The sequence below is a fragment of the Bos indicus genome, chromosome 17 (assembly GCF_029378745.1).
Source record: "Bos indicus isolate NIAB-ARS_2022 breed Sahiwal x Tharparkar chromosome 17, NIAB-ARS_B.indTharparkar_mat_pri_1.0, whole genome shotgun sequence".
NCBI lineage: Eukaryota > Metazoa > Chordata > Mammalia > Artiodactyla > Bovidae > Bos > Bos indicus.
In genome coordinates, this window is record NC_091776.1 from 50,973,939 (window position 1) to 51,095,834 (window position 121,896).

Sequence of the window (121,896 nt, forward strand, 5' to 3'; positions counted from 1 at the left end):
CTTGGAGTCTCCTACTTCCCACTGGCCAGAACCAGCTAAAAAACAGAGGACAAGGGAGCTTGCTGACCTGGTTCCTGTGGGTCCTCTTCTTAAGGAAGACATTAGGGGGGAGAAGCAGAAGGTGGTTTTGAGGGAGAGGATAATATCCTGGTATAGGACCTCCCACTCTCAATTCTGCGAGAACTCTTTTTCCTTTGTTGCGCGATTTCTAATTCTAGACCTCTGTGATTATGTATCTGTCATCAGTCTTCAGGACCGAGAGCTCCAAGAAGACTGGGACCATGGCTGCTTTGCCCACCATTGGATTCCCCCAGTCCAGTACTGTGCCTGCCTTTACTCTTGACTTTCAAGTAGCAATCAGGGAGATGTATTTCTATTATTACTATTTTTAAAAAGGAAATTGTCTTAGTCTGTTCAGTCTGCTGTAGCAGAATACTACAGACTGGGTGACTTCTAAACAGCAGACATTTATTTCTCACAGTTCAGGAGGCTGGAGGTGCAAGACCAAGGGGCTGGCAGATTCCGTGGCTGGTGAGAACCCACTTCTTGGTGGTTCATAGATGGTTACAGGTTTCCTGGTTCTCACATGGCTGAAAGGGTGAGGGAACTTTCTGGGGTTTCCTTAATAAGAGTATGAATTTCATTCAAAAGAGCTCCAACTTCATGACTTCATCACCTCCCAGAGGCCCCATCTCCAAATACCATCACGCTGGATGTTAGGATTTAATATTTGAACTTTCGGATGGGGAGAGGGAGATGGGATGCAAACATTCTGTCTATGGTAGGAACATACACAAAAGTAGAGAAAATCATACCATGAACTCACATGTACCTGTTTCTCAGATTCAATTATTATCAAGTTTTTTTTGTTAAAGTTGCTTCATCCATTCTTTTAGTGAATTATTTTGAAGCTAGGCTTAATCATGATGGCCTTTTCCCCCTACCTCCTGTAGTATGTACCTCTAAGAAGTATGAACAGGGACTTCCCTGGAAATCCAGAGATTAAGACTCCACCCTTTCACAAAGCAGGAGACATGGGTTTGATCCTTGGTCGGGGAACTAATCTTCCACATGCTGTGTGATGTGGCCCGCCCCCCCCCCAAAAAAAAAAACCCAAAAAACCATAATGCTGTTATCACCTCTTCAAAATTAGCAGTCATTGAAATATATATATCTATATATTATAGGCTGCGTTGTGTGGCTTGCAGGCTCTTAGTTACCTGACCAGGGATCAAATCCACACCCTCAGCAGTGAAAGTGCCAAGTCCTAACCACTGGACCACCAAGGAATTCCTGAAAGATGTTTTAAAACCTAAATCAGGTCAGTTACTCTCCTGCTACGAGACCTACGTGGCTAATTGCCTAAGAAAAACATGACAACTAAATTTATTGCACAGACTTTGAGAGTAAGAGGGGGCTGCTATCAGTAATGATCCTGGGACAAGAGATATAAACTGGGTGGCTGTGCTGAGGGGCCAGCCCTCCATGGCGCCATCTCTGCTTATCTGATCCTTGCATAGATGGGACATCTCCTTGCCACAGGGCCTTTGCATTTGCTGGCTATTTCGCCAGAATATCCTCCCTGATCTGTCTCATCCTTTTGGTATCACCCCTCCACCCCCTCATTTCTCTGTGGTATTATTACCTTATTTGTTTGTCCCATTGGCACTTTAGCATCATCAACATCCTTATTTACTTGCTTAGGCATGTTTTGTTTTGTTTTAAAATCTCTCCCCACTACTAAAACGCAAGGCCAGGCCAGAGGGAAGACTGTCTTGTTTATTGTTCTGTTCCAGCCCTTTGTACACAGTAGGCCTGGCACAGAGTGGGTGCTGGCTGAATATTTGCTATGTAAATGAATGGATGGATGTAGATCCCTTCTCTGGGCCAGTCCGGCAGGGCCAGGTGACCTCAGAGGAACCTTCTGGGTCCTAGGACTGGAACCATTCTCACATCTCCAACTGTTGTGGGCTGTGGGAGCAGACAAAGGCTCTTCTCTTGAAATCTGGCAGAAACAGAGCAGAGTTATTAGCCCCTGGTATCTGGCTGAGCCCTCCCACACACTTATACCTTTGATCTGGAAGATGGTTTTGTGTTGGAGGCTTAGCTCTTGCCAGGGAGGCATGCCTCAAGTGCTGAGAGGCGGGGGCAAAGGTCAAGTTCAACTGCCAGCTCTTTGAGAAGGAAGGTGTCTGGAGATGCCCAAGGTAGGGGATGATTCTGCAGGAAGCGGGGCTTGACTGAGTCTCCTAGGGGATGTGGGGGGCAGTGGTTTGGAGACCTCCACTAATATTAATATTCATACAATTGCAAGAGTCTTTGTGTTTCCAAAATGGCATCAGTGAAGGATGTGAATACCCAGGGTGACACCAGCATCAGCTTGGGCAAGAAACACTTTGAAGTGCAAAAGGGGAAGATGGGAGTGCTCTGAGCCTGGGTTATTGTGGTTGGTAACCACGCCACCTGCAGGAACCACGTTGTGGATCCTCGAATAGAATGTCAAGCCAACCAGGCATCTACTACTTCTGAAGAGTGCACTGTGGCATGGGGAGTCTGTAAACACTACCACTGTATCTCCTGCTGCTTTAAACACAGCAGGTGTGGGACTTCCCTAGCAGTCCAGTGGTTAAGGATCTGAGCTTCCACGGCAGGGGGCATGGGTTTGATCCCTGGTGGGGGTAGTGCAGCCGCAAAAATCAAAACAAAACACAGCAGATGTGTTCATTAGACAACAGAGAGCAGGAATCACAGGAGTGTGGGCCCTAGAAAAAGGGAATTCTTCCATGAGGTTCAACTGTTTTGTTATTCGTTTAATGACTTGTCCCATACCACCCCCCGCCATTACTTAATTATTCCATAGAATTGTGTCTCTCCTCCTTTGTTTTTTCAGTTTGCTATTCCTGCAGCCCTATTGTATTGATAAATACAATAATAGTCTACTTTCCTAAATTCTAAATAAGTGTTTTCAGATTGTGGAAAAAAAAATGCAGGGGTCATTTTCACCTACTGAAGAGAAACAGCTCCTAAGAAGTCATTTGCAACAATATGAGAAATCAGCATCTTAAGGAAAATCTATCCAGACACACTTCTTCCTCAGGACCTTTGCACTGACTGTTGCCAGGGTCTGAAAAAACATTTCCCCAGGTATCTACATGGCTCGTTTCGGCACTTCTTTAGGTCTTTGCTCAAATGTCATCTCACAGAGGTCCTCCCCCAACCACTTCCCTTTAAATTGCAACCCTTCCCACTGGGAGCACTTATCTTGTATTTTTCCTTCTAAAGCCTGTATCATGCTCTAACACAGTTCAATACAACAGAAATGATATTAAGAAAAGTTTAGTAGCTGCATATATATGTGTGTGTGTGTGTGTGTGTATATATATATATATATATTTTTTTTTTTTTTTTGTCCATGCTGCGTAGCCTGAGGGATCTTAGTTCCTTGACCAAGGATCAAACCCGACCCTGAGCAGTGTGAGCTCAGAGTCCTGACTACTGGACTACTAGGGAATTCCAGTAGGTGCATTTTAAAAAGGAAAAAGAAACAGGCAAAATTCATTTTTATAGTATATTTTTATCTAGCCCAACATATCTCAATGTTGTCATTTCACTGTGTAATCACTATAAAGATATTGAGATATTTTGTGATCTTTCTTTCACAGTAAGTCTTTGAGACCTGGCGTGTATGAAGGACATAGCAGCTCTCACTTGGGGCAAACATGATTTTGAGTGCCCTGTCACCATGCATGGTCAATGGCTATCATATTGAATAGTGCAGCCCTGGCATGTTATATAATTGACCAGTGATTACGTTTACCATTTACTGATCTTGCTTGTCTCCTGGAACAGAAGATCCACAAGGCCAGGGAGCTTTGTCATGTTCACTGCTGGGTCCCTAGTCACTAACAGAGTGACTGACACATAATAGGTGTTCACAGTAGGTGTTCATCAACTGAGTGATAGACTTCCCTGATGGTCCAGTGGCTAAGACTCCCCACTCCCAGTGAAGGATGCCCCCGGGGGCTCGACCTCTGGTCAGGGAGCTAGATCCCATGTGCCGCCACTGAGAGTTCCCATCCTGCAAAGAAGATCCCACGTGCTGCAGTGACATAGGCTCAGGATGTGGCCCAAAGTGATAGTTTTTGTTTCCTGGTTGGCTTTTTCTTTCTTCTCTGTGCTTTCTCTCACTCTTCCCACCATCTACCCAGCTACTTCCTCTTTTCCCTCTCTCCACTCTTTCTTCAGCAAAGAGAGTAGTAATTCACATCTGGGCTCTGGAGCCAAGCAACTTTGTTCCATCCCAGTTCTGCCACTCACTGGCTATGATTCTCTGAATCAAGTCATTCAGCTTCCCAGCAACACTTCTCATGCTTTGCTCTGGGGACTAATGATTCTACCTGGGCTGGGGTGGAGCAGACAACATGTGACAGCCTGCACGGAGTGTTAATCCCCTGTATTGCTGGCACCATGTTAAGCATGTAACCAGGATTAACTCACAGCAGGCAGTGGGCACTGTTGAGAGGATCTGTACTGCCTAAATAAGGAAGAAGCCAGGGCACAGAGAGATTAAGTGACTTGCCCAAAGCCAGCCAGCTATGCAACCTGGCTGCAGAGGTGTGTGCGTGTGTGCTAAGTTGCTTCAGTCCTGTCAGACTCTTTGCGACGCCATGGACTGTAGCTGGCTAGATTCCTCTGTCCATGGGATTCTCCAGGCAAGAATACTGGAGTGGGTCGCCATGCCCTTCTCTAGGGGATCTTCCCCACCCAAGGATCGAACATGAGTCTCTTAGTCTCCCGCATTGGGAAGCAGCTTCTTTACCCTTAGCGCTGCCTGGGAAGCCCAGGTGCAGAGGTAGGTTTATTTATTTATTTATTTGTCTGTGCTGAGGGAGAGGGGAAAGCGAGGTCAGGGAGATGAGGGTAAGCTTGTGGGCTGTGATAAGGACTTTGACTTTTACTCTGAGTGAGGTGGGAAATATAGGACACTTCTGTTGTTGTTTGCTTTGTAACAGCTTTATTGACACATACTTCAATGATGCTATAGTTCATATCACATACAACTCACTCATTGAAAGTGTACACGTCAATGAATTTAGTATTCACACAGCTGTACACCAGCCCCACAATCAATTCTAGAATGTTCTAGTACCCCAAAAAGAATCCTTAGCAGTCACTCCTGGTTTTTTCTGCCCTGCCTCCCCTCCCCTGCAAGCGCAGGCAAACACCAATCTGCTTTCTGTCTCTATGGATTTGCCTACCCTGGACATTTCACAGAAATGGAATCACAAAGTACAGGTCTTTAGTAACTGCCACTTTCACTTGGGGTAATGTTTCCAAACTCATTCCTTGTTGCAGCCTGTGTCAGCACTTCATTATTTAATGCTAGTATTCCATTGTGGGATATTTCGTATTTTATTTATTTGTGCATCAGCTGGGGGATATTTGGGTTGTTTCCACTTTTTAGCTATTGTGAATAGTGCTGACGTATGCAAATTTTTGTGTGGACACAGTTTTCATTTCTCTTGTGTATCCCCAGCAGAGGAACAATGGGACTTATGGTAATTCTGTGTTTAGTCTTTTATTAGAAAACTAATTAATTTATGTTTGGCAGTGCTCGGTCTTCACTGCTGCACTCGAAGTTTCTCTAATTGCAGCGAATGGGGCTACTCTCTAGCTGTGGCGCACAGGCTTACTTGGTGGTTTCTCTTGTTGCGGAGCACGGGCTCCAGGGCACATGGGTTTCAGTAGTTGCAGTTCCTGGGCTCTAGGGCATAAGCTCAGTAGTTGTAGTCCAGGGGCTTAGTTGCCCTGAGGCATGTGGAATCCACCTGGACCAGGGATTAAACCCTGGTCCCCTGCATTGGCAGGCAGATTCTTAACCACTAGGGAAGTCCTTTACTTAGTCTTTTGAAGAGCTATTTCCAGACTCTTTTCCATAGTGGCTGGGTCATTGCACAATCCCACAAGCAGTGTATGAGAGTCTCAATTTCTCCATGTCTTTGTCGACACTCTCACCAACTGTCTTTTCTTCATGGGAGGATTTTGAGCTAAGGAGGAACATCGTCTGACTTGGTGTTTACAGGATGTCTCGGAAATCGATGTTGATTATATTTTGTTGCTGTTTTTCAGTTGCTGTCATGTCCAACTCTTTGCAACCCCATGGACTTCAGCATGCCAGGCTTCCCTGTCCTTCACCATCTCCCAGAACTCGCTCAAACTCGTGTCCATTGAGTTGATGTTGCCATCCAACCATCTCCTCCTCTGTCACCCCCTTCTCCTCCTGCCTTCAATCTTTCCCAGAATCAGGGTCTTTTCCAATGATTCAGCTCTTCATATCAGGTGGCCAAAGTATTGGAGCTTCAGCTTCAGCATCAGTCCTTCCTGTGAATATTCAGGATTGATAATATTGTACTGTCTTTTATCTTTCTTTTTCTCCTGTATCTTTGTCTTGCCTTGTCCTGGCAAAGCCTTTCCCTGAAACATGATGGAACATCTTTTCTCCAACTTCTTAGGTCACTGCCCACCTCCCCCCATCGGATGTGACTACCCCCTAGCAAGGTCATGGCTGGTCACGTGTCTCAAATATCCTTTCATCTCTGTCTTTCTCTTGTCAAGTGACAGTGTGGCGTGACATGAAAACACTCTTGCTGCGGCCTTGGGGGCTCTCTTGGGTAAGCGTCACGTACATTTGGACCTTGAAGATTTGAAAGTTAGATTGGGTGAGATGGTCAAGGCGAGTCAGTCCTTGCTGAGGCAAGCTGGGTATCAAAGAAGAGGGTGGTGTCAAGATGAGGACAGACCCCAGATTGTAGTTAATTAATTTCCAAGAACTCCAAAAATCAGCAAACATAAGGCAATCCCCAGAGCTGATGGCCGCTGAAGGCCTTAAAGAATTCAAGGCAAGTATATTAACTAATTAATGAATTGGTCGATTAATTAAAGAAGTAATTATTTCAAGCCTTTAATGAATATGTACGAGATGTCAGGCATTGTTCCAGGTGCCGGGAATACATCCATGAGCAAAAACAGACCAGTTTGTCTCTCTTGGGAGCTGGAGAGAGAAAGAGGCAAACAAATAAATGAAGAAGACAATTTCAGATAAAATGGGGTGAGTTGATAGAGTGATGGTAAACCTACATGGGAAGGAAATCCAGAAGAGGGGATATACATATATGTACAGCTGATTGACTTTGCTGTTCAGTAGAAACCAGCACAACATTGTAAAGTAGTTATACTCCAATAAAAATTTAAAAAAAAGAGTGACTGGTGGGTTGGGAGTTTCATTTTGGACAGATTCAACAGTGAAGGTCTTTCTAAGGAGTGAGGTTTGAAGTGAAACCTGGAGGAGAAAGAGTCACACCTGGGCAAGGGCAGGCAGAGGGAATAGCTTATGCAAACGCCCTGTGGCTGGAATAAGCTGTTTAAGAAACAGAAAGAAGGGCTAGGAGCCTGAGGTACAGAGAACAAGCTGGTGAGGTTGGGAGATGCAGGCAAAAAGGTGGGCAGAAGCCAGCACAGTTAGGACCTCTGGGCAGCAGTAACAAGAACAGTTAGCTTTGTGGTGCTTTCATCTTGGGGCACTGTTCTATGTCCTGTTACATCTTCCCACTCATTTAATCCTCACAACAGCCCCTGAAGAGAGGCTTTTATTTTTATTTATGTATTTAGTATTCTTTTGATATGGACCATTTTTAAAGTCTTTATTGGATTTGTTACAATATTGTTTCTGTTTTATGTTTTGGTTGGGAGGCATATAAGATCTTAGTTCCCCCACCAGGGATCAAACTCACAGCCCCCAGCACTGGAAGGTGCAGTCTTAACCACTGGACTGCCAAGGAAATCCTGGAGAGAAGCTCTTCTTATCTCCATTTGATAGGTGAAGGAACTGAGGTGCAGAAAGGGCCAAGCCACTTTTCCCAGGACCCTATGGTAGGAAACCCCAGAGTAAGGACTTCTTGGAGCCTGTCTCCATATGACACCACAGCCACCTGATCCAGCCACCTCTGCCCCAGCTACCCTGATCTAGGTCGGGGGTTGGGTCTCTGCTTCTGGTAACCTGGACAATGTTGGGTCCCCCGAGGCGAAGACAGTGCTAGGCAAGGCAGTCACAGCAGCTGCTTGATACATACTGACTCAGGCCAGGCTGTTGCTTAAGGATGGGCCTGGGAGAAGGCTGCTTCCTGCCAGGGTTGAAGAAGAATTTCATTCTGAGCCCTCAGGGACTGGGCTGCCTTACCCAGGTGTTGGGGATCCCCGCGTGACCCTCAACTAGACAATGAGGGGACTGACCTACATCAGGGTTCCAGGATCAGTGCAGGGTGGGGGTGCTGCGGGCACTCTGAGCAGGTTGGTGGGGGGGCCTCATGGAGGACTGCAGGGGAGCACAGGCCCATGTTTTACTATTTTGGAGGGGGTGTCAGTAATCTATCCTTCATTTCCTCACTTGCCCATCCTCTGTCTTCCTGTTCATTAGAAAGCAGACACTTGGATTTGTTGACCTAACCTGCTGTGCCTGTTTGCTTATGTGCAAAATGGAGTCGGTGTGGGAAAGGCTTTTAGCACAGAACCTGGCTCCCAGAAGGCTCCTCACCGCTTCATTCTAAACTGTTCCTTGTGAGCAGACATTCCTAGCCAGGCAGCCGTCAAGCTACTGAGAGGGGAGGGTGGGGGCAGAGAGCTGCCCCGTAGCATTTTAGGGCCTGGCGATGGTCACAATGCAAGAACAAATGAATGTGGCACATGCCTGGTGGCGCCCCTTGATAAGGGTGAGGGGAGAGCTGACGCTATTCTATTTCACACAGGGTGGCTGGGAAGGCCTTTCCGATAAGATGGCCCCAGCAGTCGTGAAGGAAGAAGCGGGGCAGATATCTGGGTGCGGGTTGGGGGCGGACAGAATTCCAAGTTGTGGGGAGTATGAGGTCCTGAGGCAGGAGTCTGCTAGGCTTGTTCCAGGGAGAAAGAGGCTGGAATAGAATGTGTGTGCACGTGTGTGTGTGTGTGGGGGGGGGGGCTGGGATGGGGTGGGGCCAGCTGAGGACGCAGAGGTGGGTGCGGGGTTGGGGGGGGAAGCTCTGGAGTTCCTGCAAGAGTTGGGAAATTTCTACTAAATACCAAAAATGATGACGGTCAGGACAGAGGAAGTGGGAGGGGAGGAGGGGCGAAATGAGAGGAGGAGGAGGAGGGAGACAGCGGGAGGAGGGGGAGAGAGATGCGGGGGAGGGAGAAGATGGGGGTGCTCATGGAAAGGGATAAGCAGGGAGCAGGTGGGAGTGAGGAAGCGGGGAAGGGTTAGGAGGTGGAGGGGAGCCAGGTCCAACTTTGCACGCGGGCCACGAGGGCCCCAGGGCTCCCTCAGCCAGAAACGGAAGCTCGGGGGCCGGATTCCCGGCGGTGGCCCCGCCCCAGTCGGACCGTCTGATCCGCGCCCCGCCTCGGGCACGCCCCTTGCTAACTTAGGCCCCGCCCCTTCGCCCATGCTCGCCCGCGCCGGCCCGAATCCCGGTGCCCAGGGCGTCCCGGGGGGCGGTCCGCCCCGGTGATGGCGCATAAAACCGCTGGCCACCTGCCGGGCCGCTCCTCCGTGCTCTGCGGGCCTCGTCCTCGGAGTCGCTGCCTCTATCACCTCCGTCCCCGTCTCGGTCCCTCCACAGGCGCGGAACCCCGCGAGCACCGCGCGGGCGCCGGGGCGCGCAGACATGGGCAACCTCTCTAGAGCGCGCCGGGTGACCGCGGCGCTGGGTTTCATCGGGCTCCTCTTCGCCGTGCTGGGCATTATCATGATCGTGATGGTGCCCTCAATCATCAAGCAGCAGGTCCTCAAGGTGGGTGAGGGGCTTGGCCTGGGACCCATGCGCGGGATACCGTCCGAGGCTGGAGGGCGTTGGGCGCCCGGGAAGGCCAGGCGCGCAGCCGGCGGGCTGGCGACCCGGTGCCGGGATCCGCGTGCCCTGGGCCCGGGCCCCTGAGCACCGGAGAGACCAGAGGGCATGAGGCAAGCCAGTTGGCCATCTTTCCCAGGAACCTCCCCGACTCAGGACGCAGGCTGAGTTTGGGGGCCAAGGAGGCCCCCCAGGGCCTTCTGCTGGAGGCACTTGACTGGGGTTGGGAAAGCCTGAAGGAGAGACCACCTGGGAGCCTGACCTCACCTGAAGGGTTCGGGGTCCAAGGCGGGCGTGGAGTGTGGCCGTGTTTCTGATGCCGCCAGGAGAAGCCCTGGGGCAGACTCCATGCTTCTTGCCTACTGTACAGCAGCCTCTGACGGTGTCTGGTAGAACTGGCACTGCACTTTGCTTGCTTCCTGTGAGCGCAGGTGGACAGGAACCCTCCAAGCATGTGCATGTGAGGCTCACATGGGTGCCCAGGCTGCCACTTGTCCCTGCTTCCAAAACCTCCCCTTGCAGACCTCTTCTTTAAAGGCAGAATGGGTTGCCCTCTCCTCCCCTGCTGCTGCCTTCCTGATGCAGATTGGCAGTGATAAGCTGCTTTACTCCCCAGATCCACGCACGGGCAGGAATAAGCCCAAGGCTGCATAAACAGGGTCCTTCAGGAGCCCACAGCCTGAGGGTTTTCCTCTGATCCTAACCTTATACACCACTGCCCTTTCAACCAGGGAGACAAATTAAGGCTGTCGGCTGGCCTTCAGACCGGCAGACTCTGCCCTGGGTGTCTGGGCAGCCTGTTTGAATGAGCCTGGAGTTACTGAAGGACAGGCAGATTCCAGAGTATCACATTCAAGCTAAAACCATTCAGGGCTTTGAGGCCAAGGCCACAGCACCTGCAGGGCTCAGAGGGGAAACTGAGGCTCACCTTGGCGCCTCCCAGATACAGCCAAGATGCAGAGCTGGGATAAAGATGTGGCTCTTGTCACTTGCTAATTGATTGCTCTTTCCCCCTGCTTTAGGCGAGTTTCTTGAGAATGAGGACTGGGTCACATTTCATGTCCATGCCCCATGCCCAATGCAAGATGCTTGAGAGACGAATGAATGAATGAATGAATGAAGGCTGTATCTGCTTAGACCCGGCTGCCATTTTTTTGGCTTTAAAGATGGAGCAACACCCTTCTGGTTTTTCTCGAGGTCTCTGGGCCAGTGGTTGTCTGGGTCATATTGGCCACAGCATGTCCTTTGTTTTGTTCTCAAATCTTGTCCCATTAAGTCCTGTAATCTGATTGCAGGGAGGTCCTGGCCAATGGTGACATTGAGTTCTGAGTTCCTCTTAGTGGTTTTTTAATTTTGCCTGTGAAGTGGCGGGAAAAAGTTTTGTGGGGAGACCTCAGAGCAACAGAACTGCTTCTTTTTATCCCATGGCGGCCAATGGGTGTTTTTGCTTTGCTTTTCAAAGTAGCTGTAAGGAAAAAAAAAAAAAAAGGTAGCTGTGAGAGCTTTATCTCAGTGAAAGCCGGCTGTAAACGCCTGCCAATTTTGTAGTTTCTGTGCTGTGTGTACCCTGGAGGGATGGTCACTCGTGTCTGTATGCATGGTGAACCCTGTCGTGATCCTGTGCAAGAGCCTCTTACTTTGGGGGTGGGGGGATGGGGAATGAGTGGAATTTATAGTTGATGAAGAATCTTGTCAACCCAGCCCTTCTTGGACTTAATGCAGGTGTTTTCTTTTTATGGCAGTCAGAAGGATGTGTATGTGTTTGTGTGAATGTACATGCGCACATGCATGCCCTACCTAATTTCTCATTCCTCCTCTGGGCTTCCAGAGAAGAAAGCACCACTGTCCTCAGTTGTCCCGGAGCTAAGATTTCCAGGCTTAAACTTGAGGGAGAGTCACCCAGCATCTACCATAAATATCCCAAAGGTGATTGGTCTGTGGCTGAGTGGTGTGAAGACATGGAGGCGAGCCCAGCCCGTGCCAGCTTCTTGGACAGCTCAGGCGAAGCTCCGGCCAAGAGCCTTCCGTCAGAAGAAGAGTGTGTGTTCAGGAGACTGAGTGAATAGTACATTAGGAGAGGAAGGGATGGCCTGTTGGTGTTTGCTTTGGCTGCACGTGTCCATGTACAACTTGAATGGGAGGACTTGTGCTTTGATTTCTACTGTTTTATGCTTTGGGGTTAATGAAAGAAGTCCATGTATATAAAAGACATGCATTCTTTTTTAACCGAGAAACTATTTCTCTTCTTTTTTAAAATATAATTTTATTTATTTGTTTTGTGGCTGTGCTGGCTCTTCACTGCTGTGAGGGCTTCTTTCTAGTTGCGGCGAGCAGGGGCCCCTCTTTTCGGTGCACGGGCTTCTCATTGTGGTGACTTCTCTTGTTGTGGAGCAGGGGCTCCAGGGCACTCGGGCTTCAGTAGTTGTGGCATGTGGGCTCACTAGTTGCGATTCCTGGACCCTAGAGCACAGGCTCAGTAGTTGTGGTGCACGGGCTTAGTGGCTCTGCAGCATGTGGGATCTTCCTGGAACAGGGGTCGAAACTGTGTGTCTCTGCCATTGGCAGGTGGATTCTTCATCACTGAGCCACCAGGGAAGCCCCAGAACATGCATTCTTGTTTGTAAAAAAAAATTCAAGTTGAGGGAAAACAGGGTCTCTCCCCTCGCTCATTTTATTCCCCTTCTCGATAGTACCACTATCATCAGATTATCTTCGTAAGAAGACTTTTATAGAGATACACATCATGGATGTGTATTTAGACATAGTAATATATACTTACACGTATTGAACTATACTATGTCTAAACAGCCTGCAGTTTGCTTTTCAATTCACAGATACCATTTGAAAATGTTTCCATATCTGTCACATTTTCACTGCTGCATAGTATTTCTTTGAATACTGTACACTTACCTGTTTCTCCACTGACTGATAATTTTCTCATACATACATTTCTGTGTATGTGGATCACCACTTCCACTGGGTGCATTTCTAGAAGAGAAACCTCTAGACCAGAAGGTCTGTCCGTTTTGAATTTGGTCACAGCCTAATGACCTTTCTGAAGATCAAGAGCATTTATAATTCCATCCAGAGTATGAAACTACTCACTCCCCCACATCTCTGCCATTATTGGTGATGACCAGTGTATTAGCATCTTGAATAATTTTGGCGGGTTAATCTGATGCGTGTAATTTACATTTCTCAGGTTGCTGATGGGGTTGCACCCGTTTTGAAACTGGTGTCAGTTTCCAGAGCTCAGGGTTTGCAGACCTGGGCGTGCCCTTTGCTTGCTGGGGACCTCAGGCCAGGTACTTCACCTCTGAGCCAGGGGTTGTGTCTTCAGCTCTGAGGCAGGAATCAGATCTAGTTTGCCTCCTGTCAAGATGATGAAGTGCAAAGGCGATGACATGTATGTAACCCTGGATGTACCCGTTTTCCCATTTGAAGGTTATCACACTCATGTAAGCTGTTGTGGTGTTTTTCCTTCCTACAGATAAGGAAACTGAGGCATACAAAGCCCAGAGACATGTCAGGGTTCACACAGCTCATGGCAGTTATGGTCAGGAATCCTGACCACAAATCTGGGTCTACACTTCAATAGGGGAATAGGAAGGAATGCAGAAGTCTTTTATCCAGTGGATTTCTGGGCAGAGATTATAGAGAAAGATCTTTATATATTTGGGCACAGAAAAGCAAAGCGGACGAACATGTGACTAATTGAAAAAAGCCATAAGGTTCTTTGTGTTAAAAAAAAAAACACTCCATGAAATTCTGTATTTTTACTAGATTTCTATCAGTGCTTGTAAAAGCACCGAAAAAGGTGTGGAAGGGTGCACCAGACTGAGAAAAGTGGTTACTCAGGGAACTGGGGGTGTGGTGGGGGGAAACATGCTTTATCTGTGAAGTTCATACTTTTTTTTTTTAATAATTAATTAATTATTAATTTGTCTGCTCCAGGTCTTAATTTTGGCCCATGGGATCTTTTTTTTTTTCAGTTGCAGCGTGCAGAGCTTTTTTAGTTTCGGCATGCAAACTCTTAGTTGTGGCTTGTGGGATCTAGTTCTCTGACCAGGGATTGAATCTGGGTTTTCTGCACTGGGAGTGTGGAGTCTTAGCCACAAACCCCCAGACTTTTTCTTTTTAAACAAGGAGAATATATTCATGTATTATGTGTTTAGTTAAAGGTTAGTTATGAATCCATAGCTTTCCCCCAAAGAATGGCCAGATGAGTTCAATACAGAGTGTGGGAGGCTCACAGCTGAGGGGACCTGTGGATGGAGCTCCCTGGGAGAGGCCTTGAGGGAGAAGAAGACTCATTTCTTCTCCTTTCTCCCCGCCAGTGGGGAGGGTTGGATGAGAGGTATTCAGACTGAACACATTTAGGAGTGTAATCAAGGATGACTACGTGCCAGGCATCTTGGTAAATGTCAATCATCTCAATTAGTCCTGGGAGAATTCTGGGACACACCTCTCATTGTCATCGTCTACAGTTAGGGAAACAAAAGCTTAAGAGAGTAATTTGCTGGTGTGTGTGTGTGTGTGTGTGTGTAAATAGTCTGAGGCAAATCCCAGGAGGACGGGCATGCTTGTATCCATAGCCTCGAATGGAGCCTGGCATGCGTGGCCCTCTCTGTATGGACCAGGAACCCTGGGCTAGGTCTCTGGGCATGTATTCCCAAATTACTGGCTGTCTCTGGTCCACCAGGGGAGGTCCTGCTGGGCCAAGGGGAAGGGGCTTATCTGCTGGGCCACTGCGTGTAGTGATGGACCTGGTAGCCTTCTCCACGGCCGGGGGTGGGGGAAGTGGGAAACCGAATCTCTCTTTTGTAAAAAAAGATTTTATTTGTTTTGGCTGTGCCGGGTCTTAGTTGAAGCATGTGAAATCTTTAGTTGTGGCATGTGGGATCTAGTTCTCTGACCAGGGATCGAACCTGGGCCCCCTGCATTGGGAACTCAGACTGTAAGCCACTGGACTACCAGGGAAGCTCCTTCTCTGCCATCTTTAAAGTTTTATAGTTGGAATCAGCCTTGGGTGCTTTATCCACTCATTTGTCCAGCTGCCAAATTCTTCCCTCACCTGTGTCCCCAGCTCAATAAATGACACCTCCATTTGTTCCCTCAAGCACAAACCTTGGGTTATCCTGGATGCCTTTTGTGGTATCCTTGTATCTGCTCCATCAGCAAAATCTATTAGGATTACCTTCAAAACATATTTGCATTCTGACACCTTGTCAATATCTTTGCCACTCTGGCCTTCTCCATTCACCACTTGGACTGATGCTGTAGTCTCATCTCTGGTCTCCATAGACAACCTGATCACGTGTCCTCTCTGCTCACAGCCCTTTAAGGTATCCCCATTTCACTCTGAGTGAATACCAAGGTCAGTGTGGTGACCTCCCTGCCATGATCCAGCTCCTGTTGCCTCTTTCACTGCACCCCCTGCCTTGGCCCCTCTGCTCACCTGCCACAGTGTCCAGTCTTCAGTGTCCTTGAGCCCACTGAGCCTGGTTCCACCAAACTCTCTGGCTTCCTTTCCCCACCGCTCTGAAGGCTCGCCCCCCAGATATCTGCATAGCTCACCTCTCACATCCCTAAAAGCCACCCCCCACTTATGTTACATGTTGATTTGTGCATTTTCTTTCTCCCTCGTGGGCAGGAGTGGGGGCTCTCCTGTCACTCTCTCTGTAGTGACCCCAGGACCAGATCAGCGCTTGGGTTCACAATGGGATGGTGGGATGAACAGACCCTGAGCGCTTTGAGGTTGGGCTCTTCCTTGGCCTTTTCCCACCCCCACTCTCAGCCTCCCTATTTTTACCCCCTCTCCCTCTGCAAGGGCCACCCAAGGAACCTTTAGGACACCATGCTGTGTCCCAGTTGCTTCTCACCAAGGCGTAAGTGCTCAGTCGTGTGTGACTCTTGGTGGCCCCATGGACTGTAGCCCACCAGGCTCCTCTGTCCATAGGAATTTTCCAGCAAGAATGCTGGAGCCAGTTGCTGTTTCGTCCTTCAGGGGATCTTCTTGACCCAGGGATTAAACCCACATCTCCTGTGTCACCTGCACTGACAGGTGATTTCTTTACCACGGAACCACCTGGAAGCCATCAGTTGCTTTTCGCCCTCTGGCAGATTTCTTTCTTGTGTCAGTTCAGAGGTGGGGGTTGGGGAGAGATAACGATCGTAGACACTGATTAAGCACCAGATACCCTTCTAGGTGTTTAACTTGCAGTCATTCGCTTCATTTAGTATCTAAATAGCTTCCTCATTTTTTATTGAGGGCAATGGAAGCACAGAGCCGAAAAGACACTTGCCGCAGGCCGCACCGCAGCAGCGGCAGCCCCAGATTCTAGCTGGGTGGGCTGCTGCCTGTGGCCCCTCTTCCCCACTCTCCGTATCCCTCAGAGCTCAACTTGGTGTTTGGAGGCAGGGCAAACCCTTCCCCTGCTCTGCTTGGGTCTCTGCTTGGGTCCACCGTCCCTTGTCCTTTTCCTGCACAGTGGGGCGGTGGGGTCCTTCCCAGGCTTTTTTCCTGATCATCACCTCCCTCAAACTGTGAGTGCAGGGTGCCTCCCGACGCCTTCCCTCCATGGCTGTCCGATAGGCCTGGGTGGGCTCTAGAATCACCAATGCCAAGGGAAGCTGCCTGTGGTCCCAGCGATTCTCAGGGTGGCCCTGCTGTCCTGCAGGGTCTGCTTGGCCAGCTCTGTTCCCTGTCCCCTGTCTGGGGCTCCAGAAAGCCCCAGGGGTCGTGTCTCAGAGGGTGTCAAAGTGTTGAGGGCTGACTGCATCTGGCTGCCTCTGGCCATGGAGGATAAGGCTGTAGACTTGACCTGTGGCCGCAGATCGCAGGGGATGCACTCCCTTCTCAGGGGGCAGTGGGGTCGCAGGTGTGTTCCAATTTTGTTGTGTTTTTCTTCCTCTTTCCTGCCTGGGGCTTCCTACCCCTCTGGTGTGTGAGAGGGCGGCTTCCACTACTCCAGAGCCAGGGCTGAAAAACATGGGCTATTTTTAGTTTCCCTGAGTGTCAGTTATTTTTGTTTCCCTCTTTGCTTCTCATGGATTTGCTTCACCAGTGTGTGTGTTTGAGAGTGTGCTGCATATACATGTTGATGTATGTATACGCGTGCTGGTAGTACACGTATGACACATGAACATGTGTTGGCACGCACCCACGCACACTTGTGTGTGACCGTATGCTGAAGCATGCACACATTCATGTTGTGTGTTGGCATGGGGGCACAGTGTCTTTGTGATAGCATATGTATGTATGCTCATGAACACATGTGTACACACACATTGACATGTGCCCACACTTGGTTCTTGGCACACGTGGGTTCACACGTATTATTGTTATCCATGTGTATATGCGTGGGTTCACATGTGTGTCGGCACATGCTGGGCGTATAGTTACACATGTGGACACCTATGGTAACACGTGTTCCAAGCGTGTTGGGGTGTGTATACACACACGTGGCCATGTGTCGTATTGCAGTCTGGCTTTCTGGAGGCCTGGCCCGGGGCTGTGTTCAGTGCACCTAAAGAAAGAAATAAAGAAAGAAAAAGTGAAGTCGCTTAGTCGTGACTGACTCTTGTGACCCCGTGGACTGTAGCCTGCCAGGCTCCTCGTCTTTGGAATTTTCCAGGGAAGGGTACTGGAGTGGATTGCCATTTCCTTCTCCAGGGGATCTCAGGAGGGCTTCCCTGGAGGCTCAGATGGTAAAGAGTCTGCCTGCAGTGTGGGAGACCTGGGTTCAGTGTGCCTGGCTTTTCCCATTTCATGACATGTTCCCCAAGCCTTCCTAGGATGACTCATACTTGCCAGGCCTTCTCTCTGTGACCCATGTGGTTAGCTAGAATTTAGAGAAGCTTGGCTATCTGGAATCATCCTGTTATGACTTCAACATGTAGCAAACGGGATGGAAGTGCGTGGATGTCAAGGACTTCCTTGTTGAAGATTTTCATTTTCCCTTGGGCAGTTTTATTCTGCTGGAACCTGGGCCCAGGCACGTCTGCTTCATCAGTGACTGTGGATCTTGGTGCCTGGAAGCATGATCCTATGTGCTTGGTCAGCAGCAGAGAGGCCCCTGGGCAGAGAGGCCCCCCCAAGGCAGGTTTCAGCCACAAGGCTGACTTCTCTGGCTCATCATCTTAGAATTAGAGAATTTGGTTACGAGAGCATCTACTCCCCTTCCCCCCACCCCTCTTCTGTGCCATAGAGATCCAGCAGCTTTGTCCCCATAAACACATTTAAAGTGCAAAGAATTCAACTCTAGGTAGGACTCAGCCAAAAAAAAAAAAAAGGAGAAGTTCTTTTATGTACCTCATCTCCTACCCGCTGGTTCAGATGTGACCTTGGCCTCCACTGGCCCTTGGAGGGGCCATGGGAGCTGAAATGCAAAGAGAAACAAAAACCAACACCAAAAAGCTCATTCTTGGCTTTGGGGCTCTCTGGGGCCCTGGAGCTGGCGAATTACAGCCTGTCCAGGGGTGCCTGGGACCCACATTTGAAGCTCAGAGTCATTCTGCTCAGAACCTCCCTGAATCCAGAGGTCCGGGCCCCTGGTGACCCTGGGCACAGCTGGCTTCATTGTCTGGCTTCCTTCCCCCACCTCCACCCCATCGTTTCCTCCTGTGCCCCGATTTATTGCTTCGTGCTGGGTAGGAGGAAGGAATAGGAGTGGCCCAACCTGTGCTTGCTTCCTGGCATTTGGGGTGAAGTTCCTTCCACCTTTTCTGGAAGCTGCTAGAAGGACTCTCCAGACGCTTTGATGTGTGGTCTCTTGGGCTGCTCTTGAACTCAGATGATGGTGTCTCCTTATCTCCCTGACCGCTGGCCATTGGCACGTCCCTGCACTAAAGCCTTTCCTGGCTGAGGTCACACGATCTCACACGTCTAATGCCATCTTTGTCTGGGCCCCTCCCAAATTTATATCCTAGGCCCAGGCCTTTCCCCTTGAACTCCAGCCTTGAGCATCCAGTGGCCAGCTCTGTATCTCAGCCCGGGTGTTCAAAGGCAAGTCATGCTTACTCTAGCCAGTGCTTGACTTCGCATCACTGCCCCTGCCCCAGAACTTCATTCCTCCCACCACGTTCCCATCTCAGGCCATCGCTTCTCCATCTGCCAGCTCCCCCGGCCGAAAGCCTTGGAGTCAGCCTTGATTCTCTCACTTCCCACGTGGGACCTTTTGTTTTTGGCCTCATCTTCAAAATATATGCAGAGAGACCTCCCTGGTGGTCTAGTGGCTAAGACTCCACGCTGTCACTGCAGGGGGCCCGGGTTTGATCCCTGGTCAGAGAGCTAGATCCCACAGGGCGCAACTTTTAAAGTTCACATTCCAGGACAAAAGATCCCTCATGCTGCAATTAAGAGATTTCGCATGCTACAACTTAGAAAAAAAAAAGGTCCCTCATGCCGCAATGAAGATCAAAGATCCCCTGTGCCCTAGTTAAGATGTGGAACAGCTAAATAAATAAACAGATAAACGTAAGATACTAAATAACCCGAAAAACACAAAAGTAAAAATGTACCCAGAATCCAGCTTCTCTCCACACCCAGGGCCACCACCCTGGTCCAAGGCACCATCAAGTTTCACCTGGATTCCTGCACATCTCCGTGTCCACCTTTGCTCCCTGGCTAGGTTTTTCAGCACAGCAGCCAAAGGGATCCCATGAAATCTGCAATCAGAGCATCAGCCTCTTCTGCTTAAATAAAGCCCGGCAGTGGGCCCACACCATCCCCTCCGAGTCAAGGTGAGGCCTTATGTTGGCCCTTGAGGCCCTTACCATCCGAACCTCACCCCTTTCTGTCCTCCCCTTCAGCTTGACCTTGCACCCGGCCCTGCTGGCTGTTCCTCAGACTAACTGGCACATCAGCCTTATTGAGTTCTTCCCTTTGCCCACAGCTCTTTCCCTGATGTGACGTGTGCGTGATTCTCTCTCCTGCCTCCTTTAGGCCTTTGTTCGGATCTCACTTTCTCATGAATGTCTTTCTTTTTTTTTTTTTTTGGTCTCACTGTGCAGCATGCGGGACCTTACTTCCCCTACCAGGGATCGAACCTGTGCCCCTTGTAGTGCAAGTGTGGATTCTTAACCATGGGGCCACCAGGGAAGTCCTTCTCTTTTTGAATATTGCAAGTTTTCTTCCCTTTCCCCGGTGCTACGAACTTTCCTTACCCTGCTGTTTTTCTTCTGTTGCCCCATCATCCGCTGAGATACTGCAGAATTCACCTTTGTATCCTGTTTATTGCTTATTGTCTGTTTCTCTCCATGAGAGTGTCAGGCCCATGAGGGCAGGGACCTTGGGTTTTGTTCATTGCTGTGTCCCAAGCACTTGGAACGATGCCTAGCACATAGTGGTAGGTTCTCGAATAGTTACTGAATGGATGTTTAGAAAACGAGAGTGGTTTCACAGGGAGGTACGTGACCAGTGGCAAGTTGTCACCCTCTATGGTGACGTGGGGGGCTCCCCTCCCCCTGTGTGGCTCCACTCCACATGAAGCTGTCCTATCTCTCACCTACTACAGGAGCTCCCTCTCCGGGCCGTCTGCTCCTACTCACGCCACTCTTGTCCATTTTCCCTGCCACAGTAGAATGTTCTTTATTGTTTGTCTTCTTCTTTGGGATTATTTTTGATATTTCTTTCTTTCTTTGGCTGTACCTCACAGCCTGCGGAACTTCCTTGACTAGGGATTGAACCTACACTCCTGGAAGTGGAAGCATGTTGTCTTAACCACTAGACCACCAGGGAAGCCCAGCTGCACTTATGTATGTACGTACTTTATCTGTTTCTGGCTGTACTGGGTCCTCATTGCGAGGGTTGTCTCTAGTTGCAGGGAGCGGGGGCTGCTCTCTAGCTGCGGTGTTGCAGCGTACCGGCTTCTCATTGAGGTGGCTTCTCTTGTTGTGGGGCTTGGGCTCTAGGGCTCATGGGCTTCAGTAGTTGTGGCCCACAGGCTTAGTTGCCATGTGGCATGTGGAATCTTCCCAGACCAGGGATCGAACCCACGATCCCTGCATTGGCAGGTGGATTCTTATTCATTGGACCACCAGGGAAGTCCCCCTATGCTCTTAAAAATAATGTAAATTGCATCATTTCACAATACTGATTAAAACCTTCTTGGGTGTGGTATGAAACCCATTTGCTCCTCATGGCCTGTGAGCCCCTTTCCTGCATCCACTCCCTGCACTTCTGTCTGTTGTAGCCTCACAGACTTTTCTTCTTGTTGTTTTTTGTTTTTGGTTACGCCACGCAGCTTGCAGGATCTTAGTTCCCCGACCAGGGATCGAACCTGGGTCCTAGGCAGTGAAAGCATGGAGTCCTAACCACTGGACAACCAAAGAATTCGCCTCATGAGCTTTTCTTTTCCTCCCATGCACAGATGTTCTTTCCTGCCTCAGAGCCTTTGCACAGACTGTTCCTTCTCCCCAGAAGCCTTTTTCCTCCTGACTTTTATGCTGGATTCTTTTCATTTTTAAGCTCAAATGGTACTCTTGATGATTACCCCTCTCCTCCCCCACTCCCCACCCTATGAACCTACCCTATCTGTGTTATAAGCATTCCATGTTATTATCTTCTAACCTGTCACCATTCTGGAATGATACTGTTCACTTGGTTGAGGTTCCCCGGGACAGGGGCCTCGTCTGTCTTGTTCATGACTGTATCCCATGGTTGGGAACCCTGGTCTAGGGCAGAGACCTGGCTGGGAAGGGACCTTAGGCCGAGCCAGTGAGAGGAGTCCAATCGGGATCTTCAAATTCATGGATTTGGAAGGCAGACTCCTTGGCTTCAATGCTGGCTCTTCCCCTCCTTCCCGTCCTATCTCCCGCACCAGAGAGGACCTGGGAGCCTGGTCTTTGTGGTGTGTTCATGGATTCAGGACCTGAATCTCAACAAGTCCTGCTTGTATTCCAGAGATATCTCTCTGACTCCAGTGACTGGGTGTTTTTCCTGGCTGAGCATTGGTGTCTTCTGATTGATCCCTCCTCTGCCCCAATTCGAAGGGACATCGGTTTATGAAAGTTGTCACTGGGGCCATCTGGGGGTGGTAGGTTAAAAAACAGCACCTGTCTTGGCCCAGGGGCCCAGGGAGGTGTGGAGGCTGGCCTGGAGCCACCTCACTCTGCCTCCCAGAGGGAGAAGGGATCCTCCTGCTGGCATCTTGGCTTCAGCTGGGTGGCTTGGATTGGGGGAGGGGTGGTATTTCCCTCCCACTGCATTGAGGCCCTGGGTCATCATTAAAGTGGAATTGTTTATGTTTCTTGTCCTCGTGGGCAGAAATGGCCCACGTGAGGCTGGAGTTGGGAGACCCAGGTCCAGTTTGCTGGTGATATGTACTTCCTCTGTACGTATAGGATCTCATGTCGTCTCAACCATGCAAAATCATTTACCTGCACTCAATAAACCACAAGTCAACTGGGTCAGTATTGGCCTGGAGGGTGCAGAGAGGCGGTGGGGAGGGAGCTTCCTGTGGCCCTGTTGTTTCTCCTGTGGGTCCTGTAAGGGATCCAGCCTGAATGCAATCCAAGAGTTAAACATTCATTTTTAAACCTAGGGCTCAGATGGCCACCTGCGCCACATGGGGGAGAAACTGGTTGCTTTTAATTTCCCCATGAGTCTCCAAAGGGAACTTTATGGAGGGACCTTCAGAGGTAATTAGAGAATTTTCCCAGTGGCCGGGTAAAGTTGTAGTATGAAGGCTCATGGGCTCTGATTGGCAGGGCTTGTCTCATATGCTTATCCCTGAGCCAATCACTGTAGCTTGAGAAATGGACTGCTCTGATTGGTCAACCTTGGATTAGATGCCCGTCCTTGGAGTTGGAGAAGGAGGCCTTTTTCCCCCCTAAAGCAGGGAGACTGAGGTGGGGTGGGTGGTGCCCTAAAGGAAAAGGGTGGGAAGGACTGTTAGGAGAAGGAGGAAAGGGTGACAGGCAGCAGAAATGGTTGATGGATGCTTTTCTCCAGAATAGCTTTCTCACTTCATCTCATTGCCTCCCACTGCCTCTGCCTATTGTAGTGTTAGAGATTATTTTCTTTGTCTCTACCTTGGACTGCTTGAGAGGGTGGTAACTAACTGATCAGCTAATTGTTTCTGTCAGGGAATGTTTCATAAACTCAGATTGTTAGATCTGGCACTCAGTTCCATCTTTTATTCTTTGAGGAAACAAAAACCCAGAGGGAGCAAGGATTTAAGTCAGGCCAGAGAGCAAATTAGGAGTGAGCACTGTCAGGGAAGACTGTTGTCAAGTGGGGAGGGAAAGTGGGTGATCAGATGGGCTGGGGGAGCAGGGCTTGGGAGAAGCCCAGTGGTTGTGAAACCAAGTCATGAGCTAATGTTTTTCAGGTAGAAAGTTCCCAGGGTCCTGGTCTGTATGCCTGCCCACCCACCTCCTGGAAGCAGGATTGGGAGGAGGTGTTTGTTGTAAACTGGGAGAAGTGTCAGGGCTGGGGTGTGCCAAAGTGCAGGCTTTGTCTTTCCCGGGTGGGAGCCAACCTTGGTGTGCACTGGAGGGGGTGGCGTGGAAGAGAGATAAGCGAAGTTTCTCACCTTCATCAGAACTTGCCCAGGTACAGATGCAGAGGAGTTGACCGGGAATCATTGTAGCTAGCAGGTATATTCTGTGAACCAGCACACCTGTCATCAACAGTCCCCCGGATGAACTCCTGACAACCTTGTTGATCCTTGTCCCACACCCTAGGACATACCCTTCTTCACCTAGGACAGTGAGGAGGTCGGTGTGGGAGTGACCCACCTGGACAGCCAGGGTCTCTGGGAGCATCCCCTTGCACACAGAGAGTGCCCTGTGTGCCCGAGTGAGAACCTTCCACCTGAATGAGAAGCATGGGACAGACTGGAACAGGGGGAGCTGGCAGGCAGTGTTGACATGTCATCATCAAGGTCAGGCATGGCTTCTCAAACCCCCAGGATTCTCTCTAGGGTCTGGCCAGAGTTTTGGCATCCAGGAGCTAGGTGGACCCAAGAGCGTAGACTTCGGAGCCAGGCAGCCTGGGTTCAAATCCTGGTTCTGCCCTTTCTTAGCTGTATGTCTTTGGACAAGTGACTTAACCTCTCTGTGCCTTATTTCCTCCTCTGTAAAATGGAATTAATGAAAGTATCTCCTATACAGGGCTCTTATGAAGATGGGGTGTGGGCACGTGTGACGTGCTTAGAACGTGGGCCCAGCCTTTTTGGCACCAGGGACTGGTTTTGTGGAAGACATTTTTTCCAGGGACCCAGGTGTAAGGGGGATAGTTTTGAGATGATTCAATGCATCACGTTTATTGTGCACTTTATTTCTGTTTTTCTTACATCAGCTCCACCTCAGATCATCTGGCATTAGATCTTGAAGGTTGGGGACCCCTGACTTAGAATAACAGCTTGGCAAGTGTCACCTGAGTTTTTTCTCTTGTCATCATATTAACCTTATACACACATCCATTGTAGGATTAGTTAGTTGGTCACTTTACCGAAATGGGACTGCACTATGCCCACTTTCCAGCATCTTGCTTTTCTGACGCCATCTCTTCTCTGAATTTTCCCCAGGCACCTGGGTAGCTCTCAGTGGGTATCTAGATGACTGAACATCCCACGGTTGTACCAGCCATTCCCATGAGCAGTAGTGTTCTTTTCCCACCCTGATGTTTCAGTTTGAAAACTTTTGTTTTGGGAAAGTTGTGAACACAGTGCAGTGAATTTCTGTAAGCCTTCTCTCGAGCTCCACTGATGCTGACAATTTGTAGCATTTGCACTCTCTGTCTCTCGTGGCCAAACCATCTGGGAGTTGCTTGTGAACGTGATGACATCTCACTCTGGAGCACTGCAGCGTGCGTGTCTTAGGACAGAAATATTTTTTTTTGTAACTGCCAGTCACCGTCACACTCAGGAAAGCTTGTGTTGGTTTGCTTCTTTGATCTCATGCTCAGATGACATTCAGAGTCTCTTACTGTGCCAAGAGCACTATTACAACAATTTTTTGTCTTTATTGTTTGAATCATGTCCTGTGTCTGGTTGCCTTGTTTCTTTCTCCTCCTCTAATCCAGACTAGTCCTCCAGCCCTGTTCTTTTTACTGAACCCTTCACAACACTAGTGTTTATAAAGGGATAGGCCAGTGTTTTGGCAGGATGCCCTTCAATTTGGATTTGTCTCTTTCTGCATGAACGCACGTTTTCTTCTGACAGATTCCTACACAAAAGTCTCCTTGTTTGAGTCAGATGGGAGTAGAGCCCTCCTGGCTGAGTTGGGATGGATATCGGGACTTTCCTCTCTCACCCCCAGCTTGGCAGCCAGCCCCCTCCTGCAGCCAGCCTGGGCCCCCCCGGGTGAGTTTGAATCGCCCCACGGACTGGAAGCGGAGAAGGCAATGGCACCCCTCTCCAGCACTCTTGCCTGGAAAATCCCATGGACGGAGGAGCCTGGTGGGCCACAGTCCATGGGGTCGCGAAGAGTCAGACACGACTGAGCGACTTCACTTTCACTTTTCACTTTCATGCACTGGAGAAGGAAATGGCAACCCAATCCAGTGTTCTTGCCTGGAGAATCCCAGGGACGGGGGAGCCTCATGGGCTGCTGTCTATGGGGTCGCACAGAGTCGGACACGACTGAAGCGACTTAACGGCTTAGCAGTTGGACTGGAAGAAGCCCCTGATTCCATCTGGCCTTGGCTCTTTCAGCTGTTCCTCCATCTGCTTCCTAATTTCCTTAGCTCTGATTCCTTGCCCTCACGCCCAGGTGTGTGGATCCTTCCAGCCGCCCTCAGCCAGCCTGCCCGCTCCCCTCCAGCCCTCATCGTCTCCCAGGACCATGGAAACATGATGCCTTGTGGGCTGGGTTGCCGCCTCATCCTCTGGCCTGGGAAGGCATTGCAACTCTGGGGTGCCAGAGCCTGCCTGGTGGAGATGGGATGGCAGGTGAGGGCCTTCTTGTCTTCCCAGCCTGTCCCTCTGAGCCTTACAGAAGTTCTTGTGCCAGGTCCCCCTGACCCCATCTGGCCTCTTGGCTGGCAGATGCAGGTCACTCTGGATTTACTCGGCTGAGAGCCCACTGCCGCTGGAATCCCTTGGCAGCTTTGAAAGACCAACTAGGCCTCGGGACTTCCTTCGACTGCCTGTTCCCAGGGTCCGCGGATTCCATCTGCTGCAGTCTCCTGCTTTGGATTTTCAACTTTGAATTTTGTTTTTTCTGTGTTTCTCTTGTTGTGGCACACAGACTCTAGAGCACAGGCTCAGTAGTTGCAGTGCATGGGCTTAGTTGCCCGAAAGCGTGTGGGATCTTAGTTCCCCGACCTGGGATCGAACCCGAGTCCCCTGCATTGGAAGGCGGATTCTTAACCACTGGGCCACCAGGGAAGTCCCCTTTCTTTTTATTGTGAAATATTACTGGGAGAATGGCATTGAAATATGTATAATATCATTTATGAAACGAGTCGCCAGTCCAGGTTCGATGCACGATACTGGATGCTTGGGGCTGGTGCACTGGGACGACCCAAAGGGATGGTATGGGGAGGGAGGAGGGAGGAGGGTTCAGAATGGGGAATACATGTATACCTGTGGCAGATTCATTTTGATATATGGCAAAACCAATACAATATTGTAAAGTTAAATTAAATAAAATTAAAAATAAGGCTGATAAAAAAAAGAAATATTACATACTTGAAAGTAAGTGTCTAAGACACACATGTTAAATAAATATCTAAGATAAGCATTAGTGTGATCATCTCCAGATAAAAAAGCAGAACCTCATCTGCCCTCCAGAAGCCCCTGCAGAAGCTTGCTTGGCTTCTTATCATGTTATGATGTCTACATCCCTAAACACTGGGATTAGCTTTATCTGATTGTGAACTTTAAATGAGTGGAATCTTACTGCTATGATCTGACTTCCTGTATTCTCTCAAAATTCATACTTTGAAATCCTAATGTCCAAAGTGATGAAGTTAGGAGGTGAGGCCTTTGGGAGGTGATTAGCTTATGAGGGTGGAACCCTCATGAATAGGATTAGTGCCCTTTAGAGAACCCCCCTGCCCGCCCCCCGCCGCCACCGCCGCACAGAGAACTCCCTTGCCTCTTCCATAATGTGAGGACGCAGTAAAAGTCTCTAGCCCAGAAGAGGGTCCTTACCGAACCAAGATCTCAGACTTCCAGCCTCCTGTTTTTTTAAGCCATCTGGTCTATGGCATTTTGTGAGAACCACCCAAACGGACTAAGACAGAAATTGGTTCCACGAGGGGCTCTGCAGTAATACACTTAAAAACGCAGAAGTGGCTTTGGATCTGGGCAATGAATAGAGGCTGGAAGAGTCTTCAGGTGCTTACTGGAAAAGCCTATTACTGCCACGAAGAGATCATTAAAAGCAATTCTAAGAACTTCCCTGGTGGTCCAGTGGTTATGACCTCATGCTTTCAATGCAGGGGGCATGGGTTCAATCCCTGGTTGGGGAACTAAGCTCCCACATGTCACCCTCATGCTGTGTGGTGTGGCCAAGAAAATATATATTTTTTAAAAAAAGAATAAAGTGATTCTCGTGGGGGTTCAGATAGAGAGGAGAGTTGTTGAGAAAGCCTCTGGTTTGTTAGAGAAACCTAAGAGGCTGTGAGCAAAATGTTGGTGAGGCCACTTTGATGATATCTCAAGTGAAAAAGAGGAACTTGCAAATTGGGGGAAAGGCCATGTTTGTTGTGAAATGGCAGAGGACCTGGCTGAGTTATGATTGTGTTGCAACGTTTTTGGTAGAATTGGTGGGTGATGAAAGTGGCTACCTGCCTGCAGCTGGTTCTAAGCACAGTAGCTCTGGAATGCTTATGATCAAATGCCAGCAGAAGGACAGGACTTAAAGATAGAATTGATACTCAAAGGGGAATCTGATCTTTAAAAATTTGGAAAAGTCTCAACCTATCTGTATTGGAAAACAAAAACCAAGAAAAGGAGACTGCCTGTTGGGAAGAGAAGACCAAGGGTGTGGCTAATGACAATTTGATAAGATTAGTGTGTGTGTCAACAAGACATCTGCCACCTGAGCAGGAAAATAGCCAGATTGGACTGAAGGGGAAGACTGGAAGGCATGAGGTGGGAGGTCGGGATTCTTAGATTTTTCAGGACAGGACTAGGGAGCTATTTGACTGGGAAAATGCTGTTTAAAACGAGGGAGGAAGGACCAGAAGGCCATTCAGAGATCACCAGGGCTTCCTCCTCAAAAGTGGGGTCATTGCCCACGTTTCAGATGACTTCTGCTCAGTGGAGCCATGGGGCCCGGGCTGCCCCCCCCAACAAACCCAGGTAGGTGGAGCCACCAGGGTGCGAGTATCACCTGGAGAGCCTTAGGCCTGTGGCTACCCCCGCAGAGCTGTGGGGGCCCAGCCACAGCCACAGTGGGTCTGGAAGACAGAACATCAGCCCAAGGATGGGTTTTTCTTGAACCTTGGAGTATATGTTGATCGCCCCATTAGGTTTGGGGGTCACCTTGCACCTGTTCCCTTTTTTTTTTTTTCCTATTTCTCCCTTTGGAATGGGAGTGCCTGTCCTATGCCTATCTCACCACTGCATTTTGGAAGCACATAACATATGTGATTTCACAGGTTCACAGCTGGAGTCTCACCTGTTTTATTTTATTTTATTTTTTTAAAAATTTTTTTTTATTGGAGTATAATTCCTTTACAATATGTGTTAGTTTCTGCTGTACAATAAAGTGAATCAGCTATATGTATACATATATCCCCTCCCTCTTCAACCTCCCTCCCACACCCCCCTCACTCATTTTTGATTTATATAGTTAGATGAGACTTTGGACTTCAACTTTTGGGTTGATGACTTGTGAGAGAGACATGGATATGGGGCAGCATTCATTATGGCCTGAATGTTTGTGTTTCCTGGCCCCCCCAAATGCATATGTTGGAAACCTAATACCCTCGGTGATAGCATTGGGAGGTCAGGCTTTTGGGAGGTGATTTGGTTATGACAGTGGATGGAGCCTTCCTGAATAGGATTAGTGCCCTCATAAAAGAGACCTTAGAGAGCTCCCTCACCCCTTCCACCATGTGAGGACACAGTGAGAAGTCTGCACGCCAGAAGAGCACCCTCATCGGACCACGCTAGCACCCTGATCCCAGACTTCCAGCCTGCCGCCTTATGAAATAAATGTTGTTTATAAGCCACCCATTCGGTGATGTTTTGTTACAGCAGCCCAGCCCTGATGGAATAAGACACATACTCTGTATTTTTTTTTTTAATTTTGTCTTGTTCTTGCTTCCCATTATGTTTGTGAGACCCATCCATGTTGTTACAATAAACCACGCCCCATCTTCATATCTGTAAAATATTCCATGAGGCTGTCCTGGTTTCTCCATCGTGCGAGCGTCTCCAGCTCCAGGTTATGAACACTCTTGGCCCTTGCCCTCGGAGTGCACGAGCCTGATTTCCTCTAGGGTCCACAAAAAGAGGCAAACCTGCGGGTTCCCGGAAGTGCCAGACTTCCGAAGTGATCGAATCAGTGTTCCGTTTCATTACAGGCTTTTTATTTAATAACGTATAGAGGTGAAATTCACATAACGTAAAATGAATCATTTAAAGTGATCCATTCAGTGGCAGTTAGCACATTCACGGTGTTGTATAACCACCACCTCTGTCTGCTTCTAGAATGTTTCTATCACCATCCTTTCTTCCTTCCAACTCCCCTGTTCGCTGGCAGTCACTAGTCTGCTTTCTGTCTCTAAGGATGTATCCGTTCTGGACATTCCCTTTAAATGAAAACCTACACTGCATGGCCCTTTGTGCCAGGCTTCTTCCCCTCAGCATCATGTTTCCAAGGTTCTTCAGGTTGTAGCCTGTGTCAGCGCTTTACTCCTTTTTATGGCTGAATCATATTTCACTGTGTGTGGATGAAACACATTCTGTTTATCCATCTATCGGTGAGGGACACTTTGGTTATTTCCACCTTTTGATCACTGTGAATGGTGCTGCTGGGGATTTGTGTGTACACATGTTTATTTTCCCTTTGAAAATATTGTCTCCTTTAAAAAAAAAATATTTTATTTTTGGCTGTGTTGGGTCTTCGTTGCTGCACGTGGGCTTTCTTTAGTGCTTGGCCTTCTCCTTGTGGTGGCTTCTCTCGTGAAGCACAGGCTCTAGGCTCTCGGGCTTCATTAGTTGCAGCTCCCGGGTTCTAGCGCTCGGGCTCAGTACTTGTGGTGCATAGGCTTAGTTGCCCCAAGTCATGTGGAGTCTCCCCAGATCAGGGGTGAACCCATGTTCCCTGCATTGCAGGGCAGATTCTTAAACCACTGGACCACCAGGGAAGTCCATTTGTCTCCTTATATTTCTTCTTCTCCTCCTCCTTCTCATGTCTCACCCCTCACTGCCCCTGCACCCATCCCCTGGGGGGTATGTCTTTAAATAGGACATGTATGTCCTTGTGCCACAGGTGGTGCTGGGGGTCTGCTTGGAACAGTGGTCCGGAGCTCGGTTTTGAGCAAGGTAGGTGTGGAAGCCCGTCCTGGCTCTGCCTTTTGCCTGTGCGTGACCTGGGGCAGGTTTCCCAAGTCTCTGGGTTTGGTTAGACTCCCATAAAATAGTACAAACCACGCCTTCCCAAAGGGTTGAAATGAAGATCGAATGGGCTAATAGGTGGCAAGTGCTTTGAGCTGGGCATGGCCAGGCAGGTCCTACGCCTAGCACATGGGCTGCCAGAGCCTGGGAAGAGAGCAGACCTCTTTCTTGGTCCCCGACTCCTGCTCTTAGCCCTGCTCTTGTCCCTTCATCATCTGGAAATCTATCCACGTATTCTTGTCTGGCCCATGGCTTCTTCTAATGCCTGGATTTCCGAGTTTATATTCCTCTCATTTTATTTATTCCTTTTATGACGGGTGTCTGGTTCCTTCCACTCCTACCTCCCCAAGCAGCAAACGTCCTGGAACTTCCCATCGTAAAGTTCTCACGTATTTCCTTGGGATGTGCAGGGCCTGGGACAGCCAGGTTGTAGGGCACGCATGGGAAGGGGGAGGCAGGGGGGCCAGAGTAATCAGACGTGCCTTCCAGAAGGGTTCTTGCCATGCCCTCCCACATCTCCTCCAGCACCTGATACCATCTGGCCTTCTAGAATGCCAGCGGTTGCCATGGGTGTTGTTTTCTTTTGCATTTCTAAGTTGTGTTCAATCCTTCTTCCATTTGTAAGCCAATGGGAGTACAGGGTCGAGGCTCAGAGTTTGGGGGGACCCGTGGGGGGTACACACAGTAAACTGGAGATAGACCCCAGAATTTGGACTTGGTTTAATTAGAAATCTTTTGTCCCCAGTGACCAAGGTCAGCTGCAGGGAGAGGACAGAGGATACTAGGGGCATCTGTTCAGCTGTAGAGGCTCAGTGGGAGAGTTCAGCCTTATTCAGGATGGGGAGGGATTGTAGCTGACCCCACGTACCCTGGGCTATTGTCTGCGGTCAGCATAGGGGTCCCCTCCCGCTAAGGGTGTCCTGTGGTCACCTTGCTGTGTAATTGTCATGTGTGTCTTTATTTCCGAGGGCTTTGTCTTCACGTGGCCATCCCCTCTGTATGCCTCTGTGTCCTTGTCTCTAATTTTATTTGACTTTTGGCCACACTTTTTTTATTGGGCTACACTGCGTACATGCAGGATCTTAGTTCCCCTACCAGGAATCACAGCCAGGCCCCCTGCAGTGGAAGTCTTAACCACTGGACTGCCAGGGAAGTCCCCTCCCTGCCTTTTCTTATCTGTCACTGAATTTAGGACCCACCCTCAGTCCAGGAGGACCTCATCTGGAGATCAGTAACTTGTTCACATCTCCAGAGACACTTTTCCAGTGTTGCCTTCTGAGGTTCCAGCTAGGCATGACTTCTTGGGGATACTGTTCGACCCAGAACCAAGTGTTTGTCCGACCTTCGGACCAGCAGAACTCCAGGTTCAAATCCAGGCCCTGGCTCTTGGATTCTCTAGGAACTTGATTTTCTTCTGAAAGTCAATGTCCTCTCTGCAATTGGCAGCTGGTTTTCTCAGCTCCCACAAACTAAAATACAGGTAGAGCGGCCTCGGATGTGGCATGACAGCTTAAGACATGCCACTTAAGACAGCTGGACGGGACGTGCTTGGTAGGACGGCTCTTGCCAAGACAGCCCCCACTGGCACCAGAAATAAGGAAAATAAAATAGGGGCACAGTGAAAAAAATTGAAAGTGGGGACTTCCCTGGTGGCCCACTGGTTATGACCCTGAGCTCCCAATTGCAGGGGTCACAGGTTCCATCCCTCATTGGGGAACTAGGATCCCACATGCCATGCATAGCCTGGCCTAAGACAGGATAAATAAAGATTAAAGTTTCTTAAAAAAAAAAAAATTGAAAGCATACAGAAAAAGAGTCACAACTGCAATAAAAAAAAAAAAAGAAAGAAAAGGCAGTACATAAAAAGTTATAGCTCCCTTGCCCCACAGCGGTCCTGGCTGCAAAGGCAACTTGGGTTAATAGTTCCTTCCTGACAAATAGTGTTTGTGTTCACTGGGAGCAGGATATCTTCCCGTCAGGTCCACCCACCAGGACCCCGCTTGCCTTTCTCCACCTTGGTTTGGCACCAAGGGGGTATCTTGGAGACCTTTGTTCTAGCCCGGAACTCACCCTCCTGTTCCTGGGCTGAGGGCCTGTTTCTGTGTGTACAAAGCTGTGGGCTTTGTATACGGAGCGCTGTAAAGGCTGGGGCTGTTTCTCTATTTACTGCTGAAACTGTGACCAAAGAACTCGTTCCTTGGGACCTGACAAAGGAAGACACAGGTCCGGATCCATTGTGAAGAAACCTTCCTGCTGGTGACGGCCATGTTGTCTTCTGGAACTTTCTCAGGGCAAGTGTGTTTCCTGGGACTTCTGTAACACATGATCACAGATGTCTTTTATTTTACTTTTTTGGCCACACCTCAAGGCATGTGGGATCTTAGTTCCCTGACCAGGGATTGAACCCATACCCCCTGCATTGGAAGGTGGAGTCTTAACCACTGGACCAACAGAGAGACCCATACAGATGGGTGGTTTAGAATAGAGATGTCTTCTCTCTCAGTTCTGGAGACCAGAAGTCTGCAGTGGAGGTGTTGGCCATACTCTCACTAAGGAGCCTTGTGTCTTTTGGTGACTCCAGGCACTCCTTGGCTTGTGTCCCCATCCCTCTGGTCTCTGCCTTTATCTCCCATGGCGTCTGCCTCTGTGTCTTTGCTACTGTGGACACTCATCATTGGATTTAAGGTCCACCCATGTAATCCAGAATGATCTTATTTTGAGATCCTTAATTACATCTGCAAAGACATCTTTTTCTGGGATTTCCCTAGTGGCCCAGTGGTTAAGACTGTGTGTTCCAATGCAGAGGGCACAGGTTAGGGAACTAGATCCCACATACAGCATGGCGCATGCAGCCAAAAAAAAAGACCTTGTCTCCAAATAAAGTCATGTTCACAATTAAAAAAAAATTAATTTGGCTGTGCCAGGTCTTTGTTGTGGAACGCAGAATCTCTTAGTTGCAGCATGCAGGATCTTTGGTTGTGGCATGTGGGTCTAGTTCACTAACCAGAGACTGAACCTGGGCCCCCTGCATTGGGAGTTTGGGAGTCTTAACCACTGGACCTCCAGGGAAGTCTCCATATTCACAGGTTTTGGGGCAGAACTTCCTGTGCGCTAGGCACCAGGCTGCCTATTGTATAGGTTCATTGGATCCTCATAACCTCTTCTGAGAAGGCAATGGCACCCCACTCCAGTACTCTTGCCTGGAAAATCCCATGGACAGAGGAGCCTGGTAGGCTGCAGTCCATGGGGTCGCTAAGAATCGGACATGACTGAGCGATTTCACTTTCACTTTTCACCTTCATGCATTGGAGAAGGAAATGGCAACCCACTCCAGTGTTCTTGCCTGGAGAATCCCAGGGACGGGGGAGCCTGGTAGGCTGCAGTCCATGGGGTCACTAAAAGTCGGACACGACTAAGCGACTTCACTTTCACTCTTCACTTTCATGCATTGGAGAAGGAAATGGCAACCCACTCCAGTGTTCTTGCCTGGAGAATCCCAGGGACGGGGGAGCCTGGTGGGCTGCTGTCTATGGGGTCTCACAGAGTCGGACACGACTGAATCGACTTAGCAGCAGCAGCAGCAGCAGCAAACTCTTCTGAGTTGTAGTAATGTTTATTTTCCCGCTGGAGTCATGGAGGCTCAGAGAGGCTGAGGCACCTGCCTGAAGTTACACAGCTGGTGTAGACAGAACTTGGACCAGTGCCTGAGCTCCTCACTTTTGTCCCAAGGTTGCAGCCCAGCCTCTCCCAGAATTCAGACCAGGTTGGAGAGATGTTTTGTGTGGTCCATGCTGCTATTAAAAAAAATGAAACTGGTCACTAAAGTTTAAAGATGGGCCGATGATAGATACAAATCTAGATTTCTAGGCAATGGTGACAGTTTGGAAATTCTACGCGGCAGCCATTGGCCAGGGTCTGTCCCTGTTGGATGAGGTCTGTTCCTTGGTAGGCCTCATTCTTGCCAGGTTGATGTATCCTAGTTACATGGCCGTGGGGAAGTGACTTGGCCCTTCCAGGCCTCAATTTCCTCCTCTGTAAAATGGGGATAATCATAGCCTTGGCCTCATGGGTTATAGCTGTGAGGGATAAGTGGGTTGATAAATGGGAAGTGAGTAAGTGCTGTTGGCTGCAGTTGTGAGCCGTGAGGAGGCTGCATCAGGCTGGCCTTGTAGCTGTTAATTGTATGTGCATGCGTGCATGCTCAGTCATGTCTGACTCTTTGTGACCCCATGGACTGTAGCCCACCAGGCTCCTCTGTCCATGGGATTTTCCCAGGCAAGAATACAGGAGCAGGTTGCCATATACAGGGGATCTTCCCGACCCACAGATCAAACCCGTGTCTCCTGCACTGGCAGGTGAATTCTTCTACCACTGAGCCACCAGGGAAGCCCAGCTGTTAATCACCAGCCTCTTTTGGAATACATTCAGACTTAGTTCATGGAGGTCGTCCAGGGTCCTGGGTGATGGAAGCGTTGGTTGTAGCGGGAAGCTGGGCAGTTGAGAGCCCCTCAGGGTTCTGGCACTGCTTATGGCCTTAGGTGCATTGTAAATCTCGGTTTCCGTATCTCTGACAGTACTTGTGCTTTCTGCCTGCTTAAGTGAGGGAATAATGAAAATAATTTAAAAATATAATTTATGACTATAATTATCATTCTATTGATAGTATATGTGGCAGTATATATATAGGGAGGGTGAGGATTCAGAAAACTGGCCATACTTGGGCAGTGATCTCATCTTCCTGAGTCTCTGTTTCCTCAAATGTCAGATGAGATGATGCTAGTGTCCACGGCATGGAGCTCTCTGTGGGATTCAGGGAGCAAAGTGCTTTCGAGTGTTCCCCACCCTTACAGAGAGCCAAGGGGATGGTGGGGGTGGTGGAGTGGGTGGGAACATGGGAGTGGTGGGGATCGGGGGGTGGTGGTGGGGATGATGATGAGGGTGGTGGTGCTGGGGATGGGAAAGAAGGGTGTGTGGCAGGGCACATGGAATAGTGTGGCCTGGGGAAGTGGGAGCCGAGGTGGCTGCGGCCACAGGTCTGGGCTGGGGTTGGAGCTGGACCCTGTCCCTGGGAGCATCCTGGTCCTCCCTGTCCTGTCTTGCAAGAGGATGACATCACTGACCTCCAAGTTCCCTTGGGCTCTGGCAGCTGTGATGTGCGGCCTGGGAACCCAGATAAGTGGGGCAGAGCTGTCAGCAGTCCCGGCCACCTGTGTCCTTGGCGGGGGAGGGAGAAAGGCCGGAGGCTGGGGCAGAGTCCAGCTGAGGCTTTCGATGTCCTTTCAACCCGGGGGAAGTGGGGTGAGTGTGGGGAGGTGTTTTTTGAATCCTCTTTTGGTGGTTTTGGACTTTAGTGCGTGTTTTCTGAGCCGGTACTGTGAACCGGGCATTGTGCGGGGCAGGGGAGCTGCAGTCATGGACACCTCAGGCCAGGTCCTTCTCCTTTGGGTGGGTGGTTGGGAGGGCCTCCCTGAGGAGGGGCTGGTTGAGGTGATGAGGAGTTGGGCGTAGGAACAGCAGGGTGGACCGAGGGCACAGCAAGTACAAAGGGCTGGATGTGAGAGGTTGCTTACCACACTGGAGGAAGAGGAAGCCATGGGCTCGGGGAGCAGGGACAGGGAGAGGGTGGTGAGAGGGGAGAGGCGGGCTGAGGGCTTGTGGGACCTGGGGAGGAGTTTCGATATGGTTTTCAGTTCCTTGAGATGCCAGTGTTCCTGAGCAGGGGAGACCATGATCTGATGCGTGTTACAGAGCCCTCTGGTGCTGTGAATAGAAAGCGGGGGTTGGGTGGGGGGAAGGGCTGGGGAGTTTGGGAGGAGGCAGTGTAATTGGAAGGAGTGAACAGAGTCCAGATCCCTTTTGCAGGGAGAGTCAGCCACATGTGCTGACAGATGAGACTTGCGGTGTGGGGGCAGAAGAGAAGTCAAACTCTTTAGTTTCTATCTGAGGGACTCCGTGAATGGTGGAGCTGTTTTCCCAGATGGAAATATACAGGAGGGTGGTCAAAAGCAGGTGGAGGGACTTCCCTGGTGGTCCAGTGGCTCAGATTCCATGCCCCCCATGCAGTGGGCCTGGGTTTGATCCCTGGTTAGGGAACTAGATCCCACGTACTGCAACTAAGAGTCTTTGTGTGTGCGTGCACAGTCGCTCAGCCATGTCCGACTCTGCCACCCCATTGACTGCCACCCCACCGCCAGGCTCCTCTGTCCATCGGATTTTCCAGGCAGAATACTGGAGTGGGTTGCCATTTCCTGCTGCAGTATATCTTCCCGCCCCAGGGATTGAACCACGTCTCCTGCGTCTCCTGCATTGGCAGGCGGATTCTTTACCACTGAGCCACTTGGGAAGCCCCACCTAACAGTCTGTATGCCACATCTAAAAAAAAGATCCTGTGTGCCGCAGCTAAGATCTGGTATAGCCAAATAAATAAGTAAGTATATATATAAAAGGAGATGGAAAGTATGGGGCATAAATCTGGACTTACAGTCTTGGTAGGAGAACTCAATCACACCAAAAAAGAACCCAATTAGAAAATGGGCCAAGGACTTAGAGATTTCTCCAAGGAAGATATACAGATAACCAACAGGCATAGGAGGAAGCGCCCTGCATCACTCATCATTGGGGAAATGCAAATCCTAACCACAGTGAGTGATCACCTCATGCCTGATGGAAGGGCTGCTAGTAAAAAAAAAATGACAGTGATTGGCCAGGACGTGGAGAGATTGAAGCTCTTGTGCACTGTTGGAGGGATTGTAAAATGGTGTAGCTACTGTGGGGTAAGTCTGGCAGTCAGTGCCTCAAAAAATGAAAACATAGAATTGCCATCAGATGCAACAATTTTACCTCTGGGGTACATATTCAAAATAATTGAAAGCAGGGACTTGAAGAGCTAGGTACACACCCATGTTCATTGCAGTATTATTTGCAATAGCCAAAAGGTGAAAACAATCCACGTGTCCCTCCATAGATGGATGGATAAACAGAATGTGGTTCATCCATATTTTGGAATGGGATTCAGCCTCAGAAAGGAAGGAAATTCTGACGCAGTCTACAATATGGATGAACTTTGAGGATATTGTGCTGAGTGAAATAAGCCAGTCATGAAAAGACACATATTGTACGATTGATTCTACTTATGGGAGGTCCCCATGGGAGGCAGACTCATAGAGACAAAGGGTACCAGGCGCTGATGGGGATATAGTTTCAGTTGGGGAAGATGAGAAGTTGCACAATGATGTAAATGTACTTCATGCTGCTGAGCTGTAGACTTAAAAATGGTGAAGATGGTACATTCGATGTTAATGTGTACTGGAGCACAATTTTAAAAAGTCATGATAGAGTTTAACCTGAGAGAGGGTTGGTACCTGTCCCCTTCCTGCCCCCCAACCTCATCCCGGTGGCATGGATCGGGTTCAGTAGGTGGTAGACCGGGTTGCCCGGCCCCCAGGGTGATTACAGCATTCCCAGCTGCTTGCAAAAGATGAAGTCTTTGAAGGAGGCAACCCTGAGCCGCTGATTCTTCCAGGCTTACAGCACCATTGCGCCATCTTACAAGACCTTGGTGAGTTTCCCCATGCGTTCTTGAACCCGGGCCAGGGTGAGTGGAGGAAGCCTCATTTAGCAACCATCGTTGTGTGGCCTTTCTACACCCGGGTGCCTTCTTCAGAGCAGTGCATGTCCTTGGTCACTTGATTCTTGGCGCTGACACCGAGGAGGAAGGGGAGGTACTCACGTCTCCATGGCGACTGAGGGGGAGGGGACAGGGGTTACCACATTAGTGGTAGAGGACAAATAGTAAATATTTTTCAACTTTAGAGGCCAAACAGGTTCTGTCTCAGCCTCTCACCTCCACATGGTCCTCTATGTGGACATCCTTGAGACATCCCTGAGTGGGGGCTTGTCTAAGTGCCACAACAGCTTTGCTTGAGGACACCAACTCGTGAGTTTCATGTAAATTTCATGTGTTGCCAATAAGTATTCTTGTTTCTTTTTTTTCTTCAAACATTTAAGAATGTATGGTTGGGAGGAGAGTTTGGGGGAGAATGGATACATGTACATGTATGACTGAATCCTTTGGCTGTCCACCTGAAATTATCACAACATTGTTAATCGGCTGTACTCCAATATAAAATAGAAAGTTAAAAAATAAAAATGTAAAACCATTGTTAGCTCCCAGGATGCCCAGAAACAGGCACCAGGCCAGATGTGGCCCACAGGCTGTAGTTTGCTGAATTGTTTCATGCTTGAGAAATTGCCCACTTTCTTATTGGGGTGAAATTGGAATGTTTGAAGGAAGGGCTATCCTCTGCCTGACTTATGTGGAGAAAGTGGGGCTGAAGTCAGTCCTGGGGGAAATTGTGCTTGTCTTAAAGAGCAGGGCCAGTTGCACTGCCTGGAGTTCCCATCATGGTGGTGTAGTCGGTGGAGGATGAGATTGTGCCTGATTCCCCTGGGGTCATAGAATCGGAACTGCGTGTGTGTTTCAGCAGTCTTCTCCCTCCCCTGTGATCCTTTCCCATCCACACCTACGATGAGCCTTTACCAAGGCAGTAGAATGTTAGGGCCCAGGCTCTGGGTGCAGACTAGAGTTGAGGACCCTCTGTCACTACTGGGTTTGTGCCCTTGGGGGCAAGTAAGTGGTTTAGTCTCTGGGTGCCTCAGTTTTCTCATCAACAAAACAGAGCAGATAATGGTACCTGCCTCATGGACTGTCAGATTTAAATGAAAGCATTGCTTCAGATGGAATCCTTTGGGCTGAAGCAACAGAAAACCTGCTTCCAAGTCGCTGGTATAATAGGGAGCTTTATTATTGTGCTTCGGGAGAGACTGGAGGTGGTGGATGTTTCCAGATTTATTCAGCAGTTCAGTTATTTCAGGGCACTGGGTCAGTGTCCATGTGACTTTCTGAGCCTTGCCCTCATAATCTCATGATGACTGCCATAGTGCCAGACATCACACTGTCACACACATCACTCAAAGCCAGAAAGAGGGATGGTACAACGGGAGAGCTCTGTTCAGTTCTTCCTCTTATTGCAAGAGGATTTTTTTTTTTTTTTTCTCAGAAGCTAGACAGGCTCATGGGCCTGTACTACAGTCGGGGGCCATCTTCTCTGAGATTTAAGGCTTTGTGCCCAATACTGGAAGCAAGTCAGGATTTGTTTTGTGGGAGAAGGGGATAAAGGTGACCTTTGAGCCTGGTACCCAGTAAATGCTGGCATCATCATATCAGACAGGCAGAACTTTCACAACTGAACATCCTCAAGTAACCAGCAGCATCTTAGAATCCCCTGGTGCTCCCCACTCCTTTGCCACCCAGCCCCAAGGGTGACTGCTACCCTGACTTCTTCCAGCATAGCTTAGTTTTACCTGGTTTTGTACTTTATCAAAATGGAATCACACAGTGGGTACTGATATTGTCTGGCTTCTTTGCTCAACATTAGGCTTGTGAGATAGACCCACATTGCATGTGGCTGTTCTTCCTCACTGCTGTGTAAATATACCATTGTGTGAATATACAGTGATGTCCTGGTTAATAATTGGGTTGTTTCTGGTTTGGAGGCTACCAGGAGTAGAACTGCTGGGAGCATTTGTGTGGACGTGGATTTTCATTTCTCTTAGCGAATACCCAGGAATGGGATTACTGGGGTGTTGGGCATGGACGTTTGCTTTAGTAGCTGATTCCCCAGTAGTATCCCAGAGTGTATACCAGAGTGTATCATCACTCATACCAGAGTTTGCTTTAGTAGCTGATTCCCCAACAGCATGCCAGCCTATTGACAGTCCTGCCAATGTTTTGTTTCTTTGGCCACATCACGTGGCATGCGGGTTCTTAGTTCCTCAACCAGTGATCGAAACTGTACTCCCTGTAGTGGAAGTGTGGAGTCCTAACCGCTGGGCCGCCAGGGAAGTCCCACTCCTGCCAGTGTTAAATGATGTTCCAGTGCCAGTAGATATGCTTAATGAGCTGAGCTCTTCCTATTGTGTGTCTGAATCATTTGTGAATAACCTGTCATTTTCCTAATCCCTGCTCAGCTCTGTCTGATGAACTTTGCTTCCCCATGACACTTGAGGACCAGTTGTGAGCATAGTAGATGCTTAGGCAGAGTTGGAATGAATGAATACCATATTCTCATCCTGTGTTATTGTAGGTCAGGGCTTACAAACTCAGATCCCTGGAAGGGCCATGCTGACAATGCCAGTGAGTAAAGCAGCCTGGTGTGAGGTCTTAGGGAGCCATGGAGCCTGTGGTGATTCGGATTGCAAGTCCTGTGCCAGGAGCAGCTGCTCCTTAGCTCAGCATGCTAGGCTACGTGGGGATGCAGACCCAGAGCCAGCACACCTCCCGGTTTTTTAGAAGAAGCTGGAAATCCAGAACGTACCTGCCATTTTTAAGATGTTATCAACAAATTCAAGTATTTTGAAGTACAGTGTGATCCCAAACTCATCCAGTGGCCAAATCTGACAGTTTGTGGAGTTGGCTTCAGGAAGACAGATCTGTTTCTCTGGGGGTGCGGTAGGGGTTGCAAATTTTAACTGGTTTAAAAGAATGTGTTATGAAAATTTCAAATGTGCATTTAAAAAAAGAGCACAGCAAGATTGCCACGTGCCCTTCGCCTGCTTTAATAGACATCGAGTCCCGCCTTCCTCTTTCATCTGTACCGCAAGTATTTTTATTCTGAAGCAAGTATCTGACATCAGTTCATCTTAGTCTCTGACACTGGTTCTCTAACTGTCTCATGTGGCAGGAGTCCCAGGAGGGCTTGTTAAAGCACAGATATCTGAGTCCCTTCCCCAGAGATGCTGAGTCGGCAGATTTGAGACGGACCTGAGAATCAGGATTTCTGTCAGGTTCCCAGGTGATGTTGCTGGTCCAGGGACCACACTTTGAGAACCACTGCTCAAACAGGCGCATGGTAAACAATGATGTAAAGCAAAGGACCCGTGCCTTTGAAGCTGCCACCAGGCTGTTATTCCGTCAAAAAGAATTCCAAGGTATAGTGAGGAATTTTCCAAATGATGAACTTTTTCAGCTGTTTAGAAATGTCCTGGGCCCCCACCTTTGGGTCCCTTTTGCAGGGCTGAGGGACTGTGGCTCAGTGGTCACTTGGGCCCTGCCCGGCCAGGAAGCTTCCTGAGACCCTTAGAACCCTGAGTCTGTCTGTCCTCTGACCTTTGCTCCCCAATCTGTCCTGTGGGAACCTGTTGGCTTTTGGAGGGTTGCTTTGGGAGATACCCCCCTCCCCAATTCTGATGCTGCCCTGGGGAGAGGGGAGGCTGGCTTTTAGGCCCTCAGCTTTCTGGCTGACAGTGCAGCTCGTGGAGTTCTTTGGGGTGTGTCTCAGTTCCTGTTCCAATGGACACCCTGTGTCATTGTCAGGCCAGGCTGTGTTTTGGTCTTAGAATTTGGGAGGAGGAAGGGGCCTGTCTGAGGCCCCAAAGGGGCTTCTCGCAGACCTGAGTTTTGAGAACAAAGGCACTCCCCACCCTGCCCCACTGCAGCACTTGCAAGAAAATCCACCCAGACTTTGTTCTGCCCTGTGTTTCTTTTTTTAATAATTTTATTTATCTATTTTTGGCTATGCTGGGTCTTCGTTGTTGCACGGGCTTTCCTCTACTTGTGGTGAGTGGGGATCACTCTTTCCCTGCGGTGACTTCTCCTGTTGTGGAGTTCAGGTTCTAGGGCACCTGGGCTTCAGTAGTTGGGGCATGTGGGTTCAGTGGTTTCGGCTCACGGGCTCCGGAGCGCAGGCTCAGTAGTTGTGGTGCACGGGCTTACATGCTCTGCGGCACGTGGGAATCTCCCAGATCAGGGGTTGAATCTGTGTCTCCTGCATTGGCAGGCAGATTCTTTACCACTGAGCCACCAGGGAACCCTCCCCCAGTCTGTTTCTTTTAAGGAAGTTCACACAAGGAGGGGCACTTTAGGAGGACAGTGGGCCTCCCGCAGTGGGAGCTGGTCCACCTTGTCCTGGCGGGGTCCCTGCTTGGTGGCTGCGGGCAAGGATGCCCTGGAAAGGAAGGGGCGCATGGGGAACAAAGGTCGCCCCGCCCCGGCAGTGGGGTGCTCCTGGGTGTGGACGGGGCTGTGTGGGAGGAAGCCTCACATGTCTGAGTGGGTATGGGAAGCAGGATGATGGCCCCTCAAAGAAGTTCTAATCCCAGGACCTGTGGATGCGTTACCCCCATGTGACAAAAGGGGCTTTGTAGATGTGATTACATTAAGGAGTTCAGGGTGGGAAGATTGTCCGGAATTATCTAGATGGGACTAACGTCATCATAAGGGTCCTTGTAAGAGGGAGGCAGGGGAGTCAGAAAGGATGTGATGATGAAAGCTGAGGTCGGAGTGATAAGGGGGCCAAGGAATGCAGGCGGATTCTAGGAACTGGAAAAGCTAGGTGACTGGATTCTCCTAGAAAGCCTCCAGGAGGAACCAGCCCTGCAGACACCTTGATTTTAGCTCTGTTATGGTGTGTGCGTTGTTAAGTCACTTCAGTTATGTTCGACTGTGCGACCCCATAGACTATAGCCCTCTAGGCTCCTCTGTCCATGGGAATTCTCCAGGCAAGAATACTGAAGTGGGTTGCCATTTCCTTCTCCAGGGGATCTTCCCAACCCAGGCATCGAACCCATGTCTCTTAGGTCTCCCACACTGGCAGATGGGCTCTTTACCACGAGTGCCACCTGGGACCTATTTTTGATTTCTGACCTCCAAAGCCGTTAGATAGTAAATGTGTGACATTTTAAGCCAGTACATGTTTGATAATTTGTTACATGGCAATAGAAATTGAATGCAATGAATTTGCTTCCATTAAAGCTAGGGAAGTAAAAAAAAAAAGAAAAGCCAGGGGTAAATTTATAATAAATTCTGGTTTGGGTTTAAATAAAATATTTAAACTTAATGTTTTATTTATTTATTATTATTATTATTATTTTTATGCTGCGTCTTCGTTGTGGTGTGTGGGCTTTCTCTAGTTGCCGTGCACACAGGCTTAGTTTCTCCATGGCATGTAAGATCTTCGCTCCCTGATCAGGGCTCCCTTGCATTGCAAGGTGGTTTCTTAACCGGTGGACCACCAGGGAAGTCCCAATATTGTTTTAATATATCTACTTTTAAACATTTCACTATTTTCTCAATGAATTTACTGTTCTGGAGCATTACTGGGGCTCGCGTTTTTCCTTTGCTTCTCAGCTCTGATATAACTCAGCCAGGCACTGGTGTGACCCTCATGGAGCCCTGTGTGTCTTGATAGCTTCCTATTTTTAAAACAGTTTTAGATTTACAGAAAAATGGAAGAGACAATACGGAGGGCGCCCTCGTTTCCCACACTTGGCTTCCCCTATTGTTAACATCTTTAATTAGTGTAGTCCATTAGTGGTGATCCATTAGTATAAACTGTTGTCAGCACTTTGTTGGGGTTTCCTTAGTTCCTATCTCATCTCCTTTATCTTTTCCCTTTAAAACAATTGTTTTTGGCTGCACCTCGAGGCATGTGGGATCTTAGTTTCCTGGCCAAGGATCGAAACTGCGCCCCCTGCAGTGGAAGCATAGGGTCTTAACCGCTGGACCTCCAGAGAAGTCCTTCATCTCCTTTTTTCCCTCCTAGGATCCCGTCCAGACACCATGCCACACTTAGTCGTTGTGTTTCCTTAGGCTCTCTTGGCTGTGCCTGTTTCTCAGGTGTTGTTGGTTTTGGTGACCTGGATGATTTTGAAGAGCACTAGTTAGGGGTTTGGTCGGATGCCTTTCCATGGGGATTTGTCTGATGTTCCTCTTGTGATTAGATTGTGGTTCTGGGTTTGGGCAGGAAGAGCACAGAGGCTCAGTGCTGTGCTCATCTCATTATGTCAATATGACTCCCCAGTTGAGCTTGGTCCTCCCTGTTTCCAAACCCTGTTTACAGGTGAGGAAACCAGGGCACAGAAAGTTCTGGTAGATGGAGAAGGGCAGGAAGTTAGGAGATGGGGAGTGGCTGACTGTAGACATAGAGCTGGGTCCCCTTGCTTGTAGGGAGGGCCTCCAGACCCCCCTTCCTTCTGGGTCTCCAGTGGTCTCCTTGCTGGTCTCCCAGAGGCAGCCTGAGAGCTTCAGAGGTCAGATTTGACAGGATACAGTCTCCCTGTTGAGCTTTTGTGGGCTGAGGTGCCTCTTGAGGGAGTGCTAAACAGCTCAAAAGCCCTCACCCTTTATATTAAAATTTCTTTTGCTTTAATTTTTTTTCATTAAAAAAATCTAAATTCCCTGGCAGTCCAGTGGTTAGGGCTCTATACTTCCACTGCAGGGCACATGAGTTTGATCCCTGGTCCTGAAACTAAGATCCTGCAAGCTGAGTGGCGAGGCTGAAAAAAAAAAAAAAATTCTAGATTTAGCATCAGTGCAGGAAAGTGTACAACCTTAGGTGTAGAGGTCGAGGAATTACGTGGATGTGTGTTTGGCACGCTCACCTGTGGAAGGCTGTCCTGAATCCCTCCATGTCAGCTGTCATCCCAAGGTGCTGCAACCCCCGCCTCTAGCACCAGAGACTACCGTTGCCCATTCCCTGGAATATCACATCAGTGGGCGTCGAGTTTCTGTTGGTCATCGATGTGCTCGTTTAGGTCATCTGTGTCCATTCCTTTTCTTTGCTTGGGTGATGTCCCACTGTATGAACATGCCATTTGTCACTCATTTGTGGACATGTGTGTTATTTAGCTTCAGGAGACACTGCCACATCATTTTCTGTACTGACTGTACCAAACTGCACTTTCACCAGTGTGCATTCTGGTGGCTCCACATCCTTGCTGACATCTGTCGGTCTTTTTCTCGTTAGCCCTTTTGGTATATGGTATAGGATCTCTTTGTGAGTCGAATGGACCTTTCTCTGAGGACTCACTGCCTAGGGATGTTGGGGTGACTCCATGAAGTCATGGGATTGTGTTTCCTATCTTTCTTCTTTACCATCCTTTGTGTGTGGCTTCCATTCTCAAGGCTGCCTCATGACCCAGGGTGGCTGCTGTAGCTCAATCTATCATGACTGCATTCTAGGCAGTAGGAAGGGGGACTTGTCAACAAATACATAGGAATTGCTGATGTTGATAATGCTGGGCAGACAAAACAGGTGATGGATGGGATGTGATGGGGGAAGGACTGCTTTAGAAAGGATAGTCTCTTTGTCCATTTCATTCACTACTATAGTCCCCAGGACCTAGAAAAGAGCCTGACATGCAGTGAGAAACCAGCAAATATTGTTGATGGAAGGCCTCATTGAGAAGGTGACTTTAGACTTGAGAAATGAAGGGATCACCTATGTGGACCTTGGAGAGAAGATTGCCCTTGGAGGAGCAAACGGTCAATGCATAAGCCCTATGCCTACCAGGCCCAGAATCTTGGCTGGTGGGCTCAGGAACAGTGAGGCCAATGTGGCTGGATCAGAGTGAGCAAGGTGGACTGTAAAGGGAGCTGCGATTAGTGTAGCTGCAGGGAGCCAGAGGGTGTGAGACTTTGTAGGTCACTGTTAGAGGTTGGGATTTAATCCCTAGATAAGTAGGGAGCTGTGGGAGGTGTTTGAGCAGGAAGATGCCATGATCAGATATACCTTTTAAACCAGTAGCTCTGATCTGTGTGGGGAACAGCCTAGGGACAAAGGCAAACATGAGAGAACCAGTGAAGAGATGACTGCATTGGTCTAAGCAAATGATGCTAGGGGCCAGGGGTGGTGTTGGAAAAAAGTGGATGGATTTTGGGTGTGTCTTAGAGCAAGAGCAGCCAAGACTTCCTGATGGATGGTTTTTGGGTGGGAGAGAAGTGGAGGAGTCAAGCATGACTCAACTTCTTAGCTTAAGCAACTCATTCTGCTGTTTTAGCAACGTGCTTGGGTTTCCTGTTTTTTTTTTTTTTTTCTTTAATTCTTCTTGCCTTTAAAATCAAAGGAAGTCAGAACTTTAGTCAAGGGTATGGCATTCCCAAATCCAGACTGAATCAGCCCACACTACAGTCTTCCCTGAGTTGAGCCAACTCATTGGAAAAGACCCTGATGCTGGGAGAGATTGAGGGCAGGAGGAGAAGGAGGCGACAGAGGACGAGATGGTTAGATGGCATCACTGACTCAATGGACATGAGTTTGAGCAAACTCTGGGAGATTGGAGTGCCGCAGTCCATGGGGTCGCAAAGAGTAGGATACGACCCTACAACTGAACAATGACAACAAAATGAGCCCTATGGGGCTGGGGGTGTCTCTGGATCCTGGGATCCAGGAGGTAGAGAGTGACTGGCTGGAGCGGGAAGAGTCTGGTCTCGTCCCAGAACCCGGCCTTGTACAGGTGAATCAGAGTCTTGGCTCATCTGGTTATTAGAGGTGTGTTTCCTGTTACCGGTGGGGGCAGGATTGCGTTTTGCAATTCATTGGGCAGATCAGATTAATGATTAATTTGTGAAACTCCTGTCCTGTGTGCTCCGAGCCCAGTGGGAGAGAAACATGAGGATACAGGCCTGCATGTTGATGCAAAACCAGGGGCTCAGTCTCTTCCTGCACCTGTGACCTCAGGTGATATTTGGCCCTCAGGCCTCAGTGTCTGTGTCTGTTCAATGGGTCTTTGAGAATACAATGAGGCAAGGTAGACGGAAGAGTTTTGTTACGACCAGTGCTGTACAGATGGTGGATAGGATTCTCTGGCTTCCCTGCCCTTCCCCAGCTTCTCAGGGACCCCATCTTATTCATTTATCTTTATTTTTTAAAAACATTTACTTATTTATGGCTGTTTTGGGTCTTAGTTGCGGCATGCAAGATCTTCCTTGCGTCATGTGGGATCTTTTGTTGCAATGCACAGACTCTAGTTGTGGTACACAGACTTCAGTAGTTGCAGCACGAAGGGCTTAACTGCCGCTCGGCATGTGGGATCTTAGTTCCCTGACCAGGGATCGAAACGGCATCCTCTGTCTTGCGAGCAAGAATTCTTAGCCATTGGTCCACCAAGGAAGTCCCTTGTTCATCTATCTGTAAATTCAGAATATAGCATCTAGCATGGAATGGGGTGACTGTCCATGGAATGACCCAGGTCTTAATTAGATCAGAGCAGGCTCATCTTAGGTAGTTCCCTGAAGGCTTCCTGGAGGAGGTGGCACCTGGAGAGTGGGGTTTTGGAATTGGCAGTCAGAGTCATCCTGGGAGCATAGAAGAGTGCAACGGGAGGCAGTAGGCACTTGTGGTTCAATCAACACCCTGATCACTCAGCTTTGCCCTGGCTTTTTCTCCCTGGATTGGGCTGAGCAGGGTCTCCCCCTGCCCCACCCCCCCAAAAAAAAGTATGTCCAAGTCCTAACTCCCATTACTGGCGAATGTGATCTTATTTGGAAATAGGGTCTTTGCAGATGTGATGAAAGTATGGATCAGATGGACCCTAAGTCCACCAGGAATGTCTTTATAGGAAGAGGACACACAGAGAGGAGGGGGATGCGATGATGGAGGCAGAGATTGGAGGGAGGTGGCTACAAGCCAAGGAATGCCTGAGACCACCAGGGGCTGGAGGAGCAAGTTAGGCTCATCCCCTGGAACCTTCAGAAGGAGCCCACACCTCAATTCCGGACTTCTAGCCTCTAGAGGTGAGAGAAGATAGATGTTTTAAGTCATCCAGAGTGTGGCTTTGTTACAGCAGCCCAAGGAGCCTTACCGCTCTGGAGATGGGCAAGGGGAGGTTTCCTGGTGGCTGGTTTAACCGGGCTCGCAGACTTCCTGGCCCCAGTGACCCCTTGAGAGATGCTTTCCTGGCGTCTGTGAGCAGAGATCCTGTGATCTGGCTGCTGACTCCCAGGGGTGAGGACAGAGGCCCCTGGAGTTGTGGGGCCCCTCTCAGCCTCTGCTTGCTTCTCTACTCCAAGCTCATCCCAGGCTTGTGCTGGAGGCCTGCCTGGCTGGCCTGAGTTCCTTGGAGGGACAGTTACGTGAAGCCTGGGCCTTTCCCCTGCCTTCTGTGGGCCTCTCTGTGAAGCAGAAGACTGGTCTGGGGTCCCACTTCTCTGCCCCTGGGCCTCAGGACATCTGCTCCGCACCCCCTCTAGGCAGGGTCTTTACTGCCCCACCCAGAAAGGAAATGGGAGCTGTTGGAGGTGGACCACTGCTGATCTGAGTCTCAGCATCCATTCACCCCAGTCTCAAGGCTGCGGCCTGGCCAGTGAAGTTGCAGATCACATTTTAATTAAAATTATAATGTTTGCTGTTGGTCAGTCATTCAGTTGTGTCTGACTCTTTGCAACCCCATGGACTGCAGCACAGTGGGCTTTCCTGTCTTTCACCATCTCCCAGAGTTTGCTCAAACTCATGTCCATTGAGTCGGTGATGCCATCCAACCATCTCGTCCTCTGTCATACCATTCTCCTCCTGCCCTCAATCTTTCCCAGCATCAGGGTCTTTTCCAATGAGTCTGTTCTTCGTATCAGGTGCCAAAGTATTGGAGCTTTAGCTTCAGCATAAGTCCTTCCAGTGAATATTCAGGGTTGATTTCCTTTAGCATTGTAATATTTAAGATTTACTTAATTGAGAGATTTCTCTAGTGGTCCAGTGGTTGAGACTGCACTTCCACTGCTGAGGGCCTGGGTTCAATCCCTGATCAGGGAACTAAGATACTGCAAACCTCGTAGTGTGCCACCCCTGCCCCCAACCCCTACTTTGTAGTACCTTAAGTACAAGCTTTTTAAAACATACACAAAGGAGAAGGCAGATAGCTGCTCCCTAGACATTTCTACTCTGATTCTGTTTGTTCCTGAGCTCATATTGCTGAGTGCCTGCTGGGTGCCAACCTCTGTTCCAGGCCTGGGAGATCCATCAGTGAATAAAGCAACTGAGGATCTGGTCCTGGTGGCTTTATGATCTAACAGGAGAGACAGATGAAGAACAGTAGACATAATTAATTATAAGTATGCCAGAAGGTAACAATGACTCTGGAAAACATAGAGCAGGTTAGGGGGTTCAGGGATTTGAGGGTAGATAGGGTGTGTCTTCCTGAGAGGAGGCATGTGAGGAAAGATTAAGAAGGATGAGAGATTTGGCTATGCTGCTACCTCATGAGAAACATTGAGGGCAGAGAGAACAGCCTATGCAGAGGTCCTGGGGCAGGGCTGTGCCTACTTGTACAAGGGATGGCAAGGAGGCCAGCATGGCTGGCTGAGTAACAGGGACACGGCAGGATGTCGGATCTGGAGAGGCCACAGGGACCAGGCCGGTTGGCTTCTAGGCCAACACTGTGCTGGCAACTTAAATAAAATGTTTCATGGTATTTTGCGTGTTTGAAAAATTCATGTGAATAGGCAGTTGTTGTTCAGTCACTCAGTCGTGTCCGACTCTGCGACCCCATGGACTGCAGGCTTCCCTGTCCTTCACCATCTCCCAGAGTTTGCTCAGACTCATATCCATTGAGTCGGTGATTCCATGAACAGGCCATAGTGACTGTTATCTTTCTGCAGCTTGTCTTTTTTTCACTCAGGTTTCTGTCTGCCACAAAGCATGTGGGATCTTAGTTCCCCAACCAGGAATTGAACCCATACATTAGAAGCATGGAATTTTAACCACTAGACCACCAGGCAAGTCCTTCAGTGATTGTTTTTCAGCCATCTTGTACGCATGTGGGAATCTGTAGGGCACAGTTGTCCAGCTCTGGGCTGCATGCGATCCTATCTTGGGATGCGAGATGACTGGCGTGAGTGTCGACCAGCACTGTAAGAACAAAACAGACGAGGAGAGAATATCTGAGTAGCGGATAATCCTTTGGGAGTGTAAGTAGCATTGTGCTGGAAAGGCGGGAGTTCGTTCCTGAAGCTTGTTTCCGTCACCCAATGTGTGCAGGCAGTGATCCTGGGCGGGGTCAGCAGTGTCTGAAAGCCAGTGTGCCAAGCAGGGCACCGTAGAGTCACGAAGGCGGGGGCGGTGTGCTCACATTCTTGGGCATCTCTGTCTCCCCACACCTTTTCCTGGGCTTGTTTTTCTCAGGTGACTTAATTTGTGTCCATCTTTTGGGAAGTGATCTTGTTTTAATTTGCAGTTAGTCTTTTTTTTTTCTTTTTTTAAAGTTGTGTCAAGGCTTCCCTGATTTTGCAGTTGGTAAAGAATCTGCCTGCAATGCAGGAGACCCTGGTTCTATTCCTGGGTTGGGAAGATCCCTTGGAGAAGGGCTAAGGTACCCACCCAGTATTCTTGGACTTCCCTTGTGGCTCAGCTGGTAAAGAATCCTCCTGCAGTGTGGGAGACCTGGGTTTGATCCCAGAGTTGGGAAGATACCCTGGAGAAGGGAAAGGCTACTCACTCCAGCATTCTGGCCTGGAGTAGTCCATGGGATCCCAAAGAGTTGGACACAACTGAGCAATTTTCACTTTCACTTTCTTTTTTCAAGTTTCAGTTAATAAAAAACTCACCATTTAAACCATTAAAAACCATACGATTGAGTGACATTTAGGACATTCACAATGTTGTATAACCATTACCCACATGTCTAGTTCCAGAATATTTTCATCACCCCAAAAGGAAACCCTGTAGCTATTAAGGAGTCACTCCCCATGCTCCCCTGGCAACTCCCAGACTGTTTTCTGTGCCTATCAGTTCAGTTCAGTTCAGTTTTCTGCGCCTATCAGTTCAGTTCAGTTCAGTTCGACTCTTTTCGACCCCATGGACCGCAGCATGCCAGGCTCCCCTGTTCTTCACCAACTCCCGGAACTTGCTCAAACTCATGTCCATGGAGTCGGTAATGGCATCCAACCACCTCATCCTCTGTTGTCCCCTTCTCCTCCTGCCTTCAATCTTTCCCAACATCAGGGTCTTTTCCAATGAGTCAGTTCTTCACATCAGGTGGCCCAAGTATTGGAGTTTCAGCTTCAGCATTAGTCCTTCCAATGAATATTCAGGCTTGATTTCCTTTAGGATGGACTGGTTTGATCTCCTTGCATTCCAAGGGACTCTCCAGAATCTTCTTCTATAGATCTGTCCCTATAGATTTGCCTATTTTTTTTTTTTTTTAACCATCTTGCACAGCTTATGGGATCTCAGTTTCCTGACTTGGAATTGAACCCAGGCCACAGCCCTGAAAGCCTGGAATCCTAACCACTAGCCTGCCAGGGAACTCCCTTGCCTGTTCTAGACACTTCACACAAATGGAATCGTATAATACGTGTTTTTTTCTACTGTCTTATTGCCTCTAGTAATGTTTTAAAAGTTCCCTTATGATGTAGCACAGATGAGAATTCCCTTTTCTTCCTAAGGCTGAATAACCTTGGCTACAGCACATTACATTCATCCATTCATCTGTCAGTGGACACTTGGGTCACATCCACCTTTTGGCTCTTATAGATAATGCTGCCAGGAGCACAGAAAGGCTCATACGCATCCTTTTAAGCAAGGCGTGATGAAAATGTCCCATTTCTTGTTGCCAGACAGGTGAGGTATGTGTATTTGATAAAAGTCAACAAACTGGGACTTCCTCGTTGGCCAAGATACCTTGCTCTCATTGCAGGGGGCCTGGGTTTGATCCCTGGTCAGGGCACTAGGTCCTACGTGCCACACCTAAGAGTTCGCGTGCCGCACCTAAAAGATCACCCATGCTGCAACTGAGACTGGAGCAAACACATTAAGACAACAACAACAGAGTCAGCAAACTACGCTTTAAAAAGATTAATGATCAGGACCTCAAAAATATTTTGCTAAGTAAAAGGAGACGTTTATGGTCTTTTGTATCTCTGCTTGTTTTCAAGAAATAGAGAATTATGGGTACATTTGAAGACTTGTATGATTCTCTTTACAGGGCTTCGCAGGTCACTCTAGTGGTAAAGAACCTGCCTGCCAAGCAGGAGACGTAAAAGATGCAGGTTCAGTCCCTGCATGGCAACCCACTCCAGTGTTCTTGCCTGCAGAATCCCATGGACAGAGGTGCCTGGAGGGCTACAGTCCATAGGGTTGCAAAGAGTCTCTCAAGAGTCTCCTCTAGCACCATAATTTGAAAGCATCGGTTCTCCTTTTTATCTATCTATTCCGTTGTATAGATACACAGAGTTGGTTTATCCATCGTGAACATTTGAGTTGTTTTAAAAGCATATTTGGGATTGGTGGACTTTAAGGTAGATCACGTTCTTAGAAGCCACCTAGCTTTTGCACAGGCTGTGTCCCCTGCCAGTAACACCCTCCTCGTCTTTTTTTCATGACAAAGCCCAACTCTTTCTTTCACATGCCCTCTCTTCCAGGCAGCCCTCTTGCCTGTCCAGAATGAGCTCAGAGAATCTGGTTGGATAAGAGGGAGCTGCGTCCAGGAAGGGATCACCTTGGCTTTTTCTCTTGGTCTTTGTGTGTGGGCTGTGATCTTTGACCTTGGGGGGTGGGGGCAGGGATAGAATCAGCTATGTTGGGCAAAAGGCCGTGAGCTTGGCCTGCGCACTGTTATCTAATCAGCTGCCTGGTCCTAATGCTTCTGGTCCAGTGTGACGGAAAGAAAGTTATCCCTCTGACTGTAAGCGGTGCAAAGTCCAACCCCCACCAGAGGTGGGGCAGCAATGGGGGAGGGGGAAGGGCTGGTCACTTTGTGCCAGGTGACTGCTTGGCTGACCTGCTGGGTCCCTAGGCTCTACTTGCCCCTGTTCTAAGCATTTTACAAAGGCATTTAAACCTCACACCAGACCTATGAGATGGATGCTATCATTGCACCCATTTTATGGATGAGGAAACTGAGGCACAGAAAGGATTAAAAACGTATCCATAAGGCAAAGCTGGCTCATGGGAGATTCCCTGTGAGTGAGTACCCACGAACGGAGTGGAGCCCCAGAACCCCACAGCCCCTTCTGTTGAAGAGAGAAACGTAAGCCTTCATCTGGTGATTCATTGATTCGACCTTGATTTATCCCTGAATTAGGTGGGAAGACCAGGAGATTAGGAAAGCACAGCAGAATTCCGGAATTTCAAAGGCTTCTCCAGGCTTCTCTGGGTCACTGTACCTTTGCTTAAAAACAGGGCTGGGGGAGGGAGGCAGGAACTGGAAACTGTTTTTTGTTTTAATTTTAAGCCACTTTACTGCTGTATGATTAACATAATAAATTAGTTGTATGTATATAATTATACAACTTCCCTAATGGCTCAGCGGGTAAGGAATCCGCCTGCAATGCAGGAGACACAAGACGTGGGGTTCAATCCCTGGGTCAGGAAGAGGCCCTGGAGAAAGAAATGGCAACCCACTCCAGTATTCTTGCCTGGGAAATCCCATGGACAGAAGAGCCTGGCGGGCTGTAGTGCATGGGGTTGCAAAGAATCGTACACGACTGAGTGACTAAGCATGTATACAACCGGATGAGTTTACAGAGAAGTGAAGCCATCACCACAATCTACGTTTAAACATGTCCATCACCTCTGAAAGTTTCCTTCCTTCCTTTTTATTTATGGTTGTTGTTCAGTCGCTAAATTGTGTCTGTCTCTTTGCAACACCGTGGACTGCAGCACGCCAGGCTTCCCTGTCCTTCACTATCTCCCGCAATTTGCTCAAACTCCTGTCCATTGAGTCGATGATGCCATCCAACCATCTCATCCTCTGTCGTCCCCTTCTGCTCCTGCCTTCAATCTTTCGCAGCATCAGGGTCTTTTACAATTATATTTCCAACATTATATAATATTATTATTAGTCATGATGAATAAAAGATCTGTATAGTGCCCAGAGTTAGCAGTGCCACATGGTAGGGAGCTCCCTGGCGGTCCAGTGGTTAGGATTCTGTGCTCTCACTGCCCAGGGCCCAGGTTTGGTCCCTGGTTGGGGAACTATGGTCTGACAAGCACAGCAAAAAATAGAAAACCCACTGCATTGTATATTTAAATATTTGCTAAGAGGTTAGAGCTTATGTGTTTTATTACAAACATGTAAAAAGAAGGAAACTGGGTTGATGTGTTTTCTTCTGACCGCTGTTCTGTGGATGAGGGGATGGAGAGAGGGCACGACAGACTGCCTCCGCCTGTGGGCCTGTCTTTGTTCCTTCGTATTAAAATTTGAAGGTTTCCATCCGACCCCCAAACCCACCAACAACTTCCAGGCTGAGGTCGGAATTCCACTTTCTTGGCTTCCTCAGTGGCTCAAGTGGTAGAGAAACTGCCTGCAATGCAGGAGACACAGAAGATGCAGGCTCGATCTCTGGGTCAGGAAGATCCCCTAGAGGAGGAAATGGCAACCCACTCCAGTACTCTTGCCTGGGAAATCGCACGGACAGAGGAGCCTGGCGGGCCCCAGTCCATGGGGTTGCAAAGAGTCGGACATGACGGGGCAAGCATTCACCTCATTCACCAAGCCCGTGCTGAGGGGGCGGGTGGCGGGGCTGGAGAGGAGCCACACAGCCTCGCCGGGCCCCAGCGTCCCTGCCTGTGACACGGAGAGGTCCTCCGCTCTGGGAGATGGTCTGGGTGAGGTGCTCTGGCAAGTGTGACAAAGGGGTCTCCTGGGGTCCAGCCGTGGCCTGAGGATGCGCCATCTGCCTCCCGGGTGTGTTGATTTTGAATAATACCGTGTTGCTCTTGAAACAATCGGGAGATGCCATAGAAACATCTGGATTTCTGGCAGCTCACATAATTTGGGAGGAGCTGGAAAAACCTGAGCCCCAGGGACCTCGGGGCCCAGAAGGGAGTTGCAGCTGCTGCCTTTGTTGAAGGTGAGGGCCATGACCCTCTTGGTTCGAGGGGTCATGGTGTTGGTTGGGGAGGTGACAATGATGTGACGAGCCTAGAACAGCACCTGACACACAGGCAATCCCTGGGAAATGCTTGTGTTTTTTTTTTTTTAATTTTGTATTGGTATAAAGTTGATTTACAGTGTTATGTGAGTTTCCAGTGTACAGCACAGCAATTTGTATGCAGTAGTGTCTGTGTGTTAATCCCAACCTCCTAATATATACCTGTCCCCACCCTTCCTCCCTGGCACCTATAAGCTTGTTTTCTGTGTCTATGAGTCTGTTTCTGTCTTACAAATAAGTTCATTTGTATCATATTTTAAGATTCCTCATGTGATATCATAGGATATTTGTCTTTCTTTGTCTGACTTACTTCACTTAGTGTGACAATCTCTAGTTTGATCCACATTGCCACAAATGGCATTATTTCATCTTTTCTATGGTGAGAATATTCCATTGTATATATGCCATAACTTCTTTATCCATTCATCTGTGAGTAGACACTTAGGTAATTTCCATGTCTTGGCTATTGTAAATAGTGCTGCAGTGAACATTGGGGTGCATGTATCTTTTCGAATGAGTTTTGTCCAGATGTATGCCCGGGAGTGGGATTGCAGGATCATATGGTAATTTTATTTTTAGTTTTTTGAGGAATTTCAATACTGTTCTCCATAGTGACTGCACCAGTTTACATCTCCACCAAGATTGTAGGAGGGTTCCTTTTTCTCCACACCCTCTTCAGCAAGGAAACGCTCATTTGTGTGTTGCTTTGTACAAACCACATTTTCTCGTCACCTTTATTTGCATGTACTCGATGCTCAGGTTATAAAAATGATCCTGGATTTCCCTGGTGGTTCAGCGGTTAAGAATATGCCTGCCAGTACAGGGGATGTGGGTTTGATCCCTGGTCTGGGAAGAGTCTACATGCTGTGGGGCAGCTGAGCCTGTGGACCACAAATACTGAGCCTGCGTGCTACAACTACTGAAATCTGACCGCTGCAACTAGAAAGTAGCCCCTGCTCCCTGCAACTAGAGAAAGTCTGCATGCAACAGTGAAGACTCAACGCAGCCAAAGATAAATAAATAAATTTTAAAAACCTTAAAAAAAAATGATCCTTGTGACTCTTGTAGCTGGTAGGAAGATGTGTTCATCAATAAAGGATTGTTACACCCTAAGGCAAGTCTCTGATCTGATATTTTCAAGAGAACTTCGAAATCCAGGTTTTATGTTAAATCATTTTTTTTGTTGTTGTTCTTGACAATGAGTTCAACTTTTCTTCATTGAAGTGCCATGTAGATCAAATGAAGCACAGTTGAGGTTACAGAGTCACTGGCCCCATTGCACAGATGGGAAAACTGAGGTTCAGGGCTGGCCAACTTGCCCTCAGGTCTGACTCTCTCCAAATCCACTTCTTCCCAAAATCTACCAGTTAGGGACATGGGGCTGGGCCTGACTGGCCAGCTCCAGTCTTCTTCCTTCTCCAGAGCCCCTGCCCACCGGTTCTGGGACAGTCTGGGGACAGTGGGAGTGGCTGTCCTTGTCCTGGGAGGCCACATTCAAAGAAAAAGTGAAGGTGACGCAAGCTGTTCCAGACACTTGGCTTTGCAACATGGAGCAACTACCTGATGGGCTGGTCAGGTTGGGAGCGGGGTTAGGTGACAAGGGGTTTTTGCCAAGCTTTATAAACCTGGAGATTTATAGTTCATATGGCGCTAGTGATAAAGAACCTGCCTGCCAGTGCAGCAGACACAGAAGACACGGATTTGACTCCTGGGTCGGGGAAGATCCCCTGGAGGAGGAAATGACAACCCACTCCAGTATTCTTGCCTGGAGAATCCCATGGACAGAGGAGCCTGGCAGGCTACAGTTCATAGGGTCACAGAGTCAGACATGACCAAAGCAACTTAGCACAAGAGCACAGCACATAAATTTCTGTATTTCTGGCTTTTCATCGAAAATTGCTCTTGTTCTCATCTCCTGCCCTCCCACTCACAGGCTCTGCTCCCCACCACACTGGCCTCCTGGCTGTTCCCCATTGCTCTGTCTCAGTTCTCCCAGCCCCAGGGCCTTTGCACAGGCTGTATCTTATGCATGAAATTACCCACCACCACTAAATCCCTCCAGTGCCTTTAGTTTTTAATTTTGGTTTAGTTTTTTTTGCTTTGTTTTTCCTTACATTTTCACCTGCCTGGCTCCTCTGTTTAAAATTGCAGTCCTCCTCCCAGTCCCTGCTGTGTTTTCACTATGTCCTTTCATACACCACATGTTGTACCCTAATTGTTGATGACCTGTCTTTCCTCTACTGGAATAAAAGCCCCGTGAAGTTAGAGATCTGGGTTTGTCTTGTTCGCTTTTCTAACACCAGCTGTTAAAAGAGGGTCTGGCATGTCGTAGGTGTTCAGTAAATGTGTATTGACATGGAGAACAAACTTAGGGTTACCAAAGGGGAAGGGGGGAGGGATAAATTAGGAATTAACAGATACACACAACTATATATAAGTAGATAAACAACAAGGACTTACTATATAGCACAAGGAACTATATTCAATATCTTATAATAACCTATAGTGGAAAAGAATCTGAAAAAGAATATATATATATATATAAAATTGAATATTTTGCTGTACACCTGAAACATTGTAAATCAACTATACTTCAGTTTTTCAAAATGTGTGTTAAATGAATGAGTGAATGAATGAATGATGAATTTGACACACGGAGCTCAGTTCCCACCAGGTGTCATGAGCTGTGGTTGAGCAGTGGCCACCTCCCAGTCTCTTGATCAGGCTGTTGTTATTATAACACATTTAAAAATAATGCATACAAATAATATCAACTATTAACATTAATTATGTCATATGTCAACTCTGGAGCAGCATGTGTCAACAGCTTTCCCACCTCCTCCTGCTCCTAGAACATCTCCAGGGAGCCCCTTCCTCAATGACCCCGTGGAGTCTGTGATGCAGGCTGGCACCAAGCAGCCCTTTTGGAGCCTTGTGGTAGGGCAGGTGGGTGGGTGGGGGTCCTGGCCCTCTTCCTCATGAGCTTGTTTGTCTCGTCCCCCACAGAATGTGCGCATCGACCCCAACAGCCTGTCTTTCAACATGTGGAAGGAAATCCCTGTCCCCTTCTACCTCTCTGTCTACTTTTTCAACATCGTCAACCCTGAGGGGATCATCCAAGGCCAGAAGCCACAGGTGCAGGAGCACGGGCCTTATGTGTACAGGTGAGGATGGAGGGGGTTGGGCTGGGACTCAGGTCATCACCCCATTTTACAGATGAGGAAACTGAGGCCCCTTGCAGAAGGGCTCATTCAGGGCCAATCTGCTTGCTCCAATCCGGTGCTCCAGTGCTTGAGACTTGGGAATGGCTGCCTGGCTTTGCCACTCAGCAGGTCTCTGACTATGGGCAAGGGCCTTTGCTTTCCTGTCCTGCAATGTCCCCTTCTGTAAAATGGGGATGACCGTATCCATGGTGGAGTGGTTATGAGGATTGGATGAGCTTATGTGGAGCCCAGCACAGTGCCTGGCATGCAGTAAGTGATCAGTAAATGTTAGTTATTAACACATTATCATTACCTGAGTTTGGCTGCTTGCCACTCAAAAGGCAAGTGTTGGGATTTCCCTGGCAGTCCAACAGCTAAGAATGAGCACTTCCACTGTAGGGAACGCAGGTTTGATCCCTGGTCAAGGAACTAAGACAGGAACTTCGAGGTGTGGCCAAAAAGTTTAAAAAAAAAAAAAAAAAAAGGCAAGTGCTGGTTGGAAAGGAAAGATTGCTTTATTTAGGAGGCCAGCAATGTGGGGAGAAGGCGGATTCACGTCCAAAAACCAACTCTAAAGATTCTGCTCAACCATGAAAGTTTTTAAAGGGAGAATCTTTTGGAGAAAAGGTCAGGGCCTTTATCTTCTTCCACTGTGTGCAAAACTTTGTTCTGATTGGTTGGTGGTGCAGTTAACAGGGAGGTGTTCTGGGAGTCTTCTGCTTGGCAGAGGGTACCATCCTCCACCTTGGTGGGGGCCTTAGTTCCTGCAGAAGAACTCAGAGATACTGTTCTGTGTATCCCTTGAGGAGGAGCCAGGACCCTGCCCCAAGGCTGCACTATTTTTTCCTGACTGCCCCTCCTTTGCTTCTGCGTCCCCTCCCTCCCCTGATAAACAACTCTTTGAATCTGCCCCCTGGAACTCAGGGAAGGTCAAAGAGGCTGAATGAAGTGTATTCCCTACACAAAAACTGGGGACACGGAAAAGGATTTTTACCTGGGAGGGCCCCACAGGGTCCTGCTGTCTTTCTTTATGACCACAGCTGTCACAACTTTTTCATTTGATCATTTTCTTTGGGAGGGTGAAGCTCTCCAGTGGCTACTGGGCTGCCTGGCATTGGCTGGAGCAGTTTTCCAAGAGATGCTCTGCCACAAGGCTCCAGAAGAGCTGCCAGGTGCCAACCTGCATCACAGACTCCACAGGGACATTGGGGAAGGGGCTCCCTGGAATACAAGACCCAATTTCTGGTGCTGCCCATTCTGCCCTCAGGAAACTGCAATCCTGGCTTAGCTCATAAAGACTTCTGCATCGAAGCTGAGCCTGGTTTGCCAAAGTTCTTACTTATCTCTTCATTTCATAAGCCTTTATGAAGTACTGAACATCTCCTGTATGCCAGACACTGTGCCAGTTCACTGTTAAAGGCAGACAAGAGCCCCTGCCTTACAGAGCTGACATTCCCATCGGGAGAGAATGAACAAGTGAACAGATGAGGGGAAACCCAGCAGCATAAGCGTGGTGCCAACAAAGCAGGTCAAGCCGTGGAGAGTGCTGGAGGCAGGGCTTGGCGGGGGCTGGTCTAACTGCAGGGTCAGGGAGGACCTTGACAAAGGGGGACACTTCCCTAGACCCAGATGGTGAGAAGCGGGCACTGCAGTGTGAGGATCTGGGGGGAAGTGAGTCCTGGACAGAAAGCAGCGGGTGCGAAGGGCCTGAGGCGGGAAGGTAGTCTAGGAGGGGAGAAGGCGTGTGTGGCTGGTGTGTTAGGAGCGAGGGGAGAGTGAGTGGGAGAGAGGAGACCTGAGAGTTGGACGGGGCCGGATGGTGAGGACCCTGGAGCCCACAGAAGGAGCTCAGTTTTATCCTGTGTGCAAAGGAGGGTTTGGGGGAGAGGATGACGTGATCTGATTTCCCCTTTTCAAAGATTCTTCTGGATGCTCTGCAGAGAATGGATTGCAGAGCATGATGGAATAAAGAGAATAACAGCAATAAAAACTGCAGCTGATACATGCTTTTCTCTGTGCATTAGGCAATCGTTTTAGTTGCTTGACATGCATTAGCTCACTCAATTCTCACAAGTAGGGACCTAATGACATAAGTCTGCTTATTACTCCCATTTTATTTTTTTTCCTTGGCTGTACCTCGTGGTATGCAGGATCTTAGCTCCCCATCAAGGGATTGAACCCATGCTCCCTGCAGCGGAAGCATGCAGTCTTAACCACGGACTGCCAGGGAAATCCCATTACTCCCATTTTAAACATGGGAAAACAGGCTTGAGTAGTAAGTGATGGAGACAGGATTCGGGCCCCCTACCTTCTGTCTTCAGAGTGCATATTCCTACCCACCATCCTCGCCGCCTCCCTCAGAAAAGCTAGGATGCCCAGGGGGAGGGTGATGAGGGACGGAGGGATGGTGGCAGCTTGCCCAGGGGGAGGGAGCATATGGGATTTGGTGACAAGAGGCTTCTGTGCTTGTCCTGCAGTAGGTGGGCTTCCCAGGTGGCTCAGTGGTAAAGAATCCGCCTGCCGATGCAGGAGACCCAGGAGACCCGGCTTCGATCCCTGGCTCAGGAAGATCCCCTGGAGAAGGAAATGGCAACCTAATCCAGTATTTTTGCCTGGAAGATCCCATGGACAGAGAAGCCTGGCAGGCCCCAGTCCATGGGGTCCTGAAGAGTCGGACACAACTGAGTGACTAATACTTTCACTTTAAGAGGATCCTGGAGGGCTACATACAGTCCTTGGGGTCACAAAGAGGCGACTAAGCACATACCACAGTGGGTGGGTGGTGGAACAGACGTGTAGGAGGCAGTCAAGCTTGGCAGACAGACAGCCGAGGGGCCCCCGGGCTCCTGGCAGCTGACCCACCAGCTTCCTCCCCCACAGGGAGTTCAGGCACAAGAGCAACATCACCTTCAACAACAATGACACGGTGTCCTTCCTGGAGTACCGCAGCTACCAGTTCCAGCCGGATAAGTCCCGCGGCCAGGAGAGCGACTACATCGTCATGCCCAACATCCTGGTCTTGGTGAGATACCCCTGGTCGTCTCTCCGCCTGCCCCTTGCACTGGGCGGTCCCTTGAGGGCTCAATCGGTGGCTCCTGGGTTGACTCGGCGGGCTTCCTGGGTGCACCTTGGTCTCTGGTTGGGAGCATTGGTCAAAGTCATGGCTTTTCCCTTTTCAATCTGCAAATCTAGGGACTTCCCTGGTAGTCCAGTGGTTAAGACTTCCACTGCAGGGGTACGCGGGTTAAACCCCTAATCGTGTGCAACAACAACAAATACAAATCTAGACTCTCCAAAAGGGAGTACTTGTGGGAAGCTGAATGGGGGTGCTGTGTGCTTGTCTGTGGTGTTTGGAGGGAGATTGTGGACAGGATGTCCATTCTCTGCAGGTAAGAGTCACAGAAGTAGCTGGGCTTACTGCCTGCCTGCCATGTGTGCCGGGGCCCCCAAGACCACCCCCAGGTTCACTGACTCATTCGTAGCGCTCGCAGGACCCGGCGTATATGGTTGTGCTCTTGGCTGTAGTTTGGTAGAGTGGAAGGAGGCAGAAGAGAATCCACAGAGGGAAAGGGCACGTGGGATGGTGACCAGACGCAGGCTTCCAGAGCCACCTCCCAGGGGAGTCACGCTTCATTCCTTGAGCGGTGATTTATGACCACACACAGGTAGGTCTCCCCTACCAGGAATGCTCACTACAGAGACTCAGCGCCTAGTGGGTATTTATTGGGGGCTTGTCACGGAGACGCCCTCTGCCTGGCACGGATCTGCGTTCCAGGAAAGCAGGTGGTACAGTCCAGGCACAGTGAACCCCTCTTATCAGTTAGGAAGCGGTGGGAGCCCTCCTAACATCAGGATCTCAGACGCCAGCAAGGGCCAGGCCTTTCTAGAGAGAACTGTCTCAGGTCTGCTGTGTGAGCATCTTGCTGACACTACGTGTTAGAACTAGTGTGTCAGGCTTCACACATACTACCTGTTTACTTGTCAGCAATCCCACGATCATTAGGTACTATTATTTTCTGTTTGTAGAAGAGGAAAACTGAAGAACAGAGAGGTTAGGTGACTTATCTAAAGTCACTCAACTAGCAGGTAGCAGGTTAGGGTTTTGAAACTAGTTTGGTCTATGAGGCTGCCACTCTGTGGCACTCAGCCTCCCATTCAATCCTCTGTCCACCCAGTTGAGGGTCAGCAGCTGTGTGCCCCGGGGCTGGCCCCAGGCTGGGCTCAGGATCAGATGTGAATGCACCTGCGAAGTCTGTTGGGTGGACAGGATGAAAGCTCAGATAAATACAGCCTGAAGCCTTGCTGCTGCCTCCCTCAGAGTCAGATGTGCGTGTTTAGGCAGTGAAGTCACTTTCCCCCACCAATTAGGTTGGCAAAGACTGTGTGATAAATGCCCAGGGCGTAGGAGCGTTTGTGGGAACAGACACTGTCGTTAGGAACGGAACTGGTATGAGCTGTTGGAAGGTAATTTTCAACTTAAATTGAAGTGATTTTCGATGTAAATTGCATGTGCCCCTGACTTCAGAAGTTTCCATAGGTAGGAATGTGTCCTCTTGGTAGAATAACACATGTGGGCAAAGATGTTTGTTCTCAAGGATGTTTATTTCAGCAACGTTTTCAGAGCAAACATCTACTGATCATCATGGGGAGTTATGTTGTGATATCTACTGCAGACGAGCAGTGGATTAGTATACATCCAGCAAAAGGAGGCAGGGCTGCAGAGGGTGTCGTGAAGCAGTCTCTTAGTTATGTCTAACTAAGGAAAATCGAACACAAGCATAGTGCCCCTACTTACTGTTTCTGAAGGAGAAATACTTGCATGCATGCACACACTCACTTACACACGTGCTTGTACATGCCTTGACCAGCTGGGCTTTTTCTATAAAGGGCCAGATAACAGATGTTTTAGGCTTTGAGGGCTAGATGTTCTCTGTTGCAGCTGTTCAAATCTGCCATTATAATGCAAAAGCAGGGGCTTCCCTGGTGGTCCAGTGGCTAAGGCTCCGAGCTCCCAATATAGGCGGCCTGGGTTCGACCCCTGGTCAGGGATGGCGCCTGGTTATATGCTGTAATGAAGGATCCTGCATGCCTCAACTAAGACTTGAAGCAGCCAAATAAATAAATAAATATTTTTAAAATGCAAAAGAAGCCCAAGACAAAAACAAATGAGTGGGCGTGGCTATATGCCAAGAGACCTATTTCGTGGATATACTGAAATGTGAGTTTCATATAATTTTCATGTTTTTCATACGGTCTTCTTCTGTTTTTCTTTCAACCATTTGAAAACATACAGAACATCTTAGCTCCTGGACTGTAAAAAGCAGGCCATGGGTTGGCTTTGGCCCGTGGACCACGGCTTGCTGACTTCTGGCGTTGATGTTTCCTGCAGGAATACTCAAGAACCCAGAGCAGTGGGTTGTCTTGGGGGAGGAGATTAGGAAGAGGAGGGTCACAGGTTAGAGAGGGACTTTTACTGTATATCCTTTTACGATTTTTAAAAACCATCTAAGAGACTTCCCTGGTGGTCCAGTAGTTAAGAATCCACCTTGCAGTGTAGGGAATACAGGTTTGATCTCTGGCCGGGGAACCAAGATCCCACATGCCGTGGGGTAACTAAGCCCACACGCCACAACGAAAGATTCTGCATGCCGCAACTGAGACCTGACACAGCCAAAAAGGAAAGAAAAAGAAGAAATACTGACTTAGAGAAACACGATGCCAGTATTTATACAAAATAAATGAAACCCATCTATTTATTACCCTAAAAATTATAATGTTAAGAGACCCTTGTGAATTCTTATGGAATCAGACCTTTACGTTTAAGAAAATGCTGGTTCCCTTCCCCTTTCTACAGGTAGAGATTAGATACTGGATGTGTTTGTGCTTATTGTTCAGTCGTGTCTGACTATTTGTGACCGCATGGACTGTAGCCCACCAGGCTCCTCTGTCCTTGGGGATTCTCCCCGCAAGAATACTGGAGTGGGTTGCCATGCCCTCCTGCAAGGGATCTTCCCAACCCAGGGATTGAACCCAGGTATTCTGCATTGCAGGTGGATTCTTTACCATCTGAGCCACCAGGGAACCCAAGTATACTGGAGTGACTAGCATATTCCTTCTCCAGGGGAACTTACCAACCCAGGAATCGAACCAACGTCTCCTGCTTTGCAGGCAGTTTCTTTACCAGCTGAGCTACCAGGGAAGCTCAGATACTGGATGTTCAGTTCAGTTCAGTCGCTCAGTCGTGTCCGACTCTTCGCGACCCCGTGAATTGCAGCACGCCAGGCCTCCCTGTCCATCACCAACTCCCGGAGTTCACTCAGACTCACGTCCATCGAGTCAGTGATGCCATCCAGCCATCTCATCCTCTGTCGTCCTCTTCTCCTCCTGCCCCCAATCCCTCCCAGCATCAGAGTCTTTTCCAATGAGTCAATTCTTTGCATGAGGTGGCCAAAGTACTGGAGTTGCAGCTTCAGCATCATTCCTTCCAAAGAAATCTCAGGGCTGATCTCCTTCAGAATGGACTGGTTAGATCTCCTTGCAGTCCAAGGGACTTTCAAGAGTCTTCTTCAACACCACAGTTCAAAAGCATCAATTCTTCGGCGCTCAGCCTTCTTCACAGTCCAACTCTCACATCCATACATGACCACAGGAAAAACTATAGCCTTGAATAGATGGACCTTTGTTGGCAAAGTAATGTCTCTGCTTTTCAATATGCTATCTAGGTTGGTCATAACTTTCCTTCCAAGGAGTAAGCGTCTTTTAATTTCATGGCTGCAGTCACCATCTGCAGTGATTTTGGAGCCTAGAAAAATAAAGTCTGACACTGCTTCCACTCTTTCCCCATCTATTTCCCATGAAGTGATGGGACCGGATGCCATGATCTTCGTTTTCTGAACGTTGAGCTTTAAGCCAACTTTTTCGCTCTCCACTTTCACTTTCATCAAGAGGCTTTTGAGTTCCTCTTCACTTTCTGCCATAAGGGTGGTGTCATCTGCATATCTGAGGTTATTGATATTTCTCCCGACAATCTTGATTCCAGCTTGTGTTTCTTCCAGTCCAGCGTTTCTCATGATGTACTCTGCATATAAGTTAAATAAGCAGGATGATAATATACAGCCTTGACATACTTCTTTTCCTATTTGGAACAGTCTGTTGTTCCATGTCCAGTTCTAACTGTTGCTTCCTGACCTGCATACAGATTTCTCAAGAGGCAGGTCAGGTGGTCTGGTATTCCCATCTCTTTCAGAATTTTCCAGTTTATTGTGATCCACACAGTCATTGGATGAGGCACCTTTAAAAAGTAAACCAAGTGCCAAGATGGTATCTCCAGAGGAAAACAAAAATTCGAAAATAAATTCACCCATATTCTAAGCACCCAGATACTAGGTAGAACTGGTGCTTGGGGCTCTTGGAGTTTGGAAGGGAGATGCTAAGGAAGTAGAGTACAGTCTGCATTAAGATTCTTTGCCTATAAGGTGACAGTGAAAGGTACTCTAAATTGGCGTAAGTAAAAAGGGCATTTATGGGCTCATGTTACTGAAAGGGCAGGAGTTGGCCTGGTTTCAGGTGTGGCTTGATCCAGAGTGCAAATGAGGTTGCCCAGATTTGTGTCGGTTCCATGTTCTGGTAGATCCACTCCTCAGGGTGGCTGCAGTCTTACACACACCACGTTCAAAGGCAGCCAGAGCCACCTTCCCTCTCTACCCCATAACCCCAGCTGGTTTGCTCCTTGTGGCTTGTTGGTTCTGATGGGGCTGCATACATATTCCCAGACCAATCACTGAAGCCAGAGAGAGGAAGGTTTCTGATTAACCAGGGCTAAGGCACACGACTGCCTCTGGGGCTCGGGGTGGAGTTAAGTCGGCCTGAACCCGAGAGCACAGGTGGTCCTGTTACTGAAGGATCAGGGGATGGTTCCGGATGCCCCAGATGCCCACTGCAGGGATCCTTCTAGGCCTGACCACGTCCCGGGATGGCTGTGCCTTGAAGCTTGGCTTGAGGTCCAGGGAGGGCAGACAAGCTGTGTCTAGCCTCTAACCTGTGGTGTCCCCTGGCTCTGCAGAGTGCGTCAATGATGATGGAGAACAGGCCCGGGCTCTTGAAGCTGATGATGACCTTGGCGTTCAGCACGCTTGGCCAGCGTGCCTTCATGAACCGCACTGTTGGCGAGATCATGTGGGGCTATGATGACCCCTTAATCCACCTCATCAATCAGTACTTCCCAAACTCGCTCCCCTTCAAGGGCAAGTTCGGCTTATTTGCTGAGGTAAGTGTGGCCCAGTGAGAAGTTCAGGGCCGCTGTCTTGTCCCCCACTGACACAGCCTGGAAACCAGTTACCAGCTTGCTTTTGGAGCTGGCAGAGGCCCCAGGAGCTGTGGGTTGTCAGTGACAGAAAACCTAACTGAAACTGGCTTAAGCCAAAGCCAGTTTCAGTTAAATTCTATTTATTGATTTATTGGTTCATATAACTGAAAACTGTAGGGAGATTCAGGCACAGCTTGATCCAGGCTCAAATGATGTGACTGGGGCTGAGCTTAGATGGTTGGAGGTTGGTGCTGGAAGAAAGGGGAATGGCTGCTGGGGAGGCAGGTCAAAAATGCCAACTATTGCTTTGCTCTGAGTTGCCTGCTTTATCTTAATCGTGATCCCTCATAACCTAGTGGTGTCAGTGATTGGGATCCTGAGTCATGATCTGATGTAGAGTTGGATCCCTGACCTCTGATCCCTGACCTTGGCTCCCTCAATCACAGATTGTAAACAGCCCTCTGAGTTGCTCCAGCCTGAGTTTCCTTTTGGGGCTCTGCTGATCTGGTGTTGGGGGTAGTAGGAGGGAGAAATCATGATTCAGTTATAGGCATGTGATCGCTGCTCAGTACATTTTTGAGCAGGATGACAGGTTCTGGGTGTGTGGGTAAGTTGACAGGTTTAAGGTAAGTGACATGATTCTTGTCAAAGCAAACTGTAAACTGGTAAACAAATGAAAGTTATTAGAGATTGAGTCACATGCTTATAAACTATTTTTGACTAGGTATAGTGGAAATTCCAAAGCAATAGCCCAGCAGTGTTGGTGTGGTGGCTTCCCACTCTTCAGGGATCTAGAATTTTACTACTCTGCTCTCCCCACCTTAGAGTGTGGTTTCCATACTCAAGATTACTGCATGGTCCAAGAGGCTGCTGGGGCACCAGCTATCACACTCACTTTCCAGGTAGCAGCAGGAAGGAAGAAGTGGTAGGGGATTCAGGGGCAGTCGGGGGAGTTGAGGACAAAGCAACATGCCCTGGCTGTTTCCCTCTTTGGGACGGAGAAAACCAATTTCCACTTGTTTTCCGTTAGCCAGAACTAGACCTGTGGCTACACTTAGCTGCAAGGGAAGCTGGAAAATGTTAACTTACAGCTAGTGTGTTGATGCTCTGAGTAAGGTTTGGGTTTTGATATGAAGGAGAAAGGGGAGAATGGACTCTGGGGAGTAACTAGAAGTCTCTGATACACTTGGTTATAATTATTATGATAGTATTATTTTGGGTGAGCATTTATTAATAATAATAACAGCAATAATAAAAATAAAGGCTAGCATTTGGAGATGTTACTATTTCTTAGGCACTATCCTGAACAGTTTTTACACATTAGGTCTTTTAACACTCCCAGTGTCTCTTTGTAGTGGTGTCTGTTACTGTCTCTTTATACTGGCTGAAGTTTGGGCTCTTAAAGCTCTGAATGGACAAATGACAGGGCACACTGATATCAGGAAGCTAGAGTAGGCTTTGAACTTAGGCCCTGTTGGCTTACCCAGTCAGTAATCAATGTAGCTATTTGGCCGGTAAACAACCCCTACTGAGTTCCTCACGGGTGCTGTACCTTACATTATACGGCATCCTCAGAAGTAAAAGGGTGCTTTCTAAATTTTACCCAGCGGCCACTGATTTTTTTGTGTGTGCTTTGCACAGTTTTGCTTTGAATTAGAAATCTTTTTCTAAGAAATTCCCTCAGGGTGCCAAAGCCTGGACTTTCTGTCTGGAAAGAACTTGATAAACATCAAGTTCTCTTTGCCTGTATGTTTCAGGATAGGCCGGGTTAAGCAGCCCCCAGATCTCCATGGCTTAGAATAGCAAAGGTTAATTTCTTACTTGTATGCCAGGTCTAGTGTGGGTGACCAGGGCTCCTCTGCTCTTTGTGGTCACTCAGGGACCCAGGCTGAGGGAGGCTTCTGCTGGATACATGCTTCTCTGGTCTCGATAGCAGTGATAGAAAGCACAGTGACATGTGCATGATCAGCTCTTAAAGCTCCCACCCGGAAGTGACATTATCCTTTCTCTCCTTTTTCACTGATCGAAGAGGTCACGTGGCCATGCTTTCTTGTAATTTGGTGAATGGGATGGGGTGACCCTACCGTTCACCTGAGAGGAGAACCAGACTTTCCTGGAGTTAGGAAGGGAAAATGGGACGTTTTCTAGGACGGATGTGGTGTTCAGAGGAGTGTCCCTCCTAGAAAGCCCTCAAGTCCTCCTCCTCTCGACTCCCCCAGTGCTGGACTTGCAGCGGTGAACAAGACAATGAGGCCCCTGTTCTCTGGGTGAAGGGGGAGCAGCCTGTGGGGGGCCTGAGTATTGACTCCCCATGTCCTTTACCTCCATCCTGGGGCTTAAAGATGTCATTCTCTGCTGTTGTCTGCAGCTCAACAACTCCGATTCTGGCCTCTTCACCGTGTTCACAGGGGTCAAAAACTTCAGCAGGATCCATCTCGTGGACAAGTGGAATGGAGTCAGCAAGGTGAGGGCAAGAGGTGACAGCCATCCTGTGCAGGGACCAGATGGGGGTGGCAAGGGCTGGGATCCACCGCCCAGAGCACCTTCTTCCTCTTAAAACAGGAGTTTGGGATTGACGTGTACACACTGCTATATTTAAAACAGACAACCAACGAGGATCTCCTGTGTAGCACAGGGAGTGCTGCTCAATATTCCTTAATAACCTAAATGGGAAAAGAATCTGAAAAAGAATAGATACATGTGTATGTAAAGTGGAATCACTTTGCTGTACGCCTGAAACTAACACAACATTATAAATCAGCTATGCTTCAGTTAAAGAAACAAAACAGAGGAGGGGATTGCATCTGTAGGGGAGATGCTCTTGAGTCCCAGACCTTATCTGTGTTTAAGGCTCAACTAGAGAAGGCAATGGCACCCCACTCCAGTACTCTTGCCTGGAAAATCCCATGGATGGAGGAGCCTGGTAGGCTGCAGTCCATGGGGTCGCTAAGAGTTGGGTACAACTGAGCGACTTCACTTTCACTTTCATGCATTGGAGAAGGAAATGGCAACCCACTCCAGTGTTCTTGCCTGGAGAATCCCAGAGACGAGGGAGCCTGGTGGGCTGCCGACTATGGGGTCGCACAGAGTCGGACACGACTGAAGTGACTTAGCAGCAGCAGCAGGACTTTCTAGGTGGCTTAGTGGTAAACAACGCGCCTGCCAAGTAGGAGATCCCTGGAGGAGGAAATGCAATCCCACTCCAGTATTCTTTCTTGTTTGAAAAATCCCATGGACAAAGGAGCCTAGTGTGCTGCAGTCCATGAGGTTGCAAAGAGTCAGACAGGATTGAGCAAGCAAGCAAAGCCTCAGCTAGGACTTTCCTGGCGGCCCGGTGGTTAAGATTCTGCCCTTCCACTGCAGCAGAGGTGGGTTCGATCCCTCCTGGGGGAAGTTCTGTCCACTTGCAGCAAGGCGTGGCCAAAACGAAACAAAAGGAAAACTAGTTCTTGGTTCCCAGTGGGTGGGTGGGGCATATCATTTATTTAGCACCTACTGTATGCTAGGGACCCCATTGTTTCTTTCCTTTGGTGCTTCACTTACAAGAATGCTTCAAAAATATTACACTGAAGATACAGCCATCCTTTGTACTAAAAGATTGAGTAAAAAAAAAAAAATTGCACTAGAAACACAGGAAGACATTCACATTAAAAAATAAAATAATAGAGACAGATATAAAGTGCACTTTGTATGTCTTCACACGCCCAGCCCCATTCCCACCCGAACTACAGAGGAAACCCACAGTTATCAGTATTGGGTATATTCTTCCTGTGTATTTTTATCCATTTGAGGTGCGATTTTTTTTTTTTCTTCTAGGAGCAGAATGAAATCATACTGTGTGCATTGTTTTGCAACTTGCTTTTTTCACCTGAGTGGCCTTTCAGCATTTCTCATGAAAATGATTATGTGGTGGTGGTGCCCACACCTTCCAAACGCTCATCAGGGTGACGGTTGCAGAGAGGGCTGTAATAGATTATCCTCTGGGCTGAGGGCTGGGGACAGATTATCCCCCATCAGGGCCCGGACTGACAGGATTACCATCGCAACCAGTAATAACCATTCTGAATGGACACTGTGGGAATTCTCTTTGGCTTGCTTTCTCAAGATAAAAATGTACAGGGACTTCTCAGGTGGTCCAGTGGTTAGGACTCTGAGCTTCCACTACAGGGGGCCCGGGTTCAGTCTCTGGTCGGGGAATTAAGATCCCACATGCAGCATGGTGTGGCCAAAATATGTGTGTGTGTATATGTATGTGGTTGTTGTGTAGTCTCTAAGTCATGTCAATTCTTTTGCGACCCCATGGATTGTACCCACCAGGCTTCTCTGTCCATTGGATTTCCCAGGCAAGAATACCTGAGTGGGTTGTCAATTCCTTCTCCAGAGGATCTTCCCGACCCAGGGATCAAACCTGTGTCTCCTGCATTGGCAGGTGGATTCCTTGCCACTGAGCCACCAGGGAGGCCCAATATGATGTACATATATACACACACACACATACACACATACGCACATATGAACATATGCTTAAAAACCTTCTACTGGGACAGATGGGTAAAAAGTGAGAAGTTTTTTTTTTTTCTGTCCGAGTGTCACTCTCCAGAAGCAACTACGGTTTTTGTAATCTCCTGGTAGCGACCATTATGATTTTAAATATTTTACTTATGGAACTACCTTCTCACTTGACTGTTTTGATGACGTGTCTGCCCACTTCCTGTCTGAGAGGCGATGATGTCTGTCTCTCCCGCTCACTGTGCTCCTTGGAGGTGTGAGTGACAGGTCCGCTTTACAGATGAAGTTACTGAGTCCCCAGCAAAGTTGTACGTTCAGGGACGCACGGTCAGGGAATGGGGAGCTGCCATCGATAGTCTCTCTGGCTGTCTGTCTACACAGCCTGATCTCCTTGCACCAGGACGTCTATCCAGGAGGACTGGCTTCTCTCAATTGGGTGGTGACTTCACATGGTGTGTGAAGTTGGAGCTCCAAGTCACGTGGGCAGTGTCCAAGTCTTTATGAGTTCTTGCTTGACTAAGAGGCTGTGTTTAAATGCTTCCCCACAGGTCAACTATTGGCATTCCGATCAGTGCAACATGATTAACGGAACTTCCGGGCAGATGTGGGCACCATTTATGACCCCTGAATCCTCGCTGGAATTTTACAGCCCTGAGGCCTGCCGGTAATCGCCCTGATGTGTGACAGGGCCTCCTTCTGCTTTGTGGATGCTCAGAGCTGAACCAAGTGGCTTGTGGCGTGTGCTTGGAAAGCGCCTGGCTCTTCTGCATGTCCACTGGCCCCTGGCGCCCGCTTGAATTCTCTTTGGCTGCTCCATGAAGAGCCGAACTCCAACTGGTGGTGCTTTTGCAAGGCCCAGGGAGGCTGCTGGCGGTTGTTGGGGCTTGGTGGTGGTGATGGACAGAAAATGGGCAAGATGGCAAGGGGCCGTGGAATAAGGCAACGATGGGCTCCCTGGGCCAGCTGCCCTGTTTCCAGTTGGGTGCTGAGAGGCCCGGATGCCTCTCTTGCAGCCCCTCCACTTTCCAGAGTACAGCCTCGGAGGTCAGCTTGGGGCTAAACAATGGCCAGTGGCCCCGGCAGAGGGATGAGAAGAGACAGCGGCTCCTAGAGCCGTTCTCTGGGTGTTTCCCTGTCCTCGGCTCCTCTGTTGAGGCCACTCTGGAAAAATCCTTTGCTTGGGATTTCACTGATGTGAATTCAAGAGACTCACCTGCCACCCTAGCAGATCTTGACACAGCCCTGTCTGCGAGAGGCACTGGGGTCCCTGCAGAGACAGGATGGCCGGGTCCTTGGTCCCTGGGGGTTGTGTCCTGGCAGGGGACTCAGGCCCATGGACCTGCAGGGGAGGGTCAGAGAGTGGAGGTGTTTCTGTTCTGTGTGTGTTCACTTCCTGAAATTAGAAATTTCAACTTAGAGAAGTGTTCCCAGAAAGTGCAGTTTTCTCTGCATTTGCTGTTGTTTAAAATGTCGCTAAGTCGTGTTTGATTCTTTTGTCACCCCGTGGACTGTAGCCTGCCAGGCTCCTCTGTCCATGGGATTCTCCAGGCAACAGTACTGGAGTGGGTTGCCATTTCCTTCTCCAGGGGATCTTCCCGACCCAGAGACGGAACCCTCGTCTCCTGCATTTCCTGCTTGGCAGGCGGATTCTTTACCGCGGAGCCACGAGGGAAGCTGTTTCTCTGCATTCCCTTCTCCAGTTTTCCTGATTGTTTCTTTTGCCCCATCAGCTTTATCCTCCTGACTTCTCTCTCTCCCTCTCTCTCTCCTTCCCTCCCTCTGTTCTCTCTGTATATTTTTTCTGGACCCTTTGAGAGTATGTTGGACACCTAAATACTTCAGTGGGTGTTTTCTAAAAACAAGGGCATTTCCTTATGTAACTACCTCAAACCACCATAATGAGAAAATTTAGCATTGACCTGATACTATTGTCTAGGGTGACACTCTCCAATAAAAATATAATACAAGTCCCATCCACAATTTTAAATTTCCTAATGGCTGCATTAAGGAAAAATCAGGTAAAGTCATTTTAATGATGTTTTATTGGACCCAGGAGATCCAAAATGGTATCATGTCACAGTGGGTAAACAAATGTACAATACTAAAGACGGACTTGCCTGGGCGTCCAGTGGTTGAGACTCCACACTTCCACTGCAGGGGGCATGGGTTCTGTCCCTGGCCAGGGAAGTTCCACAAACTGTGCAGTGTGGCAAAAAAAAAAAAAAAAAGAGAGAGAGAAAAATATTGAAGAGCTGTTTTCAATTGTTTACCCAATTGTTTGGAGGTATCAAGCCATAGGAATCTGGAGTGTATTTGACATAGCCACATCCCAACTTGGACTGGCCCCATTTCAAGGGCTCCAAGGCCATGTATGCTGAGTGGACCCCGTGGATAGGACAGGTGGGCTGGTTCTCATCCACAGGCCATGTTCAAGTTTAGAAGTGCCTTTGAGCAATAAGGCCAGGTGAACGGAAAGAGGGTGAATGGGGGTGGGTGATGGTGCTGCTCCCTGCGGAGGTGACAGCAGAAACGGGACCTGAGTGAAGAACTGAAGTCTGATGTGGGAATAAGAGGGAGGAACATTCCAGGCACTGGGAGCAGCAGGTACAAAGGCCCTGGGGCAGGAGGGAGCATGTGGGAAGAATGGCCAGGAGGCCCCTGGGGTGCAGTACATGGTGTTGCCGGGTTATTGTTCAGTTGCTAAAGTTGTGTCCGACTCTTTGCGACCTCACGGACTGCGGCACGCTAGGTTCCTCTGTCCTCCACTATCTCCCAGAGTTTGTTCACATTCATGTCCATTGAATCAGTGATGCTGTGAAACCATCTCATCCTCTGCGGCCCCCTTCTCCTTTTGCTTTCAATCTTTCCCAGCATCAGGGTCTTTTCCAGTGAGTCAGCTGTTTGCATCAGGTGGCTGAAGTATTGGAGCTTCAGCTTCAGCATCAGTCCTTCCAGTGAATATTCAGGGTGGATTTCCTTTAGGATTGACTGATTTGATCTCCTTGCAGTCCAAAGGACTCTCAAGAGTCTTCTCCAGTTAGCAGGGGCTGAATCCTATAGAAGCCTGTGGCCATGGTGATGACGTTGGATTTTATTCTAGACTGGAAGTAGTTGCAGTCTTATGCGGGGTTGTTGTGATATATTTTGTCCTTGTTTTAAAGCTTGTGGAGAATGGATTGGTGTAGGTGGTGGAGGCAGGGAGACACATAAGGAGGTTGTTGTAATTTGCCAGGGAGAGACGGAGCAAACTGGGACGAGGCGGGGGAACGGGGGTGGCCATGCCTGTGGGGAGTGAGTTTACTCAGGCCACCCAGTTCCGGTCACCGCCTGCTGGGATGTCATCCTACATCATCTGTCCCTGCAGGTCCATGAAGCTCGTCTACAAGGAGCAGGGGGTGTTTGGAGGCATCCCCACCTTTCGCTTCGTGGCTCCCAGCACCTTATTTGCCAACGGGTCCGTCTACCCGCCCAACGAGGGCTTCTGCCCCTGCCGGGAGTCCGGAATCCAAAACGTCAGCACCTGCAGGTTCAGTACGTGTCGTCCCTGTGGGAGGGCGGGAGGTGGGGCCCGTGCCGGGGGGCTTGTCTGTCTCTTTAATGCCTGGCCTCTGTACCTTTGATAATTCCATTAGTCCAGAGATAGTGAGGGGCCAGGAAGATAACTCAAAAAAAAAAAATGTGCCGTGTGTATCTGTTGCTGTCGTAATAAATTCCCACAAACTTGGTGGCCTGGAATAGCACAGGTTTACGATCTTAAGGACTCCTGTGGTTTAGAAGTCCGACACAGGCCTCCCCATGCTAAGAGCCAGGTGTCAGCAGGCTGCATTCCTTTCTGGAGGTAGAAGGGGTGTCTCTGTTTCCTTGCCTTTTTCAGCTTCTAGTTTTTGTTGTTAAGTCACTCAGTTGTGTCGGACTCTTTGCAACCTCATGGACTGCAGCACTCCAGTCTCCTCTGTGCTTTGCTGTCTCCCGGAGTTTTCTCTAATTCATGTCCATTGAGTCGGTGATGGTATCTAACCATCTTATCCTCTGCCACCCACTTCTCCTCCTGCCCTCAATCTTTCCCAGCATCAGGGTATTTTCCAGTGAGTCAGCTCTTCACATCAGGTGGCCAAAGTATTGGAGCTTCAGCATCAGTCCTTCCAATGAATATTCAGGACTGATTTCCTTCATTATTGACTAATTTGATCTCCTTGCATTCGAAGGGACTCTCAAAAGTCTTCTCCAGCACCACACTTCCAAAGCATCAATTCTTCAGCACTCAGCCGCCTTTATGGTCCAACTCTCATGTGTGGATGGTCCATCCGTACATGACTACTGGAAAAACCATAGCTTTGACTAGATGGACCTTTGTTGGCAAAGTGATGTCTCTGCTTTTTAATACCTTGTCTAGGTTTGTCATAGCTTTGCTTCCAAGGGGCAAGCATCTCTTAATTGCAAGGCTGCAGTCACCATCCGCAGTGACTTGGAGCCCCAGAAAAGAAAATCTGTCACTGCTTCCAGCTTCCAGAGACCCCTAGAATTCCTCGCTCAGGGTTCCCTTCCTCCATCTTCAAAACCAGCAACATCAGAGCTCTCTGATCCCACTCCTGTGGTCACATTTCTTTTTCTGATACATTTGTGCTTCCTTTTTCCAGTTTTAAGGGCCCTGGAGACTCTATCTGGCCTACCTGGACAATCTAGGCCACACTCCTATTTTAGGCTGATTGGCAGCCCTCACCCCTCCTGTAGCCTAATTCCCTTTGTGACCCTTGTAATCCACAGGTCCTAGGGCTTAGGAAGCAGACATCTTTGGGAAGGGCATCATTCTGCCTCCCCGGCCATGATGGGTAGCTTAAAATGAGGCATCGTAGGGAGGACCTTTCCCCTCATCTGGGGAGGAAAGGAAGCTGGCAACGGCCTGAGTTCCGTGAAATCTTGTTCAGCGTCGGACTTCCCTGGCTGTCCAGTGGTTAAGGCTCCGCACTTCCGCTGCAGGGGGCTCAGGTTCGATCCTTGATCAGGAAACTAAGATCCAGCATGCCTGTCGCATGGCATGGCCAAAAAACCACAAAAGATAATTAATTAAAAAAAACTTGTTCAGTGGCGTGCAGTTACGGGCTTGGGTGTGGCCGCTGGCGCTGCCGCATTGTCCTCTAGCATCGTCAGTGTTTTCTGGTTGTGTGCCAGTCCTCGAGGCACCCCGCCTCATGTGCTTACTGTGGAGACTTGGATGTCAGCGCAATCTCCCTATCCTGACCCTCATCCAGGTCACTGGCAAGCCCGGCCTTCAAATTAATTCCTGAGTCCTTCCTGTCTTCCTGCTGCCTCATGGTCCAGGGCCCTTCAGTTGGCCTTCCTCTTGCATTGTGGCTACCCTCTGTGCCACCCATTTCTCAGAATTCGCAGTGTGTTCCCCTTATGTGGCTATTTAAATTGAAATCGGTGACTTCCCTGGTGGCCCGGTGGTTAAGGCTTCCACTCCAAGGGGTGTGGGTTCGATTCCTGGTCGGGGAACTAAGATCCTGCATATGACATGACATGGCCAGAAAAAAAAAAAAAAGAAATCAATAAATTGAAATTGGTTTGATTGAAATCAAATTAAAAAAGCAGTGCCTTATTGCATTGGCCATATTTCAGATGGTCCCCACCTTCATGTGCTGAGTCGAATGACTGTCCTATGGGATGAACAGTACAGAAAGAGAATATTTTCATTATCATAGGAAGTTCTATTGGACATGGTTCCAGCCAGCCGCCCAGGGGGCCTTTCCGAGACTCTGACTGGCAACCCAACCGTTTTCTTTAAATGTCCAACCCATGCGTGTAGAGCGAAGTCCTTACAGGGGGCCCACTGTTGTCGGGATGTGGCCTCTGCTGGTCTCTCTAATGTGATTTCTTCCCGTACTTTCCCCTTAACTATTCTTTAGCCCCACTGCCTTTGCCCTCTTTCTAAGATATATCTAGTTTGGTCCTGCCTCAGGGCTTTTGTGTCAGCTATTCCCCAGGCTGCTGTAGATCTCTATGGGTCTTTCCCTCACCTCCTCCTGGTCTATTCCAATGGCACCTCCTCCAGCAGGCCTGCTCTGATTTGCCACTCTAAAGTTGCTCTCCCCACCCCACCTCCCAAATACTCTGTCTTTCACCCTTTATTATCATCCTGGTGCTCATCACCCCCTGAAATCACTGAAAGTGTCTCCACTGGACGGTAAACACTGTAGGCAGGTCTGTGTCCTCAGCTTCTAGAATTGTGCTCGGTATGTAGTGGGGACTCACGCAGTGTGTAAACGTAGGGATGTGTGAGTGTATCTTACTTAGGAAATTGAGGCTCAAGGCTGGGGTGTGACTGAGCTCATAGGGCTGGTAGGACAAGAAGCCATTCCTCATCTTTCTAGGTCTTGTCTTTTGGGGCCTGTTTGATTAGAGCCACGTTGTCAGCTGGAGATGGGGATTTGGGAGGGGTTGTTTGCAGGAGGGTTTGGAGGAGGGACTGTCAGCAGGTTGGACGGTTTCCCCAAGTTCAGGCAGAATGAGGTACTTCATGTTTGAAGCTGGGACCTGGAAGTGCCCATTTCTGGCATGGCCGTTTCTGGCCCTCCTGCCCTTTTCCTCTGTTTGCTTCTTTCTTCACTGGTGTCTATGGGAATTTCTGCTTGTAGGTGAGCTGACAGTGCAGAGACCTGGTAGGCTGTGTGCTACACAGTTGCCATAGCAAGTGGCAGATGCTATACCAGCCTGATTAGGCCGAAAAGGGCACTTCTTGGTTTATCTTTGTATTAGGCATGGCTCCAGAGCTCAGCTGTGGTCCAAAGCTGCCTTTTGCCATGGGCCAGCTCGATTTTCCTCTGGACTGGTTTCATTGCCAGGGAGGCTTTTGGCTCCAGGGTCCAGGCTCACCTCCTCCCAGCAGAAAAGGGTTCTGTGGCTCCTCTGTAGTCCAGCAAAAGTCCCAGAGTTTGCTCTGATTGGGCTGGCTTATATCACATGACTGGCTGTGAGCCAATCAGTGGCCAAGGGTGGGCTATGCAGATTGGGCAGGCTGTAGCAGGTGCTCAGCCCCTGGTTCCAGTGAGTGGAGCCAGCACCCACATGGCAAGAGGCTGAAAGTAGGGGAGGGGCTTAATTGAAGCCTGGGTTCTAGGAGATGGTGCATACGGGGCAGGCACAAACAACATATCCATCCACTGCCAAGGGCTAGGCTTGAGAATTACACTGCCTCATCTTAGCACGTGTGCCAAAAGAACTTCAGAAGTGCAAGGGAATTACGTATGCATTATGTAAATACAATTTTTTCTTTTACATTGAAATAATATATACAAGAAAGATACCCAACTGATATACGCACTTTGAAAGTCCACAAAGGGATGGAGAAAGAGCAGGAGTGATCCTCTCAGCCGCTGGCCTCACTTCCAGCACCACGGCTTTGCCTGCCTTTGGTCTTTATGTAAATGGAGTCATAAAGCATGTATTTCTTGTTCTCTACTTCTGGCTTCTTTCACCCATTTTCGAATTGGTGAAGTCCGTCCCCATTGTTGTGAGAGCTCTTTTCATTGCTGTATAGTATTTCAGTGGGACCGCACTTCCATTTCCTTACCTCTTGTACTGTTCATGGGCATCCAATAAGATTCTGCTCATTGACCATTACTTTAGTAGCGCTAGGAATGTTCTCATACATGTTTTTGGGTGCACTTGTGTGTGTATTTCTGTGGTATTTTATCTGAAGATAAGAAATACCCACTCATTTCCCTTTCTGGGCCTTGAGGAGTTCTTGGACTCAGAAAACTGTCTCTCCTCCAACCTCCGTGCTGTGTAAGGTCCTGAAACTTGCTCACTGGAGCCCCTTAATTGTAATCCATGGTGATCCTGGGCAATTAGGTCTGGTTAGATGTGTCATAAAGCTATAAATTAATTACCACTTATTACCTGGGCGTTGTCTCTCTCAATCTGTTTGGAAATAAAATAGAAAAAACATGTACATGTGTACATACTATTAAAAAACCAAGCAAGCTGAAGCAAGAGCAGGTGATGGCAAATTGGTCTAGCCCATCTCAGTCTCCCCCGAGCCTTGCAGGCGTGATGGAGCTTGTTTGAGGTTCATCATCTTCTAGGGCCTGGCTCAGTGACTGCTTCCCTTACCGAGGGGGAGGCGTTCCTCGTGTGTTTGCTCCGTTGATTTCCTCTCATGGTAGAGATGGGAGAATGGGAAGCAAGGTTTTTCAAATTGTGAAACCTTGTCCTTGGTGGTGCCCAAGACCCCAAAGGTTCAAGGAGGCAGCTTTAAATAAAATTGACTTACATGGTGCGAGGGGGTCTTCTGGGGTGGCTCAACTGGTAAAGAACCCACCTGCCAATGCAGGAGATGCAAGAGGGGAGGGTTCGGTCCTTGGCTCAGGAAGATCTCCTGGAGAAGGAAATGGCCACCTGCTCCAGTATTCTTGCCTGGAAAATCTCATGGATAGAGGAGCCTGGTGGGCTACAGTCCACGGGATCACAGAGTCAGACACAATTGAGTGTGTGCAGGCGCGCAGATAGGGTGAGATACGGCTTCTGTTTTCCATTCTTTTTCTCCTCCTGACTATCTCCAGGAGAAAGTGTTGGTGCTAAGAGGGCTTGAGTGCCTTTCTAACACTCATGTGTCCTTTTTGACAGAGAAAAAGCAAGTCTGAGGGTGCCAGACTCTTCTTTTCATGCAGGTAACAGTCTCTGGATAGAATCTACAGCATTCATTTGTTCACATTGTATTTATTCCTGTATTTATTTTCTAATTCCATCAGGTGTTTACCAGTTATGCCTCAGATAGCAAGCATCTTTAAAATATAGCTGTTGAAATAAAGCAGTAGCAGCTGCTTCAAAGAAGCACATTATGTAACAGTGCAGGGGGTATCCGGATATGGCAACACATCAGAGAGATACTGGGAAGAATAAATTAATGTTGAGAAACTTGAAGACAATGGATGGGAAAGGACTCTGGGAAAAATGAAGTCAGACAGCAGTGAAACCCCAGCTTTTATTTTAAACCGGTGCTTGGCTTTGCTAAGAAAAGCAGAAAGAACCTAGACATTTGAGGTTGCCAGGCACACACAAACAGGAATGTGGGTCACTTGGCTGGCAGTTGATGGGCTGCTGGTTTTAGGGGACGAGACCTTGTGAGTTTTGTTCTTTCTTTTTTTTCGCATCATGGTGAAGTTCCTGTAATATCCAGTTAACCATTTTAAAGTTTACGATTCGGTGACGTTTAGTACATTCAAAATGTTGTGCAGCGTCCGCCGCGGTCTAGTTCCAGAGCGTTCTCATCAACCCCAGAGGAGCCCCAGTGCCCCTTAGCACTCCCCATCTTTGCTCTTCCCGGCCCCTGTCACTGCCGGCTGTGCTCTGTCTCTGTGATTTGCCCATTCTTGACCTTTGCCGGTTTCTGGGGGAGGCTTATTCTTTTCCTCCTTGACTCACTGTCCGTCAGGCTTGTCTGTTGTCCTGAGCACATGAGGATGCCCTGGTGTTTGCCTCTCTCGGTCGGTTGACGGAGAGGTTCAGCTTCAGGTATCTGGGTGTGAATTCCTCACTCGGAGGGATCCGAGTCAGGGTCTGTTCTCACACACTGGCCTTCATCCCACAGACCAGCTGCTGGGAGAGAAGGAACGAAGCAGGTGTGTCTTCTCCCCTCCCGTGGACGTTAGGGAGACCTGAGGTGTGCACACCCGAACAACTCTGATCATTGTATTGCCTGCCGAAGACAGTCCAGGCTGCTTGGCTTGGCAATCCAGAGGCCCTTCCTCTCACCCAAGTTCAAGTCTTTCTATCCTCAGTTTCCATCATTCCTTCCAGGCACTGTCTGCTCCATACTCACTGTGCGTTTCCTCACCTCCTTGCATTCACCTCTGCCGTCCCTTCACCTGGAATGCCATCCCCTGAACTCCTCTGCCGGCATCTTTGAGCCAGCATCTTCTCCTTGCTTTGATTTCTCCTCCTTTACCATTCCTATGGCACCGAGCTTGTCCCTTGCTGGGTGGGTTCCAGTTCCTGGCGCCTCTTGGGTGCTTGGTAAATAATCACACACCGAATGAGTTCTGTCTAGTTACTGCTGTTTGCATCTTGTCATCATCACGAGTGGGTGCACTGCGGGCAGTGGCTGTGTTTTCGTCGCCTGTGCCTCCCTTCACCCAGCTCAGGGCATGACGTGAGCAGGTCTCTGGATGTGCAAACGTGCTGCCTTTGTCTGACACCCCCTCTCTGCCCCTTTGCTTTCCAGATGCGCCCTTGTTTCTCTCCCATCCTCACTTCTACAACGCTGACCCAGTCCTGGCAGAGGCAGTGTCTGGCCTCCATCCTAACCCAAAAGAACATTCCTTGTTCCTGGACATCCACCCGGTGAGCCCCTGCCTGTCAGCCTGTGGGTGGGGGTGGGGGGAATTTCTGTTTGGAGCGCACTCAACTTTCTCCTCTCCCTGCCAGGTACCAGGCTGTTCCAGGGTGGGGATGGGAAGCCTGGGTTCCTTTGGCATTGATAGCTTCTAGGCTATCAAGTCATCAAAGTTTGCCCCGACTCCATAGTGCAAGGACTTTATTATCTCTTTATAAGGGAACTGTCTCTATAAAAAGATCATAATACAGTAAATTAATTAGGAGTTATCAACCTGTAAATTAGCCAGAGGCAGCCCTCTGGCTGTGCCAACATACCATAAAGATCTTTAGATACCGACAAGAACCTGGCACGTCTTGCAGATAAACTGGGTTCGGGGGAATTTGTCCTGTGTGATGTTTTGTCTACAAACAGGGACCAGGAGCATATCAGACCTGCACACGTGACCCTCCCTTGGGCATGTCTTTACCCTGTTGCTTCTTCTCTTAGGGCCTCCATTCACTGCAAATTTGCCCTTTTGGACTTGGTGGCTTTATCGTTAGTTAAAAAAATTCTTTGGGTTTCTGTTTCTGGAGTGGACATTCGTGGTCTCCCTCCATAGGCCTTTTTGGAAGCTCTTCTCCTTGATGCTTTTTCATGCTGTTTTCCTTGGTGTACTACTCAGATTTTCTTAGCCACTGACTCAACCCACAGCCCCTAGCACTCCACCTTCTAGCTCTCTCTTCTTTTTTCACTAAAAATCCAGACTGGGAATTCCCTGGTTAGGGAATTCCAGTGGTTAGGACTCCATGCCTTCGCTGCCGAGGGTGTGTCTTCAATCCCTGTTTGGGGAATGAAGATCCCGAAAATTATATGGCTTGGCCAAATTAATAAAATAAAATAAATCTGGGTTAGTGAAGTCAGCCATGACTGCACACACTTCACATTCATATTTCTAGAATGCTCATTATGCTCCAGACATAATCCTATTCATCCACATGCACCAACTCATTTAATTTTCATAATAGTCGGGGAGGTGGGCATTGCCATTCCCATTTTACAGATGGGTAAACTGCAGCCCAAAGAGGTTAAGTGCTCCAGCTAGTAAATGGGGTTCTTGGCTCCATCAGGGAAAGAGCTGTTCTGTCCTGTTAATTGCTTGAATTCTAGCGGTTAGCACAGAAGTACTTATATCTCAGTAAACATGGGTTTGATTTACTGAGATCCTAGTGGTTGAGAGTAAGCAAGGGATAAGGCTGAATTCAAACATAGGTCTTCTTTTTTAATTAAAAATTTTTTTTTATTTCAAAATGTTTTTTCTTTAAACCTGAGTATCATTTGCATATGTCTGTCTTTTAAAAAATAATATACTTTGTTTTTTGATGTTGTTTTGTTTTTTGTTTGACCATACCGCGTCGGATCTTAGTTCCCTTGACCAGGGATCAAACCCTTGCCCCCTGCAGTGGAAGTACGGAGTCTTAACCACTGAACCTCCAGGGAAGTCCCCACTTTGTTTTTGTTTTGTTTTTTAGATTAGTTTTAGGCCTACAGATAAACTGAGCAGAAAATACAGAGTTCCTAGACCTCGTTTTCCCCTGGCACCAAGTTTGTTACAATGGATGAATGAATGTTGTTATTAACTAACGTCAGTAGCTTACGCTACGCTTCACTCTGTGTTGTTCAGGTTTATGGGTTTTGACAAATGCATGATGACCTGTATCCACCATTCAGTCTCCTAAGAATGGTTTCACTGCCTTCAGAATCCCGTGTGTTCTATCCATTTATCCCCCGACTACCTTCTACATTCACTCCCATCAAACCCTTGGCAGCAGCTGATCTTTTGTATCTCTATAGTTCTGCCTTTTCCAGAATGTCATATAGTTGGAACCCTCGAGGATGTAACCTTTTAAAAAAACTGAAGTATAATTAATAGACCGTATTATTCATATGACAAGTGTATAATAAGTGCTTGTGCTCAGTTGCTTCAGTCGTGTCTGAATGTGCGGCCCCATGGACTGTAGTCTGCCAGGCTCCTCTGTCCATGCGATTTTCCAGGCAAGAACACTGGAGTGGGTTCCCGTTTCCTTCTCCAGGGGATCTTCCTGACCCGGGGATCCAACCTGGGTCTTCTGCATTGGCAGGCAGATTCTTTACCATTGAGTCTCCTGGGAAGCCCCAGTGTATAATACAGTGATTCACAATTTTTAAAGTTTATACTACACTTACAGTTACTTAATTTAAAGTATCGACTATACAAACAGGTCTTTTAATGCCCACTACCTTCTGTCCTGTATTAATATTCAGTTGATGAAGTGGGTATTAATGAATTAAGTTGATCATAATTAATATGATTCTATTACATGTTCTAGATTAAATTCAGTCTTTATTGTTAGACATGTTAAGGCTTTTCCATATTGTCTTAAACTTTTAACCAGTTTTTAAAAGGCTTTTATTAGGGACTTCCCTGGTGGTCCTTTGGTTAAGGCTCTGCACTCCCAATGCAAGCGACACAGGCTTGATCCCTGGTCAGGGAACTAAGATTCCAGGTGCCATGCGGTATGGCCGAAAGAAAAAACAAAGGCTTTTATTAGAAATCTAACAAATGGTTTTCCACGTTCGTTTTTAGTTCATTCATTTCACGGCTTCTCTCTCTCTATTCCTTTTTTTCTCTCTGCTGACTTTTCTCTGTTCTCACTGGTGACTTTCATTTTAGCGTATGGACTTTCTTTTTCTCCCCCACATTGAGAGAGCAAGTTAAGTCTGGGAGGCTGGAGAGATGCAAAGAGTTATTTTGCAGCAGTGAATCAGCAGATGCAGAAGTAGTCTTCTCCTAGTTCTCATTTCAGGCTGGAGGCAGACAGGGAGAGGAAGTGGCCTCGGATTTGTTGTTGATTTGGGGAGGATGAGCATGGGGGTGGATCTGCTGATTTCTGTTCTCATTAGCTTTGAAAACAGAATGCCTCCTGGCAGCGGCTTCTCTGTGGCCTGCTTTTCTGCTCCGGAAACTGGGGGAGGGAAACCCCTGACAGATGTGGGCTCATGGGGCAAGTATCTGTTCTGTGGGGTTGGGATGAGGGGGAGAGGCAGGGCTTTGCTCAAGAAGAGGTGGCCAGACAGCAGCTGGAGGGACAGCCAGGGAGGGAAGGAGACATATTTCCTGGGGAAGGAAGTGGCCCGAGCAGAGACCTCAGCATGTAGAGTCTGGAGAGCAGGATGTGTCGGGGTCTACAGGATCACCCTCAAATTGGAGGATTTGCTAGAAGAATTCCCAGGACCCAGCAGGTAGTCACACTCACTTCTGTGATGTGTCACGGTGAAGGACAGAAAGCACAGTCAGTAAAGGGGGAAGGCACGGCGGGTGAAGTCTGCGGGGACCAGGCACAGGCTCCCAGAGCCTTCTCCTGGGGCATCACACAGGGCACACTTCGCTCCCCGTGTGAGGTGTCCTCAGCCAGGGACGCTCAGTCAGGACTCAGCGCCCAGGGTGTTTATTGCGGGCACCCTCTGCCTGGCACGGACTCCAGACTCCAGGAAGGAAAGCAGGTGTCAGCATAAACTAACCTGTTTTACAAACCCTCTAGGCCCAGGGAGCCCCTCTTATCTGTCAGGGAGAGATGGGAGCCCCCTGAAATCCAGGATCCCAGAGGCCAAAGAGGGGCCACCATGCCAGGAGGGCAGCCTCAGGCCCACCGGATGAACGCTTTTTCACACATGGGGGATCTCACTCACATCCTGCCAGGTTCTCAAGTTCAAACTCTCCCCGGCCATGGCAGCATGGCCTTTGGCCAGTTCCTCTGTGCCCTGGGGCCCCAGAAGACCTCAGGATGCTGGGCTATGCTAGAAGATAATGCCTGTTCCCACTGGTGTCTGTGATAACGACGCAGCGTTTATGGCCCTGAGTGTGGCTGTCTTGCATCCCTGACTTTGCCCTTGCAGAAACCCTACGAGGTGGGCAGAGCTGTCTCCACTTTTCAGATGAGAAAGAGTCTCAGCTGAGAAGCAGCAGTCTGTCCTCAAACCTAGATTCCTTTCCATTCTCATTTCCTTTCTTTAAAAAAATTTATTTGGCTGCATTGGGTCTTGGGTGCATCACGTGGTCCTTCATGGTACACAGATTCTCTAGTTGTGGCACGGGCTCAGTAGCTGTGGCACGAGGGTTCAGTCACCCCGAGGCATGTGGGATCTTAGTTCCCCCACCAGGGATCAAACCCGTGTCGCCTGCATTGCAAGGCAGTTTCTTAACCCCTGGACCACGAGGAAAGTCCCTCCAGTCTCATTTCCTGACACCATTCTGGTACCACCTTCCTGGTTTTTGGTTCTAGATGTGTGTCACTTCTCCCGTTATTGACTTACTGCTTAAAAAACAAGATCTCATTAAAAAAAAAAAATCCTGTACAAAGGAAGCTTTCAAATTGGAAATTAAAAATTTCTCCAGGACTTCCCTGACAGTCCAGTGGTTAAGATTCTGCGCTTCTAATACAGGGGCACAGGTTTGATCCCTGGTCAGGGAACTAAGATCCCAAAGCCAAAAAAAAAAAATTCTCTCCAAATGGAGAGTTCACTGGCAGTCCAGTGGTTAGGACTCCACCCTTTTGCTGTGGTGGCCTGGGGTTCGATCTATGGTCGGGGAGCTAAGATTCTGCAAGCTGTGCAGTGGAGCCAAAAAAAAAAAAACAAAAGGAAAAAGATTTTCTCTAAGAAGGTTAACATAAAATTAAACATAAAGAAAAAGTATCACTAAACTCTCTGTGAAATATCATCGCCTGCCCTTGGCATGAGCTCTGTTGAAATAGAGATTCCATGAAAATGTATTTCAGAGGCACTAGGGACCAGCCACGTTTACCCGGTGGCTCAGTGGTAAAGAATCCTCCTGTCAATGCAGGAGAAGCGCGTTTGATCCCTGGGTGGGGAAGATTCCCCCGGAGAAGGAAATGGCAACCCACTCCAGTATTCTTGCCTGGAAAATCCCATGGACAGAGGAGGCTGGTGGGCTATAGTCCACGGGGTCACAGAGAGTCGGACACGACTGAGGGAGTAAACAGTAGGGACCAGGCATGCTTCCTGATTCAGACTTTCTCTTTCAGATGCTGGCAGGAGGGAATGGAGAGGGGTGGGGGGTTGGAGAAGATAGTGACTTTATCAACGTGCAAATCTATTTTATTTGGAGGCTGGAGGGAGAGGCAATGACTGAGAAATATCCTTCTGTACTCAGGAATGCCTTGTATGAGTGGAAAGATGGAAAGGATTATTTTTTCCCATCCAGAGATAGTCTGGTTCTCTGGAGGGGTTCCCTCAACGTTGTGGACATAAGAGCCATTTGGGGAATATGTTTTTACCCATCAGGGGTTAGAGTGGGTAGAGGAGACCCCAGCAGATGGGCACTTCACCTGGGACATGCACCTTCTTGAATGGGACCAGGGAGAGGGGGATTAGAAGGGATTCCTGGGGGTTCAGGAAGGGCTAGTCCCTCACTGTGCTTGTTGCCGCAGGTCACCGGAATCCCCATGAACTGCTCTGTGAAACTGCAGCTGAGCCTCTTCGTTAAGTCTGTGAAAGGCATCGGGTGAGTGGGGTCTGTGAGCAGGGGCTGCCTTGCGGTTGACAGATCGGGGACTCAGGGAGACTCTGGCCTTGTTCTTGGGAACTCAAGTCTGGGGAGGGATGTGGGATTTGGTCCCTGCCCCTTGAACTCCTAAGGAGAATCTTAGCTCTGAGCTGAGTCCAGACCACATCCTGACACCCTTGCCTTTTCTCTGTTGACGTTTGTCCCCCGTTAGTCAGAATATTCTATCCAAGCTGTTTCTCCCTTGACAGGGTAGCAAAAATTAAAACCGTGTTTGAAAATGGAAACTTGGCCAACCTCATTCTCTAGTGAGACCATTCACCTGAGGGGGGAGAGGTGTTTTTTTATGTTTTTAATTGCAGTGTAGTTGCCTTACGATGTTGCTTTGTTTCTGCCCTACAGCAGAGTGACTCAGCTCTGTGTGTGCATTCATCCCCTCTTCCTTGGGTTTCCTTCCCGTTCAGGTCGCCATGGAGCACTGAGTACAGTTCCCTGCGCTGTAAAGCAGGTTCTCACTAGTTATCTATTTTACACATAGTATCCATTGTATTTATGTCAATCCCAATCTCCCAACTGATTCCAGCTCCCTTCCTTCCTTGGAATCCATACGTTTGTTCTCTAATGTTTGTGTCTCTGTTTCTGCTTTTCAAATAGATTCATCTGTCCCATCTTTTTAGATTCCATATATAAGTGTTAATATACAACATTTGTGTTTCTCTTTCTTATTTCATTCTGTGTGACTGTCTCTAGGCCCATCCGTGTCTCTGCAAACTGCACAATTTCATTCCTTTTTATGACTGAGTAATATTCCAATATATATATATATATATATATATATATATATACACACACACACACACACACACACACACACACACACACAGCACATCTTTATCCATTCTTCTATTGACGAACATTTGGGTTGCTTCTGTGTCTTGGCTGCAGTGAGCACTGGGGTGCATGTATCTTTTTGAATTACGGTTTTCTCTGGGTATATACCCAAGAGTGGGCTTGCTGGGTCATATGGTAGACAGGAGAAATTTTTTAAGCACAGGTTTTCTTTTTCTGTTTTTTTGTTTTTCCAGTAACAGCTTCATCAAGATTTAATTCACACGGTACCAAACTCACCCTTTAAGAACATACAGTGCAGTAGGATATTCACAGAGTTGGACGACATCACCACAGTCCATTTTGAAACTTTTCCATCAACCCACAGAAGAAACCCTGTACCATTAGCCGTCACTCCCCACTTCCCTCAGCCTCAGGCAACCCTTAATTTACTTACCATTTCTCTGGATTTACCCATTTGGGCCATCTTATCTGAACAGAGTTGTATGTGACTGGCTTCTTTCACTTAGCCTGGGGTTCTCAGGGCTCATCCATGTTGTAGCAGGTGTCAGCACTTCAGTCCATCTTACTGCTGAATAATATGCCATTGCCTGGCAAGACCGTGCTTTTATTCATCAACTGATAGACATTTGGGCTGTTTCTGCTCTTTGGCCATTATGAATAATGCTGCTCTAAATCTTTAAAAAAGTTTGTGTCTTTCGTTTTTGGCTGTGCTACGTCTTTATTACTGTGTTCAGGCTTTCTCTGGTTGCAGCGGGCAGGGGCTACTCTCTGGTTGCGTTGCACAGACTTCTCGTTGCGGTGGCTTCTCTTGTTGTGGAGGACAGGCTCTAGGCTCACAGGCTCAGTAGTTGGGGTGTACCGGCTTAGTTGCCCCTTGGCACGTCAAGTCTTCCTGGACCAGGGATGGGACCTGGGTCCCCGGCATTGGCAGGCAGATTCTTAACCACTGGACCACCAGAGAAGTCCTGCTCTGAATATTTATGCCTGAGTATGTGGATGTATGTTTTCATTTCTCTTGGGTAGATAGATATCTTACAGCAGAATTGCTGGGTCCTCTGGTGGCCCTATGTTTAACCGTTTGAGGAACCGTCAGACTGTTATCCAGGGCGGCTACACTATTTCACACTCCCACCAGCAGCGTGGGAGGGTGCCAGCATCTCCATGTCTTCGCCAACTCTTGCTATAACATCACTATAGCACAGAGCTGGTGGCTCAGATGGGAATGAATCTTGCCTGCAATGCTGGAGACCCGGGTTCGATCCCTGGGTTAGGAAGATCTCCTGGAGTAGGAAATGGCAACTCACTCCAGTATTCTGGCCTGGAGAATTCCATGGACAGAGAGCCTGGTGGGCTACAGTCCATGGGATGGCAAAGAGTTGGACACAACTGAGCAACTTTCACTCACTCATTCAGGATAGAGCCGGGTGAGGGAGCATGCTGATTGGTTGTTCTGTCAGGGTCTGTACTTAGTGTGTTTGAAATAGTTCCATTAAAAAAAAAAAAAAAATCCTTCAGAAAGATTCCTGGGCTGCAGGAATGTGAGCATCTGTTTGGCTTTGTGAGATGTCTTTCAGCTGGAAAGAATAATAACACTTTGAGTGCACTGGGGATCATTCGTATAGCTCATCTGCACTCCTCTGCTGGCTTTTTTTTTTTTTTTTTAATTCAATTAATTAGTTTTTAATTTTTTTGGCTTTGCTAAGTCTTCGTTGCTGTCTCGTTGAGGTGCACAGGCTTCTCGTTGCAGTCACTTAGCTTGTTGTAGAGTTCGGGCTCTAGAGGGCAGACTCAGTAGTTGTGGTGTGCTGGCTTAGTTGCTCGACAGCAAGTGGAATGTTCCCGACCAGGGATTGAACCTGTGTCGCCTGCTTTGGCCGGTGGATTCTTAACCACTGGACCGCCAACAAGTCCAAGCTTTCCATCTTTACCTTTTGAGTCTGCTCAGAGAGTTTGTTCCTGAAGTGTTTGTGGCTGGTGAGACAGCCCCATGTTGGGCCTTAGGCGTCTGCTGCTCAGGCTGGAGTTCCGGAGGGCCCCCCATCACTCAATGCCTGGTCTGCTAACTTCATGCTCAGGGCGGGCAGGTGACTAGGACAGAGGAACCGGACAGGCTGGGTGGGGACGGGCCAAGGGCCAGTCTCTGTAGAGCACCAGGGGCCTCGGGCTCAGTGTGGCCACATCCGATGCATTTGCAAACGCAGGTTTCAGAATCTGGATTTTAACACCTCAGTTTCACCTGTTGAGAGTTCATTCTGACAAATGTTGCCCAAGCCAGCGGTCAGTCTCTCTGGGTGGCTGGATTCTACTTGTTGGTGGCCACACACTGCTACTTTGATCTCTCTGGGGCTCTGTGTCCCCAGCTGTTCAGAGCTGCTGTGGGCTGGGGTGGTGGTCTCAAAGATGGTGTTTATCAACATCCCTGAGGGCTGTTGAGGAACCAGTGTGGGCAAAGTCTAGAAACACAGCTGTTCCAGAAACAGAGCCATCAAGCTGTGACTTCTCCGAGGAACTTCTGTGCTGTTTGGTCACAAGATAGAGGCACGAGGGTTGCACGGTCTGTGCATTTAATTGACATCAGTTCTTAGAAACTCAGATGAAAGAGGCCAAAGTGAAGGTGGACCCCCCTTGTATTTCTAGAATGTTTTCCATGTCTGTCTCCTCTGCAGGTGATACTGTGTAAATTCATTTCACTACCCAGCACTCTCCTTAATAAGTGATCTTTGAGAATTGTGATTGAGGATTTGGGCCTTTTGTGCCGACTCTAGTGCCTGTCCCCCTAGTGGGTTCCATCTCCCCTCCAGCTGTGCCTTCTTTAAGCAGACTCAGGAAGGTGAAGTTACGGAATATTTGTTTGTTCTCTTGTTTCCTGGCATTTAACAGCTGCATGCTCAGTCGCTAGGTCATGTCTGACTCTTTAGAACACTGTGGACTTTAACCCTCCAGGTTCCTCTGTCCATGCAGTTTTCCAGGCAAGAGTACTGGAATGTATTGCCATTTCCTCTTCCAGGGGATCTTCCCAACCCAAGGGTTAAACCTGTGTCTCCTGAGTCTCCTGTACTGGCAGGCAAATTCTTTACCATGGAACCACCCACCTGGAAAGCCATTTAACAACTAGACAACAGTAATAAACACTGAACACTTTCTATATGCTGGGTATTTTTCATGTATCCACATTCAGTCCTCACTAGAACCCTGTGGGGAATTCATTATAATCCCCATTTTTCAGAGGAAGCACAGAGAGGGTAAGGGGCATGCCCGAGGTCACACAGCTTGTTGGTAACTGACTGTGTCGGGGGTTCCCAGGACCACTCTCAGGTTCGATGATTCACTGGGAAGACTCGGCTGTGATTTATTATATAGAAAATATTCAAAACATAACCAGCAAAGGGGACAGGCTCACAGGGTGAAGTCTGGGGGAACCAGACAGAGGCTTCTAGAGCTCTCTCTTAGGGGAGTCACATAGGACATGTTTCCTCCTCCCAGTGATGAGTTGTGATATGTGTGAAGTGTCCCCTACCAGGGATGCCCAGTAGAAACTCTTCCCAGGGGATGTTTACTGGGGGCTGGTCACATCGGCGCTTTCTGCCTGGTATGCACCCAAATTCCAGACTCCCTGAAGGAAAGCAGGGGATCAGCATAAACCACATTGTTTGTTAGCTGGGTACATTGCCATCCTGCAAAAAACTGGCATTCTGTTTCAAAGAGGAAGAAATGCACATCAGCTAGGTCCCTGGCAGCACCTACCACATAGAAGACATGAAGTTTTCATTTAAAAAGATATTGTCAGATTGTCAGGTTGCTTCCCGTCAGGAGATACCCATTCCTCAAGACCACGCCGATATAGTCGTTGTAGAATCACAGGTCCAGAGCTGTCTGACCTGAGGCACCCTGACAAAACTTCTCACTTGCTTGATCTCCCTTATTTCCAGACAAACTGGGAACATCCAGCCAGTGGTCCTGCCGCTAATGTGGTTCGAAGAGGTAAGGCTGCCTCCCTCTCCCTGGGTATCAGGTACTTGTGGTCATGTGTCTGATGCCTCAGTGAGGAGCTGATGTGGGCATTTGAGGCAAGAGGCTGTGTGTGGTGGGGAGGCGGGACTGGGTGGCTGGACTCTGTGATGCAGAACAGTCTATTAGAAATTTCGCCCTCTCCAAGCACCTTATGTCAATCACGCCACTGGACTGAAAGGCTCACTTGAGATGAGAAAGACGAAGCTGCCTGAGATTGTAAAGTCCCTGGTCAGGGTATAAAATAATTTTGCTAATGCATGTGACCACTTCTCCAAAGATGAAGGGAAGTTCGTTTTCAGTGTGTCAGCTTTTTATTGAACTTCCTTTTCTCCCAGCTTTTCAAGATTCCTTCTGGCTTAGTTCATTTTAATTCAGGGTGAGCTAACAGCCGGAACAGACAGTCTCCAAATGTCAAATTCGCTTCCTGCTCACATCACAGTCTGATGGAGGGGGGAGGTGGAGCTCTGCTCCATGCAGACATTTGGGGACATCTGGGCTCCTTCCATCGTTTGGTCCTGACCTTTCGGAGATCCTCAGAATCCATTTCCATTCAGTAAATTGGCAAAGAGATGGAGAGAATCACATGGGAGCCAGGCGTGGAAATTGTAACATCCTTGTGCCCACATCCCATTGGCCAGAAGAAGTCACATGGGCCTGCCTAGCTGCAAGGGAGTCTGGGAAATATAGTCCTGTTGTGTGGCCCTGGAGGACATAGAGGCTGGCTAATGGCATGCTTTGGCCAGTGGTCATGGGATGGGGAAGGGATAGAGTGGCATCTGCACCCTCAGCTTATAGCATGTGGCCCTAGTCGATCTGTTTGTCCTTCTTCCCCAGAGTGGAGCAATGGAGGGTGAGACCCTTGAGACGTTCTATATCCAGCTGGTGTTGATGCCCAAAGTGCTACACTATGCCCAGTATGTGCTCCTTGCCCTGGGCTGCGTCCTACTGCTCATCCCCATCATCTACCAAATCCGGAGCCAAGTAAGTAGTGGTCAGAGCATGGCCTGGGCTGAGTGGTCCCTTGCTTGCCTCCTTGGGGGAAGGAGGGGCTTAAATCAGATTCCCCAACTGTCCCTTCCTGCTGTGCCCATGGACACAGCCTGCACCCTCAGCCTGCACCCACTTCGAGCAGCAGTCCTAGGTCTCTACTTGGGCTGGGGAGCCATCCATCACTGCATCCTTGCCTTTCCTGCACCTTCTGTTACCACTTCTCTGCCTGTTCTGGGAGGCTAGGGGGCCCAACTTTAGAGGCACCGCAGTGGTTTTGGATCATGAGACCTGGTACTCGAATGGTTTGTTCATCTAGTCAGCAGCTGCTGGCTGCCAGGTTCTGGCAGGTACAGCGCGTACAACAGTGAACAAGACAGTTCCTGTTGATGGGCATGCGGGGACCAGCATTCTAGTTGGAAAGACAGGTGGGAGTCAAGTAACTAAACAGAAGAAGTGATTTCACCAATGATAAAGATGATAGAGAATGTGATGGGCTCAGGGCAGTGCTGTCCAGGACAGATACCACACGAGCCACATGTGTGATTTTAAATTTAAATGTTCTAATAGCCACGTTAGGTAAAAGGGAATTAATTTCAATCATATCTTTTATTTAACCTGGATATATCCAAAAGATTACCATTTCAATCTGCAATCAATATAAAAAAATTAAGTACTTTTGCATTATGTTTTTGAGTGCAGTCTTTGGAATCGGTGTGTATTTGACACTTACAGCAGATCTTGATTGGGACTCACCCCATTTCAAAGCCTCCACAGCCACATTTGGCTGCTAGACTGGGCGCCACAGTATCCAGGGAGGTTGGGGACAGTGATAGCAATAATGTCAGAAGAGGTTTCTCTGAAGAGGTTGAATTTAGGCTTAGATGTGAATGCTCAGCACAGAGTCATGGAAAGACTGCTGCAGGTGGAGGAATGGCCAGTGCAAAGGCCCTGAGGCAGGAATGGGTGGGGCTGTATTGGAGGATCCTGCCACACTAGATTGGCTGTAGGCGCAGCAGGGGAGGTGGTATCTCAGAGGCAGAGGTAGGTCATTCCTGGCCCTGTAACTCAGGGTGAGCGGCTTGGAACTGATTCCAAGGGATGACTGGAAGCTTTTAACTCATTATTGACTGGGGAATTTTTGCAGAAACAAATGCCTGTAGCCGGCGATTTTTATTTTGGCCAGCCAAAAATTAATTCTGTTATTTGACTGTGTGTAGGTTATTGCAATCAATAGTTACCCCTGACACACCTGTACAGTCTTCTCATTTTCATGAAATGTTGTCTTCAACCCACTCCTCTGTAGAAACAAAGGAGCATTCTCTAGCATCGTGAGTTCTGTTTTCACTTTCTGCATCAAAATCAATCACTAAGGTTTTTTGTCTCTTTGTTGGTCTAATATTCACATTGTCTGAATCAGAACTATGTTCTGTCTTCTGAGACACTAGTATATATGTTGTGCAGACAGTCAGAGAAAGTATCTGCCTAAAATTCACCAAAAAATTATTCTTCACTCAGAATTTCACAATGTGTCATTTTGGGGAAAATTTTACGTTTATAATATAAACAGGATTGGAACAAAAACCTTAATGAAGCAAACCGTGAGTGATAATGACAATCATAAGCTGTATAATGAGCCCTTAATCAATTTTAAGCTCTAACAACTTCGCATGGTGATGTTAATTGTATTAACGTGTTTTTTTTTTTTTTTAAACATGTTAATTCACTCTCTAAAAACATGTTGATACGTCTCTGGTCAATAATAGGTTTAAGGAGAGGAGTGACTGGGTCGGTTGACATGTGGCAACTATTAATAGACCTTCCAATGAGAAAGCAGAAGCAGGGGGACCAGTGGGGAGGCCCAGGTGAGCTAGGATACTCTGGCTTGGACCAGAATGGGAGCAAGTATTCAGGAACAAGAGCCCTGAAGAACCAGTCCTGGGGCATCTGCCATTCAAAGTCTGGAAGAAGATCAGGGGACAACAAATACCCCCTTTCTTTTTTTCTTTTCTTTCTTCCTTGGTCTTTTTTTCCCTCTGCCTTGCGGCAGGGCATGCAGGCTCTTAGTTCCCCAACCAGGGATTGAACCTCTGCCCCCTGCAGTGGAAGCACATAGTCTTAACCTCTGGACTGCCATGGAAGTCCCAAGGAAAACCCCTTTCTGATTTGGCATCATTCAGGAATTCATTCATGGCATTAACTGACACTTTCACAGCTTATTTTGAGGGGACACTGCACAGTTTGGGGGGTATAGACCTGAATAGGATGTGAGGTCTGGAGACCAGGGGGCTTTAGGCAGGTTACTGCCATCACATGGTGACAAGGGTCCCCAGGGCAGAGGACTTGGGTGAGTAGCTAGCTGGTAGACAGTGGACACCACTCAGTGGCAGAGTCTTGCAAGGCCATATTGAATCCATGAACCAGAAACCCCCCTGTGGGGCCCCCCCCTCCAAGTTTTCCTGGAGCCCCAGGCCTGGGCCTCGGAGGGGGGTTGCCCAGCTTCTCTGCTGCCCCCTCGGGCCACCTGCAACACCCGCTTTCTTGCTTTAGCTTTGGCAAACAGCCTTTTCTCTTTTGCCTTTTTCTCGGAGGCAGATTGCATGCTTGCTTGCTTGTTGGTAGCTGGGGCGATATTAAACCTTTCCAGGCTCTTAACCTGGGCTTTCAGACCTTTATCACCATTTCTCTTCCAAATTCCCCATCCTTCGGGGGAAAAGGTTTGCACTGATGTGAGGGTACCAGGGCCTCTGGTGTCTTGAGCCCCCAATGAACGTTGGGGACCCTGTCCTCTGTCACTGTCCCAGCCAGAGCAGAAGGGAACTCCCAGTGGTGTTTGGAATGAATTATGCTGGAGGACAGAGGGGACCAGAGGCCCTAGCCCCCAGTCTGTGGATGACTCCCCAGGCCCAGCATCACCGTGCGTTTCCAGGAGTGAAGACATACACAGCCACACAGGCGGGGGGTGGGGGTGAGGTGGACGGGGCCAGGGGAAGCAGCTGGTGAGGGCGGGGCCAGACAGCCCCCGCCCTCTGTCCCCTCTGTCTCTCTCCTAATGGTCTATTAGAAGGGGAAGGGGGAGGAGACTGAGGATGCAGGATGTGAACACTTCCCTGCTTCACCCCCCATCCTTGTTCCCCAAGTCCCATAAGATTATTCATCCTTTCTATTAATTATGGTGAGGCTCCCTCCCCACAGGTTATAGTGGAGGCTCAATCAATGAAATTTATCCCATTGTGTGTTTTGGACAGAGGAGCCTGGCAGGCTACAGTCTATGAGGTCGCAAAGAGCTGGACACAGCTGAATGACAAACACGTGTAATTTTTGGTTTAGCAAGGGTTAGGCCTTTTGTGTTTTTATATATTTCCCCTGGGGGAAAAAAAAAAGAATGGCACGTCGTTAAACTCAACATATTTTAATTTCTCTTCAAAGACGTTTTTTTTGTTCAAGTCATTTTTGAAAAAAAAATTGTTTTAAACAGAAACACCTCTGTTTCTGGTCTATTTAAAATGCCACCTGCTGGCTCAGTCAGTACAGCATGAAATTCTCCACATGCCACTTGCTCACCTCTCTGAGACTAGGCCGAGCCGCCATGAGCACCATAGCCCATCTGCCCTGCTCAACTTGGCCTAAATTCTCAGGCCGAAAGACCCTTTTTAGTTTGCCCATCTGACCAAATGTGTTTCCTGAAGATGCTGGTGTACGTGTCTTGGGTGAAGGGCACTATCACTTCCCAGATCTCCCAACTGCAAATCATTAATGGTGGTTGGACGTGAAAGTTCTGTACCCCACCCTCTGCTTTTTGAAGAACCCTGCAAATTGAAGAAACCTATAAAACCCGTGTGTGTTCAGCTGCGACGGCAACTATAAATTAGCTTGGTTATCTTCTAGGAGAAATGCTATTTATTTTGGATTAGTTTTAAAAAGGGCTCAAAGGATAAGGAGGCCGTTCAGGCCTATTCTGAATTCCTGATGACATCAGCTCCCAAGGGAACTGTACTGCAAGAAGCAAGACTGTAGGTGGGTACCAGGTAATGCCCCCCCACTCCCCACCTCCTCCCGTAGTGAGTAGAACTCTGGCACCCTTAAAGGCTTTGGATCTCATCCATCTCTTCAGCCTGCACTTCACCTGTCTACAGACTGAAAATGTGTACTTTGCTGTCTTCTTACATTCTGAGTGATCCCAGATGTGGTAGGGGATGGAGGGCGATTAGTAGGGCTGGTGTCTTATTTTCAAGTTTGTCTTAAAAAGGCAGGATCGAGGTTTAGGTCAGCTGCTTCTCAGACTTCCGGTGCAATTGACTCTTCTGGGGAAGTCTGCTAAAAATGAAGATCTGAGGACATTCTTCTAAACCTCCTGAAATAGAATCATGGACAGGCCCCGGGAATGTGTTATTTTAATCCCCTGGTGACTCAGTGGTAAAGAATCCGCCTGCCAGTGCAGGAGACGTGGGTTTGATCCCTGGGTTGGGAAGATCCCCTGAAGAAGGAAATGGCATCCTGCTCCAGCATTCTTGCCTGGGAAAACCCCATGGACAGAGGAGCCTGGTGGGCTACCGTCCATGGGGCCGCAAAGAGTTAGACACGACTAAGCGCACACGAACCAAGGGGATTATGAGTAGATTGGTCTATTTATTTATTTTTGGCTGCGCCCTGCGGAGTGTAGGATCTTAGTTCCCCAACCAGAAATCGAACCCACGTCCCTGTATTGGAGGCGTGGAGTCTTAGCCACTGGACTGCCAGGGAAGTCCCTGATATAGATTGGTTTAAGTGAATCTGGGATGACTGACCAAGGAAGAAACAATTTAGACATCACCTGGGCACCCAGTATATATCCAGGACTCAGTCTGAAGGTAGGATTGCCAGATTGAGCAAAAACAAACCAAAAAAACTCCCAAGAAATAACAGCAGCAAAGAGATGCTCAGTTAAATGTGAATTTTAGGTAAACAGTGAATGATTTTTTGCCTAAGTGTGTCCCATGCAATTGTCGGGACACGCTTATATTGAAAACCTGTTCGTTGGTTACCTGAAATTCACATTTAACGAGCTGCCCTCCCTGTATCTGACAACCTACCTGCAGAAGAAGTAGGCTGGTGCCTTGTGGGTTCACCTTCCTCTGGGCTGTGTTCCTTTAGGTCTGAGGTCTTAGGAGAGCTAAGTCCAGCCAGGGGAGGTGACAGGCAGAGCTCTTAGCCCTACTGTTGGGGTTTGGGCAGGAGTGAGTCAGTCGCACTATGGTTGTGCCTCTGATCATAGCTGTTATTTTGGTTTCTGAAAAATGTGCCGCCCTCGCCAGCTTCTTGGGCTGTGCCTGCCCGGGTTTAAATAGCTTTCTTCAGAGCTAAGCCTGAGGACGAGTCGACAGCCCTTCTCTTTGGGGCCAGTTGGCTGCTCCAGTTTGCTTCGACTGCCAGGGTTGGAGGAGGAGAGAAAACGGAACACGCCAAGTGCTGGCGTGGGTGTGTTTGCTGGCAGGCGCTGCCAGTCCCTGCGAGGAGCAGAAGGGAGGGACAGCTGTGTCCCCAGCCAGATTCTGGGGGGCTCCTCCTGCCGATCTGGGGATAAGAGAGCCCGACCACGTCAGGGCTGAGTGTTAAGGGGGTGTCCTCCTGAGCTTGGGAGCAGGACATCCTAGCCAGAGATGGGTACCCCGCTTTCCTTCCTCTCTCCCAGAATTCCTCTGGGACGCCTTCTTAGGTACAGTTTGGCCCCTTGGATACCCCTCCCCCTTCCAGCCAAAATTCCCTTCTGCAGAAACTTGTTTCGTGTTCTGGGGGTGTAAGGGTGAGGTCTTCCTAGAAGGGTGTTACTGGCTTTTAGCAAAGATAGAGCTGGTGATTGTGAGGTCTCAGCCCTGTGGCTATGCCTCCCTGGACGCAGCCAGGATATCCTGCCCACCACTCCCTGCCCCGCCCCCCTCCAAAAAAAATCCACACCAAACATTGGAGTCTCCTCTTGACTTTACCAACAGAATTCAAGCTTCAAGTTATCAGGGAAGGCTTTTTTTTTTTTTTTTTTAATCTTTTGCCCATACCACACAGCATGTGGGATCTTAGTTCCCTGACCAGGAATCGAACCTGCGCCCCCTACATTGGCAGTATGGTCTTATGGACCACCAGGGAAGTCCCAGAGAAGTTTTTGATTAAAGAGGTTCTATTGCCTTGCCTTCTGGAAGGCTGAGCCCAGATGAGACCCCTATCCCCAGTCATGTGTGCTTGGGGAAGGCAGTGTCCTGTTCATGCTGTTTTAGGGGGCCAGGCAGGCACCTGAGAAGTTGCTAGTGGTCCAGAAGACCTAGAATCCCTTCAGGGAAGCCTCTAACCTTTTTTGAACACCTGGGGGAGATCCCACACCTTGCCTTGCACTTGGGCATGGGGTGGCCTTTAGCTGCTAGCCCAGAAAGATGTCTTTATGTGAGTAAGAAAAATACAGCCCCTCTGCGCAGACATGGCCTGCTTTAGGACTGAAGGTTTAGAACACAGAATACAACCCATGTATAGCCCCCTTGGCTGAGTGCCTTTGTACAGTGATCAACCTGGACAACTGTACTAGGCAGCCCTGCAGGGCATGTTCCTGGATCTTTCTTACCTTCTTATGAGTCTCATTATTTCCAAGTCCTCATTCCTCAGTTAAAGGACAGTGTTAGGGAACAGGAGGAGGAGGAGGAATCTGTCTCAGGTTCTGCTTCCTTGAGGGTTTGTTACATGTGTCTTTCTTGAAAAAGCAGTTTCCCCTTTTCACTTAAAAAAAAAATTAATTGGAAGCTAATTACTTTACAGTGTTGTGGTGGGTTTTGCCATACATTCACATGAATCACCCATAGGTGTACATGTGTTCCCCATCCTGACCCTCCCTCCCACCTCCCTCCCCAATCCCATCTCTCAGGGTCATCCCAGTGCACCAGCTCCGAGCACCCTGCCTCATGCATTGAACCTGGACTGGCGATCTGTTTCACATATGATAGTATACATGTTTCAGTGCTATTCTCTCAAATCATCCCACCCTTGCCTTCTCCCACAGAGTCCAACAGTCTGTTCTTTACATCTGTGTCTCTTTTGCTGTCTTGCATATAGGGTCATCGTTACCATCTTTCTAAATTACATATATATGGGTTAATATACTGTATTGGTGTTTTTCTTTCTGACTTACTTCACTCTGTATAATAGGCTCCAGTTTCATCCACCTCATTAGAACTGATCACTTTTGAGCGAGGCTGTCTCCAGTCTTAGTTCTTTGGATCCACATTGCTGAGAATCTGCCCTCCACCCACCACCCCGACTGTCGCGTGCTGCCTGTATGTGGGAGTGTGGGTCAGCGGGGGGCACTGGTCTTGTTCTGACACCATACCCCCACCACCTCCCCTCCTTGCTCCTGGCTGGAATGTGGCTCAGTGTGGGTAGCCTGAGATCAGTCCCACAGGAGAGGAGCCGGGAGTTTCACCTTCCCCTTGGTCCTGCCCAGAGTGGAGTTTGATTTTTCCCCACCCCGCAGTGAAGCAGACCTCTGGGCTTTGTGCGCAAGGTCCAAGCGGGCAGGGGTTTTGGGGGTTTTCCAGCCACAGCTGCTGGGCAAGAAGGCATCTCTCTCCATTCTTCAAGGCGAATGAAGATAGAAGGCTTAGGGGGATGAAAAGTTACCCCAGTTTTTATTATCACAGCTTACCTTTAATTTTTTTTTTTTTGTTGGAGTATGATTGCTTTACTATGTTGTGCCAGTATCTGCTGTACAACCAAGTGACTCATCTATATGCATGCATATATCCCCTCCCTCCTGAGCTTCCTTCCCACACCCCCATCTCACCCGTCTAGGTCAGCACAGAGCCCCGAACTGAGCTCTCTGTGTTATGCAGCAGCTTCCCACTGGCTATCTGTTTTACATATGGCAGTGCCCACATCGGTCCTGGTGTCCCAGCTCGGCCCGCCCTCCCCTTCCCCTGGGTCCGCATGTCTGCTCCCTGCATCTGCTTCTCTATTCTTGCCCTGCAAATACGTTCATCTGTTCCATTTTTTTTCTAGATTCTACATACATGCGTTCATATACGATATTTGTTTTTCTCTCTGACTTACTTCACTCTGTATAACCAGCTCTAGGTCCATCCATGTCTCTTTAATTTCATGAAATTTCCTTAAATTGTGAAATTAAAAAAAAAAGTAAAGCTAGATGAACGACACCGAGTTCCCTCTCACCCAGACTCAGCAGCATTAATTGTTCACATCTTGTCCCAGTTCTCCATTTCACTGTGTGCCCTTTGCCCCCACCCCACCAAGCCCCACAGCCCCTCCCCCTATCCCAAGACAGTCATTTCTAGGAATTTGGTGTGTGCCTGTTTTCCCCTTCTAAATCTGTATCCATGAGCAACAGATCAGTTTTTGAAACATCTCTGGAGGACATGCTATGTGAATCACTCTGCAGCTGGCTTTCCCTTTCTCGATTTTCTGTTTGTGACAGCTGTGTAGGTTGACTACCACTTTGCGACTCTATGTTTTTGATGCATTATGATATCAGTGGACGTTTAGGCGGTTTCCAATTTTCCTGTGTCGACAGTATTGCTTATATAAGCCCTGAATACCTTGCTCTGCCCTTTTCTCTGTATTAGGCGAGTCCCTTTGGACCTCAGTTTCCCCATCTCTAAAATGGGGTGAGGGCAGGGCGGGATGGTGTTTCATGAGATGGGGAGACCCTTGCAGTTGCGGCCCAGGAGTCTGTAGGTCACTCCAGTCTTTTCTCATCTCAGGCTTGATTGGTGGGGACTGCTGATGGGGACTCCCAGGGGGGTTTCCATTCTGGTGGAGGATGTGAAGGGGCGGGGTGGGTTGTGGGCGGGGCTTGGCATGGGCGGGGCTTGGTGGCCGGCCTTAGTGATGCAGCGTGCCCTGCCTTTTCTCCACAGGGTTCCAAAGATGCCATCAGCCAGCCCTGTCTGGCCACTCAGCCAGACCAACTTCCCAGCCCCTACACCCCGCTTCTTCAGGACTCGCTCCGTGGACAGCCCACCAGTCCCAAAGTCTGAGCCCCCCACCTCCTGCACATTGCACGCACGCACGCGCACACACACACACACACACACATGCCCCTGGCACGTGTCCACACGTGTGCACAGGTGTGTGCAGATACTCAGGGATGGAGCCGCTGCTGAGAGACTTGGGGGAAAGACTGGTCAACAAGGGCTGTTCTGGAAACTTCTCTCCAAGTAATCCACAGGCCTGACCGTAGGTGCTATGGGCACGGGGTCCCCTAGCCCAGGCTCTTAGTGACTCACGTCACCTCTCCCCAGCGGCCCGCTCCATCTGTGAAACACTGCAGCCCCTTCCTGGTGGCTCATCCATGCAGGACAGGGCATTTGCCCTGAGAGGCCGCCACTGTCCCCAAATCCAGCCTAGGAGTGCTGACTTCTTGTGCCTGAACCTGGTGGGCAAGGTTTTGTGGTTCAGCACCCAGCCCGGACCAAAGCTGTAGCCACTGGACAGCCATCTGGGCCTCAGAAACGGAGATGCATCCTAAACCCCCTGCAGGATCATGGGTTTGGGTGTGCGGGTCCCTTCCCTCCAGCCTAAACTGACATCATCCTGTATACTGAGCTGGTCACTTCCTGACTGGGGTGGCAGGAAGCTGTGCCCTGAGCTGCCCCCCACCAAGGTCTGCAGCTACCAGGTGCCAGGGCAGAGGTAGAGAGGCTCCGTCTGGGACGTCAGCCTGGGTGTCTGGTCAGGAGACCCATCTGTCTGGGACTCCTGGTCTCTGGGACAAGCCTCTGTCTCTTTTCTACTGGAAGAAAAACTGAATATCATCTTTTAAAAATAATTCACAATTGAAGTAATAAACCTTTTTAAAAAGTGATTGCCTGAGTCTGTAACAGCCTGTTTATGGGAGGCTGGGTTGGCGAGGGGGTGCGGTTCCTTTGGAAGTTCTAGGCTCTTCTCGAGTGCTAAGTCACTTCAGTTGTGTCTGACTCTGTGCGATCCTATGGACTGTGGCCTGCCAGGCTCCTCTGGCCCATGGGGCTTCCCAGGCAAGAATACTAGAGCGGCTTGCCATCTCCTCCTCCAGGAGGTCTTCCCAACCCAGGGATTGAACCTGCATCTCTTGCATCCCCTGCTTTGGCAGGCGGGTTCTTTACCACTAGCGCCATCTGGGAAGCCCCAGGCTCTTTTTAGCCAGTATCTCATTTCTCGTTACTGCCATGAGTGCCTCTCAGAGACTGGGCTGCAGGCCTGCCTTTCCACTGTTTTAAGAATTCCAACTTGTGTATATTTAACATTTTATATAAATTCTGCATGAATTCAGTTCCCCTTAAGAAAGAATAGCATCCATGTGAACCATTATCCCCACCCCATCTTTTGACCCACCTTTTGATTTTTGAGTAGAATTCCCTCATAGGTACGTACCACAGGTTTCCAACCATTTGTGAGTTGAAGGACATTTCACATATGTCCTGTTTTTGGTGATTATGCATAGAATGCTGCTACAAACACGAAAATACAGGTTTTTGTGTGAACATATATTTGTTCTTTTCCTTTTTTTTTTTTTTTTTTTTGCTCTTGTGATCTTAGTTCCCCAACCAGGGATTGAACTGGGGCCCACAGCAGGGGAAGCACAGAGTCCTAACTACTGGACCACCCGGGAATTCCCGATTTTCATTTCTCTTAAGGAAAATAGGTAGGCATGAGAGTGCTAGGTCACATGGTAACACATAAGTTTGTGTTTAACCTTTTTCACAGTAGCTGCGCCGTTCTACATTCCCACCATCTAGGTATACCTTGGTACTTCTGGGTTTTTAAAAAATCATTATCATTTGTAGTGGTATCACATTTTTTTGTGATTTTTATTTGCATGGAAGTACATTTGCTAATGAGATGGTGGTTTCCTCTTCACTCTCAGCTAATTTATGTATCCATGAATGACTGCGACTGCCAGAATGGGACCAATTTTGTCATCAATCCTATTCTTGTTTTGCATAAGTGCAGAGAAGCCTTGTTTACATGAATAAATAGCTGGAAGTAGAAGGAATATTCTGATAGCAGAGTCACTCAATTCTTTTATTTACATTTTTTTATTTTTAAAAGATGAGGGTATTTTTATTTTAGATTAGAGCACAGTTGATTAGCAATGCTGTGTTAGTTTCAGGTGTACAGCACAGTGATTCAGTTATACACACACATACACGCATTTTTTTTCCCCAAATTATTTTTCCATGTAGATCATTAAGAGTATTGAGCAGAGTTCCTCATGCTATACAGGAGGTCCTTCACTCAATTTTTAGACTGCTGAGTAATGGGCAAAAATAGGGTGGTGATCTATCATCCAAAAAGTATTTTTAGTGATCTATCAACTGACACCTCCATCTGACCTTTCTTCACATTCGTAGAAGGCTACAAAGTGGAAACCACCGACTTGCAAAAGGGTTACACAGTCTTTTAGATCAGTTCTCGAAACCAGTATTTGAGAGTGTGCCTCTGGTGGGGGCTGAATGGCCGGGAAGGGCTGCACCTGCCTGCTTCAGAGTGAGGAGCTTGTGAAGGGGCCCAGGGAAGAGAGCTTGCTGCCTGCTTCTGGGGAGACTCACAGGTGACAAGTGTTCCTCAGCTTGAGTTTGAGGACCACTGAGAAGACTGCTGACTTCCCCGTGTCCAAGCCTCATCACAGACACTTGCAACTTTTGCGTTCAGCCCTGCATGCTCATGAAGGAAAAAAGAGACAGTCTCCACAAACCATTCTGCCGTGTGTGTGTGTGTGTGTGTGTGTGTGTGTCCCCAAGTGATCACAGGATGGAAGAGGTGAATTAGCCTCCAGGCATATCATTATGTGAACGTCTTGCTTCTGAATATCTTGGTAAAGTTCAAGCTAATTTGTTTTTTTGGTACAAGCTTGGTCCTTAAACCCAGCCACTGACTTCATTGAGGATTCAGAGAGGAATTGCCCTCTGGCCTCACAGGGGGAGGATGGGCTTCGAGGCCACCTTAAGAGACACGGCATCAGGCTTTAACACGGCCAGGGCCTCGGGAGTTCTTGGAGTGCCTTTGACTCAGGCTTTATTCCTACCCTCTCACTTTACACTGTAACCCCACCCCGCCTACAATATGACTTGGCTAACAATATTTTTCTTCAATTTGATCCACTTTTTGACTTAAAAGAAATTTTCTTTAAAAAAATTTGTTCTTTTAAAAAGTTTTATCTGAACTTGTGGGTCCAACAGGCAAGTTACATTTTTCTTGTTGTTGTTGTTAGTAGCTTAGTCGTGTCCAACCCTTTGCGACCCCATGGACCTTAGCCCGCCAGGCTCCTCGTCTGTGGAATTCTCCAGGCAAGAGTACTGGAGTTGGGTTGCCATTCCCTTCTCCAGGGGAGCTTCTGACCCAGGGATCGAACCCGGGTCCCCTGCATTGCAGGCCGACTCTTCACTTTCTGAGCCACCAACAAAGACGTAACTGCGTGGAATCTAAAAAATAAAGCAAACTAGTGAATATAACAAAAAAGAAACAGACTCTTAGATGTGGAGAACAAGCCAGTGGTTACCAGTGGGGAAAGGGAAGCGGGGGAGGGGCATGATAGGGTTAGGGAAGTAGGAGGTACAAACTGTTATGTATAAAAAAAACTAGCTGCAACGATATACTGTACATATAGCCAATATTTGATAATATAGCCAATATTTGATAATAACTATAAATGGAATATAACCTTTAAAAATTGTGAACCACTGTGTTGTACACCTAAAGCTTACATAATATTGTACATCAACAGCACCACAATCGGAAAATATATTAAAAAATACTTAACTATTAAAGCTTAAAGGTGTTCATCCGGGTACCACCAGACCTGCCTAATTCAGGAACTCTATACTGTGCCTTATTGTGTCCTCCACTTCCTCCTCTTACCACTCACTCTGCCTGAGGAATAAGTGTCTGGCTCAGTCCTGGCCATCATCAAAGACTCAATTCCAGCCATGTCCCCTCTTCCAGGAAGCCTCCCTGATCTCTTGTGCTCACTCAGCTCCCCCCTCAACCCCCTGCTTGGGATTCCTGAGTTGCTGTGTCTGTACCTTAGACGATACTAGAATGTTCTAGAATACTGGAAGTCCTAACCCCAGTTACTGGAGTCCCTAAACCCCGAGAGCCTGTAATGTAAGCCCTGCCACCTCACCAGAAACTAGTTTTAACCAAGATGGTTACTCACATTCCCATGTATTCCTTTGCTCATTCAGATGGTCACTCTTTCAACCAATATTTATGGAGTGTTTGCTACACACTGAGAATGAAGCTATTAGGGTGGTTTTCCTAGTATTTAAAAAAAGAAGAAGAAGAATACCTTCTTGGCAAAGTCAGTGCGGAGCTCAAAAAAACGGGTGGACCCGATTTGTGGGTTCAGGGCTGGGGACCCTGCGTTCAACCCTCCAATTCCAGAGCCCCTGGGGTCTCTCGCCTGGAGGAGGCTGTGGCAGCCTGGTCCATCTGGGTACCACGCTTGTCCTGTGCGGTCCCTTCCTCAAGCAAGCCCTGAGAGGCCCTCCTGAAATGTAAACTATCACCACACTCATCTTTTGTTTAAATCCTTACTGGGTTTTTCCCCACCTGGAGGGTCAATCCCCTTCTCGCAGGCTGATAGGAAAATCCTTCCCCTTTTCAGGCTGTGATGCTGGGCTTCTGGGCAATTACAGGTTTGGCCACTGGAGGGCGAGCTGCGCACACAGGTGGTTAGGAGGTCTGGGTTCTCATTCTCAGAGGTGCTGAGATCACCTCTTAAATTCCTTACAATGAAAGGGGAGAAATGCAGGGGTCACTGCCGGGAGCCGGCATATTGCATATTGAGTGCATATTGCATATTGAGTGCAGCACTTTCCACAGCATCATCTTTCAGGATCTGGAATAGCTCAGCTGGAAGTCTATCACTGCCAGGAGCCAGCGTGAGGAGCTCCGCCCATGGCAAAGGTCATGAGGAAGGAGGCTCGGCCTACGCAAAGGCGGGCTCGAGCCTCAGGAGTCCCCCTGGAAGTTCTTGAGAATCTACCCCCAAAACCAGAGTCTGCCTACTTTCTGCTTTGTGCTTTCACCTACACCTCTGACTTTACGGGGGGCTGTCCCCCATGACCTCTCTCTGAAAAAAGAGTTAGCTTACAGCTCCAGTTAATAATTCCTGGGTGTGACAGTGTTTAACCTACAAACTCCTTTGGCAATCCTCTAGCCTGCCTGAATAGGTTTTTCCGGCCAGATGTGATTGTTCAGAGCCTCCCAACTGTGAGAGGCAGGAGATGTTCTAAACTGTCTAAACACAGATTCCTTTGAGTAGTTAAAAGATTGATTAGAAATTGTATTGGTGAAGGGTTTTTCACTTATTGGGCCAATGTTTGCTGCTAAGTCTCCATACTCCTTGCCTACTGTGTCCTTGGCAGTGTATTGATTGATACAATGGGTGTATAGAAATGTAAGTAGTAGCCTCAATGTTTATAACCTTGGACCCTTGAGTTAATTCTTTTCTTGATTGAGCCCACCTCACCTTTGCCCTATAGGAATGCAGCTTTGTCCAATGCTTTTTTGGAGGCTGGTGCCTGACTTTGGAATAATCACCTTTAGAGAAAAATAAGTTTCTTAAAATGTTAACAGGCCTCCTGGCCAGAAGATGATGTAAATCACCTGAACTTTTGCATATGATAAGTTTGAAAGCCTGGCTTCGAGTAGAACCAGGAACTGCTGTCCTTGCATGACTCCACCCCTTCCCCCATTATCCTCTATGCACAACTTAAGGTATAAAAACTACTGTGGAAAATAAAGTGCGGGCCTTGTTCACCGAAACTTGGTCTCCCCATGTTGCTCTCTTTCTCAAATTCTGGCTGAGTCTCCATCTGGAGCGCGGAACCCACCATGCTTGCTAATTATGCCTGGGCTTCTAAGATCTGACCAGGGAGGCCTCAGTGTCTCCTCTCCTTCGGGAGAACGGAAGGACGCCTGCGGCCTACGTAAGTGGTGCAAACTTCTTGTCTTGAAGTTTTATTGGTCTCCCACATAAACCAAGCTACTCAGCCTCTTTTCTCCACTGAATTTTCCTACTGAGCTATCCTCATTCTATTACTCTTTATATCTTTGATAAATATTTATAAATAAATAGGTCGCCGACGCCATCCCTGCTTCGAATACCCTGGATCAGCCGGGGCTGGACCTCGGCAGGTCACAGTCTGGCTTCAGAAACTTGCAACCTCCAGAAATTTCATTTTATGCCTCAGTTTCAGTCGCTCAGTCGTGTCCGACTCTGTGACCCCATGGTCTGCAGCATGCCAGGCATCCCTGTCCATCACCAGCTCCTGGAGCTTGCTCAAACTCATGTCCATGGAGTCGGTGATGCCATCCAACCATCTCATCCTCTGTCGTCCCCTTCTCCTCCTACCTTCAATCTTTTCCAGCATCAGGGTCTTTTCCAGTGAGTCAGTTCTTTGCATCAGGTGGTCAAAGTATTGGAGTTTCAGCTTCAGCATCAGTCCTTCCAATGAATATTCAGGGTTGATTTCCTTTAGGATTGACTGGTTGGATCTCCTTGTAGTCCAAGGGACTCTCAAGAGTCTTCTCCAACACCACAGTTCAAAAGCATCAATTCTTCATCACTGAGCCTTCTTTATGGTCCAACTCACATCATACAAGACAACTGGAAAAACCATATTTTCTGGGAAGCGATTCCTTAATATTCTTCAGATTTTCAAAGGGGTCTTGACCTCCAAGTTTCCTCTGAGCAAGAGTGAGACTCCTAAAATAAAACTAGGTTCATGGGATATTCATGCTTCCTTAACATGAAGAGGAAAGGGCTCTGATCTTGGAGGCAGGTCACCCGCACACGAGTTCAGTTGTACCCGTTGCTGGGCAGCCTTGGAGAACTGTAACCTCTCTGAACCTTGAGTTTCCTGCCCTTGTGAGTAAAGATTGTTGCTCTATGAATTCCTGAGAAGCCTTATGAAGGTGGAATAGAAATGAATGTGTGAACATACAGGGTCCAGGACTATTGTGAAAGATCTCAGCTACTGAGCCTCCAGCAAGCATTTATTAGATACCTACTGTGTGCAGAGCACTGGGCGGGCACTGAGAGGGAGTCTCTCTCAAAGGGCTATGTAGATGGATACATTCATTCAGCTAATATTTTCTGGGTGCTAACTGTGTGTCAGGTGCTTGAGTACACACATTGGGAGTTGTCTTGCTTGGAGATGCTGACACAGAGACTCCTGGCCAAGGGGTGTCCCAGGAAGGCAAACTGGGGTCCAGCAGCCAGAGAGGGTAGTTTTTCAAGGAAGACCAGCAGGCACTGGGCTTTGGGGGGAAAGTACCCAGAAGCCAGGGGGAACACAGAAACAGTCAAAAGGGATCTGTTTGGATCTGTGAGAGTACCAGTGCTATCTGCCTCAGAAACACAGCGGTTGGGGGCTTCCCTAGCGGTAAATAGATAAGAATCCACCTGCCAATGCAGGGGACACAGGTGTGACACCTGGTCGGGAAGATTCCACCTGCTGTGCGGCAAATAAGCACACGCACCACGACTACTGAGTCCCTGCACCCTAGAGCCTGTGCTCTGCAAAGAGAAGCCCTGCTCGCCTGCGACTAGAGAAAGCCAGCGAGGAAGACCCAGGCCAATCACAAACTGTGTGTGTGTGTGTGTGGGGGGGGGGTGTGTGTGTGTGTGTATGGTGGTGGACAAAGCAGGAGAGGTCCCTGCCCCGTGGTTTATATTCTAATGGGGGCAACAGTGAACAAGTAAGTGAGTAAGATAACACCAGAAGTGACAGGTGCCAGGAAAGAAGTAAAACAGATGACATGAGGAGAGGAAGTGTTTGTTGTGGGGGGGGGGGGGGCAGGAGTGCTACTTAGATGAGAAGGGTGCTACTTAGATATGCTCTGAGAAGGGCTATTTATGCTGTTTCCCAAAGGATTTGAAGGAAAAAGAGCCCTTTAAGAATCGAGAAGGTCTGCACGTGCAAAGGTCCTGAGGTAGCAGCAGACAGACAGGAAATGAATGGGGCGTGGCTGGAGTGTACCCAACACAGAGGCAGAGGAGGCTGTAGAACTGGGCGGGGGCTAAATCCGGCAGGGCCCTGGAGTTTGGATTTTAAGTATAGTGGGAGTCATTGGAGCGTTTTAAGCTGGGCAGCAAGGTGATCGCTGATTGGCTGTGTGGGGAATTACGGTGGGGGCACAGGTGGGTGAAGAGATAGGTGGCAGGAGGCACGCTACAGTTTATAAAACCTCCCTTTCCCCCCTGCCCTTGCCATGGAACACTCAGAGCACTCGTGGAGTGGCCGGGGCAGGAGAATCAGGCCGGATTTACCAGTGGGGAAACTGAAACACATTCCTTACTTCGTCTTTTTTGCTTCCTGGGTGATCCCTTGAGGGGAGGCCGTCTGCCTTTGGCTCTTCACTCTCAAGGTCTTGCCCTTGCAGTTTGATCTTTTTGTGTGTGTGTAAGCATTTAATCACGCTCTGCCTCCCTCCTTAGACTCTAAGCTCCTGAGGGCATGTACTTGGTCTGTAGGGGGTACCAGCTGTATTCCTGGAGTCTGGCACAGTGCCTGGCAGGAAAGTGGGTGCGCAAAGGCTTTGTGGAATAAACGAACGAATGATGGGGGAGTGGTGAACGTAAGAGATGTGATTGAAGGAGGGCAGAGTGCAGAGCCCGCGCACCCCAGCTGCCTCGCTCTGCACCCCTCCCTTCTCTCTCCCATCCCCACCTTGTGTTGAAGCCCCAGAGCCCGCCCAGGGCCCCGCCAGATGCTGGAAGTGCAGACGTTGGCCACCAGGGGGCGCCATGGGCCCGCCCTCTGAAGGGCAGCTCCTGGTTATGTATTCAAAGACGTGGGCTCAACTTGGGCCTTTCTGGCAGTCGAGAGGGGCCTGAGCCACGTCCGTTTTTTGTTTTTTGTTTTTGTTTTTTTTTTTTTCATTCAAGAGTGGAAAAAAAAAAAGAAGAAAGATCGACAGATCAGCGCTGCATAACCTGTGCTCCTTGTGTTTCTCCATTGTACATATTAAGAGTTTCTACACATAAAAAATGCTCTGCAGTATTCTCGTGTGAAGTTACAGGGTCTGTAAAGTTATTAATTAGCAATGTCCACAGAGGGCCGGATTGGCTGACGGGTAATAACTATGATTCTTTCAATCTGGGTGGCCCGGGTTCCAGGACAGTGCCTTCAACCTGGTCTGGAGAGTGGCTCCTGGTGGCTCCAGGCCTCATGGCTGACCACCCCCCCAGCCCCACCCCGCCCCACCAGAGACGGGCCTGAGCCTCACTCAAATCGCAGATGCTGGGGACTCTTGGCCCAGAGCCGGGCTCTGGTGGACTGGTTTCATCTCCTGAAACAGGCTGCTGCTAACATGAACTGAATGCTTCCTATGTACCATGCCCTGCTTTAAACTCTTCGTACGAGGGCGTCTCATTTCCCTCATAACCCAGGTGAACATTCTTATCATCACCATCTTTTTACAGATGAGACAGGTGCAGAGAGGACAAGTAAACACCCAAGGTCTTATGGCTGCTAAGTGTCAGAGTCCAGATTTTAGGCTCAGTAGCTGGGTCCAGGGCATGCGTGCTCATCTGTCACCCAGAGCATCTCCTCGTGGTCCAGTTAACCAGGACTCATGACTGTTGTTTGTCAGAGACTCCTACTCTCTCTTTTTTAATTAAAAAATATATGTATACATATATATTTTTGGTGGTACCATGTGGCATGCAGGATCTTAGTTCTCTGAGCAGGGATCAAACCTGGGAACCCTGCATTGGAAGATCAGAGTCTTAATCACTGGATCACCAGGAAAATACTGCCCCCGCTACGCCCCACCTTTAAAGGTATGAAAGTAAATTGAAAGTGTCAGTTGCTCAGTTGGGTCCAACTCTTTGCGACCCCAGGGACTGTAGCCCGCCAGGCTCCTCTGTCCATGGAATCCTCCAGGCAAGAATACTGAAGTGGGTAGCCATTCCCTTCTCCAGAGGATCTTCCTGACCCACTGATTGACTCCAGGTGTCCAACATTGTGGGCAGATTCTTTACCATCTGAGCCACCAGGGAAGCCCCTTTTAAAGGTATGTGCATCTTTATTTTTATTTTATTTATTTTTTCGGTTGCACTGTGTGACATGTGGAACTTCCCTGAGCAGGGATTGAACCTGGGTCCCCTACATTGGAAGTGTGTAGTCTTAACCATTGGACCATCAGGGAAGTCCAGAGACTCCTGCTGTCTTGTGTCCTTTCTGGAAATCATGCTGGGGAAACCAGCTTTGAGGAACGTCATTTTCAAGCAAATATACAGATGGGTCCTGATTCTGGAGCATCTGAGATTGAAAAGTTTGTTTACTCCCAACTCAATCCCAGCTCCATCCAGAAAGAGGTCCCGCACACCAGCACATGCCCTGTGATGCCAGAAAAACCCTTAGCGGGGGAACATCTAGGCTCGTTCCAGAGAGGTTGAGAACGGGAGGGAAGGAGAAGAGTAAGAATAAACATGCTAAAAATAGTGCTTGGCTCTCTCACACCCACAACAAGACTGCAAAGGGAGGGCAGAGGAGACTGGAGGAAGCCGCCCAGGACTTTTGCCAGAGGGAGGGCTAAGGGCCACTGCTTCAGTGGGGGCTGTTTCTCAGACTGTTCTCTCCCAGGGCTCGGGTGCCAGCTTCTGAGGGTTCCAGGCCTGGCATGCCTCCCCAGAGGGTGAAGGCCAAGTGGCCGTGTCTTGGAGTCTGGAGTTGTGAACGTTCCCAGATCTCACAGGCACTTTGGCCATGAGGCCCGAGCCGCAGCAAACTTGACAACATCCAGAGGTCCTCAGCTGAAGACGAAGGGGGTCCTTTGAGATGGAGATATTTGTTTTCAACTTTAAGTGACAGATGTTTGAGCAACATCAGTCACGATGCACATTTCTGCACACTGACTCTCATCCACCCCCTCAACTTCCATGATGAAATGGGACTTCCGTTCCTCCGGGGAAGACATCTCAGCAGATGGGCTGGAATAGTGTGGCGTGGAAAGCATCCTTGTGGTGGCCCGGCCTGTGGCAGGTTCTCAGAACTGTGGAACGTTGCTCTGGTCTCTGGCATCTTCCATCTGTGCCCATGGCCCGCCCCATCTGCTCTTCCCTGGGCTGCTGGAATTTCTTCCATTTTAGGGGACAGGAACTCCCAGAGAAGACACGAAGAGTCTCTGGTCACAGGGTGGTGACCCAGCCCCTGTGGTCTCTGGCTGTGGCAGCTGCAACTGTTTGGGGGAAGGACATGGTTTCTTCCATGATATCAGACCTAGAGATTAGGCAGCCAGGGAGGTTTGGAAGCCAGAGCTGTTTGCAAAGAGGCCCTGACATGCTGTGTTCTGCAGGCAAGTCACTTTGACCCCTTGGTGCCCCTGCTCTCCTCTCTCCAAAAGACACTCCAATTCCTGTTGCATTGATTTCATAGGTCCTCATGATGGTCACACAGAGGACTTTCCTTTCTTTCTTTGGCTGCGCTACATGCCATACAGGATCTTAGTGCCCTGATCAGAGATTGAACCCTTGCCCCCTGCAGTAGAAGCACATCTTAGCCACTAGACCTCCAGGGAAGTCCTGAAAAGACTGTCAAACGGGTCACAAAGTACTCTTGGATCAAACATTCAGGATGCAGTTTACCTAAGTATCTGTAATGTCTAGTAGAGGTGAGCTGTGAAACCATACATCCCCAGGAGGCGTTGCTGTCACACATGGTGAGGGCGTTCTCCCAGGTGAATCACTGGATGGATATCTTCTGTGTAAAACTAGCTTCTTTAAATGGTATGTGTAGATCAGTGGAAGTGTTAGTCATTCAGTCGTGTCTGACTCTTTGGGACCCTGTGGACTGTAGCCTGTCAGACTCTTCCGTCCTTGGAATTCTCAAGGCAAGACTACTGGAGTGGATAGTTGTTCCCTTCTCCAGGGGATCTTCCCGACCTAGGGGCCGAACCCAGGTCTCCTGAGTCGCAGGCAGACTCTTTACTGTCTGAGCCACCAGTTCAGTTCAGTTCAGTTCAGTCGCTCAGTCGTGTCCGACTCTCTGTGACTCCATGAATCGCAGCACGCCAGGCCTTCCTGTCCATCACCAACTCCCGGAGTTCACTCAGACTCACGTCCATCAAGTCAGTGATGCCATTCAGCCATCTCATCCTCTGTCGTCCCCTTCTCCTCCTACCCCCAATCCCTCCCAGCATCAGAGTCTCTTCCAATGAGTCAACTCTTCACATGAGGTGGCCAAAGTACTGGAGTTTCAGCTTTAGCATCATTCCTTCCAAAGAAATCCCAGGGCTGATCTCCTTCAGAATGGACTGTTTGGATCTCCTGGCAGTCCAAGGGACTCTCAAGAGTCTTCTCCAACACCACAGTTCAAAAGCATCAATTCTTTGGTGCTCAGCCTTCTTCACAGTCCAACTCTCACATCCATACATGACCACTGGAAAAACTATAGCCTTGACTAAAATGCCCACAGAACCAGGCAGCAATGTCAATAGGCCCAGAAGGCCTGGTGTTTGGTCTCTGAGTGGTAGGGTAGCTAGTGGTAGAAGGTTTTATCTGCCCAAAACTTCACAAGAGAGCTAGTGGGTATATGCATTTCCAAAGTGACACCTTCTCAACACTTTTTAAAAGTACAGATGACACCGTTATTGCTAAGACTTTGATGAAATTACGTTAAAGTGTGAAAGTGAGGCTGTTACACCTGTAGTTAAAGAGAGCGTCATTTTGTATCTGGGGTTCTGGGTTATTTGACACCTTGCCTTGCAGACTCCAGTCCAGGCTGCCTCTCTGTCATCTGAGAACCTGGCTTTGTCTTCAGTCACGCTGATGATTGCCTGATCTGATGGGAATGCAGGCTCTTGTTACCAGGTCTTTCAGTGTTGTTCTTGTTTTTTTTTTAAATTTCAAGAGAATTTTTTAAAAAGTGAAATCTCCTGATTTTTAATTATTGGCAACATATTCCAATTAAATAAAATACTGTGTGGGCCGAAGCAAATGTGTCTTGAATAGGACTTGGTCTATTTGTTTTTGCTCAGTATTTGCCTTTGCTTGTTATTTGTGTAATTTAAGTATAAGTGACTGTGGTGATATGCCCCCCCTTTCTGGAGGTGTGTAAAGAGGTGTCTTGCGTGTACGTGCTAAATCACTCAATCGTGTCCAGCTCTTTGCGACCCCATGGACTGTAGCCCACGAGGATCCTCTGTCCATGGGATTCTCCAGGCAAGAATACTGGAGTGGGCTGCCATTTCCTTCTCCAAGGGATTTTCCTGACCCAGGGATCAAACCTGGTCACCTGCATTGCAGGTGGATTCTTTACTGTGTGAACCGCCAGGGAAGCCCCTCAGAAAGATGTCTTTTATCAGCCTAATTCCCTGAATATGTTTTTTTTTAACTTTTATTTTTGGCCACACCAAGTAGCTTATAGGATCTTAGTTCCCCAACCAGGGATTGAACCCAGGCCCATGGCAGTGAAAGCCTGGAATCCTAACCAGTAGGCCACCAGGGAACTCCCAGAATGTGTTTGTCTTAGGTACAAATTTATGGTTGAACAGGTCATACTTCAGGGTTTATAAGTGGTAATGGCTGATATATTAGTTTCCAGAGTTAGATAGAACTGGGTGTAAATCCCAGATCTGCTATTTCTTAGCTTTGTGATCTCAGGCAAGTCACTTAACTTCTCTGAGCCTTGATAGCCTCATCTATAAAAATGGAGATAACAAAAATACGACTGTGGTAGCCATTAGTGGTCTGTACACCAGATCTTTTAAACTTTCACCTTCTGGGCATTTGGGTGGAAAATATTTCCAACCCCACGTGGTTGGTTGGGATCACTCTGGCCGATGAGATGAGGGCAGAGTATCACTGTATCACTTCTTGGGCTGCAGCATTTAATTGCAGGGGTGAGAATCTCCCTTTTCTCTAAGAGAGGTCACTTAACCTCTCTGAGGTTGTATACTCTCTGGTGACAGGCAATGTCTGAGCTTTTGGGTGCTCCATCGGCTCGGGTCTCAGAATGACCGAAAGCAGGCCTGTAGATACCATTGGTGGCAGGCAAACAGGGGCTGGGAGAAGATAGCATTGGTGGCAGGCAAACTCTCTGTTTGGAGGAGGTAGCAGGCAGGCTGTGGCAATCATGAACGTTTCAGGCCAGGCCACCGCAGCCTGCCCACGGTGACGTCAGTAACAGCCAGGCCTTGGGCAGAGGTCAGTGTTGACTTTCCCTGGGAAGCAGGAGACACAGAGCTGGTACAAGACACATCCGCCCCGGGTTGGGGAGGAAGGCACCGCACATCTTAGAAAACCTGAAGGTGTAAAAGCTTTCTGTTCAAGCTCCGCTCCCTTCGACACCTAAACCAGGAAGTGGGTGAAAAGAGGGTGCGGGGAGTTTCTGAAAGGACACTAATTTTTTTTTTTGAAATCACATTCCTAGTTCCCTGACCAGGAATTGAACCTGGGCCCACTGTAATGGAAGGGCAGAGTCCCAACAACTGGATCACAAGGGAATTCCCATCAAGTGCCTTTTCATGTACTTAGTGTTTGGCTTTCTTCCCTGTTGGCTCAGTGGTAGAAAATCTGCCTGCAATGCAGGAGACCTGGGTTTGATCCCTGTTTTGGGAAGATCCCCTGGAGAAGGGCATGGCAACCCACTCCAGTATTCCTGCCTAGAGAATCCCTATGGACAGAGGAGCCTTATGGGCTACAGTCCATGGGGTTGCACAGAGTTGGACACAACTGAGTGACTAAGCACAGCACAGCGCTTGCCTTATCTTATGCTTTCAGTCCCTACAAATTTCTCCTACAAGGAGAAATTCACCCCAGATTACAAGTGAGGTAACCAAGACTCAGAGAGGTTGAGTAAGCAGGCAAGAGCTGCACAGCGACGTAATAGGGTGGGTGGTATCCAAACCCAGGTCTTCTGACCCCAGTTCCTATGCTAACCTCTCATGATATTCTTGGGAACGAGAGGAAAATACAGACAAGACAGTCTTGGGCCCCTTTCTCCAGGAGAATCCAGCCAAGGCCATCTTTTATTGTTCTTTTTGGTTTTGATAATTTTTGCCCTGACGACTGAGAACCACTGTGATAGGCCTTGCCAAGTGCTCCATCTGGACTCTCTCTCCACACTCACAAGGCTCCACAGAGGCCCATTATACAGATGGGGCTGCCGAGGCTCAGGGACCTGATTTAGCCATGTGGCCAGCTGGCCTAGGGTGTCTGTGGAAATGATTTGGTGCAGAGCTCTGGGGGCAAAGGGAGGAGTCAGGGACAGCTGAAGGGTCCCCAGGCTTCAGGTGCACGTCCCCTGCAGCCCGTTGGCCAGGAGGCGCCGTGGCTGTGTCTCTGGCTGTGACCCTGAGCAGGGTGAACTCTAGGATAACTCCAGGCAGGCGTGACATCATCTCCCAAAGGAGAGGAATGGCTGTGGACCAGACCAGAGGGTGCAAACCAGTGGCCTATAGACTTGTTGACTTTGGCTTACACAGTGTTTGAAGGGGGAAGAAAAACCTGAATTAGTGGCCAATATTGAAAAATCAAGGGATTTCATGGAAAAATCTGTACTTCAGCTACTTTCGCAAAAATCTGAGCATCTGGCCACACTGAGCCCTCATGCCTGCCTGGCAGCTGTCCCCACCCCTTCCCCCGGGGTGGTGGCTGCTCCGAGCAGGGACACTCATTCTCCACGTCACTACCCAGGTCAGCCACGCTCAATAAATGCTGACGTGCCCTGGTGGCATCTGAGCCGGCAACCTTGCACTGAACCTGAACTCCTGGAACAGACTTCTTGAAGCTGGCCGAGGGCTGTCCAGAACTCCGGAACACATTCTGAAGAGCCCGTCAGTGGTGTGTGGACCCACGGCCTGGCAGTCCCTCATTTCCATTCTGCTGCCACCTTGCAAGTGACCCCTCGATGTTCCAGGTTTTCTCTTGAGAAGCAGCGTGGAACAGCAGGAAGCAAACCAAATGAAGATGGGGGATGGTAACAATGAAGACTGTGCCCCTCCCTCCCCTGGCCACTGATGTCCACGTCCTTATTCCCAGAGCCTGGCTTGGTCAGTCCCCTGCCTCCAGGCATAATATTTCTTCCTCAGCCCCTTCCCCTATTATTCTGGCAACAGTTTCGCACTGGTGCCCACCCCTGGGTACCTCAGTGCCCTTGCCCAGCATTGCCCACATCTCTGTCCATACTTCCTTTGATTAAAATCCCTTAAGCCACTGGGTTTGGATTCTATTTCCTTACATCTAAGGGCTAACTCAGGCTTCCCTGGTAACTCAGCTGATAAAGAATCAGCCTGCAAGGCAGGAGACCTTGGGTTGGGAAGATCCTCTGGTGAAAGGATAGGCTACCCACTCCAGTATTCTTGCCTCTTGGCTTAGATGGAGAAGAACCCACCTGCAATATGGGAGAGCTGGGTTCGATCCCTGGATTGGGAAGATTCCCTGGAGAAGGGCATGGCAACCTATGCCAGTATTCTTGCCTGGAAAATCCCCATGGACAGAGGAGCCTGATGGGCTATAGTCCACAGGGTCACAAAGAGTTGGACACGACAGCGACTAAGCACAGCACACAGCAAGGGCTATCCAGCTCATTCCCGGGGCAACCTCGTGGGGTGGGTTTATGAGCCCATTTTACAGATGTGGAAACAAAGGCCCTGAGTGGTCGAGTTGTTCATGTAACATGACCAGCTGGCAAAGGATGAGGCCAGGTTCTGAGCCCAGGCCACCCTCTTCCCTGACCCCTTTGTCTCCCTAACTGCTATTGTGACTGGGCAGCCTACCCCAGGAACTCTACTTCCTGGTCTGTAAAATAAAGAGGAAACATAATAATGTTCTCAAAGGGCAGATGGGAAATCCTAACTGAGACAGGGGTGGTTTTTGTGGTTATACTCCAGGATAGGCTTTTTTTTTGGGTGTGCTGTGAAGCAAGCAGGATTTTAGTTCCTCAGCCAGGGATCGAAACTGTGCCCCCTGCAGTGGAAGGGTAGAGTCCCAACCACTGGGCTGCCAGGGAGCAACCACCAAGTGCCTCTTCATTTGCTTGCTTTATCTTATGCTCATCTGTTCCTACAAATTCTTCCTACAAGAAGGAATTCACCCTAGGTTACAGATGAAGAAACCGAGGCTCAGAGAGAGGTTGAGTGAGCTGGCAAAAGCTGCGCAGCGAGCCTTAACCGCTGGACCGCTAGGGAAGTCCCCAGATAGGCTTTCACTGTAGGTTGGAATCCATCCTTTGACTGGCTACCCCTGGGTGTTTAAGCTACATATCTGTATATCTTCTTCGCAAAGTGGGCAACTATGCAGTATTTCTAGATTCTTCTCAACCACATCAAGGCCTTTTGCCTTCTCCAACAAACTCACCAACCCCTTCCCCTCTCACAAGCCTCACTGTTGACCTTTGGGCTGGATGATTCCCTGTGGTGGGGGCCTTTCTGGTCATTGGAGGACATTTGGCAGCATCCTTGGTCTCTACTCGCTGGATGCCAGTAGTGTCCAGCCCTTGGTTTCCAGACTGTGCCAAATGACCCCCCACCCAGAGCGGGGGAGCTAAATCACTTCTGATTGAGAGCCACTGGTTTAGACTTTGAGTATTCACCGGTTTGGGTTTGGAGCACTGAGGCTTTCAAAGCGTGAATTCAGTTGGCCCCTCTTGCTCCCAAAGTGTCAGATTCGCATAAATGTTAATGTTATGACTCTGACTTTTGGTTGACCCCTCTCCACTGTCCACTACTTCCAAAAGGGTGTCCAGATTGCTTTCCTGAGCCATCTCAAAGCCTCTGCTTGCCCTGTCCCCAAGCAACCCCTCCCCCCCAGAACCCTGTTCACTCTGAACTTTGGCAGATGTTTCTTCCGCTCTTGAGGACCCAGAGGAGTTGCAAAATGGGATTTCCTCCAGAAGCTCTTCCCTTGACCTCCCTGCCCCTGAACGGAATTAATTTCCTGGGGAAAAAAAAAAAAAAAAGCACTGCCTGTCTCCTTTATGTGACATAGCAAATCGTTTTGCAGGACTAGAGTTGAAGGCTTATTAATTGTGATGAGGTGAAGCGCCCTCTGATTTGGGGGGATGGAGATGGATGGGAGGGGGCAGTGGGGGGAGGCGAAAGCCCAGCTGATGCCCTTAAATCGTCACCTCCCTGCCACCTCCCGCCACCCTGGGAGCTTTGTCATTGACGAGGCAGGACACACACAGAGCCCCCATATCCATTTGTCTCTCCTCATTTGCAAGAGCTGAATGAAATCCTTCAGCGTTTCCCCGACAGGAGAATGCAGCAGCTCCAAACGAGCTATTTATGGGCCATTTTTTTCAGCATTACTTGCATATTATAATTAAGAGATAATGTCAGTGGAATAGAACATTGTCACCGGGTAATGGTCTCCCGCTGCTTCCGAAATGTCAAGGCAAAGTCACAGCATTTATCAAAAATAAATGTTGGCGGGAAGACGCGACGTTTGTTTTCACAGCAGGGACATTAATCCTGGGACCACGAGAGGGTAACGTCTTTATTTCTTTTCTCCGATGATGATGGATGCCAGCGGATGGCGGTGTTTGACGGATGTGGGATCTTGCCGGTACAGGGGGGAGGCCAGCTGGGGCAGGGGTGCCCGTGGCGGGGCCAGGTGGCCACATTGGGATGGGGTTGGCGGGAGGCTTCTGGCTGCTCTGTCTCTGCCCAGAATCAGCCAATTCACTCCCCAAGGATGCACTGGAGGTGGCCTGTGGGGGTGTCCTAGCTCCCGATTGGACAGGGCATCTTCTGCAGCTGGTGGTGGCTTGCTGATTGGGTGGGGAGAGGGCGGACATTTGGCAGAAGGCCTCTTCTCTGACTCGGCATCGTCCCTGGGGACAACCTCAGTTTCTGCATCGCGTTTACCCCAGAGGGAGCCAGCCCGGGCAATGGGCAGCTAAAACAGCCGAGCGCTGGCGACTCCTGATGATCCGGGCACCATCTGCACCACATTTTGGCACAGGGACCTCTGACTCTCCAGGCAGCCTTCACTGCCGGGTTTAACTGCATGTGAACGTCCCTTCCGCGCGGCTGCCTGAGTGATCTTTCTTAAGTGCACTTCTGATCACGCAGCAATATGGCTGAAATCCCCACCCCCCCTACCCCAGCCACCACAGCCCTGCCCCAGGCCCTCAGGATAAAGTCCCTGCTCAGAATTGGCTCCAGCACAGCTTCCTCAGCATTCCTGCCTTTCTCCCAAGCAGCCAGGCTCTGTCTCCGCAACCAGCCCGGGCCTTTACTCTTGTTCCTTCTGCCTGGGACACCCTTCTCTGCTCTTGCCTTAACATAACCCTCACCTGGCCATCTCCTACTTCTTCAGGCCTCCATTTCAACAACTCCTCTTCCAGGAAGCCTTCCCTGACCTCCCAAGCCCTTCTCATGTGCTTCTCCCACAGTCCCTATACTTAGGCCCTTCACAGCACTTAATTATGCCACTGTAAGCACATTGGCCACCTAATGCGAAGAGCCAACTCACTGGAAAAGACCCTGATGCTGGGAAAGACTGAGGCAGGAGGAGATGGGGGCGACAGAGAAGGAGATGACTGGATGGCGTCACTGACTCAATGGAGAAGAGTTTCAGCAAACTCCAGGAGATAGTGAAGGACAGGGAAGCCTGGCATGCTGCAGTCCACGGCGTTCAAAGAGTCAGACATGACTGACTGAACAACAAGAATGAAGTACTTGGATTATAGTCTGTCTCCCCTCTCTCAACTATGGTCTCCAAGAGGAACTTGCCAGCTGTTCTGTTACTGGATACAGAATAGGGGCTTAGTACTTATGTGTTGAAGCAGCTGAATAAGTGACTGAAGGGCTAGAGGCCTTTTACGTGAGTTTGTATCAGTCACCTATTGGCAGAATAATGCATAACAAATGCATAACAATGCACCCAAATATGGATGACCTTCATCAGTAAGAATTTATGTGGCTCATGAGTCTGCAGGTCAGAGGTTGGGGCTAGGCTTGGCTGGGGTGGACATGGTTCTTCTGGCTCAGCTGGGCTCAGACACACATCTAGGGGCCAGTGGCTATTGGCTGATCTTGGGGAGCCTCAGCTGGGATTGTTGGGTGAGCTCTGTGTC

General features: G+C 48.8%; 1 protein-coding gene, 1 long non-coding RNA gene and 1 other non-coding gene across 5 annotated transcripts; 1 reads left to right on the forward strand and 2 right to left on the reverse strand.

The window, feature by feature from the left end:
• Positions 1 to 6,932: 6,932 nt before the first annotated feature.
• LOC139176723 (uncharacterized) lies at positions 6,933 to 10,438 on the reverse strand. Its single transcript, XR_011561142.1, has 2 exons — positions 10,146 to 10,438; positions 6,933 to 7,051 (listed from the first exon to the last, which is right to left on the reverse strand). It is a non-coding gene; the product is annotated as an uncharacterized lncRNA (long non-coding RNA).
• SCARB1 (scavenger receptor class B member 1) lies at positions 9,477 to 102,683 on the forward strand. 3 transcript variants are annotated; one of them, XM_070769370.1, is made up of 13 exons: positions 9,477 to 9,821; positions 58,113 to 58,270; positions 61,190 to 61,331; positions 66,372 to 66,575; positions 68,983 to 69,078; positions 71,672 to 71,787; positions 79,749 to 79,792; positions 81,346 to 81,464; positions 86,925 to 86,998; positions 91,780 to 91,831; positions 92,696 to 92,842; positions 96,737 to 96,865; positions 101,737 to 102,683. In XM_070769370.1, exons 1-12 carry the CDS (start codon positions 9,696 to 9,698, stop codon positions 96,863 to 96,865), a joined length of 1,407 nt encoding a protein of 468 aa, XP_070625471.1. In that variant the 5' UTR covers positions 9,477 to 9,695; the 3' UTR covers positions 101,737 to 102,683. The 3 variants fall into 3 exon arrangements, with proteins under 3 accessions (XP_070625471.1, XP_019833325.2, XP_019833326.2); XM_019977766.2 differs by lacking the exon at positions 79,749 to 79,792 and adding an exon at positions 74,488 to 74,654 and having other exon boundaries at positions 9,479 to 9,821; XM_019977767.2 differs by lacking the exons at positions 79,749 to 79,792; positions 96,737 to 96,865 and adding an exon at positions 74,488 to 74,654 and having other exon boundaries at positions 9,480 to 9,821.
• A 9,265-nt stretch (positions 102,684 to 111,948) lies between these two features.
• Positions 111,949 to 112,021, reverse strand: TRNAG-UCC (transfer RNA glycine (anticodon UCC)). Its single transcript has one exon. It is a non-coding gene; the product is annotated as a tRNA-Gly (tRNA).
• Between the last annotated feature and the right edge of the window lie 9,875 nt (positions 112,022 to 121,896).

What these genes read in the sequence shown, in the direction of transcription:
- SCARB1 (XM_019977766.2), top strand. Translation starts at nt 9,696, where the DNA reads ATGGGCAACCTCTCTAGAGCGCGCCGGGTGACCGCGGCGCTGGGTTTC. An exon ending in AAGTCTGTGAAAGGCATCGG is followed by an intron (nt 86,999 to 91,779) that starts GTGAGTGGGGTC and finishes CCTTATTTCCAG; the next exon opens with ACAAACTGGGAACATCCAGC. An exon ending in CGCTAATGTGGTTCGAAGAG is followed by an intron (nt 91,832 to 92,695) that starts GTAAGGCTGCCT and finishes CTTCTTCCCCAG; the next exon opens with AGTGGAGCAATGGAGGGTGA.